Source organism: Microchirus variegatus (genome assembly GCF_963457635.1).
Source record: "Microchirus variegatus genome assembly, chromosome: 21".
Lineage (NCBI taxonomy): Eukaryota > Metazoa > Chordata > Actinopteri > Pleuronectiformes > Soleidae > Microchirus > Microchirus variegatus.
Window position 1 is genome coordinate 2942394 of NC_139822.1, and position 144179 is coordinate 3086572.

A 144179-nucleotide genomic window follows, 5' to 3' on the forward strand; every position below is an offset into this window, starting at 1 on the left:
CATGGGCTGCTATAGGTCCACTGGCTCGTCTTGTAGTGTATTCAGTGCAACTTTTTTGGCTTAAATGATATGTTGTCAGTTCTGATGTGCCTGTGACTTGAAGACACTGGCTCCTTGATCTGACGGTTTGAAGCTTATGGTGTTAATAATAGTGTCTCTTTTGAAAGAATAAACTATAGCTGCTGCCTGAAAGTGCAGCTCTGTGTACACCAGCACAGTGTCAGGCACTTCTCAGCCTTTGATCACCATATGGAAATACTTCTCTTCATTTCCTCCCATTCTCATTCTCTGTTGAAACTGGCTTCAGATTTGTGCAGTGGTTATGTTATACTAAATACACTATGGAACTCCTTTATACAAAATGAGTTAATGTGTTAAATGCACAATTCCAGAGTGTTTGGTCCCAACCAGAACTTTCATTTCATACTAAAATATGAGGTTGATTTTACAAAATGTATGCATCCAGTGAGACACAGTGTTGTATTAAAATTAAGCAATTGTGTGAATCATTTGTTTTATTAGGGTTAACCAACCCTAAACTAAATCAGCGACAGGAAATTGAGATCAAATTTGGAATTGTTTGTTTTCCTATGAAGCACTGTGATTAAAACCAACCAGCAGCATCAATCGTGTTGTTTTTATTTCACCGTCCAGTTAAATCTAAAACCATTTGTGAATCAGACTCAGGATGAGCCAATACAATCGTGTCAGTCTTCTGCTAAGTCATTGGATCACTGCAATGGATATCCAAAATTGAAAAAGGTATAAATAGAAAAAAGATACAATCCATACATACAGTGTGTGTAGGCAGATGAAACAGCTGGACTTTAACTACACATTAAAACCCGGCCTTAATAAATGTGAAATAAAATCTCATTCTCTAGCTGCCTGCATAAAACGTCTTGAGGGCAAACTGTGATAAAGGAGTGGGGTGGGTTTGTACCTCTGGCCCTATTAATTGGCTGGCCGCTGGGGCCCCGTGGCCAAGTCTGTTACCTGTGTGAAGAGAGGCGATTAATGTTTCCCCTTTGACCAAGCCAGGCTCTCTGCCCAACTCTGCTGAGACGCTCTCTAATTAATCCACTCTTACTGTTGTAATAGGCTCTTCCTCTGGGAGTGCTCAGCCTCAGTTATAAGCCCCCAAATATGATTTCTCTCTTACATGGTAAACAACCGTCACTCCCATGGGACAGCTGCAGAAGAAGGGGGTGGATTTTGAAGGATACAAGGAGACAAGAGAAACAGAGGAGGGGAATAATACCCAGATTCTGCTGCACCTTGAGGACTTGTGTATGGCCAATGTTAATTGCTGTTATATTTTTATATTCTGCTAAGATGTGGACTGAGGTGACTTTAAACATCACAGCAGGATATAACAAAAAACACTGCCCACAACTACTGTGGCATTGTTATTTTAGTAATTAATAAGCAACAAACACACACATAACTTAATAAAAATATATGCTTGGGTCTATATTTGCAGCTTTATTCCACTGTTAATCAGTTTTCTCCAACAGGGGTCTGACATTTGTGTCAGTTTATATGAACTGCGTATTCTGTGCACCAAAGTTCTTTGTTCAGATCTTATTTAGACACAAATTGACCAACATGATGTTGCTCATCTTGCTGCAGGTTGCAGCTGGTCTTCTGAGATTTTGCTGTATATGTGGCCCTATGTCAGCTGAGATAGGCACAGCACCCCCCGTGACCCTCTGGTGGAGGATAAATCGGTAGATAATGGATGGATGGATGTGCAAGAAATTAAGATTAAAATAAAATAAAATAGCACAAAGCCTTGTTTAAAACAAGAATGAAAAAAATGACAAAAGTGTACAGGATAGACATTATCAATATGATAATTAATAGATTGACCGGACACCTCTACAGATGGGAGTTATAAAGTCTAATGGCCACAGGCAGGAATGATTTCCTGTGCCGTTCAGTGGTGCATCTTGGTGAAATCAATCTCTCACTGAACAAGCTCCTGTGGCCGACCAGTACTTAATGGAGTGGATGGAGGTTTTTGTCCAGTATTGTCCTTAACTTGGACAACATTCTCCTCTCTGAGACCTTCGTCAGAGAGTCCAACTCCACCCCAACAACGTTACTGGCTTTGCGGATCAATTTGCTCAGTCTGTTTGCATCAGCGACCCTCAGCCTGCTGCCCCAGCAAGCAACAGCATAGAGGATAGTCCGTCTGTGCGGTCCTCTCTTTATGTCTACATTCAGACCCACTCTCGACCCACAGTAAATAAAGCTAGTTGAAGCTCACTCGTGCGGCAGAACTGGTGATTTCCTTCTCGGAAAGTAGTTAGGATTATGCCGGATAGTTACAGGCCTGGCTTATGTACTTCAACGCTTTGAATGGTTCCCTGTGGATGGAGACACTTCCTGAAACGATACCGTGTTTAGATGAAACCTTTTGTAAATGGCAAAAAAAAAAGTTTGTTTATGTTTTCTGCCGTTTCCATGTGGATAGGGCCTAAGATCTTTGCACTTAATAAATGGCTGTATAATGTATCGTAAGTAGAATGAATACATCAATGGAGCAGTTCAATTACATGTTTTATAGTAATTTACAGTACTTACTGAAACATAAAATAGTAATCAAATGCGGAATCACAAAAATACCAGGGGTAGTATACAAATTTAAAGAAGACACAAAAAAACCCACTATATGAAGATGGTAACTTATCATGACAAAAATCAAGATATAAATCGTGATAAGAGCCATATTTATTGCCATGTGTGTAAACACCTGATCTCATTCTGAACTGATAAATGAATAATTTCCAAGAATTGTTTGGCACAATCATTAAAACATGGAGACCCAAAGCAATCTCCCTTCGACCCATCTGTGGGTCCTGACTCGATTCCCGTTTGGGAATCACTGGCCTAGATTAGGTGCAGAAATGTCATTCTCCCTCACATTTTTTACAGTATGTTGAAAGGTTATTATGGAATTATTTGTAAATGAAACACTCACACAAATAATCCTGCATACTGTACCTTTAGCAGTGAACTCTGTCATTTTGCCTTCACATGACAGACAGGTTCGTGGCTCTGAGTACCGCGATTTCGATTTTGATATGCATATCGTTACAGCCCTAGAAAATAACACAGTATTTTCCATATCCATGTACAGTCAGGTCCATAAATATTGTGACATCGACACAATTCTGTTCTTTTTGGCTCTATACACCACTACAATGGATTTGAAATTAATGAAATAATGTTATGTACACGTTGTGCTTTAACTGCACACTTTCAGCTTTAATTTCAGGGTATTTACATACAAATCAGGTGAACGGTGTAGGAATTACAACACTTTCTATATGTGCCTTCCACTTTTTGACTGAAAAGCTATTTCATGGACAGGTGTGGGCTATTCCCTCATTATGTCATCTTCAGTTAAGCAGGTACAAGGTCTGGAGTTGATTCCAGGAGTGACATTTACATTTGGAATCTGTTGCTGTTAACTCAATATGAGATCCAAGGAGCTGTCACTGTCAGTGAAGACACCAAAAGACCTGGAAGACCACGGAAAACCACTGTGGTGGACGACAGAAGAATTATTTCTCTGGTGAAGACAAACCCATTCACAACAGTTGGCCAGATCAAAAAGACTCTCCAGGAGGTCGGTGTATGTGTTTCAAAGTCAACAATCAAAAGAAGACTTCACCAGCATGAATACAGACACCACAAGATGTAAACCATTGGTGAGCCTCAAAAACAGGAAGACAAGATTATAATTTGCCAAACAACACCTAAAAAAGCCGTTATAATTCTGGAAGAACATCCTCTGGACAGAAGAGACCAAGATCAACTTGTACCACAGTGATGGGAAGATAAGAGGGTGGAGAAGGAAAGGAACTGCTCATGATCCACAACATACCACCTCATCAGTGAAGCCTGGTGGTGGTAGTGTCATGGTGTAGGCATGTATGGCTGCCAATGGAACTGGTTCCATTGTATTTATTGATGATGTAACTGCTGACAAAGGCATTAGGATGCATTCTGAAGTGTTTCGAGCAATATTATCTGCTCTTAATCAGCCAAATGCTTCAGCACTCATTGGATGGCGCTTCAAAGTGTAGATGGACAATGACCCAAAGCATATTGCAAAAGCGACCAAAGTATATTGTTTAAGGCAAATATGTGGCCAAGTCAATCACCTGACTTGAATCGATTGAGCATGCATTTCACTTGCTTAAGACCAAACTGAAGGGAAAATGCCCAGAGAACAAGCAGGAACTGAAGACCGTTGCAGTAGAGGCCTGGCCGAGCATCATCAGGGATGTAGCACAGAAGTCAAGAAGACAGCAGCCTATTCAGTTTTCCTATCATATATATATATATATATATTAAAGACAATATCAGACGATACCAATGTCGATGTTGATGATATTGCGCATGGCTACAGTCAAATCATTGTCAAAGTGTACACAATTATCATCCAGGTACACCCTGCAACACTTAAAGACAGAAACTGGTTCATCCTAAGGACAAAATCCCCAGAAACAAAGCAATGTGGTTTATGCAGTGCAATGTAATGAGGAGAGTCCTGACCTCTACATTGGTGACAGGACCCAGCTGTCCGCTTACATCTGAAGGACAAGGGATACTCTTTTGAGGATGAGAAGGTTTGAGGTTCACATTCTGGCCAGAGAAGACAGATGGTTTCAAACTGTTAACCTGGAGAAACCATCACTCAACAGAGGAGGAGGACATCTACTATCAGCCACCTACAATGCTGTACTGAGCTCTCTTCCACAAAGAATCAACAAGCAAACACACAACAACAACAGAGAAGTCCAACACCCACACAGTAGCAGCCTCTCAGGTGACCCCCTAACACTCCGTTCACAACTTGTCTCAGGTGAAACCTGGAACGGGAGGGGTGAACAATCTGCATTACAACATGATGACTCTACAGACCTCCGCCTCAGAGGTTGCATTCTGACTTTCAAGAATTTAAAACATTAAACAAATGATCAATTCACTGAACGAAATACTCACAATATGAGAAATAACTGCAAAAAGGCCAATATGAAAAAAGTTCAGAAGACGTGAATCACGCCGTTGTACAGCCCTAAACATGGTGTAAAAATGGTACATGTGGAAAAATATGTGATGATGGGGGTGGTGTATGTTAACATGTATGTACTTAAAAAAAAAAAACAATACGTGACACCAGCCTTTCTCTGACCCACAGCCACGGTGATTTGTAAAGCCATGTACAAACTGCATGCCGGATTTCTCTTTGATTTCACAGCTTTGCAGGATGGGATTGTCTGTTGAACTCTGTTGTAAATGATAATAATGGGAAAAAAGTGGAAACGTGTGATATTCATGTCATGCATATTCAAAACTCACCTGTGAGGTGTCACTGCAATAATAAGCATTAAGCCCCTTCTCTCTGCAGCTTTGCATACTGATGCTGCATGTGCCATGTCTGCTTTGCACATAAACACATTGAATCCAGAGTCACATATACAGCTCACTAATGAGAAAACAATAGGGGAGCAACGGCACAGTCTCACGCCTTTGCCTCACACATTTCCATATATTTTCCCCGCTCTCCTCCTTTTCTCTTGCAAATGTTCGTGCAACACACCTCACACTCAGCTCTCCTATACAGCATGGTGTGTGTGTCACTTTAGGTGGGAGGTTTGGTGAGAATTCCCCTGAGCTCTGGTCTGGAGATGGAGAAGCAAGCACTTTCTCGCCTATCAAAGCCTCAGGCAGGGGTTCCGCACACCCTTGTTACTGATATTATTTCTATTTGATGATTAAGCCACAAGTACAACTGTGTCCACAGCACCTATCATTTTTCAGAGACTGCAGTGGGGATGTTACGGTCTTGATGTTTTGTCGTGTCGCAGGGTTTTTTTTCTTTATCAATTATGTATGATCAACATTTTACCTGCGCCTTCAACTGAATTCCTCACAAGTCCATGCCAAATATCACCACCCACTTGTGTTTGAGCCCAGTCTTTACAAAATAAAATATACATATGTAATAAAAATATCACACATACTTTTTCCACTTGAGGGACTAGACGGACTTAGTGCAAGAGGCTAATATTACGACAATAATTGATGGAAGCAGCACCTTCACACCACTGTGTATTTACTGTAGCAAGTGGAACTCTTTATGTATGTCACCGTGTTGTGCACTTGTACTCCCAAATTTTGCTTTATGGCAGCTGATGGAGACAATGTGACAATGTTGTATTATTTATTGTGTGTTCCATTTGTAGTCGGAACTCAGATGGCTACCACTGACGCTAACACTGCTACTTTTATTGTTAATAAAATGATATCATATTTGATTTCACAGTAAGTGTGAGTGACTACCCCAATATATGCAAGTTCTAGTGTAAATAGAGAGCCATATTGATGTTATTTTGCTTGTTGTAGTACCACCAGCAGGGAACTTTGATAAAAGAAAATATAAAAAAATATAGTTTGATTTTACATTTTACATTTTTGATATAATTTCCAGTTTAAAACAAGATCGGGTGTGCATAAGTCTTTGATAAGGTTTGTGTCACTTTGTAAAGCACTCACTCCTTGCACCAAAGTCTATAGAAAAAAGTCTTACATCACAGCACACACTGCTGTGTTCATCATTAGGTTTCAAAAAGAAAGGTGTCAATGTTAATCATCACATTATAATGGTCCACATGTTTTCATCCATGTGTAAGGTACACCAATAACTAAGAGTGTGTACTGTATGGTTGCCATTTATCTCTACCTCACCACCTCAGCTGTGGATGGCTGCCAAACTTTTGAGGATGAAGCCAGCTTTTAATGTTGTGACCTGGGTCTGGGGGACAAATGCTGATTATGAATTGTTTTGTTGTTTGAAAGAAAGCGAGAAAGAGAGTGAGAGAGAGAGAAAGACAGCCCCAGGCCATAACCACAACATATGCAACACAATTTTAACCTCCCACCCCTCACCACAAAATCTACCTGCTCTCTCTAACACACACACACAGACTGGAAGCCCCCACCTCCACCCTCTCCTTCATCTTATTTTGATGTGGGGGTCACGTCTGGCTGGAAATGCAAGGTTAGGTGTGGTTGAGATGGGGGTGGGGGCAGATAACCCGAGGGTGTTTACACACTGTGGTGGCTTAAAGTGTTTTGACACACTGTATTACATGGATAAAGAGCAGACAACACTCACACTGGTTAATATATTACATAAAATAAACTGATCTCACACACAAATGATATAAACACAAGATAAAAGAAATGATAATGCAGATGTACACTGTAGGCTAAAAGGAGCCAGCAAAAGATGTGGCCACATTCCAGGGGGGAAAATTGAATGCAATATTATATTTTGTAAAGTTTGTTCACATTAAGGTGATTGTTATTGTTGGACAAGGATAACAGAATTCAGCACAGCTCTTGTAATAAGCTGTTACCAATACCTGTTGAACCTGTTACCGATATCCGTGAACCACAACCTCTGCGGCACTTGAACACGTAGATATATGTGTTCAAAGTGTCTATAGATTATATGCACCTGGAAACCAGCAAAGGGGGCTATGAATCTCTCTCAATAGCTGTAGACCAAGTTTATGCTACAAAGAACAACTGCAAAGAAAATATACAGCGATTTCGTACCCCAATTTGGATTTCCGGACCAAGTTACACCACAACCAAGACAGACAATTTGAAAACAAATCTTGAGGAATCGGTCTGAAGTTGCTCACTCTCACCCTCAAGCCAACGATTAAAATTACAAGAGTCAAGGGGGATGGAAAAGAAGACAGTCCCTTGTGGTGCCCCGGTCCTGCACACTTGCCTGAATGGAGTCTCATCAGTTGTCTCTGGACCTGATTGCCAGTGAAGGTGACAAGTGTGGGAGGGGTGTCAGAGAGAGTGGAGTAGCTGGGGGTTGCAGGCCAACTACAGGTAAGCCTGTTGGAGGGAGGTCAGTCACTGCAGTGTCGAATCTGTTGAAGAAGAAATTAGCACATTGGCCCTGTCCTCCCCACCTTCAGCTCCTTGCTGTTGGGAGGCCTGAAACCAGTGATGGTCTTCATACCACTCCAAACCTCTCTTGTTTTGCTGGAGTTTCCACTCCAGCTTCCTCCTAATTGTCCTTTGCCTCCTTGATCTTGACCCTCAATAGTCCCTGTGTCGTTCGCACCTCCTCCCTGTTGCCAGCTCTGAAGGCCTTTACACGCTGCAATTTCCCGCCCGATCAGTAGGGGTCGCTGCGCAAGGTTGTCGGGCTTTTGGCTACAGTGAGCAATGGCGTCCGAGAGAGAAAGACTGTTGTTGTTGAAACAGTGGCCATTTCTCACTTTTCTGTGTCACGGAACGCAGCTTTAATTTATGTGGATATGTCTGTCGTCCACACTACCCAACAGCTAAAAATTCCCATAGAGGAAGAAGTCAAAAAATACCCCAGCTTCTATTTCTGAAGTGTATTAAAGTAAACAGGCAATAATGCAGAATTCAATTCCTGATCACCTGTCAATGAACCACTCTACACTGATGCTGACCCTTTTTATTTGAAAATGTCCCTTTTAAATAAATATATAAATATGTCCTACCATTGTATACTGTTTTTGACGCATTTCAGTGATTTGCCCAGTGCTTTGTTTTTTTTTTTGTTTACGAAACTGTATTTGAAAGAAGGGGGCGAAGCTTCACCTGTAGTGCCTATCCACTGCACGTCCTCCTGCAAATATGCAGCTATTGGATGGTAATACCCCCACATAAGCCCATAAACAGCCCTTTATGGTTGTTACAGGACGTGACCAACCAAATTGCCTATACTCTATTGACCTTTCACAAAATATTTTGGTCCTTACTAAGATGTATGTACAATACACGCAGTGTCAGTTGAAAACTAGCATGTGTGTTTTACACATAAAGCTACATTGTAAACTATTCACCTTGAAGCTGAGATGTTCTGGTTGAGTATCACAATATATTCATCGATATGTCTCTGTCTGGTGTGGGCCTAATATCACGTGAGAACCAAAAAAGCCTCTAAATTGGTATAACTGTTAAAAAAGAGATGGCAGACAAGGACATCTTGAAGACTGTATGATAAAGCCATGGCAGGATGAAGGTGTGCTGACATTAGAGATATTAGTATGTATAGGAAAAGGGTTTCTGGGTGTATCAAAGAGGATTTATTAACAGAGATTGATCCAGATGTCTTTGAACATGACTTTCCCCCAGCTGGCCCCTCCAAATGAATGCTAATCCCTGTTCTGTGGAGACATTGTGAGCGGCTCATTTTCACTAGGGGTCAGCTCTACTGTAAACTGATTTAAAACATGTGCTATACTCAAGGTTGCTTCATGTAACAAAGCAGAAATAAAATTGTGAATGGCTCCTCTGTGTATACAGTACCGACTATACTGTAGTATAAAAGTGTGCATTTTGCCATCTATAGTAAGCTAACATACTGTGTCTGGTGCTTTCAAATTAAAATAATCTGCATACAACCACAAGCTAACTTTGAATGAAGGGGCAGTTATAGGAACTGCTAGCCTGGCTAACACCAGACTGCATCTCAATCTACTTTGAGATTAACTTTGATTCTGGAAAGCGCGCGGTCACCTTCCACTTTCAAGAGGCGTGACCATGGACCTACATCAAATCAGACCAATGATCTGGATGACGTATGCCGAGTGACAAAAAACGTGTCAACAAACAGCTTGCTGTAATTTTCTAGGAGCTATGGCGATCTAGTAGTGGCATCTATTGACTTGCCCAGGGGAGCTTGTGGAGCAAGTCGCTTAAAATGTTGGCTGTATACAAAAGGTGCTCGATTACACTTTTCTGTTGTCATCATGTTAAGCCCCCCTCGTGTGCGGCGGGGGTTTGCCATTGTTCTCTTTTCTAAAGTTGGCCAAAATAGCGTCATTGCCAGATGTGTCAGCGGAGCGAATATTATATATAATGCACAAAAGTGCATTTGCGATTTATAGTACATTGTGTTTGGTCACAATGTTTAGTCATCTTTAACCCATTGACGCCGGGAAAGCATTGCCATACTTCTACCATAGACACCGTGAGAGCGGCTGCGCATTTTATTCTACCATAGACACAGGCAATGCGGATACGTCAATTTTCGTGGGGTATAAGGGTTTCTCGCGACATTGTCTTGAAATTACTTCTCACAAACATGGAGGACTTTGACAGCGGAGGGATTTCTGAAGGCAGTGATTTTGAGGAGTTCCGTCTTCGATGACGTCATCGCTGATAACTTCGAACGCGCTAAACAAATCGACCGGGATTTATGGTTAAGACATAATTACGTTTGAAGACGACGAGGTCGCCGATAATGACGATAAATACCACAGAGTGTTAACAACCGCGCACCAGGGGTGACAGTGGATTTACCTGCAGATGCCACAGCGCTGTAAGCTCTATCACCGTCACATGTGAAGCAGACTGTTACAGTCATTCCATGCTGTTCTTGTTCTTCACACTCCATCAGGACTAAATCAAGGCACTGACACAAGTTGATATTTCTTACTGTTTTTTAATTGAAAATAGTATTTCAATTTAATTTTACATTTTGTATCTAAATAAACTCAATTTCACTGGAAAACGACAGGTGTAAGCTCTCAAATACTTTTTGAATTGTGTTCCTATATCTACTACAGAGGCTGAGAAATCAGTCATTTAGTAGACATTGAACCTCAGGTTTTAGAAGCATTTTTTCCAGGCGCTATAGTCCTTAATGGGTTAAAGTGTGACTGGATTAAATGAACCTGGCGGAACTGGGATTCAAACAGTGAAGCTTCTAGCTGTGGGGTGATTGTGCTAACTACCACCTCATCATGTTGCCCATATTTTGTATCTTCTGTCTGTTTCCCATGGTCCTGTGCCTTTAAGTCATGTTAAACTTCCACTGATCTGATAAAACAATGAAAGAAGAGGCCTGTTTTCATGTTGTGTCTGATTGGTGTGAGACCAACATATCACTGTGACTGATGACAAATTAGAAAGAAAAGAACACCCAAAAAACAAAAGCACTGGTTGTTTCCTTGAGCTAAAACACTTCGGTTGATGTTTCTGACATTTTAAGTTGCCAGCGCTGAGCAAAAGGAGTCGGCAAGTATGTGCAAACAAAGACGTTAATTAGTGGCATTCAGCATAAATCATGGGTCACATTTTGCTTTGAAATCACAGCCATGATTTAATGACCAGTGATATGTTGGCATCACAAGAGATAGATGTCCTCGCTCCACCATCTGCAGCGTGTCTTAATTAGGAAATGCAGGACAAAAAGAGGTCATTGTGAGCTGGCGTGCTGGCGGATAACCAGGAGCTGGGTCTAATGGCTGCTTATTTGACCTCTTACCTTTCACATTAATACTTAAGGGTCATGTTCAAGTTCTATGAGGTGTGCATTGCTTGTTATGGAGATGAGTCACTAACAAGGAAAGCTCAGGGTTACGACCCCCGGTCCACTAATGATGACCTCATATGGCTGCAGTATTTATCAGCAGGAACAATAGACATGTCAGTGTGCTTTCATATGAATATTTCAACATTGGCCCTGGGTAAGGAATGACTGATTACCCTGTCTGAGCACTACAATGACTGTAGATAAGGAGCTCACCATGGGGAAACACATATTCACATACAGTCACAATATTATTTATTCTCCCAGGTCAGTGCCATAAATAATAAATCCTACATCTGAGACTTGTGTATATGCTTAAATAACTCCATCTGCTCTGATATGGTGCCTATTGTATTTATTCACTGTGCCCTGTTATCAAGTGCTGCTCATCTAACCATGACTGGATCAATGAAATTGAATATGTACTATCTAGAATGATTTCTTCATTTTCTCCCCCTTTGTGTTGTTATAAACATGTAAATAATTAAGCCACAGTACAATGAATTGATGTGGACAGAACTAGTGCTTGGGTCCACGTGAACCTTGTGTGTCCAGAGAATCATCACAGAGAAGATTAATTATGTCCGTATTTGTACAATTGGGTCAACCCAGTCTGCTGACCGAGGCACGCCTCCTAATGCTCAGGCCTTTACTCCAGCATCTGAGACCAACTATTTAAGAAAACAGTGTGTGTGCTAACCTGTGTATTAATGACTTCCTGTTTTATGTGAAAGAAAATTGCACTGTATGTAAAACAATCAAACAAAAACGATTTCATTTATATTTTCCTATAAGTAGGGGAAAAAAATGTTTATTATGATTATTATTTTTTACCGTTATTTGACCATTGAAGAAATGTGACTGAATATTTTAAAAAAAGGAAAAAGAAAATATTTTTTAAAGGGACAATGTGTAGTATTTATGAGTTTATATAACCCAAAATCCACTTTTTTATACATATTATGTGCACCTGCATTGTCTAGTCGCTGTATAATAGTTTTTGTTTAATTTTCGTAGTGTTTCAAAAAGTCATGTAAAATAACATGGTCGCGGGCCGCGGTTGCATTGCCACTGTTAGCAGCGAGACGCCATGTTTCTACCGGAGCCTGTAAGGACAAACGCGAGAGAACAAATCAATCGTCTCTTTACTTGTAGCGGAAGTCCCGCCTCCACTCTCTCCGCTTCGTCTGCTACGGCCGCGGTAGCTCGCCCTCTCCCTCGCCTCACGAACCTCATCTGCTGACACGGAGAAAGACAACGAGGACGACATTTGACCAGCTGCGGATACCGTAGCGCTCAGGGAAGGGAGGGGGTGAGCAGAGCAGCAGTTCTTTGTTTCAGCCTCTCCTCTAGATGGCACTATAAACTACTTACTTCACCTTTAAATATCAATGATTTCCAAAGATTCAGGCAGGACTGACACATTTTTTCTTAAATTCTAAAATGTTCAAAATTATGTTTTCTTGAATTTACCAAATATCTCTATTAGGTTTTACAGACGTTGCTGTAAAACCTGATAATATAGCTGTTATCGACCTGGGAGAATGAGAGTCTACACAGCCAATTTGTGGAACCAATTCTCAGCAAAATATCCAGTGATCATGTCTGAAAGCTGCTGATGATGCCAGTCAAACCATGTCAAAGTTCCACCAGCAGACCATCAGCAGGACCAGCTCACCTATTATGTATGCATGCTTCTTTCAAGTTTCCCCTCCAACTTCAGCTGCAAGAAAAGTAGGATAAGAACTTTTTTTTTTTTCAGAAAATGATGAAAACCAGGATCAGGTATTAATTCACCTCTCACTTCTAATTCGGATGAGAACACAGGGCAGCCCTGTTAATAACCGCAGACCGGCGGGGGGAGAAAAAGCACAGGAGATATAGAGGGAAGCAGCTTGTGAGAAGAATAACATTTCCATGGCTGATCTGCAGGAGCAGTTGTCGGGAGGTTAAGGTGAAGGCCAATCCTGCTGTAAGAGGGGCAAGGATTAAAGTATTTGAGATATGGATCCAAGGGCTCTCCAACTCTCAGTACCAGGGCTTAAGCATTATATCCGTGGACAGACGGATCAATACCTCTCGCCTTTCTTTTCCCTCCATCTTCAAGGAGATTTTTTTGGCAGTGCTTTCATGGGGTCCTCTCCACATGCCCCTAATGACACGTTGGGAGCTATCGTTTAGGCCACGGGGCTTCAATCGAAGCAGCTCTTGACAGGCTGATAGAGAGTCAGGAGATGTTGTAAGTCTTAGGTTTTCATATATAGAACATGTTACCGGCACATTGATGTAAGAATCATACCTGTTTCACATGTCATAAATTGTGCAATACATAAGCTCTCCACTAGGGATTTATGCTTAAAAAAGCAAAGCATGATCTTTGTGCTGCAAGATGATGAAATTCAGTGTAAAATGTATTTTGTAGAGCTTAATATTTACTATATTTACTACTATATATATATATATATATATATATATATACTAGCGTCATATACTGCTTTTACTACATGTTTTGTGAACTCACGTTTTTGGAACCAAAATTATGCTATTTACAATGTAGTATATGTATATATATATATTTATAGCCACTAGGAGAGCCCCTACAACAATACTGACAGGAGAAACAGGTTTAGGGTTTGATTCCCAGCTTAACTACATGCTGATGTCCTGGGCAAGATACTTAATCTTAAATTGCTCTGGAGGCTGTGACGTCAGCATGTCAATGGATATGCATAAATATGTGCTGTGTGAATTAGTGATGGGAACGGCAGTTCATTTGATTATACTGAATCCCTAGAATCCATTCATTAACCCTAGAACACTATCGCTGAAATTCAAAACACCATCACTAACGCCGGGTGATTTTTACCCGAGATAATAAATAGACCCAATAAAAAGTTAAACTTGTAGCTTAACGTGACAAAGACGAAGGAGCTGATTGTGGATGTTAGGAGGTCCAAGACAACAGAGACCCCTGTTTCAATCCAGGGGGTTGATGTGAATGTGGTCAAGGACTACAAATACATGGGAGTCCACATCGACGACAAACTGGACTGGACAAAGAATACACACTATTTACAAGAAGGGCATGAGCCGTCTCTATTTCCTGAGGTGTCTTAGATCATTCAACATCTGCCGGACCATGCTCAGGATTTTTATGAACCTGTTGTGGCCAGTGTGATCCTCTATGCTGTTGCTTGCAGGACAGCAGGCTGAGGGTCGGACTGAACAAATTGATCCGCAAAGCCAGTAAAGTTGTGGGGGTGGAGTTGGACTCTCTGACGAAGGTCTCAGAGAGGAGAATGTTGTCCAAGTTAAGGACAATACTGGACAACAACCTCCATCCACTCCATGACGTGCTGGTCGGCTACAAGAGCTCGTTCAGTGAGAGACTGATTCCACCAAGATGCACCACTGAACGGCACAGGAAATAATTACTGCCTGTGGCCATTAGACTTTATAACTCCCATCTGTATATGCAGTTCATTCATTTATTTAGTAATTATTATATTGATAATGCCTGTCCTGTACACACTGTACACTTTGTCATTCTTGTTTTAAATACGGTGTTTTGCTATTTTAATTTTAATCTTAATTTTTGTGCTCTTTTTGGTGCTCTTTAATTTATTTTATTTTCAAGGTTTAATGTGATTTGAATGTAAATTGTGTGCTCTTCTTGTACTCTCCTCCTGTAAATGTATTGAGTCTGATATGGAGCAACTGTAACAAAACAATTTCCTCCGAGATAATAAAAGTATTCTGATTCTGATTCAGATTGTCGATCATTTACAGACACAATTTGCCATTGAGTTGAGGCTTTTCCTGTTGAATAATCCAATCATTCTGGCAACCTGCTTGTATGGAAAAGGAGGGATGGCTTGGTACCGATTTTTATGTATGATGTGTATAATATGACTGTTACTAACACATTTGTGCTGATGTATTTACCACAAATCCAAAACCAGCCACTTAAATATGCAGACCAAACTCATTTTCTGGTCACATAAATGCAGTAGTAGATGCCTGTGTTTGTGGCATGTGCTTCATAAAGCATTTCTATTATACTTGAGGTTCAGAGACTGCATTACTCCTGATATCAGATTTAGTGATTTTGGTGAAAATCACTGGATTGGATATCAGAAAAAGAAAACCATAAATTTGATACAATCCAAAAACACAATATTTCAGATAAATGCTTCACACATAAGCACTAGCTGTTAAGAGAGACAACATTAAGTTGGTTACACACCATCAGGCAAGCTATGTAGACTTATTTTAAGTTGATCATCTTCATGCTTTTTACAGTACTTCAATACATAAAGTTGTAAATATGTACATACCCACAATAATTGCCACTCAGCTTCTTCACAAGCCAAACCTTGCAGAAAACCATCTGTATTAGTAGACATTTATTGCACCAAATGAAAGTTCCTGGTGGGTTCGTTTGGTTTGAATTGTGGTGTCTGAACCCTGGCCATGAAACAAATGATTGGTCTGTCTTACTCAGCCTATGAACATTTCATCCTACCCTCTTATAAAAACAATACATAAATAAGGAATAATTTGGGGGTGGGGGAGTTGAACAACTGTCTGCCCAAAATGTTCTGTAGCAAAATCTTTTCCAGCTTAAGTAAGATATCTTAATAGTGTTTTCAGTACATTTACTTGCTGTTAGATTAGTTGTTTTTTTTACCTGGAAACAAGTTTGAAAATTGTTCAATCCTCTACCGACGTGTCAGGGTTGTGATGTTGGACCAAGGCAGGACAGTAACTTACAGGCAACACAAGAGGTGATTATCAACAAAACAAGAAATTCACAAAAACCAACAAGGACAAACACACAACACAATTAACTGTAAGACAAAAATAAAATTTTAAACAAATCAGAAAAATAAAAGTCCAAATACTACCAACGCATTAGAAATAAAACAGTGGTCAAGTGTAGGGTTGTGACACAAAGTAAATCAATAAATTAGGTGTTTTCAGTTTGCATGGACACAAACTGACACAACAGACTGAGGTAAATCAGAATTAAGTATTTTACACTATTGATAGAATAACATACTTAGAGGATATGTTGTGTTTGTGACCGATATAATCATGGAATTTGTGGTGAAAGAGCTTTGTCCCTGTCTATTTTGCTGTGGAACATGCATTTTAAAAACAATGATAATTTGATTTCCAAAAAAGGAGAACATCGAGGCCCTAGAAGTGAGACGTCCCGTGACGCAGATGCACAGCATATCCAGTGTGAACCTGGTTTAGTGACTTTCATCTGTTTTTCCGATTGTCCCTGCAAGCAGATGTTTTCAGTGAGAGCATGTCTGAAGCTGGTTCTCAGAGCAGGGGAGTGCACAGCCCAGTCAGTGCTGGCTATGTGTCAGTACAACATATCAGAAAACACTGAACTATAGCTTAAAGTTCCACTTGCATTGGCTTCTCTTTTCCAGAGGATCAGGATCCAAATTTGATTTCATGCACTGGGAGCGCTGGCTGGCAGTGCCTGTGAAAGATGGTGGGATGAAGGAGCGATTATCCAACAGTAGACGGAGCCAAGTATACGCTGACCTAATTGAAACCAAATGATCTCTCTGGGCTTGAAGCTCCATCTTGGCCACCTCTGTTTACTTAAAAACCCAGGGTGAGTCTCTAATAGATCAACACCCAGCATGGCTGGTGAGGTCACTGGAGACAAATTCAGGCTGCAGTCATGTCAGAGAGCAACAAATACAGCTGCTTTAAAGAGACAATTAGCCCAGCCTCTCGCCCTCTCTCTCTTTGCCATAGAGCATCACAATGGTTTCATTAGGGTGTTGGTCTGAATTTCAAGACATGGCCGCCAAAAGATTACCACTGACACATTCCTGTAAACTGTAAAAGATGCATTGGTTCCCAGCTTTTTAGAGGGGTTGCCAGTCTTCGCCTGGCAGCCAGACCCACTGAAGGCAGCAGTGCCAGGAAAGAGATATGGCTGTCCCAGAGCAAGAGCTTCCAGCCAGACACACTGAAGACCTGCAGAATATATATATGCGTGTGTGTGTGTGTGTATATATATACAGTACGCTGTTAGAAAAAAAAATATTTTTACAGGAAACGCTGGGAGCTGTGGTTACCAGAGAATTCCTGTAAAAAAACACAGTAGTACAGTAGATAACTTCCATCCATCCATTATCTACCGCTTTATAGGGGGCGCCTATCTCAGCTGACATAGGGCGATAGGTGGAGTACACTGTGGACAGTTCGTCAGTCCATCGCAGAGCTACAAATAGAGACAAACAACCATTCACTCACTGTGAATTTAGAGTGACCAACCGGGGCTCCAACCCTGGTCTTCTTGCTGCAAAGGCAAGAGAGCTAAACACTGTACGCCAACCGTGTGGCCCACAGTAGATAACTTTACTGACAAAATATGTACATTGATTTACAGTGAATGAAATTACATATGAATCACATAAAAAAAAACTGTTATGTCCAAAAAAAACATTTTAGTTTCATATAACCGTGTTGTAAAAAATGTCTATTTATTTAATATTTTGAGTGGAGTGTTCTGCATAAAATCTATTCTCAATATTTATTATTAATAATAATAATAATAATAATAATAATAATAATAATAATAATAAAGTTATATAACATTTACTTTTAAAACTGCAAAATTATTTCTACTACCAAAATATGGAAAACTACATCTTGAGAAAAGACAAGAGAGGAAAATAACAAGCATCGTAATAGTTGTAAATAATTGGATGCTTTTTTAACCCCAAACAATCAGTTTGTCACAATCAGGTGTCAAGTTACAGGTAAGATCTGTTAGAGGTGAGCCCCCTCACAGTGAGAATGGACGTTTGTTAACGTATTTGTTTGCAAAAAAACCCACAAATATCTTCATAAAACACTTCCTTGCACAAAGTCTTTTGCACTGCGAAAACTGCGTGTCTCACTGTTAATACTCCTTCCGTCATTACTTTGATAGTATATATGCTTGCTGTGTCAGCTGTGAGACGCTATGAAGGTCAATGTGAAAAGTAGAGGTGGGCGGTACTCAGTACTAGGGCTGGGCGATTAATAGATTAAAATTGAAATCAGATTTATTTGTTTGGACGTTGTTAAAAAATTAAAATTGATTTTTAAGATTTTATTTTAGTGCCGTCACAGGAAGAGACATGCGACACAAGGATCAAGCCAAACAGTGCCAAATTGTCAGATTTCATAATCCTAATTACGTGGATTAATCTCCGGCAATTACCAGGGAAATGTCTAAAATCTCAATATTTAACAGAGGAGTCTGGTCTGCGACCGGCATCACACTGCTGCTGTATTTCAGTCTCGAGTTTGTGCTCCAGTCATGGAGGATGTACCGAACAAATATTTTTAATTTACTGTTTTACAAGTCACGAGACACTCATTTGCGTGTGTGCGCTTGTCTGTAAAACATCATTCATTTGCACATAGTACCCCATATGAATAATTATTTTGTATTCAGTAGTTTAAAAAAAAATATATATATATATATATATTAAAATCAAAAATCGGATCTGGGAAAAAAAATGGGGATTTTATTTTTAGGCCATATTAGGCCTATTCGGTACCAAAGGGTTTCGTCCAGGACCTGGGAGCCAGACTACAGGTCCCAGAGTCCCAGGTCCGAGTCCAGGTCTGAGAAATGAGTAAGCCATGTTTACTCACCTTTAAAGAAACTATAGAGTTGAAGCCAGCGCAGATGGATAGTGGACGTTAAAACAGTAGAAGCTCCCAAACATGAGGCACAATGCAGAAATGAAGGAGGAGATGTTTGTGTTGGTAAGGGTACCTTGTTGATGAATAAGCGCTGCACTAACATGACAAATTCTATAAACTGTGCAATTAAAACAACTGACTTACTACAAGCGGGTGCCAGAGGCACTTGCTCCAGTTGGACCTCTTCTGGCAAACATGTATCTTCAACATGGAAGAACATGGACTCCTCCTCCTCCTCATCGAAGTAGATGAGCAGAAGCAGGAGCCTCTATATTACATCTCTATCTAAAGAATTCATCACTTCCTCAGGAAATTTACTCCATGGAATTTCAAAGTTGTTTTCCCACTGTGTCAAGTCTTTGGCTGCTGAAGGAGGTTGACGATGAACTTTGGGGTGAAACCACAGATGATAGTGAGCTTTTGTTGGGAGTTCAAATGCCAAAAAAAAGGTTATGATTTACACAGTACAATACTGTAATGTAATGGTGTGTATAGTATGTGGTGCGACTGCTTCATCTGATTTTTATTTTTTTTTTATAAATAAAGAACTGTGTAAGGTTTACCTAACTCGTTTTGCTTTTCCTCAACAATAGTCTGTGTAGTAGAGGCAGGAATAAGAACCTGTCCTTCCAGTTTAAGGTAAAAGAGACACACATTTCTGAGATAAGACTGACTATCACTCTCTGGTATATCACTGGCTGCTGTTGGCATGGCTTCATGTGTGTTTTCTGAATCATCTGTACTGGCAATGATATCTGGTGGCTGATCGAACATTTTTTTTAAATGTCACACGGTGTACGAGATAGGGGACGCCAAAGTTGGCGAAAACTCTGATTTTGAACAAAAATCGTATTACTTTACGATAGAAGGTCCGATCTGAACCAAACTTGCTATGGGATTGCTGTGTCCACCTGAAACCTAATATCTGAGACCAGAGACTCGTCCTGAATATGTCTGTAAAAGATGACCTCCGTATAGGAAGTGGAACGCCCAAAACAGGAAGTAAAGTCTAACATTGTCCGATCTGCACGAAAATTGATATGTGAGAGAAGGGAACTTCCCGGAACATGTCCACGCCTTTGACCCAACAGGAAGTCGGCCATTTAAGCAGCAAGTGCCCTCTTGTTTTACTGTACATTGACCAATCTGCACCAAGCATGATATGTGAGACCAGGGATGTGTCCTGAACATCTCTACAGAAGATGATCACCCAACAAGAAGTGGGACGCCCGGAACAGGAAGTAAAGTCTAACATTGTCTGATCTGGACGAAACTTGACATGTGAGACAAGTGAACTACTCTGAACAAGTTTAAGTACACACCATTTTAAACAGGAAGTGCCCCTTTGTTTTACTGTACATTGACCTATCTGCACCAAGCATGATATGTGAGACCAGGGACATGTCCTGAACATGTCTGCACCATCTAACTTTGCCATACGTCACAATATCCCCCTCAAAATTTGGAGCGGGACACTGGGGGACCCGCTCGGATGTGTTCGATGCGCACGTCATTATGGCTCCACAGCCCCATATGCACAGAAATGCCGCTGAAAATAACTAGTACAGTGAGCGGTGAATGAACGTGTTTGAGGACGAGGAGTGCGTGGCGGCGTGGGCACATGGCAACTCGCGCACTTTGTTACCAATATTTGTAGTTTTAAAATAAATAAATTTGATTATAATCACATGCTGTCTTTGTTTTTGTTATATAACAAAACATTCTGTTTTATAGTTTATACAAGTTTGCTTTGAGTTAAAAAATATATATATACATTTTTGGTTTTACAATACTTTTCTGTTGGGATTTTACATAGTTTTTTATGTAAATTTCTCAGTCCTTTCTTGCAGTGTAGGTTTACTGTATGTGTGATGGTATGGCAAGAAATAAAACGTGGAGAAATGATTGACTGAAGACAAATGAAAACTTCAAAAAATTTCTTTGATATGGCTGCGAATGGCTCTTTCTCTTTCACACACACACACACGCACGCATGCACGCGCACACACACACACACACACACACACACACACACACACACACCTCCCACTGTGCCATCTCCCTCTAAATCACCCTTCTGCCTTTAAATCATCATTGTCGTCACATAATTTAATCTGTACAAATGTGAAGTGGGCCAGTGTTGTGCAGCTCTGTTTTATCCATCATCAAGCATTGAGTCAGATACTCTTAATAAACGGCTGAAAATAAATCACATTAGATAAGAGGAGCCCTTTTTTTTCTCTCCACCAGACGAAAGCATAACAGTGAATCTAAACTGCTGCATGGTGTTGAATGGGGAACTTTGAACGGTCTTTCAAATATAAAACATGGAGGCTGTATTTGTTGAAATCAAAACCTGCATGGACCTCCACACTTGATGCAAAAAAGGTATATAAAATGTATATAAAGTAATATTACTTAATGCTATAAAAGTTTTACTAACCATATATTAATGTGAATCATGACAGTTAATTAAAGTGTTAAGTAACTGTAAATACACTTTCTTTGGGGTTTTGTGTCTGTCTCTATGTGTGTTCCATTAAGTGACACTTTATTTATGTACAGTAGGAAAAAAATTAAGTTACTTACTTACTTTTACTTAACTATAACTAAGCATTAGTTGACCATTATTAACCTTTATAAAAGTACCTTGTCACTCACATGGTGCATTAATAAAGCTAGATATGTATTTGTGAAGTCTTTTAAGCATGACATGACCTACTTTACAATAAGGGTTACAAGGAGCATTAATAATGGTTAACAATGATTAATGAATGCTTAATTACAGTAAAGTAACAGTGTTAACTGGTGTTACCAGTTGCTTTATAAATACTTAAATAATATAGGAATCAATTGTAATGACATTAATAACTCTTTATTTCACTAAAGATTAATTAAAAGTTAGTACATGCTTATTACAGCATTTGCTGATGTTAATTAAGACACACTTCTTGTAAAGTCTTTACAATAATAATAAAAAAAAAAAAACAACAACTATAAAATTAAAGCATTATAAGACTTGAAACTCCAGCTTTGGTGCCGTAATTCAAAGCAGCTGTTCTCCTCCTGACACTGTTGAGGTGGAGGGCTGGTGTATCAGGATTCAGTGGTCTTAGCTTCATCACCACGACGTCTTGACTCAACAGTGTGTTTCTTTTGTGGAATGAATATACGGTAACAGCAGTGGTGTTAGCTCCCATGTTTAAACGCTGTCTGCTCTGATCGCTGTCAGGGTAAATCTGCCAGCGTCACTAACAATGTGACCAACTTATGACCATGTGTTTGCCAAATTGCACCAGACATGAAAGAGGGGATCTCTGCGCTCCCCACACTAAATTGTCTTTGCGGTTACTGTGAGACGACAGCATATGAGTGACCCATGACGAGGGCTCACACGCAACATGACTCTTAAATGCATGAAATATGAAATAATGCTGGCGGAACAGTTTTTGACCACTGGTCTAGACTGTTATATGACACTTATTCAATCCCAAAAATGTCATGTAGGCATTGCAACAATGCGGTCACATTTTAAATGTTGGATTTCTCTTTTACTTCCTCCCTCTTTTTTTTCTTTTCTCAGATGAACTGCTGTTTGATTCCTGTTCAGGTTTTATCCTGGAACTGGTCTCTGATACGCTGGGGTGAATGGAGTCAATTCAGGTTGAGATAAAATTCCCTATCTCAAGGTTTTGTAGCCTAATTATAATAATAACCTCAACACTTTCTCTAGATTTCCTGGCTACTGCTGCTTTAAGCACATGAGGCAGACAGTTGCATATTGCTGCTACAACCAAGAGAGGGAGAAAACGGTCCTGGTGGGCTGGACTGTGGGAAAAACAAAGTTTATGGTGGTGGCGTATGGCAACCATTATCTCCATCTGTGATTAAAAGCAAAAGTCTGTCCCACTGCCTCGATCCCGGCCTCCAGCCAAGCCACCAATCATAGATGTTCCTCCTGCTCCCTGTGTAGCATTTAATCATGTGGGGGCTCTTGACTGTTGTGGTCAGGCCAGTTTGCATATGAGAGGGAGTGTGTGTAGAGGAGTAAAATAGAAAGAGTGATCAGGAAGAAAGGAGCGGGAAGTGTGAGCAAGAAAAGTGAATGAAAGGAGGTGATCATAGTGCAAAGATTTAAGCACTGACTTTTCATTTGCGTGTCCAAATCTATCTTTTTGGGAGCAAAAAACTGGAAACAAAATAGTTTCAAATTAAAACAAAACAGATATACAAAAGTACATATTTCAACTGAGAACATTTGATGTTAAATCAAATTGAGTTATCAGGCGATTCTCCGTTCAGCTAAAAAATAATAATTCATCAATATGACAGAAATTGTTTTACATCAAATTCAGGCTTTCTTGTGGTGAAGTTAATGCGAAAAATTTGAATTGATGGATTTCTGTTGTTTTCCCATCACTATCACCGTTACACTAAGTGTAAAGGGGTAATTCAGTGTTTTATTGTGGTCGCATGAGTTACTTTACGCAGTTCATGTTTTTCTGACTTGCTTGCGAAGCAGGAGTGGACAGGTTTCATCCACTCAACAAAAGACTAATCTCATAAAATCAATGTCAATCTTAAATAATATGTTTACCACTCTAAATCTCCATTTGTTTGATTATTTGTTTGTCAAGTTTATTTCTGTAATTTAAAATCAAACAAAAAAACATATAAAACAAATATTTTTAACCATAATAACAATAATTTAAAAAATATGTAAAAACGTGCAAGAAGAATAAACAAGTGCACCTCTTTTACTGAGTCAGTGCACAATACACCATCTTTTGTGAATTTCCATACATTATCGTCATCATTTGTTTTTGCAAGACTGGGTCCAGTATTTACAAAGTGTTCATAAATTTAATTTACTCCTTAGTCCTTTTTTCATCACTGATGTCAATGTTGTTTTTGACAAAAATGGTTAACATGGGTTTTACAGTATCCCTAATTACATTGTGCAGTAGCTATTGTATTATTTATAATTGTATGTAATAAATCACTATGGTATTCCTTATTTTGCTTTCATATTATATCCAGACTAACTTTTTTTTATATGTTTTTGTATTTTTCTTTTGCTTCTGTATTTCTTGTCTTTCGAAACATTTTAAACCGATGTGTTCCTTTTTTGTTTAATTAATTGTTAAGCAGACCTTTTGACATTTTTGTCTCTCAAAACATCATAGCAAATTCCTAAAAGAGACAATCAGTGATTTTACATCACGGTAATATCAAATCTATTGCAACATCCTGCAACAATATGCAGATTTTACTCTATGGACTTTAAACTTTATCGCAATATAACTCAGCAGTTACTTATTTACAGCCCTATTAATAACACCGCATATCATTTTACAATCACTTGTTAATTTACCATGTTTGGTAAATTAATTAAAACAAACTGTAAAACTGTAAAAGTGAAAATGGCAGTGGAGGGGGCCTTAGCAGATCTGCAGCCCCGTGGGCCGCTGTCTAATCACCTCTCTCTCCCTCCAGCGTCAGAAATGTCAGCAGAAAACCCTGGGCTTGTTCTTCCTCTCTGGGGGTCCCAGGGCCTTCGCTCCCCCACTCCTCCACCCTGCAGACAGCCGTAGGTTCAGACAGCTTGTGCCGCTGCTGCCCAACTCCACCGAGCCTCCAAATGCCAAGATACAGCACATGTGCCCCAGGGGCCAGGGGCAGCCAGAGGGGGGACAGGGGAAGACGGAGAGGAAAAGGTGAGAGGGCACCCAGGGCTGTCGCCATCACTTTAGAAGGAAGAGGAGGGAGATCTTTCATGGTTCTTGGATCTTCTGTCTCCTGACCTTGACTCTGTATTAACTCAATACATTATTGTATCTGTAACTACAGGTCATCTTAGAGAAACTTTCTGACTGCTTTTTTAATTGGTCACTTAAATAGCATGAACCAACAATTGTGAACTAACAAATGAGTACACTGCGTTAACAGCCAGAGATCATTCACTAGCCTTTTTATAAGGAAACACCTGCAGCCACGATTGCCAGGGTTTTTACATGAAAGACAAAATGCCCACTGAGCTGCAGATCTGTAAGTTGTCAGAGGACAATAACCACATTGGTTAAAAAAAATATAGAAAAGTACCAATAACTCAAATAACCTCTTTGAATACTTTACAAGCAGCAGAATACTATGCCAACTGCTACAATAGAAACTTATGTTAGATATGATATGTTATCTGCACCTAATAAAATGGTCAGTCAGTGTCGGTTCCAGTTTTGTTTTTGTTTTTTGCTTTTTATATAATTGTTGTGTTGCTACACCATTTTTCAAGGCAGGTTACACCCCCGACAGGTCGCCAGTCCATCGCCAAGATGATTTATTTAATGATTTGAAAGACAAAACGTCTAAGTGATATAAGCTTCCTCTCAGCTCTTTGGGGCAACAGGCCTCAGGGTTTATTTTTGCAATTGAAATGTAATCAGAAACTACTACAGAGAGGTCATGAATGATCTAAGCTTTAGCAGATCTGTTGGCTCTAATAGTGCATGTTGAGTTCCAGAGCTGGAGTCCAAAGCCACTTGAATCCAAGATGAATCACTTTCATGCTGAACTGACAACAGTCAGAGTATCTGGGAGTGAATCAGAGCCAGAGGTGTCTGTGGTATAATGTGGGTATTTTTGATATGACAGAATTTGAAAAGTGTTGGACTGAGGTATCAACCAATTCCCCTATACACATCAGGATATTAACCTCACAGCAGCACTATCTGAAACTGTTGTGTCTCCAGGATGTTCAACTGCCCTGAGCCAAAATGACTCTCCTTCAAACTACTCCCCCTTGATCAAAGCACAGCACCGTCCCACTGGCCAAAAAAATAATAATAAATATTCCATTACATGCTGACCTACACACTGATTAGCAAACACTTTACCTCCTCAGAAGTCACATGTTTCATGGTGTTGACTTTTGAAAGGGAATGCACTCTGATCTTACCGTCGTGGACCGAGAAAATCAAAACGCTGGATGACAGGGTCTCAAGACTTTTATTTTTAAATGTCAAAATTAACACAGGAAAATAAATACACTTTTCCTCTTCAACCCTGACCTTTTTTCTAAGTTTAACATGTCATGAATGGGTTGGCTGGTTGCTTCACCACATTCATTTCCAGCCAAGGTAACTTGTGAGTCAATTTAAGGTTATAAAAACCAGTAAGTAACCCACACTGCTTGTGCAAAATGGCCAGTATTCACTCTAATATGCAGTGAGATTGTCACAAATCCAGGCCACAATCAATCGGACTCATGTGAGGACTTAGCCTGAAGTTCAGCCTGACTTTCCTCCCAAATGAAGATGGGCAGCTGTCAGTTTGTTTGGTGGTAAAGAGTGACCAGAGCAAAGTCAACCAATAGGCTGAGGGAGGTATGGGTGGATGGATGGATGGATAAATGAAAGAATGAATCACTGATAGGGAGGCTATAGGTTTAGGCATTATTGACTCCCCATGTTTATTTAGTTGTTGTGTATCAGGTGGTGTTGTTGCGGCATGGCTGCCAGGACCTGACCGCTGAGTGAAGACATCAGTCAGTGGACACTGACAGCAGCCGAGAGGAGCTTGGAGGGACAGAACGGCAGTTGAAAGGATGGACTTTGACCTTCCCCCTATCTGTTTAATAACCCCTCCCTGCACACAGACTCTGTCTCTCACAAACACACACACACGCTCATTCTTGTACGGCATTATTAACGAGGACACTCACACATAGAATTAGCATTGCCTAGTCGTTTACCCCCAAGATAAACATCATCACCTTGACTACCCTAACCGCAGACCTAAACACAATTCTAACCATAACCCTAAAACAGACACTTAACCTACAAAAAGCAACTTACAGTTGTGAGGCCCAGCCAATGTGTCCTCACAAGGTTGAACTGTCCAAAAAATAAAATGGTTTGTATCATTAACTTTTAAACAGTTCAGGCGAGAATTCAAAGGATAAACTTGAAGGAAGACCTAGATGTAGATCTGTTGTCAGAGGACTGGCAATTAATGTGCACCAAGGGTCACTATTATCAATCAAATTAGATTTGATTCATCTGTATTATTATTGAAAAGAATAGAACTTTTGCAAAAAAATGAAGTTGAGCATCCAATCTGAAGCACAGTTCACCGTGTAAATAAATAAGTGTTGTAATTAACCAGAGTTTAGAAGACTAACAGCTGTTCTTCAGTCTACTTGTTCAGGAATGGAGGCTTGTGTACCTTCTTCCTGAGGGGAGCAGAGAAACCAGTCAGTCAGTGGTTTGGGTGGGAAGAGTCTTCAATAATGTTATGAGCTTCTCTGTGCTTCCTGGCGATGTCGGTGATGGAGAGAGGTGGGCACCAATGATGGTTTGGGCAGATTTTACTACCCATTGCAGAGCCTTCTGCTGCTTTACCACACTGTGATGTAGCTGGTTAGGATGTACTTGATAGAGCATCTGTAGAAGTTTGACTGAATATGCAGCCTTGAGGAACCCCCCCATATTAAGCATCAAGGAGGATGAGGCGTGGCTGGTTAGAAAGTCCAGAGTCCAGTTACAGAGAGGGGTGCTGATGCCTAGATTGTGGAGTTTGGTCATCTGCTTGGCTGGTTCCACACATAGATGTTGGTTATATCTCGATGTGCCAGTGTGGATATCATGGCCCATTTTTTCAAAAGGTTTAATCCGGATAAAATTGATCCGGATTTGGTAATCCTTTGTTTTGCTATCCATGATCACGTAATCTTACTTTTGAGCCGGGTTTTCAAAGCAACATCGGATTGGATCTATCTGATCCGGATAGAAACTTTTCAGGATCACCAAATCTGGATAAGCTCAAATAGGATAGGAAATCAAAAATTTAGAACTATAGATATGTAAAGAGCAACAAGTAGAATAGCAATGCAACTGAGAGTTTAAATGGAGTTCTCAAGAGGCGCTTTGGATGCCTTAACTACCTGACAGCGGAACCACAGAGAGCATGCAATATAACCCTTGCCTGTATTGTCCTGAACAACATCGCTACCAAGTGCAAACAGGATGTGCAACAAGGAAAGGGATAGTTAGACACACTTTCTGATTTGGATTTGTTTTGGATTTCAAAAAACAGTGATATCATTGCAATTGCTTTGTTATTCTGTTTTATCATTGCATGCATCACTAAAAAGTATTCTAAAAACAAAACTTAAATATTTTTGATTGTGATGAATACACATGATTAAAAGACAGAATTATATTATTTGTGGTCAATATTGACAGCTGTTTGGGGTATTATTTTATGAGGCCAAAACTGTAGCCTGATGGATGAATAAATCAAATTAAAACCTTGTGAATAAATAGGATATTTTGTAGGCTATACTGCATGATCCAAATACAGTATTAGTTGATACAATTTTAAAGTTTCATTACATTTTGAGCCTGCAGTCCACACTGAATCCACCCTGATGGGATCAGTTGAATCCTGATTTTTTGGATCAAAGTGATCCCAATCCTAGTGTTGGAGAGAAGCAGGCTTTCAGCCAGGACATGTCGGGCCTCTCCAGGCACTTGGTAATAATGGGAGTATGGGCCACAGGGTGAACTCATCCAGGTTGGCTGTGGCAGTGTGTTTTGGCACAGGCATGATGGTTGTGATTTTAAAGCTCCCACAGAGTGGTCCTAGCGCACATACTGTATACCAGTGTATGACTAAACTGTTAATAAACATATTATTGAAACACAAATGAAAGACAGGTTTTGAATCAAAATGTGTTCCCACAGCCCACTACTACTAATGCTAATAAGAATACTATGAACATCTTAGCCCTAAACTTTACCAGTTCCTCAGAAATGAGCTTCTTGGTCTCCATGAGCACCACTGGTTCTGACAAGGTCAGTGTTTATGACAAAGAAGGTCCTAAAGATGGAACAAATACAAGTACTGTGTACACACACACACACACACTCCCACCCTCACCCCTTAAAAACAACACAAAGTGATTGGTAATTTACTGCAGGTCTGAGCCCTGAGTGCTTCACATGGAGGATACAGTGGCCTGATGGAAAATAAAATTGTCCTTCAGAGAAAAAATGGAAAGACAGATCAGCACATTTAGAGACAGTGACACTGTCAAACAAAGCCGATTTATATAGAACCAACAATCTAAGAAACATATACCAATACACTTGAAACTGCAGTGCGTACATTTTGGAGATTTGTGTTGTTGTTGATGCTATTATTCTGATTGTGTTTGGTCTTCATGAATATAAATTATGTATTACAAGTCATTTACTGTGTGTCAGTGTCACCAGGTGACACGAGATCTAAATGTACTATGTTGAGAAATAGAGAGAGGCAAATGGCCATGGCAAAACTGGTCACAAGTCTACAGAGCGACATTTTGAGTCATGTACAGATTCTGAAAGTGTGATTTCTAAGCTTTCCAACAATGTCCAACACATGCGAATCGGATAATATTTGACGAAGAAAGGTCATTTGAATGTAGGCACTCCTCAAACTGCTTTAAGGAGAATTGTATTGTCAAAGATTTACACCTTCTGAGCGATAAGAGACAGAATCATCACATTTACATAGCACAATCCCCTCTTGGACTAAGCTGTCAGTGAACCCACACCCTGCTCTGTATAAGCACAAATACTATTGTTGTGAGCTACACTGCTACACAGAACAATACATTAAAAACTGGACATAATAACCTCTTAAGTTACTCCTCTTATTGTGAGAGCCGCACAATAATAAAAGAGGCTGTGTCCCCACAGTGCTGTGAATAAAGAGCCTTTCTTCAATGCAGACGAAGTCTCGCGGTTTAATGTGTTGTTGCCATAACAAGCTAATCCGAGCTGAAGGAGCTAGCGGAGAAGCGCACGACGCTCGCCATCCACTCAAAACGGAACGTATAAGCTGACTACTCTTTGGCCGGCTCACAACAACGTTGTATTTGTTCCTCTGCATGAACGCCTTAGTAGATTTTGAGCAGTGTTTAGGGTAGTTGTCTTGTCACTGATTCCACATCCACTGTTCCAGAGGGGGAGCTGCGTTTCTGAGAGCTGGTGTGCTGATGATGTCACTTCCAGGTATTGGTCAATCACAAGACAGTTGGGAAAGCTCAAGCTGGCTGGCCAATCACAACACAGTCTGTCTTCTGGGTGTGAGATTTCAGTCTGAAACAGCGTGACTGACGAGAGCTTCAGTGAGGAGAGATTTCTATCGGCTCGTTTCCAGCAATTCAGAGGTTTTTACACAAGGAGATGCTGTATGGAAGGTTAATGCAGAAAAATAATTGTCTCTGCACCCACCACAGAGTCGCTTGAGATATGCTAAAGCACATTTGGACATGCCAGCTTCATTTTGGAATAAGGTGCTGTTGACTGATGAAACTAAAATAGAGGCAAGACAAGGGGTGGAAAAGAACACAGCATTCCAAGAAAAACACTTGCTACTTAAAGTAACATTTGGTGGCGGTTCCATCATGTTGTGGGGCTGTGTGGCCACTGCGATTACTGGAAATCTTGTTAAAGTTGAGGGTCTCATGGATTCCACTCAATATCAGAATATTCTGGAGAACAATGTCCAGGAATTAGTGACAAAGCTGAAGTTGCGCCGGGACTAGATCTTTCAACAAGTCAACGACCCTAAACACTGCTCAGAATCTACTAAGGAATTCATGCAGAGGAACAAATGTTTTGAAATGGCCATCCTGGCCCAGACCTGAATATTATTGAAAATTTGTGGTGTGATTTAAAGTGGGCTGTCCATGCTCGGAAACCATCAAACCTGACTGAACTGGAGATGTTTTGTAAAGAAGAATGGTCCAAAATACCTTCTGCCACAATCCAGAATCTAATTGGAAGCTATAGGAAGCGTTTAGAGGCTGTTATTTCTGCAAAAGGAGGATACACACATTTTCTTTTGTGGTGCCTAAATTTATGCAGATGCCTAATTTTGTTTAAATAACTATTGCACACTTTCTGTAAATCATATGAACTTTATTTCACTTCTCAAATATTGCTGTGTTTGTCCCCTATGATATATTTAACTGAAATGTATTATTCAAAGTGCCCAAACTTTTGCATACCACTGTATTATCCAGTACAATTATTTTGGAAAGGACAATTGACACTAATCCATCCAAGTGTATATTAGTATATGATTATTCTTCATGCAATGGAAATGTACTGTAATATACTGTTTGATATTTTTGTTGAGAGATTACAGAATTACATACAGAAAGAACATTGCACATGGTTTGCAGAAATGTTACATTTTAATGGTTTTCTGGCATCATTGTCCAGCCTTTTAAGAATATTACAATCTAGTAATACTTATGGAGACAGCAGAAGGCCAAATATAAGCATTTTAGAGGTTTTTTAAAAATGCTTATCTGTTTTTTTAATATGAAAAAAGCAATGAGATGAAAAAGCATGTTGTAGTACGTGTGATGTAGACAGTGGATGTGTGTCGAGCCAGAACCTTCTAAGCAAGATCCTAACTTCATCCATAATCCCTGGCATTGCTCACGAGAAGCCTGGTGGGCCGGGCTCCTAATGGGATCCAGATCCAGGCAAGTGTCACCGTGGAATTTGGAGAAGGGGGGGAACCGACGAGGCTGGCTTCAACTTCTGCCAAGTCCGGCAGCCTCGCAGTGTCAACTCAGCAGAAATCTGCAGACACTGCCATTACGTCCAAACCCATTCCTGGTTCTGCATCGTGGGGTGGTCCCTTTCTCTCTGTAATCTCCTCTGTAGTCAACCCAGGCCTTGGATTTATCACTGTGTGATCTACAACCACACTGAGATTGGTATTCATATGCAGAAAGTCACCAAGGCACTTTAACTTGAACCAGAGCAGAAACTGATCTGTGGACAGTATTAAAATTGTTACTCTTGTGGCAACGGACATGGAGGACATAACTTCTGCATTAACATTCAATAATTGTGTTGGGTTCAGACAGATGAAAGAAACCAGATTATGTTTAACAGCTGTATCAAGTACTGTCAGTAAAGACACTTGTAATTTGAGTATAAATGTGGTATATATCTTGCAGTAGCATGAATTGTAGTATTCTAATCTATCTATTTAAAATGTAACAATACATTGATGATGTAACTGGACATGCATCTTGCAGCCCTGGAATCAGTTTCCTGTAAACCAAGGTCTGAGAGGTAATTAGTTGTAATAATAATAATCGTAATAATATCAAATAAACAAAATCAGGTCTGGATCTGGATTATGCAGCCCTAGAGCCGCAGGTACCTGCAGAATCAGACAGAGAGACATAGATGAGCTTGGCAAGCTCTTAATCCTTCACAATGAACTTTTAGTCAGTTTTCCACAACATGGAATTTATTATTATTACACACTATTTGTAGTATTAACTCTTACTAGTATAATCATTTATTTTCAGATCGTTCAGATGTTTTTTTTTATTTAAAGGTGAAGTAAGTAGTTTATAGTGCCATCTAGAGGAGAGGCTGAAATTTACAACAACGAACTGCTCCTCTGCTCACCCCCTCCCTTCCCTGAGCGCTACGGTCAAATATCGTCCTCGTCGTCTTTCTCCGTGTCAGCAGATGAGGTTCTAGCATTTATTCAGACAACGAGAGGGAGGGGGAGAGGGCGAGGACGAGGACGAGGACGAGGGACAGCTCTTCGTGGCCGCGGTAGAGCTGTCAGAAGCTGGCGAGGGAGAGGGCGAGCTACCGCGGCCGTAGCAGAAGAAGCGGAGAGAGTGGAGGCGGGACTTCCGCTACATTTGTTCGCTTGATTTGTTCTCTCGCGTTTGTAGAAACATGGCGTCTCGCTGCTAACAGTGGCAATGCAACAGCGGCCCGCGACAATGTTATTTTACATGACTTTTCTAAACACTATGAAAATGAAACAAAAACTATTATACAGTGACTAGACAATGCAGGAGCACATAATATGTATAAAAAAGTGGATTTTGGGTCATATAAACCCATACTATGCAGTGTCCCTTTAAAGCTTGTATTTTTACACTTTTCTTTTGTAATCTTAAATCGCTCCTAATAAGCGTATGGCACTAAGATAAACCCACCAGGTTTTGAAACTCATTATTATTTAATTATTATATTATAATGATAAAAGTATCACCAATTAAAATATTCGGATCGAATAAAATAATTCGCAGAGCTACCTCTCTGTCTTCTGTCGTGCGCCTCGCTGATCGCTGTCACAGCCTGGAGGGTGGGACTTTGAGGGAGGCCGAGGTGTTCATGTTCAAATTTTTTCTAAGTGCAAGAAAGGTAAGTATAGCTTTAATGTGTGATTAGATGTGAAAGATCTGCTGTAAAAACTGTAATTTCCCATGAAGACACTTTTAAAAGCACAGATTTCTGATTTCTGAGAAATCGGGTTTTTATCTCAAACTCTCAAACTTTTGGATGTACCTGATGTACCTGATTCCCATTTTGCTTTTAATTGTTTTTGTTTGCATTGTATTCATTATCTGTGTCCTATAAAGCGCTTCATATCAGTTTTACCCCTATCATTCATTCAGCAGCGCTGCAAAAATGCTATGCTACAATTTCGACCAACCATTCATTTGGTGTGTTTCTATAATTTCACTTTGTTTGTTTGTCTCTGTAGTGCATTCTGCTGTTCTTAATAAATTCATTCCCCCTTCATCCACTCTCTCTATCAATTATCTACAATCTATCAAGTATTATTATTTCTTCTTGTTTGCACATCAAACCTCTACCTAAATGCAACACGTGCCCTTTCTTCGAGGATTTTACAGAAATCTTCTGCGAGATGTATGAAGTAGAAATATCACAGGTTGATGACAGTAAAACAGTATGTGAGGAAAAATATATCAGCCTCTAATGGTCACATTCATCTCTCATCAATCACATGAATTACACTGACTCTAACAAGTGCTGTGCTTGTTGGAGAAATAACTAGACAAACCTTGACACAACAGCCTATTCAGTTTTTGGGATACACTCCACTGACTATATTCATAGTCTAATTTTTAAGACACTGACAAAATGGTAGGGAGCTCATTTCATGTCTTGTAACTTTTTTTATTTTTTTCACGACAAATTCCTGCCAGTCTCGAACATATAATTGTGTCATGTGCTGTCAGGTTGTAAAAGACAAGACAAAGAGTATGGGTATTCACAAAACATGGCACCGGTCTTTATCCGAGGTTTGGAGAAATGAGAGTGTCTCGCACTACAGGAGGGAAAATGTAGGAACACTTCCCACTGCTTTTCACCAACTCCATTTGAAAAGCGTTGTGTCCTGTCACCGGGAAGCTAAACAGAGACCAGAAAGAGATATAATGCTGCTCTAAAGGTGTAAATAAAAACAAGCAAATGAAGTGAGAAAAGCTGGTAACATTTGTGTTTATCTTATGACATAAGCTTACCATAATGTGTCATGTGTGGAAATCCATGTGGGTCACAGCTGCAGTTTCTGTAGGTCTCTAAAGCCCAATTTATACTCCTCGCTTCGTCTCCGGCTGCACAAAATATTTTTTAAGTGTCCGTCACTCCGTCAAGGGAAAACGGAGACGGCAAGGGCTGCGAGTGGTCCTCAGGACAGGCCGATGTATTGCTGCTCTGTGTCGGCCACAGTGCGCACCGAGCGTCCACAGAGGCGGAGCTGATCACAGCCAACGTTGCTGCCAAACTATAAATACGTCATATCTTAATACACACAGCATGTTTAGAACCTAAATGGCCAATTTTTTGCCTCAAATTATCTTAAAACTGCGTTCCGTGACACAGAAAAGTGAGAAACGGCCACTGTTTCAACAACAACAGTCTTTCTCACTCGGACACCATTGCTCACTGTAGCCAAAAGAACAACAACCTTGCGTGTAGCGACCCCTACTGATCGGGCAGGAAATTGCAGTGCGTGTCCGTCACCACGACGGAGAAGTATGAAGGCTCGAGGGGTCTCCGTGGTTACGCTGTTGGATAACGCATTACGCAGTCGGAGAAGTATAATATGGCCTTAATTTAAAACTTGGTTCAATAAACAGAGAAAAATAAAAAAATAGATAATTTATACCTTTAAACATGAGTATTTGTTCCATAAATACAACACAGTTAAAACATATATGTATCAAGTTATTATGCAAAAAGTGATATTTTGAAATATAGACTACCGGTCAAAACTTTTTCAGTTTTTTTATTGAAATTCAAGCCATTTAAGTCCAATGAATAGCTTGAAATGGTACAAATGTAAGTAGTGAACTGCTAGAGGTTGAAAAAAAAAAGGTAAGGTTACCCAAAAAACGAAAGACAAAGGTGTCAGTGAGTACAGTTTCCTTCACCATCAGAAGGCACTCAGAAACTGGAAGAAACTCTGACAGAACGAGGTCTGGCAGACCCAAAGCCACAACAGAATCAGAAGACAAGTTTCTGAGCGTCAACACCTTCATCGACCAGCGAGTCGCTGTCCAGGCAGGAATCCCCACCGTCCTTCTTCCCAAACCGAAGTTCATCTTGGACCTGGACAGCAGAACCCTGGCCGAAGTGAGTCACCGAACAGAGCCGAACACCCTAATCTTGTCTGGTAACCTCCGAGAAACACTCCAGCTGTTCCTCATTCCCTCCTCCTCGGCTCGGGATTGCCGTGGTTGGCACGCCACAATCCCCAATTTGACTGGACCAATGGACAGCTCACCAGCTGGAGCACTCACTGCCGCTCCCATTGCCTTCAGTCTGCTCGTTCTGGTCCACTCTCCCCACCAGAGACTGTAGCTGAACCTCCCAGCCTCTCCGAGGTCCCTCACAAATATCACAACCTCGCAGAGGTGTTCTAAAAGGACCGAGCTCTCTCTCTGTCGCCCCTACAATTGTGGCATTGACTTACTTCCTGGAGCCACTCTCCCATCCAAGAAACTCTATAATCTCTCCCGCACGGAACGACAGATCATGGAGGGTTACTTAAACCAATCCCTGGCTGCTGGTCGAGTCGGGGACAAGTGGAAGGCCTTCAACACCCCAATCGGACACTTCAAGTACCTGGTCATGCCGTTTGGACCAACCAAATCCCTGCAGTTTTTCAACACCTGGCCAACGACATTCTGCGCGACATGCTGGACTGGTTCCTCTTCGTCTACCTCGACGACATCCTGATATTCTCAGAGACGGAGGAGGAACATGTCTGCCTGAGAATAAACTGTTTGTCAAGGCCGAGAAGTGTTCCTTCCTAGCACAGTCAGCGCTGTCAGAGACTGGCCCACTCTGTCCAGTCGAAAGCACTCCAACGCTTCTTGGGCTTTGCCAATTTTTAATACATATTATTATCATTATTATTATTATTATTATTATATATATATATTTGCAAATAAATATATATTCTTATACAACTTGCCTGTCTGCATCCGGGTCCTAAATAACAACTTCTTCCGAAAGAACGTAACACTTGGGTTTGATGCTGCCCCTGTAGAGGCTGCTCCCTCCAATGTTTTTTTCAAACATACCCCTCAACCATCTGCCTTTAAGGTTCCACCCTCTCTCGCCATACATTAATGAACTTCAGAGGTGCTGGCCAGACCGCAAAGCTTTCCTTCACCTGCCAAGTGAGAGTAGGGCTTTGGCTGCCATGAAGGATGCAGCCCAGTACGGACTATAGCAGATGCCTGCTGTTAATGCTTCTATCGCTTCTTTGAACTATGTCACACAATGATTTGTGCCACCCCTCCATACCTGCACTGGTTTAAAAAAAAAAGAAAATAAATACAATTAAAATGTGGGAATATGCTATACTGAATGATTTAGAAAGTGATGTAAATTACCCATAATATATTTACCTTTTACCCAAAAAACGAAAGCCCTTAAACCAGAATCATGTAAATTTACTCCACAGTCTCTCTACAATACAAGGTGTTCATACTGAGCACCCTCCATCCATCACCTTAATAGTGTAAGCTATCCAATATTTATGCAGAGATTAAAGCATGTTAATATGCTAAAAGTTAAGGAGACTGATTATGATGAAGTGTGTTAATATGTCCATTAATAGCCCAGACTGTCTCTCTCTGTGTGTGTGTGTGTGTGTTTGTGTGTGTGTATTCACAAGTATCATGATTAAAATCCATCAAGTGACCAGATTACAAACAAATTCAATGCAAGGAATGCGTCAGCGACAGGGGGTGCAGGAAGTTGGATGTGGAGGGTGTTGCAGCACCCGCCAGTGACAAGGGGTGGGAGACAGCATGTAAATAGTTTGGTTGGTTTTCTCATTTTTTTTAAAATCAGAAATTTAATAATTGTTATTTTTAACTGTGAATGATAATTTGCTTGTCCAATAATAACTCATGCCACCTTCAGAAATGTTCTGATGTATGAGAGTGGGAGAGGAGGGGGGAGTACAGGGCACCGATTGACGGCTTTGTGGAGTGGACTCCTGAGGCTGAATGTCAACAAAACCAGGGAGATGCTGATCGACATCAGGGAGAAGAGGATGTCTTCACAACCACTACTGATCAGGGGCAAGGATGTGGAGCAGGTGGAGAACTACCTTGGTGTCATGATCAGCAACAGACTGGACTGGAAATCCATTTCTGAAGCTGGCTACAAGAAGGGGAAGAGCAGACTCTACTTTCTGATGAAGCTCAGATCCTTAAATGTGTGTAGTAAGATGCTGGAGGTCCTTTACCAGTCTGTGGTTGCTAGTACATTTTTTTGCTGCTGTGTGCTGGGGAAGCATCAGAGCCAACAACACGAGTGTGTTCCACTGGAGAACCTCGGAAGCTTGAGTATCAGCCCTCGTTAATCCAAGAGTAAACAATAGCTGCTGACAGTATGTGAAATACTGTACGTTGACAAACAAAGTAATGTTGATCACCTTCATCGGTTTGTTTAACATAAAAGTGTGTTGCTGGTTATTCATTCATGATTCTCAATCATGATTATTTACGTGTGTTTGAAGGAAGTTAAAAGTCATGGCACAGCGCTCCTTGTCAGTGTGCTGGAGGAGAAAACAAAGTCACCCTCGTCATGACTCAGTAGTATGAAACTAGTGGCGGGAATCTGACAGAAAATGGACCGGCACAGTCGCTTTCTCCTCCAGCACACCAAAAATTCTCCTTGAAGTACAGCGGACACAACCGCAATAGAAGCAGGGATAATCTGATTGATCAATAGCCGACTTTCTATTTGTTGACAGCGTTGATGCACAACAAATCAGAGAGCAGAGCAGAGATCTGTGAGCACACGTTTCATGAGCGCAAGAAGAAGAGCCCGAGCTTGAGCGCAGTGAATCTGCGGGGTCGTACCTATGTTCCCCGTTTTTCCCAAAAAAGGTCCTATGTTCCCCACTTTGTGGAAGCCTGGGTGTGGAGCTCCAGGGTAAAGGGTTAGGGTGAGGGTGAGGGTAAGGGTTAGAGAGAGAGAGTGAGAGAGGGAGTTTCCCGGTTTGTTCACGACCGGCAACAGTGGGGAACATAGGACCTTTTTCAAAATAAAGGTCCTAAGTTCCCCGGGTCCTCACCCAGAAGGACCCAGTCACATACAAAGCGGGGAACATAGGACCCGGGGAACATAGGACGATCCCAAAATATGCGGGAGCAGCAATATAACCAAGTGCAAGCACACAGTTTGAGCATGAGCAACTTAGAGTGCGAGAGCAGAGATTTGAGATACAATATCACTCTCAAATCAATATAATATGCTTTTGAATTAAGATAGGAAATAACGCCCATACAGTGAATGGTTAACTGGCCCTGCAATTCTTTCAGAGGCATGCATTAAGTATTATGAAACAACAAAACTTGTATGCAGTCTATCATAATGTACAGTATAATGAACGGATTGAAGCTGTACAGTTAAAATACACTGTGCGTGTGTGTGCGCGCAGAGGCAGCATTATGCAGCCCCCTTCCCTCACCCCTCTCCTCACTCCAGAGTCTCTTCATAAAGCAACAGTTAAAAGTGAATGGATCAATTAGGCAATTTATCCAGCTAATCTTTGGCAGGGTTTACCTTTTTGATGCCGCCAACAAAGTGACTGAAAACATTGTTAATGCATCCAAAAAATAAAAAGGGGGTTGATTCTGTCTCTCGCTCCCAAATGATTTGGAATAATTTGCCTCTCATTGAGGAGATGGAAGGCAGCCGGGGCTCTCCGTTGTTGGCAGTTGCCACAAAAGCACTTCGCCACCAACTTTCCCCCCCAATATCTCCTCACTGGAATCAGCTAAATGGCTATTAGGCCGGAGCCTCCTGCCAACACGCTCTCCATGATCACAAGGAAGAAGACGAGGTGCTAGTGTGAGGAGGCCTTGTGTGGCAGCTGTGTGTGTTTAGTTTGGGGAGTGCACTGCACACGTGTGTGTACAAGCCATTAGGATGTAATATGAGGGCTCTTTTGGGGAGGAGGACCATATGGGCTATACAAAATATAAAATGAGAGGTAAATGTGGAATATGTTTAATCTTTGAAATGACAGTGTAGCCACTAAGGCATGTATTGTGACACTGGCTGCTGCTTGTTTGCTGATAGGTATTGTTTTTATGTGCACCCTTAGTGTCTGAAATGATATCAGCGTTTTTTTGTTGTTTTTTTCCTCCCAATGTCCGCTTATCTATTTCTATTAAGCAAGCACCTTTCTAATTGCATTAAACAAGTCAGCCTCAGGCAGAATGTAAGAAATAAAATACAACCCCCTATGAGACATGGCTCATAGACTTATGTGATATTGATATCAATATCACAAATACCGATGACATATTAATCCGATTCAGTCATTTTAGACCTTTTGCTGGACGTTTTACATGATGACACATAACAGGCATTACGACTAGGAGCTAGAATGGCGGACTCAGAAGCAAACAGGACACAGGAGGTAAGTTTAAAGGTCTTTATTAGCCTACGTGAACAAGAAGCTAATACCGGAAGTAAGTATGTGTTGTACGAGTGAGAGAACGAACTGCAGCTGAGCCGGAGAGGATCAGCTGCTTCACTGTGGCAAGCAAAGTTTGAGTTGGTGTTCCAAAGGAACAGACTCACTCGTGCTGGTGGTGTTTGTTCAGAGCCTCTGGATATGCGAGAGAATGCTGGAGAAGAGCGACACTTCCGCTGGACGAGACAAAGAGCGGAACGTGTCCTTGGCGACCAACGTGGATACTTGGAGAGAGCCAGCGCCTCGGCAGGAGGAGACGGAGTGCGGCAGGAGGAGACGGAGTGCGGCAGGAGATTCCAGAGGACGGGAAGGTCCTCGGAGAAGTAGCGGCATTTCCGCTGGAGACGAGGTGACGAGACAAGAAGGCGGAAGTGGTCCAAGGAGCGGTGAGATTCGCTGGAACCGATGTGTCTTCTCGAGTGGCAGGAGACGTGGTGACCTGGAGGACAGAATGGTGAGTATGTGAATGACGAAAAATGTAGTGTAATGCAGCTTTGAATAGACTTGACTAGAAAAGTGGAATGTAAATACAAATCATTTATCATTAATTTAAAATGAGATTTAATTTCAGCAGGCAGCAGCTTTTCTTTTTTTTTTACGGCAACATCCATAGTCCATAGTTTTCTTTGTTTGATACGTCAGGTAATGATGGAGCTGTCCAAAATACCGACGCAGGATTAAAATAATAATAATAATAATAAAAGGTCCTATGGACCCAGGGAACAAGGATGTCCCTCGATCTCAGTTATCTGCTCGTCGCAGAAGGTCAGCTTCACTTTCTGTTCAGAGGCTTCAAATTTCATTTTGCGTTCCGCTGAGTCTGCTCTTTCTCATACTCCATGTTGACAACCCTTGACAAGCGCAAAATACTCATTTAAATAGGGCGGTCTTAACCACTTCTGCGCCTGTAGTCAATTGCCTCCAGTTGCTGTAAATTGTCTTGCATGAACTGCATGTTTGAGGTCTCTCCAGAGTGGTTCAATGATATTGACTTCAGGAGACCTCTCCAGAACCTTCACTTTATTTTGCTGTAGCAAATGACAGGTCAACTTGGCCTTGTGTTTTGGATCATTGTCATGTTGGAATGTCCAAGTACGTCCCATGTGCAGCTTCCGGGCTGATGAGTGCAAATGGTCCTCCAGTATTTTTTGATAATTGACTGCATTCATGCCATCAATTCTGACCAAATGTCCTGTGCCTTTGTAGCTCACACATGCCCCAAACATCAGCGATCCACCACTGTGTTTCACAGTAGGAATGGTGAACCTTTCATCATAGGCCTTGTTGACTCCTCTCCAAATGTAGCGTTTATGGTTGTGGCCAAAAAGTTACATTTTGGTCTCATCACTCCAAATGACTTTGTGCCAGAAGGTTTGAGGCTTGTCTCTGTGCTGTTTGGTGTATTGTAAACAGGATACTTTGTAGCATTTGCGTAGTAATGGCTTTATTCTGGCAACTTGACCATGCAGCCCATCTTTGTGCAAGTGCCTCCTTATTGTGTTTCTTGAAACAGCCACACCACATTTTCTCAGAGAGTCCTGGATTTCACCTGAAGTTATTTGTCAGTTTTTCTTTGCATCCCGAACAATTTTCCTGGCAGTTGTTGAAATGTTAGTTGGTTTCAACAGAACCCCTCATTTTCACAAATACGGGAGTAGGCAAGTATACGGACAAGTATGGATATTGAGAAAAGGCCTGTCCATGTTTCATGTTCTCAGCCAGGGGAACCACAAAGCATAGTCAGCACTGACTGTGAATCAGCGCCTCACATACTGTAACCACAGTAAACCTGAACTATTCCTTCAGTCTACACCCATGTCAGTGAGAAGGAGTCTTTAAGTGTGTTGTCGAGAAGTGAATAGCTGGCTAACTGCTGAGGAGAGCTTCTTAGGCCCACTGGCTGAAACAGGCTTCTTCTGTTTCACTCATTTTTGCCAGAATACACTGAACAAGCTGGCAGTAAAAAAAAAAAAAAGGAACAGGCCTGTGGAGCATGTGGGCCAACATAAAAAGCTTTGAATTTAAATGTCATTTTTTTTATGATTATTAAAACCTTGAGCCAGTGTGTTTATGTGTGTGTCCATTAGTGTGCCCATATGTGGCCCCCCTGTATGGAGTGTGCAATGTGTACAGTGCGTGTATATGATCATCCGTCATGTTTATGTGTTTAAATGTGGTTAATTATGGCCACCTTTTCAGATTCAGCCATGTTTTTGTCACTTCTCTGCCATTTCGAAGCAGACGCAGTGGTGGAGTGCATAGGATGAGTTTGACTTTTGCGCTGGGGAGGACAAAAAAATGTTTTAACCGACAGTACACAGTGCAGCTACTGTGGTGTGATATGCAGAGACGACTGACTACATACAGACAAAGCCAGATCAGTGCTTTCCATAGAGAACATGCTCCATTTTATTTCACGGGACTTGACTGCCTGCAAGACTTTGCTCCCACTGCTCCTCTCTGGCAGCAGCAGCAGCACCACTGATGGCCCACAGCAAAGAAAAATATGTTGAAAAATATGTCACTTCACTGCAGACATGCACACAGCCACCAGGTGGATGGTGTGTGTGTTATACACCCTGTTCGGCTAGAGCACAGGTGCCAAACAGGTTGTCCGGGTATAATCATATAATCCAGCCTCGCACCATAAAGATAAACATCAATATATATATATATATATATATACACACTAGGGATGCAACGATATTCGTTATTTTACTGAACTGTTCCGTACACCCTTTTGGGTTCAATACGTGATGGCAAACAAAGGTATTTCGGTACGTTTCAGCCTGTCAAAATGCACTCAGCGCAGACTACGATGAGAATGAGAAAATGAATGTCAACAATCAAACCACAGTGTGCAAGCATCTGTTATGCAGCGCAGTGAAGTTGGTTTGAAGTTGGATATTGGACACTCGCTCTACAGCGCCACGCTGAGCAAGCGTCAACACCCGTCTCTTTCACTTTGAGCAGCATGGTGTATTTGTAGTTGAAGATACTGTGAGTGGGTTAAAATGTTTATTTTTATTGGATAGCACTAAATTTCATTTATTTTTTGGTTTTATGTTTGCCGTTTCATTTGATCTGATAGTGCACTATTGTTTAAATCAAGTTTGTGATGTATTGTATTATATCTGTGCTTTTAATTATTATGCTTTTAAATATTATTATTATTATTATTATTATTATTATTATTAAAAATTACATTTACATTTAAATTTACAATGTAATATTGCCTTTGCTAGTCTGAGCAGTTTTATATTATAAAACTATGATATCGAAAGATATCGAAACCGTACCGTTACCGTGGCCCCAAAGTCTGGGAAAACTGTACATTTGCATCCCTAATATATACTGTATACATCAAAGTCCGCAAAGTCCCACCCGGTGGCGGCCATGCACATGCGCAATTCATTAGCAGCCTGGACGAGAAGTGCTGAGGTACTCCTCGCTGCTCTGACTGTAGGCTGGGACTGCTTGTTAAGCAAAGTAACTGCAGAGTGATACGTGCTATCACGTGAGAGTCTCCAAACAGCACAAAAAGTCGGCAGATTTAGCAACAAAGTCACCACGTTGGCAACACTGCTATGCCAGAGAGGCACGCGACTCGCAAGCTGTGACAGCAGTCGGCGAAATGCGTGACAGATGACAGACAGGAAGCTCTGCCAATTATTTTATTCAGTCTGAATAATTTTGTTGGTCATACTTTTATCATAATAATATGATAATGATGAGTTTCAAAACCTACTGGATTTATCTTACGTTTTAGAGTGCCATACGCTTATTAGTAGCCTTTTAAGTTTACAAAAGAAAACTGTAAAAATGGAAGAAAGGGAAGTATAGCACCTGTTCAAATTTTATGAGGGAAGTCTTCTTTTTTAAAGCTCCCATAGAGTGGTCCTATCACGCATATATGTGAGTTATGGTGGTTTACTTGCATACATTAACTTGGTGACCTCCTAGTTGCTGTAAATGAGCCGACTGAAATCTCACCCCAAAAGACAGACTGTGTTGTGATTGGCCAGCCAGCGAGGGCTTTCCCAACTGTCTTGTGATTGGCCAATACCTGGAAGTGACGTAATTAGCACACCAGCTCTCACAAGCTCCCCGCCGCAGTCCCTTTTACACCTTTGACTCAGAGTCGGAGTCAGAAGACACTGTCGCTCGTGAAACACCTACACAACAGACCTTCTTCTTCTTCGCAGTTCAATGGACGCAACCGGATGTGCCCGGACTAGTGCCCGGAGCAGGTGGATCCACTGTTCAGGAGAACTGCTTTTTACGTAAACCAGAACAGGTTTTTTCAGAGATCTCACTGAGCCCGAGATTACAATACAACACAGCGTTCTCAGCAGTGGCTGAACTGTGTGTTTTCAACCTTCAGGGATTCATTCTACGGGAGCTTTAAATGCCTTAAATCTATGGTTAAACATAATTGTTCTGTTTCCATGTGTAGTTTACTCAAAAATAAAATTGCAAATTCATTTTATTTGACAATATATGATATCAAAGAATTTGAATAGCATAGTCACAGGTTAGTCATATGTCAAAGGTTAATATCTGTACCAACTATTTGGCCCTTATGAGAGAATTAGCGACCAACTATAAATATTCTGAATAAAGTCCAGAGAAAAGGTAATTTGCAAAACTTAGTACAGTATAATTATAGTATTGTATAGTATAAAAACAAAAATCTCACTGCAGTCATCCTTGATTCTGTGACTTTTTTAAGTAACCGGCAGCCGGCGGCATGTTCCAGAATTAGATCAGAAAAAAAAAAACTGATAGGCTAAAAAAGGTGGATCTGCAGATTTTAACTTTAAACACTTCTCCATGGAGAAATCCCCATTTTAACATGAACTCAATTATCGGGGTGAGGAGGGTGGTTAGGGGGGATAATCCCCGAGACCCCTTTAACCTGGAATATTCCGCAGGGCCAGGAAATCAAAAGACAGGTAATTAAAACCATATTGGTGCTGGTTAAGATGATTATCACCAGGGCTCCAGATAATGTAACCTCCAGCAGATTTGCACCCTTTTTAAATATTTATGGAATGTGATTATTCCACAGGGCCAGAGCCGTGTTTAAAGGTTTAAGGATGACTTGCAGATCACAAGATGGGAAATAAGCATCTCAGCACAGTGCGGAAATGAGGGAGGACATATGAGACAGAGGTCCTATAGTCTTATTTTAGTCTTTAACAATGTTAAAGCCATGATCAAACCTGAGGCAATGCCATATAAACCTGATTTACACTCCATCTCTTCACACTTTAGATAATTGCAGCTCTGCAAAACTTTCATTGTATGCGTTTGTGAAAGATCACCATGTCATTACCATGGGAAACACACACAATCCTCCAGTAAATACTTTCAGTATTGTATTATGTCAGCTTGTTTATTGTCTCCATACCTGAGGTACCATTTCCTTTGTCTTCATCGTGAATGGATTTGGTTTGAAGTTCTTGAAAGACAACACTGAGTGTTTTGGTTCAAGAAGAAGAAACATGCATGGAAATGGTGACTGTCAATATGTCTCTGACACCATGTCATTCAAGATACACACAACATCTCTCTATCCTTAGCAGGATGATTGACATTTGAATGGAAACAGCAGATTAGGTCATTGGGGTGAATTAAGGCCTTAACAACAAAGAAACATAACTTTTTTTGAATAATTTCATGAAATGTCTTCATCCACACGATGAAGTCTATATCCAGTAATGTCCAATAAACATTTAACAAGCTTAGTACCTCCTGGATTAAAACTATCAACTGTAATCCACCGTGGGCCACTATAAATGTTTCTGTGGGCCGCCATTGGCCCCCGGGCCGCACTTTGAGAACCAATGCATTAACGTATACACATAAATACATATATTCCTGAAATACAGTAAGTCATTTTTTTTTCAACTGTTAAAAGTAAGAATTCACAACAGCTGAACCACTCTGTTCACTGATCTGCTAACACAAATAATGTTTGTCATCTTGTCTCTGACTGACACATAGTGAATGCAGGATTCACAGAGAATTTGACTTAAAAACCGATGGGTGAGGGTGTGTTGCAAAGTGATCACCACCAAAAAAGGGGCCAGGACGAGTATTTTAACACCTGCCTTCAGGCCCAGCTGATACAAGCCTCTATCATTCATTCTGCCCTCCCTTCTTCTCTCCATCCGTCCCTCCCCAGAGCTTCTCCACACGACCTCCAGTGGTTTCCCGCTCCATCTGGGCCTGATGCCAAAGGCCTAACAGGCCTGTTGGAGTCAGGCTGCAGCAACAGCAGCCCTGCAACCATCCCTCGCTGTCTGCACAGATCTGTGGGGAGGAGTGTCTGCAAATAGCAAGGGGAAGGAGCACAAAACCCTAAATGCACACAAAGGGCTCCCAGAGGGACAGTTGTCATTGACATTATGGACCACCTTGGTGATGCACTGGGACATATCAATCAAAGCCTTATTTGTTACACTGGTTCAAAGAAAGCTACATAAGCCTCTGGGGCGAGTAGACACAGTCTGATGTTGTGGGTCTGACTGGGTTTGGAGAGTTATACCATCATGTCTCATATGCCTGCAAATGAATCCATAGTCACTGATGAAGCGTCCATGTGTGTTTCGCTGGATTCCTCTCACCGTACATGACTTTAAGGGTTGTGGGATTGCTGTGTGCCCCTTACTGTGGTGCACCAATTATTCATTCAGATATTTTCTACCACTTCATCTTCCACATGAGGGTCACAGGGCTGAGGGAGCCAATCCCAGCTGACATAGTGTGAAAGAACGGGCAAACATTATAGAGACGGACCACCATTCACTCTCATATTCACTTTATGATTTAGATTGTCCAATTAACCTCTGCAAGTTTTTGGAATGTGGGAGGAATCTGAAGTTCCCAGGAAAACCCATGCACACTGAGACAAACATGTAAACTCCATACAGGAAGGCCTTCAGTCAGACCGGGTCGCAAACCATGTAAGGAAACAGTGTTGGCCATTACCTTGCCTTGTATCATGAGCATATTATGGTCCTGAAAATTGAAGCTTTGGTAATTCATCAGCAAAGGACTGACAGTTGTGTTTTAATTCATGCCCAGTATTTTACGAGAACTACTACTCTGACCTGTTTCATACCTGGCATTAACATCCATCCTGAATCATCCAATCACAAGTAGATCTTGCTAAGTTCTAGTCTGAATGCTCCCAATGCGTCCTCAGATCCAATCAGAAAAGGAACGCAATATGTCCTCAGCGCACAGTAGAGACCGCCTCCTCAGGTGACTTCCTCTAACCTGACATAGTTTTTATATTAATACTGAAGTCACATGATTTGTAATTTGTAAGACCTAATTTTACGTTACAGCAGCATGAGCAGCGCTTTGATGCACTCAAGCTTCTCGAAGCTTTGTCTTTTTCTCTGTCACTCGTGCAGATGTAGACACCTCTGTAACTACAGTAAATCTGGTCAAAGGAGGAGAAGCAGGAGAAGCCCAATTCTGGTTTAATTCCAGGTGTGAACAGCGGTACTTAGCATTTTCAGAAAATGATGATATGATTTCACAATATCTGAAGTCCTGTGGCTCAGTGGAAGAGCCACGTGAGAAGAGATATTAGAGGTCTGCAAAAACATGGACAGGACCTATAAATACCTGTAAAGCATTGGCATTGTTGGTACCATGACCTTGACCTCTAACTAAACTGAGTTTATGGATGCATACATTTAAAAAAAATAAAATGCAAGTCATTTCATTTCCACTAACCAATGAACACTAAAGGGTGTATCTCACCCAGCCATCTCTGACATGAACAAATGCATCCATCCTGCTTTTGTACTCTTCATCAGACCTTCTTATTTTTTATTTTGCTTTCCTGCAAACTCATTATACACTGCCTTTTCTGTGCTGCATGTCCAGATGGTGAGGCGTCTTGCAGTCATAATGGCGAGGTAATCCCCCCACATTATGGTGCCCTCACTTCAGTAAACACTCTTCCTATTGTTTCCAGGGCTTCCTTCACAATCCCAGCCTCAGTGGTACCACGGACCCACAGGATGCAGAGCTTCACAGGCTCTAATACTGTATGTGTAATGCCAGCATTACACCAAATGGCTTGCAATGCCATTTCATAGTAGCAGACAAATGTCCCCAAGTTGTCTAAAATTCACAAGAGTTTATTTTTCTAACATCGACAAAAGTCTCTAGTATTGGGCAGTGGCGAAGGCAGCATTTTTTTTTTTGGGGGGGGGGGGGGGTTACATCAGAGAACGTTCCTCCAACTGATTCACTGGTGTATCTGTGCACCTGCTGTTCACTTTGATAATGTTTAGTTCTTTCTTAGAGGTGATTCAGAAATGATGTCAATGATGATCAAATAAATCTGTCGGAACAATAATCTCTTTTCCACTCACTTCTAGCCATTGTTGGGCAGTGCATGTTTTGAGGGCGGAGCTTTAACAAGAGTAGACAGTGGGGAGTAGAATGTGTTGGCTCGATTCATTCAAAGCATTGACTGCAGTTGGTAACTTTTTTCCGGATTTGTTGACCCCATAGACCGGGGTCTCAATCTCAAATGGGTCTGGTCAAGAGGGTGATAGTATAAAAAGTCTACTTAATAATAAAAAAGTCCAACTTTTTGAGAATAAAACAACTGTCATGATGGAACGATTAGTAGTTAAAAAAAATGTTATGACACAAAATTCATTTGTAAGTAAATAGAGGCAGAATATAACTTGATACTAAGTGGATGGCCTGATGACATTGGGGTGCCACAGTTGGCAAGTTGGGCTTCAAGTTTAAAACCTCTGCCAAAGACTGTATATAAATATTTGTACAGATTTTGTGGTTTGCTGATTGAGTCTAATCAGGAATTAACAATTTATTTCTAAATTGGGTCTGAATGGAAATCGATGGGAACATTAACTTCCCACTTGATTTATATAGTCAGTAAACGTTTTCCTGACAAGTTAATTGTCTCAATTTCTAGTTACAGCTCTTCTTCAATAGAACATGATTTTGCAAAGTATGTTCCCATTTAGATGAAAATAGACAATAAACATTGCAGATCTGAATGGATACCAGCGTGATTGTCAGCTTGCATGTCCATTAAACAATCACAAATCTCAAGGCTTTTAAATAGGAGTTTGTTTTGCTACATCCGCTTTGTATGCACAGTCTATGGTTGACCCCAGCATTAAGGAATTTAAACAATATTTGCATTAAGGATCATCAATCAAAAGTCATGTAAAACTCTCCAAATTTCGACTTCCCTTATAGATCCACAATATTTCAACACCTTTTAAAACTCCATCCACAGTTGTGTATATGTTGACTCCCTCACCAGAGATTGTTGATGCAAAGCCTGGTGCAAATAAAACATCGGGAGGATAACATTTTTGAGCCCACAGAAAGTATTTTGCAAGCAAATATTTCAGTACAAATTATGCTCGGCATGTCATCTGTATATTTACGATGGCTCAAAGACATGGCTGCTCGGGTCTAATTAAAAATGTGAAAGGGTTAGCTGCCTGTCGCTTGTTTCCAGCTCTTGGCAGCTCTCCTGTCAGGCAGCCAGCTGTTTAGTCCTGCCCTGAATTATTGCCAGACCCACCGCCAGGCATTGTGGGATTGGCAGGGCCGGGTGGAGAGCTATTGTGTTTTGCCACCGAAGGATGGGAGGGGAGGAGGGGATAAGATGGAAGCCAAAGTGTTCCCCTTCTTCAAGTTCCAAGAGACAGACAGGCAGGCAGAACTTACTGCTGCTTGAGTGCAAGTTATAGCTTTTGATGAAATTCTGAGTAAAGTTAGGATTTTGACTTGGGTCACAAATGGGTGATAAGGATTTCCTCCCTTATCACCCAATTTCCTCACCATTCATCGTCGTGTCCCTGTTGTCTCCAGATTCTAGTGTTGTGTCGGTCATGAATGATTCGTTCGAAAGAACAAATCTTTTGAGTGAAAGATCTGACTGGGATCACTTCATGAACTGATTTGTTCCTTTCTTAGTTCAGTTGAGCTCAGCAGCGAGCGCGGCGGCCGGGAGTGGAACTGCCGCGTTCTGTGAATCACTCATGAAGTCGTTCGCCGGCGCCGCCACTCACTCGTGAATCTTCGGCCAACGTGCGCCGAGCGGGGAGGGAGTGACTAGTAAGAAGAACTGTGTCTGCCGTGCTGCTGTGATTTGTTCGCGCTGTCAGTCACTGACTCAGTCATGATTCGCGAACGAACTGACACACAAAGAGAACTGGAGAACTGTGGCTGAGGACGTGAATCTCATTTGCGTCGCAAACAAACTTGATACACAGAGAACTGGAGAACTGTGGCTGTGGACGTGAATCTCGTTCACGCTGTCACTCACTCTATGACCCGCGGCGCGAACGTACTGTACTCAGGGAGGACCGCAGTCACGTAGCAGGGCACTGGGCTCCTGCTAAGCACTGAACGATTCGATGAACAAATCTTTTGAACGTATCATTTTAATGCACGGATTCTAGTGATTCAGTACACTTAAATTAACTGCCAATCCCATCACTACCATATTCAAGATTCACAACCACACGTAAGGAAAATATTTACATCATTCAATGTCAAGTGAAAATTATTTTTTAAATGTTACAGAGGAATGACATAGATTGTATATTTTTCCTGATATACTGTATTGTCATTTGCATCTTTAATTTACTTACTCTTTGTGTTCTCTAAAATAAGGCATACGTGATGACTTTGGTCACAGTTGTCGCCAGCAAGGAAGCATACAAAATACCCCACCTAGAACTATATACCAACACGTGAAAGGAGCGTGAAAAGATAGCAATTAGTTCAGAGTTTCTGATGTATAGGTATATAAATAAGGTATATATACTAAAACATAGTAGCAGCTGTGTAGCAAGGCTACCAGTGGGGTCACCAGAAGAAAAAAAAAAACATTTACATTACTACAATGTGTTTGCTGCATCTTTCCTATACAAAATATAGAACATAATGTGCTTTTTACTTGGCTGCAGGAGCTGCTGGTCTACTGCTGCCAATTTTGGTAAGTTTGTGTCACTGTAAGCCTGTTCACGAATCACACATTTGAACTTACAGATGGAGGCATCTGTGGATGAACAAGTACTGTGTGCCACGATGTAAAATTCCTGACTTTTTTTTTTTTGAGACTTTGGTGTGGGAAGTGAGCAGATACCGTATTGTGATAAACAACAAGTCACAGGGAGAATATCCACATGGTCCCTGAGTGAAATACACCCACACATACACCAAATGAATTGTGACTTGTGCACGATTGTCCCTCTTGCATACTTTCTTGTTGTGTACACAAACGTGATGATTGGATTATTTTGTAATATTTTTTGAAACTATGCTAGCTTATTTTCATGCAAAGTTCAGCATTCATTCATATGAACATGAGTGTAGGCGATGAGATGGGGCCAACATACTGTGTCCAATTGATCTCTGCATGTCTTTTGAGTTGTCAGAGGAAACTGGAGAACCCGGAGAAATCCCACATAAGAAAGAGAAAATATGCAAAGTCACACAGATAGGCCTGAACCAAGATGCTAAACAGATTCTATAATGGTTTTCTAAATGAAAGCTGTGTTTTCAGTTGTGCTATACTGTATACGGACCTCAACATCTCAGCCAGCCATTCCCAGACTTAAGAGTGCCAGGGCCCACTTTGAAATGTGAAAAACCTGTGAGGTCCACCTAAACCTTAAATCACCACTCCAATCAACACACTGGACTAGGATCAATGATTTCCATATGTTTTCATGTGAACATGGGATACAACATTTCAATGCAGATTAATAATCAGTCCACTTTACATATTTCAGAACTTGTGTATCTTTCAACACATGGATGTGATTATTGCAGCTGGGCTCCAGGTAATATTTGAAAGATTTAGCTTCACAACAATGTGCTCACTCTCAAGGGGTGCACAGTATTTATCAATCAACATAAATAACAATTTATCAATTCAAATTACCAAATGAACATTGAATGGAAATACTAAAATATTAGTCCTTTATGCTGATCAGCTAACACTGGATATTTACACATAACATGTCACATAATTGCTATATACAGTATTACCTGCTATACTAGATCAAATAATAGAAAAACAACACATAATTGAAAAGCTATGGAAAAAATCTACTTACGTTATGGAAAAAGTGCCATTTATTTATCGCATTTTCCGTCACCTAAACATAAAAACAAGAAAAGGTAGAAAAAATAAAAACAGCTTCAGTCCAAGTAAACATACCCCTCCTTTAAAAGTGCAACAAACAGGGCTTGTGTCAATGAGACCCACGGCATTCATGAGAATGAAGCACAGTCTTTCTCTGGCTTAATGTGATGACAGAGAAGCGACATCTAGCAGCTTTTGTATACGTCCAAAATGGCGGCCACCGAAGAGCAGCTGTCTTTTAATTCCGCTGTGACTTAAATTTTAAGCGACATGCTCTTCCATTAGACACCATTACGAGATAGCCATCGCTCCTAACTAAACTACAACAAGCACGTCTTTTGAATCGTTTTCCATCGCTCTGCATACTTTGTCCTGAATATTGGTCTACGGAATCGCAATTGTACAGTCTGGCATTAGCCACGCTACAGAGAGACAGTAGATTTAAATATTCAAAATGATTTCCACTACACTGTCAAGATTTGGACTTGGATCAATAAACAACATTAATAGATATCATTTACATTGATTTTCACCTTAAATGCAATACTAAGTAATCAGTACCTAAAAAACAACTGACCTTCATTCAGGGTCTCTGCAGGTCAAATTTAAGACTTGTTAAGACTTTTTTAAGACCATAATGAATACAATTTAAGACACATTTCAAATCCATACTGGCAAAAAAGTACAAAAGACATGAAGGAAAATTGGAGCCACAAATTGTTGAACTTGCACTTACCCATCTTATGCAAGCAATTTGGCTTAGCTGTGGGCTTTCATTAAGTTTTCTCCGCTGCTAAGCTAAGCTGTAACACGCCACGGTGTGCGTGCAGCATACTAGCTAGTGGTGCTCGATAAATTCTCTGCGGGCAGCACAGGTGGCCTACTTTAGTTCCATGTTGTAGTTATCGCATCCTCAAAAATAGAAACATTTCAAAGCGAGACTGAAGTTTATGCATGTTTTAAATAAAAGTAACATTAATAGATTTTTAAGACCTTTCAAAATTGTATTTAAGACCTTTTTATGGGATTTTAGGAGAATTTAAGAACTTTAAGATTTTAAGGCCTTAAATTCAAATTATTGGATTTAAGACTTTTTAAGACCCCGCGGATACCCTGTCATTGTAACATCTTGCTTTTTGTCAAACAAACCTCTCAGTCAGCATATACAGCTTCATATATTGGTCATGTGCCTGGTTGGTGTCACCCTCCATCTAAATGCTAGGCTTTGCCCTAAGATTGTGGAGGAGCTCTCTGACACTGTTTGCATGTAAACATGCTGCAGAGAAGCACCCCTTTCACTCCAGAAAGATGCTGTTTGGATGAAATGGAGAAGCTCACCCCTGGCACTGTTTCCCTCCATAAATCTTCTAGCATGTGCCTCTTGGCTAAATGACTTTGTACTGACAAAATTTAACCTCAATCCCGCCCTGCAAGCTGTTAGAGTGGAGAGAGCTTGACGTCGTACGGAAGAAACAAATGTGGGATCATTTCAACCAAAGGGAGACATTTTGTCTTGCTTTGTGCTGCATGTTTGGGGTGAAAAGAGGGAGATGATGCAACATTTGGAGAAGATTTTTGGTTGTAAAAAAAAAGTAGGAGCATATCACAGCTATTAACACCCCCCTCAAGGGAAAACTAGGAGTGTTTTTCTCCTTTGTACCAGCAAATGACTTTATTACAAGAAACAAGGTTGGCACACATTCACAGCCTAGAGAGTATGCAGATTGGGGAGAGCAAAGTATTGAATATTAACACACATCTAATCCTAATGTATTGAAAAAAGTGAGGCTAAACTCTTCATGAGCAAATTTGAGATGTGTTTTTCATTATTAGAATACCAGTATATAGCCATTTACAGTATACAATCTATGAGGCAGAACAAAGACAGTTACATTATCATAATCACTTTAAAATAAAAATTGCTTCACAGAGTCGGCCATCTTGTGCTGTCATGTTTCTACTGCATCCCGTTTGGACAAACCAGCGAGATGGGACATTTTGAGTTTTGCTATGCAAATAGGGAAGAATGGCTGTGTCCACATACATCTGATGCATAAACCAACAAAGGAGTTGGAAACAACACCGTATTTCCCTGATGCATTAGTGAAAGGGAGGTGTGAGCTGAAAAGTCCTGTGTTTCAATCTGCTGTCTCAGTATTAGATGTCACTACTTGTCACACACTGGATTTTTAAATTACACAACACCACACAGTTTGACTCCATTTTATTTTGACAATAAAACGTTGACAGTAACTTCCTGTTCATTGCTGTTTTTAGACTCCTCCTCCCTCTTTGCTCATAACATCACCTTGTTGAGATAATGACGCAACAAAGTTAGAATTCAAGTGAAGCAATATCAAAAGCTTGGTCTTGGTTTGGAATATTTGAGTTACAATCCAAATGCTGACCACTTGATGATTTGCTGTTTAATTCTGTTTCCTGTACATTGCTATCTGTTCTTTATTGTGGTTCCTGGTAAAACCCGTGTTTGTCACTCCAAACTGCTTTTTATCTCAATATCATAGAGAAGATAGTTCACCAGTCTGGTTTTAAAGCACTGCACAGCACCAAATCAGCACTTTTTTAAATCAGCAGAGTTTTTAATGATATCTTTTTAGCTACTGACTGGGGCACAGCTTTGGAGTGGTGCAGGTCATACTTGATTGATTGATTGATTGATTGAATTTTATTTGAAAGGGACCATGTGCAATTAAAACATAAATGTCGCCATTTGATGCATTGCACCAGAGTTAGCCTTAGGCTAATTTACATCTGCAGTACTTGGCTGATTTGAACTTTGTGTCAGCCTTGTTGACTTGATATCCTCCTTGGCTCCTCTCACCTGTGGTGTCCCACAGGGCTCTGTTTCAACCTTTGCCTGCCTGTTTTGCCCGACCTAGTTATTTGCCTTGTGATTCTGATACCTCTGCCTGATTGGACTGTACTCCTGTGTTTTTGACCTGGACCGAATAAACGTTTTTTTGAATCTGCCTGAACCCTGAGTCTCTGCGACTGTGTCCTACACCTGGTTGTCACGACCTCGCCCCTGACAGAACGAACTGGCCAGTATGGACGCAGCGGAGGATCACCCGGTTTGTGTAGCTCTTTGCATGGCGTTGAGAGCTTTGAGAAAATTTTTCAGCACACCACATCAGGCAGAGAAGCCGCCTGTTCAATCCTTAAGCTAAGACAAGGTGAACGCAGTGTGTCTGATTTCGCCATAGACTTTCGTACTCTCGTGGCAGAGAGCGACTGGAATGCCAGAGCTCTGTCGGACGCTTTTTTTCAGGGGCTTTCTGACGCGGTCAAGTATCAACTCATCTCTGCCGACCTCGGATCTCAACAGAGAGACAGGGTTTTTGTAGTCATATTTCCATCATCTGTTTCATAAAAATGAAGAACAACATATACTATATATACTTAAGAGTTAGAAGGATCAAAGATAGATACATATTTCTAATATCAAATCAAATGAAATACATTTAAGTCTCTCTGTGTAGTGTGGATGGATCAGTCTGTTACTGAATGAGCTGATGTTATGCTAACTCTCAGCTAGTTGCTAAATCATTAGCATAACAGTCAATACCTCATACACAAAGCGGTGTCATTCACACATTATTTAAGCACATCAGCATTTTAAAACAACAATACTGAGCTAGCCAGAGCCGGCCTGAGGCGTAAGCAAACTAACTGAAAACTATCTGAATAGTGTTAATCATATATATATATATATATATATATATATATATATATATTTATTTCAATTCAAGTCCCGTATCACCACACACAGTGTTTTACTTTGAATATGAAAGTGCAATTTAAAAATAGGTGTGTAAAAATAATTTGATTTTACTTCCCCATAATGCAAAAGTAAAAAACACTGCTTTGGAGTAAATAACACAGCTATAATGTAGTTAATGCAATTTATTGAGGTACAAATCAAATTCAGCTTCGAGCCCCATAAATGTCTGTGCCGGCCCTGAAGCTAGTTAATAACAATGCAGCCACATAACATTCTGAAACGCACAGTGGATTATTAAATGACAAAACATGTTTTAATCCCTGTATGTGACTTCAAATTAACACTAACATAACATAGGTTAGCGACGTTAATGGAAACTCACCCCATCAGAAGATAGAAGGTTAATAAGAGGTACGGGGTTTTGGCCTCACGTCATCATCTCAGAAGTCACTGCTGTGTTTACGTTTTCGTTTATGCTAACATGTTAGCATAGTCCGTTAGCTTAAATGCTAACACTAACGAGTGCACTCACATAGCAGAAGTGAGATCTGTGTCTCTGTCTTTGTCAAGAAGTACAGCCACAATTTAGTTCTTCTGCATTTTTCCTTGAACATCTTCATTCAGCAGTGAGGAGCCAGCTGCGTCAGCTGCATATTAAGCAGCCATGTGTTTTCTTTGTGACTGTCGAGCAGCTAATTTGCCGAAAAAAACAACAAAGGCACAAACAAAGTTTATGGTTTATGGAAGCATGTAGTGGCTTCTTCGAAACGTCAACTTAAAAAAAATCTAAAATTCTTTGTTTACTCGGACCGACTTGTTCCAAACTTTTGCCGTGGCGGGCCACATATGTGAGTTATGGAGGTCTACTTACGAACATTAACTTGTTTTTATGGAGAAAAACCTCCAAGTTCTTCCATTTATTGCCTGATTACTCCTTCTCTCGTTTGCTGCTCCATGCCGTTTTCTGTGTTGTGATTGGTCAGCTACTGAGAGCATTCCCATTGGCCAAACCGGAGGCATGTCTGTTTGTGGTGCCTTCAGGTGGTCTGAGCTGGTCACAACTAGGCGACCTGTGTTAGCAGTAGCTGTAGCACTTAGTTTTGTCACTGTCCCTGGTCATTGCTCCTTACATTTTGAGCCAGAGTCACAAGAAACAGAGACAACTGAAAACCTCCTCCACTACCAAGGCTGTAGCAGGACATATCACAAAGGTTTTTTTAGTTTTTTTCTGTTTGAACTGTGAGAGCTGCTCTCATCTGGGTGGGGGACCCACATTTTAAGGTGAAGACATATTTTAAGGTAGTAATTATGGTTAAGGTTAGAGTAAGTCTCCAGGAAATGAATGTAAGTCAATGCAATGTCCTCTGAATCTCGCACGCGCGGGGGTGAGCTTTGGACTGATCGTAACTGAAGTATTTAAGGAGGAGGAACTACCAACAATGCCCTCCCGCCCCAAATGTCTAGGCACACAAACACTACCCCATTTGTAACAGCAGGACAACTCCCATCAAAGCCATCTGCAAGAGCAACCCTACTAGACACTAGCCTGAGACTGGAGAATGCAAGTTGACTTAGACCAGAGACTCACCTTTTTGCCTGAGATCGTTACAACTAACCTCAGGCCGGACCTGGTCTTGTGGTCAACCTCTCAGCAGTCGCTTTTCATCGTGGAACTAACTGTACCATGGGAAGCTGCAGTTGGTGAAGCATATAAGCGTAAGCGACTGAAGTACCACCAATAGCAACCGAGGCAGAACAACGTGGCTGGCTTGCCCAGGTGGTTCCGGTTGAAATTGGGTGTTGCCACGTCCACAAGCAAGCTTCTTAAGGGAATGGGATTGCGAGGACAGGCCTTCCATCAAGCCGTCAAATCACTGATGTTGGCTGATGCTGACAAACAAAGTGATGACCATCAACGGGTAAAAACCATAAGGGGGCACATCTGGGACGCCAGTTGTCACCATTGAGCCCTTTGGAGGTGTCGTGGGCCTTTCAATGAAACACCAATGAAGGAGGGTGCCCACCTGAAGACCCCTGTGAAGTGTTTACCCCTTTTTACCCCACTACACCAAGTACTGATTATCTAAGGGACTGTAATATCGAGTCCTATACGCTCAACTAAGAGCATCTTTCAGTCACATCATTCCAATCCAAATGCTAATGATCACATACTTTGACAGACATAGAAACAACAAAGCTCTCTCCCTCTCTCTTGCACACAGTTATTTTCCTTGAACATTACATCTCTTTCCCTTCTCCACTATAATTTCCAGTCATGTTCCTTACATCTCGAGCTGAGATGTTCCTTTTTTCATAATTCCTCCACTCCTTTATTGTGTCAGTTGTTGTTCGCTGCTTGTCAGCAGAGAAGAAGAAGAAAAAGGGAATGCAGTTAAAAGAAATCTTCCTTCATCTCTAATCCTGCCTTAAGGAATCAAGGACAGCACATCTGACCTGAGATTTATCACTGGATTCAAAGAGAGAGATATATGGAAATAAAAGAGAACCTGTCCAAAACCACACCCCATTATTGCTGGATGAGGGGAGGTTGTTCATCCACAAGGCAAAACACTCACAGTATTAGTGTTCATCATTCTGCTTTCATAAAATCTATTATTATTCGGTCTGTTACAATTAAAATTCTCTTTGCTTAAAGGTAATGCACTGCGTTGTAAATCTTTACTATAATATATAGAGCATACAAAAGGTGGAGCTGAAACAATTAATTTAATTGATCAATTATTAATCGATTACTAAATTAATCGTAAACCATTTTGATAATTGATTATTCGGTTTGAAGCTTTTTTTCATTATTAAAACAAGATTTCTGATTGTTTTAGATTTCTTCGTTTCTTCGTTTTCTTTGCTCCACATAACAAAGAATTAATTTTGCTTTGTGGACAAAACACGACATACGAGAACATGGTCCGGGTGACAAACATTGAGCAACGTTTTTTTTTGTTTTTTTTTCTAACATTTTATGGACCAAATGATTAATTGAGGACAGATTAATTGATTACTGAAATAATCGTTAGTTGCAGCTCTAATCATGTACTTTCAATTTAGGCCAAATCGGAAGATATAATTTTGCTCATGGAGGATATATGTGACATGAACAACAGTTAAAAAAAACAGTAACAAAAATGTTATTTCTTGGCAGAAAGGCACTCTTCAATTGCAACAAATAAAAGAGAGCGAGGGACACGAGATAGAAGTTAGCAGCATAACACAATAAGGCAAATAACACACAATTACATTAACATCACTGACATGAGTGCGAGTAAGTGCAGTACCATTAGTATTGGTTAACAGCCACATATAGAAAAGGTGATTGAGGCTACAACGGCCGTAGTTTATATTGATTCTATCATGAACCGAAGTTGTGTATGTCTGTGTGTGCGTGCATCTATGTACATGTATGTGCAGGGGTTGTCACTAGGTGTGGTCGGGAATCCGTGTGGGAAAACCAGGTCACAGACCCCTCATGAGGAGATGATTTAGGCAAAAAAAGAAGCAATTTTGACAAAAAAATGACTTTATTATTTTAACAGTGGGATGATATTATAGCACTTAATCTGTTAGTGAGGCTGCGAGCAGACAGTGTCAATCAATAGAGACCATATTTGAATAAACAATAAGCCTATATATATGTATCCATATATGCAAGTGCACATGTATTCATATCTGGATATCATGAGGAACTGTTGCTAGTATGACGCTAGTATGGATTTTCCCGTAATACTGCTTCCCATGAGTAAAATTATCAGTGTGTATGTGTGGGAATGTAGGATTCTGTGGACGTCTTGATTCTATTTTTTGTGTAGATAGGGTGTCATTTGTGTGTCGTCGGAACGGTTATTTGAGTCTTTCTATCATCTTGAACCAGCAGCGTGGTCATTCCCCACAGACCAAACAGAGAGAAATGCTGCTTACTATGGAAGCAAATGTGTGCCATTATCCAAATTAAAATGCATTAACAGAAATTCATTTTCATTTTCAAAATGGAGCTGCATTTTGTGACTCATAAATAAAATTAATAATCAATATTTCAAAATGCATTTTCATTTTCAAATTCAAGACTGCTTATTCTGTGACTTAATTAAAAGAAAAAGGAAACAGGGAAATGCTTTTTCGTTTTCATGCTCGCCGCAAAAAGTGTGTCAAAATTCAAATGAGTAAGCAAATACGGAGCGGTGCAGGAGAGTGACGTCACTGGCCGCTCGTCTTCTTCATCCAAGCATGCTTTTGGCACACTTTTTGCAGCAAGCATGAAAACAAAAAAGCATTGCTCTGCTTTATCATTTAAATTAAGGCACAGAATGAGCAGTCTTGAAGCATTTTGAAATATTGATTTTTTAATATTATTTATATCTCAAAAAATGCAGCTACATCTTGAAAATGAAAAAGCATTTATGTTGATGCATTTTAATTTGCAATAAGTCACACATTTGCTTCCATATCCTCAGACCAAAAACATACTACACTCAAAGACACTTAAATTACATTTATTCACAATTCTGATGCTCAGTTTCAAATTCAGCAGCTTATTTTGACCATTCACACTGAGTTGCTGACAGAATAAAGTAGCCTTTTCTGTTTGGATATGAAGTTTGTACATTCCCTCACCAAATTCCACAGAAAAAAATCATCCATTTTACTTGCTGGTAAACTGTTGCCTTGTTTGGTCAGTTTGTGGCACTTGAATAATTTCACCAACATCGCAAAATAGCATTTTTGAACTTAATGATGGAGGCAGCACTGGATCAACAACTCATATTTGCCGTGATGTAAAATTATTTACACCTCTATGGGATTTGTTATGGGGAGTGAGCAGTTTACAGACCTACGTAAGGTTAGGGATGAGGTTTGGTTCGGGCCGTCCACACAGCCATGCTGAGGTATGTGGCTGGCTTCTGGCTGACGGTTGGTGGGTCTGCCACTTCACAGAGATTCCACTGACAGATTTTAATTATCTGCTGACTCAGGTCTTGGCAGCGGGTGGTGGAGATGCTAACTGAGGACTGTAAATCTGCAGTGATGAGGACAGGGGCCACACCCCAGGAGCCTGCAGACACCCAGCCATCCAATACATCCACACCTCCCTTCACCACAGACCTCCAGTGCCAGGCTTAACAAGGACATGCTGCACTTTCTCTCCTCTGCTCTCTCAAAACCACACACACACACAAATACACATAGGGGATGTATTAGTGGAATTGTTGGGAGCTGATTTAGGTTAATTTGCATCACTCTTACTCACACACTCTGTCACACACTCACTGATTTATTTATCTCTCCCTCACTAACAATTAGCCTGTCTACCCTCACATGGATCCCATCAGGAAATGTGTGGAATCAAACCAATCCATAGCTTTAAATAATGATACTTTAATGGCTTCATTTATATTGATTTGGGACAATCACATTGATGTACATGCATCTATTTTTACTTTTATAAATGATGACTGATTTGCATTGATTTGTTTTTATTACATCCCTAATTAACAGCATTTCAGGTGGAATCCTTCCACCACCTAAACAAACAACAAAAGCTTCATCTGGTAGACTGAGGCGCAGACCCATAGGCATAGTTATGAACTTTCATACTGTCTTAATTATCTAATTAAATAACTGCCTCGTTCTGCTGCTGATGTGATTCTGAGCACCGTTTCTCTCCCCCTCTCTAGCTTGTGTGTATTGTAAGTTTTTTCCCTTCTTTCCTTCTTTTTTAGTCTCTATTTTCTCTGTCTCCTCCCTACCAGCCTATTCACGTCTTGTGTGATTATGAAGGCATGTATTCATTTACTATTAAAATTACTACTGCAAAATTATTTTTTTTTTTTATTAATCTATGAAGACATCAAACACATTGAGGATTTTAGGTGTCGATTCTGTCTGTTCTGTTTTTTTAATTCTTTTTATTCAACGTAATAATATGCAGAAAATGTTCGTGTTGTGACTTTGAAATACTGACATCAGTATTTTATCTTCCTCATGAGATATTTTCCAGATTAATCCACCAATATTTTGTTCACAAAATGCAATACACAAACAACGTCCAAAAGACCAAAAACAATTGATTTCTAATAAATGCTGATACACTCTGCTAAAAATAGAATCATGCAAAAAATTCAGTTTATCAGAAGAAAACAAAATATAGCAGTCTTTTTTTTTTTTTTTTCTTACAACATTTCATCAATATCCCAAAAGTTGTCTCACACCTTTTATACTGGTTCAATTTCATTGTACACAGGCTGTCAGGAATATCACACTTCCTTCAGTTCACTTGTCACAGATGTCACATTTCTCCCCAGCACAACCTCAAACATTCATACCTGCCATCTGCCCCATGTGGATTCCGTATCTCCATGGTGACAATTTACTCCAAACAGCTCCACAAAGAACCACAGCAAGGCCACGTCCTGTACACTGAAAAAAGTAGTTTGACCACAGTCTCCTGTAAACTTTTCAGTTGATAGTTGATACAACTGAAACACTTAAGTGCTATAGTCATACTGTACATTACCACCTACCAGACCATCCTACATTTAGAGATGGTTGAGTCCCAGTAGATCGGCTGAAATCCAACTTCACTTAAATCATCTCTCTTTTTCAGTCGGATGCTCACTTTGAGCTTCAGCATCGCATATTGCACATGTCTACGTCTAAATGCATTGAGTTGCTACCATGTGACTGGCTTTGTCTAAATTGATAAACAGGTATACTTAAAGATTAACTAAACCCCCTCTTCTGAGGCGAAATCCGTTCAATGCTTGATTTTGAGATGGCAAGTAGTGGACTGAGCGCTGAGTGAGGGAGAGGAGGAGGATGGAGAGTGGGGATCAGTGCAGGGGGTGTTCTGGTAGTGAAATCAGACACATCAGTGAGACGAGCCCTTTCAATCTCTCACCCTTTTTCACTTTCCATTTTCACTCACAAGCATTGGAGAGAGGAAGACAACAAAGTGTTTAAGAGAAGCCAAAGTCAAAATTTAAATGAAGATTTAATTGAGATTAGATTGTTGTCTGTCAGTTTTTTTACAATATGACTATATAATCACAAATAACAGAATCCACACTACACTATAGTGGCTAACATGGTTGCCTCACAGCAGGAAGTTCACTGGTTCTGTGGAGTTTGGATGTTTTCCCAATGTGTGTGTGGGTTTTCTACAGGTACTCTGGCTTTCTCCCATAGTCCAACACTTGCAGATTATTTTAATTGGACACTCTGGTGACCTGTACAGGGTATACCCTGCCTTTTGCCCTAAATTGGTTAAACAGAGCGACTTAAAAAAAAATATAAAAAAATACTGTATATCTCTTAGAGGATAACAAATAAACGTCAAGAGGGAGGTATCCCGACAGGAATCACACGTTTGATGTGTGTGTTTGTGTGTGCGTGTGTGTGAAAGCCCGGCAGGTAGTAACACTGTGAGCTAAGGAAAACCTCATAAAAGGAGTGGCGTTCGAGGGAGATGGGCTCTGTTGCCTGCGGGGTACTAATGGCAGCCGAGAGGCAGCAAAGCCTGAAATAAGGAGATACTAAAATTTATGAAAAGAATCAGCCTAACAGCCTGATAACCACTTTCACAGAGGAGGAGGGTGAAAGTGTGTGGTTTTAAAGCAGAGATGAGACACATATTTAGCAATACATCAAAAGTGTCTGGTTTCCTTCCTCCTCAATCAACAGAGCAATAAGTTTGGTCCTGCACTAATACAGTGTCCTTTTTGTTCTATATTCTACATTCAAGAACTCATAATATGTACCACACCGAGCATCTAATAAATTGTGAGTGATCAGTCAAAGAAATTACCACCATAAGAAATGAATGGGTAATAATATATAACAGTATGTTCATTCAACAGAAGAAACATATGAGAGGCCGTTATAATAATTCAGTCCTGTGCTCACATGTTACATCATACTCTCTCACAAACACTATCATACTCTCTCACAAACACTATCATACTCTCTCACAAACACTTTCATACTCTCTCACAAACACTATCATACTCTCCCACAAACACTATCATACTCTCTCAAAAACACTATCATACTCTCTTACAAATACTATCATACTCTCTCAGAAACACTATCATACTCTCTTACAAACACTGCTTTAGTCAAGTACATTTACTATCATACTCTCTTTCATGCTATTATGGATGCAACAACATGATAGTGAATGTATGAGAGAATGATATGCAATGTATGCGAGTATAGTGGTATGTGTGAGAGAGTTTGATTGAAATGTAAGTCAACTGAAATTTCCAGTTTTGGTCTAATTGGTTTATCAGGATGTATCTCCAGCCGGATCTCAAGGACAGTGTCCCGCTTTCTCTGGAACGCGGTCGATGAGGAAATGTGGCGGACCTTCAGACCTCGAGCAAAAATCAGGACGGGTTGACCCGTGTTTCCGAGTTGTATTGAATGCAGCGTCATCCCACTCGCATTCCGTGAAGAGCCGCTCTGCCCGTGATCGGATAAAATCGCTGGAGTTTGTTGTAAACTGAAATCAAATGCATTTACAGGCGGATCTGCTCAGTCAGCTTTCCATTGAAAATGAAGTGTTGGAGTGCGCCGCAGCCGACAAAGTTCCAAAATTAGGAGGTGCGCACCCTACCGCCGCAACACTTTTTGGAGCTCAGGCCCCGGCACGACCTAGGATAAGACGTCATTTTTGTTGTACGCCCGGCGCACTACGGCAACTATAAACAATGTGTCACAGGATGCTTCTAATAACTTCTTTAAACAAGAACAAATAATGACTGACTTGAGTAAAGGCCATTTTAGTGTGCAAACTTCCCCTGGTAAATACAGTGAAAAAAAAATTACAGGTAGAAAATATTCACGAAAATAGGAAAAAAAGTATTCACAAAATGTATCTTTATACAAGCAAGTAATGAAGAGTTCTACAATTGTTATTATTATTATCATTATTATTAATTACATTTCTATACAGTAACTCTAATGACAAACAAAAATCCAAAGATGAGTTTGCAATAGTGGTGGGCGGATCGATCCAAAAATATCGATATATCGATCTAACGTTGGTATTGATATTGATCAATACCAGTGTAATAATATCGATATTTCAGTTCCTGTCCTGCCCGCGCTGCTGCGGAGGTGACCTGTCTGTCTGTGTCTGTGTAAGTGTTGCTACTTTGAGTTTCACTGCTGCTGTCACAGCCAGACAGGCACACTCTGCTCCTCCTCCGTCCTCTTGTGCTTTGTTGTCACGTGACCCAGGTAAACAAGCAGGAAGTGCTGCTGGCCAGTGGCAACTACTCACACAGATGATGAGAGACGGAGCAGAGGAATGGAGGACACGAGACAGAGGAGCACTGTGTGGCTTTATTTTGAAGTCACAAATAAACAACAGCAAAGTGTGCAGTTTGTAATACGCCTGTAAAATACAGTGGCAATACAAATAATTTATACGAACACATGAAAAACCACGCTAAGGAAAATGCAGAGCTTCAGAGACGGAGAGAGAGGAATCCCCCACCCCCTGGCCCCCACAGACCCACACCAGTGACCCAGAGGCAGCGTCATTAACAGAGGCCTTTCAGTTTGGCAGAGAATATCCAGGTAGGTAATAGTGGTGAAAGTAATATTTTGGCATATCTTCGACATTGGATAATACATACTTTAAAGTGCAACTGGTAATTTGTTACTTTAGCCAACTCAATAAAGTATAAAGTATGCCAAGACCTTGAAATAATACATGTATTCCAGTGAAACATGTTGTTTTAATTTTGCTTTATTTTTGTATTTAGTTTTGTATTCTACTTGAAAGAAAATAATTAGTTTGTAACATTTGTTGTGCAATGATAATTTACACTTTATTTATTTAAGAAAAGAAGTGCACTGAAGGGAGGTAATTTGGTTTAATTTGTTGTCAAGTGACAATTGTGTGCACTGTTTTGAAGTATTTTACTTATAAACTGTCCTGGATGAATTACTATCAACTAATAATTAACAAATGAATAATCCAAACGAAAGGACGGAGCAGCGTGAAAAGAGTGCCGTAAGTATCGGTATCGTATCGGTTTTGCCGATACTGACTGGTATCCAAAATTAGTACCAACATTTGCAGTATCGCCCACCCCTATTTTGCAAATGCAGGTGTTACCTTCTCTCTAACCAACATGGCCAGCTGAGGCTTTTAGCCTTTTGAACACCTTGCCCCACCCATCAGGCTTAAAAAATGTAACCAACAGAAAATAGGAAGAAGAGAGAGGGGACATTTGTGTGCGCGCTATTCAGTCAGTAACGGGTCTGAGGGAGTGGCTCCATCACACAATGTAAAACAGAAATGGGATATTTTTTAACAGAGGTGAAAAGATCATAAAGTTTCTAAAAATGTTCTTTACAATAAATTAAACTGATGTAAACTTAAAGCGAGCTGCTCCTTGAGAAGCTGGTTGGCCTAGAAAGACAGAATTAACCATTAACTCAAAACAGCTGTATGAAATCACTGTCATTGAATAATATCAAAAGATATCCAAAATTTAACAGTATTTAAGCAATTAATTTGTGCCCTGGCTCTCAACCCCCGTTTGTCACAGTATACATGCACAAATTAGTGTTTTCCAGAAATAAATAAAAAATAGAAAAGTTCCAATTTATTTAATCCAATGACACAATATAAATTGACCAGCTTCACTCAACGAATGCCAAATAACACAAAGCCAATTGAGTGATCGAGATCTCAATGAATATGAAAATACACAATGAAAATCAAGTCATTTGAATTCAGACACACAGAAGTGACGGTTGGATAAACATGCAAAACGGATCGCATTGCTTTAGACAAGGTGATCAAACAATTAACAGATAAAAACACTTTCACGAGTTATACCAGTGTGTGGATGCACGGTCCGACATGTTTAACACAAGGGAAACAGAATACAGTGCTCTAACTGCCCAGAGTCCAGTTCCGTATGGAGTGGTGGAGCGTTGACGGGCTCGCAGCGGGACAACATCGGCTGATCCTAGGTGTCGTCCGGAGGATGGCAGCACAGGAGTCGACCTTAGAAGGAGGTCTGCACTGTCCTTCTCTTCTGCAGGGACGAAGGGAAGCTCATGGATCCAGAGGGCTGTGGGGCTGAACGCAAAATGAGTTTCTGACTCTTTCTGTCTCGACTCTCTGACTCGACCAGGGTAAAACTGGCACATTCTCTTCGGGGATGGGAGAATTCTGCTTGCCAGTACTTCACACGAGTGAAATGCAGGGGACGCTGAGGGCAGGAGTTCTTAAAACAGTCCTTTGTGTTGGAAAGGGGACTCCCTTTGTTTGAACTCCTGCCTCTCGCATGGCATTTAGGCTCTTGCCTTTCCATGTAGGCCGTGCTCATGAAGGACAATGGAGATCACAGCCACACTGGCCCTGGGGCCTCCAACAGGAGACAAAAAAAGAATAGAATTGTAACATTGTTTTAAAGCAAAATCTCAGCTGATCAGTCTATCCTTTGGAATAACTGCATCATCCCTGCAATCCACCTTCATCACTTCTCTGCAGTTGGCAGGAACATTGGACACAAGTTAAATAAATACAATAACATGTTTAAAATGTTTTTTTCTTTTCCTCTTTAGGTTTCTTTGCAGCACAGACAGCCGTTGCCAGTAATAGTGGCAATTATTCCACTGAAGGCACCTGTTTGCAGAGTAGGTGTACTTGAACAGCCAATAGGAGCTCCTGCTGTGTCATTAAATTGCCTTGTGATTGGTCAAATCCTCCCATGATGCTACAGAGGTAGTTTTTGAGGCTGTAAATAGTCTAGATGAGATCTTAGATCACATTGATTTCCATGATGCCGGAATATTATGACATTGCTGATCAGTAATGCCAAAGGAAAGAAGAGTCTACTGTACCTTTAACTTTGAGCTCAGCAGGATTTAATTGAATTATCACACTAACCTGTTAGGATTCTGTTTCCTAGATGGAAAGATATTTTAGCAGTGGGAGTAAAAGAAAAGGAGCCTGTGGAGAATGAAACTGCACAGTGTTTTCTGAGGAGATGTGATGCTTGCTAGTGTAATCGCTCATAAGGTGTTGAATCTGGAGCAACTGCTATAGTTTGTAGGTTGTTGAACAGGTGGACACATGGAAGAGGGTTTTTCAGTTATGAAGAAGCTTTTCAAAAAACACAATGACCTAGAAGAATGATACTCTTCAATAGGGCTGCCCCTACAAAGGATTTTCTTGGTCGACCATTGGTCAACATTTGAGGTCATTCGTTGACTTATTGTCAGCATTGTTGGAGATTTTTTATTTGTATATTAGGTTTAATTTTTTTTTTGCGGGTCAACACAAAGATTTGTGTTCCAGTGAGGCAGGTCACCATGCTGTGTGAGTGAGAGGGGGAGTGGCTACAGTAGAGTGGTTAAATCCAATGTGTGCTACTTTTACCGATATAGTTCACAATATCTAATGCATTTCTTATAATTGTACTGTACTTACTTTCTGCCAAGTTTGAAATCAATCAGACCATTGGTTCGAGAGTTATGTGAATAACAGACGGACACACATACAGACACACAGACATTCCTGGAATTTATAGATAGATAAATAATACGTGTTGCGGAGATTTGATTATTTAGTGAGTCGACCAAAGATGGAGTTTCCTGGAGTCAGAGATGAGTTAAGTTGAAAAGCTTTATTGGAAGCAACTCAGATCTGAGGAGAACTGAGACAATGGCGAACATAAAACAAGTATGTTAACAGTTGGGCATCTTCTGTCAGTCTGCCTTTGAGTCCCAGAGTTAGGATACTTAAAGGTGCTTTCTCTGCTGATACATGGAGCTGACCTTGGGGAGGACTGTGCAGTAGCATCAGTCATCTGCCCCATTCCGGTCAGGCTCAGCGAAAACATGAAGAGACAAATTTCTGTAGACAACGGTGCTATACCGAGGTCGCTGTGACAACAACAGTTTCGGCAGGCTCCGTCCTAAATTGTTTAGGCTTGTGCTTAGGACTGGGAGCTGATAACTTTAGAGAAAGCCAAATAATGTTTTTCCCTTACAATACGTTTGCATATGATTACAAAACTACAAATAATAGAAGAGTGTGAACACGTTGATGAAAAGAAAACTTTAAAAACTGTCAAAAAACAAATGAAAGACAAACTTGACAATAGGTAAAAATGTTAGAAAGCTGGGAAGATTAATGTGGTCCACAGGTAATTTTTTCCTTTTTTACTGGTTTCTCTTCTCCTGGTTGACATGCACTCAGTGACGGTGGATTCTCTTAACATCAATGAAGGGAGAGAACAGCAAATATGAAATGTACTTTTCAGCATAATTGTTCAGAAAAAAAATCCAGGTAGCATTTCTGCAGGAGACGGTCACGACCAGAATGAGACAGATTTGACCGGACTGTGGTGGAGAGCTTTCTCTCATGGCACTTGTTTGTCTGTTGGCGTCACAGTGGTTCAAATATCATCTTATCCAGTTCAGAAATAGTTCCTGGCAGAGCATTAGCAGCCAGAGCTCGAATTATGTTATATATAAAAAATGTATTATTTTATATATGTCTATGCTCCAAACCATGGTCCTTAGTTTAAACACCCTTTGGACAAACAATAGACCTGCAGCCAGGCTGGACTGTTTGTACTTGTCCAAAACCTACATCAACAGACTGTCCAAAGCCAAATTGGCCTGTTGGTTTCACCAACTGTCACCAACAAAAAATGCAGTTCCCATAGCACTTCAACATAAAACTTTTAAAGGTCACATAGAGTGGTCATGTTGCACATAAATGTTAGTTATGGAGGAATACTTACATACATTAACTTGTTTTTATGGCCAAAAACCTCCGAGTTGCTCTAAACGAGCCGATTGAAATCCTCTTTTCTGACACTGTTCGTCAGCCGCGATGTTTCAGAGTGAACTCTGACCCCCAGAAGACAGAGTCTTGTGATTGGCCAATACTATTCAGCACACCAGCTCTCAGAAGTGTAGCTCCCCCTCTGGAACGGTGGATGCACTGCTACTCATTATCAAAACATTGTTTTAACAGTGTTTAAAAATAGCTTCTTCACAACTCCCTGCCGCAGTCAATTTTATGACTTTGACCCGGAGTCAGACCCAGAGTCAGAAGACACTGTCGCTCGTGAAACACCTCCACAACGGACGTTATTCTTCTTCTGCGGTTCAATGTATGCAACCGGATGTGCACAAACTAGTGCCCGGAGCAGGACGATCGGCTGTTCAGGAGAACTGCTGTTTACGTAACTATTACGGGATTTTCAGAGATCTCACTGAGCCCCGAGATTACAATGAACACAGAGTTCTCAGCAATGGCTGAACTGTTTGTTTTGAAACTTCAGGGCTTCATAAACAAGGTAATGACGCAGATACACACCAAACAAACAGCGTAAATAGGAACTTCCGGTCGAGTTCCGCTTTAATGATTTTCCATAGTTTAACAGATTGCCTCGTAATATGTGAACCTTGAAAATAAATGTTCACTTTGAAAATCAAAAATCAATCAATCAAAAAAAAAATTTATTTCTTTCTTGCTAACTTTAGTTTGAAGGAACATACTTTAAGTTTGGCAAGTTTTTAATTTCATAAAATATATGAAGAAAAATGTCAGGGAGGATTAGCAGAAATCCTCCCAGGGCTTGAATACAATTTTACAATGACAATATATCTATACAATATATATATATACATATATATATATATATATGTATATATATATCATTTAATTTTTCATTTCATAAGATATATATATACATATATATATATATATATATATATATATATATATATAAGGTTCATCATTTGGGTGAATTAGCCCAAACCCTCCATAGCTTGAATATAACTTTAAAATTACAAAATAAATATATTATTTTACAGAAAGAAAGAAAGAAATCAGAAATACATCACATTTTATTTTAAAATACATTTTATACAGATAATTACATTTTCATAATCCCACGACAGTGTGGAAGCAAATATTAAATTGATTAAAATAAATTATAAAAGAGAGGAAAGTTATTTGTTGTTGTTTTTTAGAGGCTTGACTTCGTGACCTGCCTGAACGATATTGCTATGATCAATTTTAATATTCCTCATTGTAATTTTGAAAGGCTCTGCAGTCGGAACCTTGCATCGACAGCTATGGAGATACAAACTTTATCCACTTGAATCCCTCACATTCACCCTCAATTCAACTCAAACCAACTTTTCACACAAACACTGAATCTATTGAAAGCAGTAAATAAGCCACCCAGTTAACGCAGAGGATATTAGTGTCATATGAAAAAAGTAGGTCCTCTTTTGCTCACTTCCCAACCTGTCATTATAAGTGTGTCTTGAAACTATTGCCACAGTCGCTCCAACTCCTTCCCCTTCCCTTCATCTGAAAAGAGAATGTTTTCATAATATATAATAATAATGCCCTGTTTGCAGCTGCAGTCTCTGCCTCATAATGGGGGGATGCAGGATTGAAAGGAAAAAAGTGGACGAATTAAACTTTAAGGAGACAGCAGTGGGATTTTGGCAGTGTCTATTAAATCTCACATTTAAAGGAAAATGGAGGTGGTGGGTTTGTGGGAGACGGGGGGGTTGGGGGATATTGGGTGGCAAAAAAAAAACAAGATGGAGGTTTGAAAATAATAGGTTTGCAAGGTTTCACTCCTCGCACACGCTTGTTGGCTGGCTGACTGGGTGCCAGTTTTTTGCGAGGCCCTCGTCATTAAAGATGGCATATGCAGCCGACGGGTCCCTCGGAGTAATGCGAACTTCTGCAGCCTGTCTCCCCAGACTCTTCCACCCGGCACCCGCCCCTACTCTCAGTGATGTTAAAAGAAATCTTTATTGTCAGTCACATATCCTATTCACTTTGTTCAACTGCACTGACAACCCTGAGCAGAGAAGGGAGTGTGTACAGGTGAGTGCGCGCCATCCGTGTGTGTGTGTGTGTGGGTATGTGTGCCTTTCACATGTGTGAGAGACGGTGCAGATTTGTTGATTGCCGTGTGTAATGCATGTGTGTGCAACCACTGCAGTACTGTAGCCTAGTTTCACCAGTCCCCCCTCCAATCCAACCCCTTACCCCTGCTTGTCTCCATCTTCTTCTAGAAGTCAGCATCGCTGAGTTTTCTAAATGCTTCCTCATTAGCTGAAATCTGTTTGAAACCTCCAAGTGAGCGACTAGTAACGAAGTGGCGCCGGCCCAGTTTCTTTCTCTCTCTCTCTCTCGACGTCTGACAGGTGGGGAGGAAGAGGGGTGGGATTGGGAGGGCTGTTTGATTTGAGGATGAGGGAGTGACTGAGGGGAGGAGGACGAGGAGAGGAAGGATGTGGGAGGTGGACCTTAGTGATGTGGAGGAGTGGGTATAGCGTGGAGGGGGGTGGGTGGGTGGGGTGTTGGGTGTCACCAGCTTTGCAGAATATCTCCACCCCGGAAAGCCTTCATGTGTCTCGCTGCTCCTCTGTGACGGCAGCACCTCGATGGGAGAAGGATGACAAGTCCCAGTAAATAATTCATCCAACTCTGCCACCACAGAGTTTGCCTCGTGCTTCATTATACCTGATTGGCTCTATAATGGGGTGACTCATTTGAAGGAGCCAGGCCAGTTACAGGGATGGTGTGTTTGTGATCTTTTTTGATGTAACGGGAAAAAGAGCCCAAAGTCCAGACACTTCTTCTTTGAAATAAGCAGCAATGGTGTGACGGCCGGCTGAGTTTTTAATGATGGGTCTCCTTTAGTGGACTCTTGACTGCAAATGCGCTGAGACAGTTTAACCACGAGATACTGCATGGATACTTGTCAATTCATTAAGTGTGGCCATTATGTAAATTACTTTCTTTGAGATGCATGACAGTCAACAGTTTAAGGAAATTTTCCCTTTGAATAAATTTGCTTTGAAGAGCATCTTCTCTCCTTTATATTAAACCACTTTGCTCTTTAAATGCAGTGTGAAAGCTTTTGAGAGGCAAGTGTCAGCAAAAAATAGCAGCAAAATAATTAGACCAGGTGTGTGGAATCCAAACTCATACAGGAGTAATGATTGACAGGCCGTCACTGGGAGAACTTTGCAATAATCACTTTACTCCAGGTGAGGTGGTGGTGGTTGGGAGTTTGCGTTTGTTTATGGAGATGGGAGTGTTAAAATCCACTGGGTGACAAGTTCAAAACATGCGTGGTACAATCTGTTGATGGCTGTCTTGTGACCCCCCCTGACACCCATGGCTAAGAAGAGGCACCGTAGGAAGTATCTGAGAGTGATAGAGGGAGAGTTTACATGGCATGTCACCAAAACTTTTGCATCTTTTATCTTATCTGCAGTTTTTTTTAGTTATATGCAAAGAGATAATTCATAGTAGGGCTGATTAAAATAAACAAATATAGACTGGAATATGAAATTGTAATTAAACCATAAGAAGTGGTGTTTCATGAGATATTTATACTTACTTATAGGGATACAAATGTGTGAGTTCAGAGACATGGGAATGGGGTTAACAGCAAGGACAATGATTTAATCCACAAAAGACTCACCTCATAAAATTTCATCAGCTTAAGTATTATATGCGTATAAACAAACATAGAGCCTATAAGTAAACTTCAAAAAAGAGCTGTTAGAATCATCAACAAGGCCACCAATAATAATAGCCTTTTTTTGGTAACCCTTTCTTTTACAGTCCCCTAATTACCTGATATTTACCTGGTAAATTCATGGTAAAACAAAAGTGTTAATATTTACCCTGGTAACGATATAGTACATTATAGTGTGTTATTGGGTAATTACTGCTGGTAATAAAAAGGTAAGTACAATGAAACAATGGCCAAAATGTTGGGTATTTACCTGGTAACTATGGTCCATTTTTGTGTATTATTGTGCTATAATTTGGTAATAAGCAGGTAGCTACAGTCCCCTAATTTCTAGCTATTTACCCAGTCAATACATGCTAACAGTACCAGTGAGGTGAGTTATCGATTACAAATTATATGTAAGAACATGGTAATAGCGTGGAAACACATAAGGCTTCCTTGTACAGTACAGCTTGACTTTACTGACTGAGTAAATGATCATGTATTACATAGTAATATATCAGAATCTACATGGTACAAGTTTGTGTTTATTTACCAGTGAGGTGAGTTATCTATTACAAATAGTATATGTAAGAACATGGTAATTACATGGAAACAAACAAGGCTTTCTTTTACAGTACAGTTTCACTCTACTTACTGAGAAAATGTATTGCATAGTAATATATCAGAACCTACATAGTACAAGTTTGTGCTTATTCAATGGCAAAGGGGTGGTATCTACTTCTACTTACCATACATATAACAGGGAAATACTTATCTGCTTATTACCAGTGGTAATTGTCCAATAACACAGTATAATTTACCAGATGAATACCTTGTATTTGCTCTGTAGATTCCCTGTATTTACCTACTTATCACCAGTAGCTATTACCAATAACACTATAATTTACTGGGTAATTATACCCAGTATTTTGGTCATGGTTTCATTGTTCTTACTCTTTTATTAGAGGTTAATACATAGTAACACATTTCTGTTACCATATTTTTACTGGGTAAATGGCTAGTAATTAGGGGGCTGTAGCTAACTGCTTATTACCAGCTTATAACCCAATAATACACTAAAATGTACCATATAGTTACCAGGTAAATACCAAACATTTTGGCCCTATAGTTTCATTGTACCTACCTTCTTAATACCATCAGTAATTACCCAATAACACACTTTAAGCGATAATTTCATTGTATTTACTTCCTTATTACCATTGGTAATTACCAAGTAACACTTTTGTGTTACCATGAATTTACCAGGTAAATACCTGGTAATTAGGGGACAGTAAAAGAAAGGGTTAGAAAATCATCAGTTTTTCCTTAGAGTAAGTTCAAATATGTTATTTTGTGTTTGAAAGCCCTTATTCAAATTTATTTATGTAAAAAAAAAGGAGCAATTCAGGCAGCAGTAGAACGACTCTTGTTATTTGACCTAAAGATCACATTTAACAATCCATGTTTATTCATATAGCACTATACAATACCTGCAGGATAATGGAAGTGCTTCGCTTAAAATACATTTTATAAAAAGCACACATTAAAATCATCGGAATAGAACAAAACATCTGATAAAACAATGAAATGAGAATCAGCAAAATGTGAGAATTCCTTGTGACTGATTAATAAAAGCCTTTACGTTTTAAGTTTACATTTTTTTTTAAAAAACCAGGTCAATAAATCAGTTTCCTGTTGGAAGAGATCAACTAACAGTGAGATGAAGCAGCAGATATAGCTTGTATTAGGTTTAATCCTGCTCATACTTGCACGCTCTAAGCTGCATCTCAGCACAGGGAGCGTTCTGTGCTCACCTGCATGTAACCTCAAACAATCCCTGTAATAGTCATAGTTATCTAAAAAGGTGAAGGTGAGATGATTTTCATTAATTTTATTCTCAGTTAATATACCATGGGAAATGAAATTATGCGATAATAAAAATGTATATTAATTAGGTATATAATATCTACCATTAAGTTGGTAAGGGTTTAGTTTAATAAGTAAGTTGTTAAAAGTGGAAAACAACTACAGCACACAGTCAAGAAAAAAAAAGGAAAATAAATGTGTTTCCAATTAATGAATATGAAATTAAAAAGCTGGACTTTTTTTTTCCTATAGTGGATTTATCCCTATTGCTAAATTGGAGGTAGTTAAATGAACTTGCAGAACAAAAGCATCTACAAGAATCAAACTGTTTTTCCATTAACCTAATGGCACAGTATCTGATTACATCTGTTTACCGCAGTCAGCTCAGGTACAAACTGCACAGAAAAATTCAATTAAAAAAAAAACACTAGGAAATGTAGTTGTTTATACCTCATGGAACAGGGAAAACCCAGTGATCATGTATATATATATATATATACAGTATATGTATATAACTTAGACATAGCCAAGCTTACCTCAACACCTGGTGGCTTGACTCACTCTTTATTGCATCAACAGACACAGGTAGTGTGAAGGTCACTTCCGATCTTGCCTGTTGTTCCTAAACTCCCATTGAAGGTGGCTGATTGGATGCAGAAACTATGCTCTATTTAATGTGGTCTCCACCAAAATCGGTACTCACCACCATCATATCTTGCTGGTGGAGGATATCATTTCAGAGATCCTTTCTTTAATAAATATGTCACAGACATAGTATGACTATTTGTATCAGCCCTGGCATGCTGCTTGTCAGAACCTGAGGTCCAACAAGCCCTCCAACTTATACGACCACAGATATGCGTGCCCTCGAAGACCCACTCATGGGAGCGTTTTTTATAAGCGCCCCCACTGGTAACAGGAGAGCATTGCGGATTGCGGCATCATTATGTATAGTCAGACTAGTAAATCTGAAGAACAAGCTGTCAGTGCATTTTAATGTTGTTTCGCAATCTAGTATACACTACCGGTCAAAAGTTTGGGGTCACCTAGACAATTTTTTTGTCTTTTCCATCAAAAGTCACACTTTTATTCGTCAAAAGGGTCGCAAAAAATGAATTGAAAAAAATAGTCAAGACATTGACAATAATGAATTTTCTTCTAAATAATAATTTCACACTTCAAACGTTGCTTTCGTCAAAGTACCAGAAAAACTGGTTTCAGCTGTGCTAACATCATTGCACAAGGGTTTTCTAATCATCCAATAGCCTTCTTACGCGAATGGCAAACACAATGTACCATTAGAACACTGGAGAGATGGTTGCTGGAAATGGGCCTCTATACACCTATGTACATATGCCATTAAAAACTAGATGTTTGCAGCTAGAATAGTTGTTTACCACATTAACAATATATACAGTGTGTTTCTGATTCATTTAATGTTATATTCATTGAAAAAAAGTGCTTCTCGCGTTTTAATGTTGTTTCACCATCTAATATGGTATCTAGAATTAATACCCAGCCCAGTTATATCTTCACAAAATGGGCTTAAACTGAACTTTTATTATGCCTGGGTATTTTGACACTTTAGAACTACAAGACTTGCAGCACACCGCACGTCTCCATATTGCAACCCTGTACAAATTGTAGTTCTTCAAGCATTCTTCCTTGTTAGGGTTAGGTAGGGTTTAGAAATTATCTATACACTAATTTGTAAACATAAAAAGTCAAACCATATCAGATGTTTGTATTTTTTTTTACAAATTTGTTGACATAAAAACATAAACATAAGCATTTAATAGCGCTATTTTAGCACTTACACCACTCGCTCTGTTTCACTGTCTTAAGGGGTTGTGTTCAAAGGTGGAACTGATTCCGCAACATTTGAAAACAGAACTTCTGGGGATAGTACTTGGATCTACTATTTTGGAGTAAAAATGTGGCTTAAAGTTTGTTCAGATATAATGTGGCTTCCTACCTAGACGGTGCCCGATACAAGTCAATCCATCAGATCGATTAATAATAAACGTTTATTAGCTGAACATTGCCGCTCTTGACCATAATGCAAGGACGCAATTGGACTTACCAATGCTACGACGTTCAATCACGAAATGATGCAACTCCTCCCCCGCTTAGTACTGTATGTTGATCTCGATTGGTGACGAAGGTCAAAGTATATGTGGTGACAAGTCCCGTGAGCTTAATTTTAAAAAGTAACAATAGGTCGTAATACGCTGCTTGTACGAACGACCTATGTGGTCGTTTTTTTCGAGGAGGACAGTATCTCCAATACATTCTTCAAAACGAACTCATTACTGACTCCAGACAACTCCTGATTAAGCCATCTAAACCATCATGGGTTGCAGCTCTGTGGTTGTTTTTGATAACAGCACTGTATTGATTCAGTTGTGAAGGGTACACAATCCAATGGATTTACACCCACAGTCTGTTAAAGTAACATGACAGATAATATCTATTGACTAAAGGCCATTAAAATGTCCAGATTATGACAAAATAAATAAATAAATAAATTGGTGACAATCCAAATCTGGGAGGTCCTGCTTCATATTCAGCTCTGGAACAATTGATGCCCTACATGGACATAATCAACTGAATTGTTTTCATCTGATTAAATTAGAGGGCTGGGCTGGTGATCTGTCCACAGTGTATGCTGCTGCTGTCAGCTGGCACTTGATCCACGGAGCTTGCCTGGGCAAAGGTTGTTAGATGTCATTACTAGATAGCCATTGCTCCCAGAAAACTACAACAAGCAGCTTTGTTGAACACATTTTCCGTCACTCTGCATACATCGTCCTGATCATTGGTCTGATTGGTTGTATGTCCATCCAATTGCGTACATTTGGCATGTTCTGCTATCTCTTGCGAGTGGGAGGGGATTACACCGTTTCCAGACTCGCACTCAATCTCAAGCACAATTGAGATGCAGTCTAGCATTAGCCCGGCTAAATATCTATTGTTCCATCTGCAGGTGTTTAAAATACTGATATTTTGAGATCACAGCTCTCCATCTGTTAAATGAGCGTGGATAGACGCATTCATTTCATACACCGACGTGTGACAATTCCTTCCTTTCTTAGCAATTGTTTTTGGTGTCAGTGACCATCTCTATGAATGCTGATGCCTGAGCCAACACAAACTGAGATTGAAAAGAAAGTCACTTGTGTAAAACGCGTTGTGGCACAGTTAACAATAAGACAAAAAGAAAGTGATAGGTGTTGCTGCTTATTGTGGAGTGTGAGTGAAGCACATACAGTTATGTGGTTAAATACATTCATCCAGCAAAACCAGTTCTCATAGCGTCCGTTAAAGTTGCTTAAATTGGTAGAGGGGAAGAAGGTAATTACAGAGAAAAGACTCATTTTCTTTAAGGTATCGTTTCCTGGGCAGGATTTTAAAGTTTGGTCATTTATGAAGTAAGTGTTTAACCTCTGTTACTGCTGGAAACTATTAGGGGGCTTGAGAGGATGGTGCAGCCAATCTTTGAGCTTTGAGGAACACTGGGGGGCATATGTCTTATTTAACATACAAGGTGTACTCGAAGACATGGTGTGGTATGTAAGAAATGATGGATAATAACATAGACTGCCTGCTGCAGGAGCACAGACAGAAAAACAGCATTTCCTGCTCACACACATGCACTCATGGGAATGTAGATGAAAAAGTGGGTGTTTCAGACAAAAACATTGTATTGTTTACGTTCTATGTATTAAAACTGGAGGGGAAAGCTCATGTCTTCTGTGAAAAATGTATGCCTCTTAAAATCAGGTGTAATCCAGGTGCGTATTTGATGATAATTTTCCCATCCATCACATCACATTTTGAGGAGACAAGCTGAGAGCTCTGAATTCGGATGAATAATGGATGTTGCATAAATGGTTAGGTTCAGATATAAAGATGTGGCCTGAGCTGTGCTCTATTTTAGAGTTAGGTGACTGACACAATGCCTGCCCCTGATGTTATTCCACAAACATTTTTTTGTTTGCTTTTTCCAAAACTTTTACTGTCCAGCAACATTTAACGTTTCTTCCTCCAGCAGTCTGCAATATTGCAACTGTAGACTTTATATAGTTTATGGTTAATATAAGAGAACTCACCATCACATTAGAACTTGAACAGTGAAATCTAAGAAAGGATTCAAGGAACACTGGAGAAAGATTGAGATGTTAAGATGATAAATTAAATGTTATACTTTTGTATTATTTTATGTGAGGTAGGGTGGTTTTGGTTTGATGTTTGATGTCCCCTTTGACCAGTGCTCCTACGTCCCTTGTTTCCTCATGGTTTTATGAGTAAAGCAGACATATTTTAATTTTCACACAGAAAAATGGAGTCGAGTCAGACAATAGAGATGGACAGTGTTTGCTGGGTTCACTCTCCACTGCTGCTGCTGCCGCTGAGGAGGACTTGATAATATGGCAGAGTCTTCCTCTGTGGGATTTGTCAAGGAACCGCCTTTGATCGGAGTTCCTTTCGTCTTCCTCTTTACATTTTCTTCCTCATTCCTCTCCCTTCTCCCTCCTCCTCTTCACCTTCAAGTGCACTGTCATCCCTCTTTCTTGTCCCTCATCGACAGCGCAGCCAATCCCACCTCACACCACCTACCCAGGGATGGGGGGGGCGGGGGTTGGTGGCTGTGTTGTGGCTGCACTGTTTATGCAATCCCCCTTGTTTTGAAGTGACAGGCTGGGGATATATATGCAATATTAAAGAGCGGCCTTATGAATTTTTGACATCTAATTAGTTGCTTCCCCGTTAACATATCGTGGCTTGCGGGGGTATGGAGCGCTCCACTGGGGCCCCTCTGAAGTGCTAGGCTGGAAAAAAAGAGGGGGGGGGGTGACTGCCACTTCTAATGCATTTCCCTCTAAGTAAGTACTAATCACAGCTCTAAGGTTAATTAATGACCCTCCAAAGACCCTGCTTTCCACAGAATATCAGACCCGTGGTATGATCAGAACACCAGTCAAAGGCTCCTTTCTGCTTCTGCTTCACATATTTCAGGGGGGAAAAGTGAAGTGGAGGTGATTGCTGTAATCCTACAGGGATGACGCCACACATCAGCAGGCTCTGTCTCTGCGACACACTTTGACACACATTGTCCACCTGGCTTTAAAAACAACTCTGAATGTGTCTGAGCACAATTCTCTCCAGCCTTGTTGAACAAAATGACCATCATTTAATGGCAGGTGGTTGACGAGGTTACTCATCAATACCAATGACTTAGCAATTACATGTCCAGCTGCTAAACTCAGGGGGACCCAGTGTATTTACTTTGAGTGTTTAGGTACCTCTTTTGCCACCTACTGATGATGAGGTGGCATGATGGGACAGCAGTGTCCCACAAGTAGCTGTATATTGGTGAATATGGTAAATACTATTGTATATGTATTAAAATAGAAATTCAGAATGACAAGAAAGAGTTTATTGCAACATTACATTCCCATGTAAGTAAATTGCAGTCTTAATTTATAAACCAAAATATAATTTTACTATTAACATTTAGAGACATGCTTATCTACACACTAATGTTTTAACCAATTGTTGCGCTTTTGGCAGAAGTAAGGAAATAAAGGTTAAATCAAATATGGACCTTCACTTACTTAAAACAATGAGTTGTATAATGGCGATTTTCCATTATACAGTTCTAGCACAACTCGGCTTGACTCGTCTACACTGTGTGCTATCAGGCACGTTGTTTTCCATAAAGTACAACCTCAACAGGGGCGGAGTCGCTATAGCATGGCTGCGCAAAACTGCTGTGACATCTACATGTGACACAAACCAGAAAAAAAGGCAGGCAAAGCAGTTGTTTTTAGTGTAACTGAATCATTAGAATCAGTTCATTGAAAAAATATTTTTTCTGTTAATCGTTTAGTACTTCCTGCATAACCAGAGAAGAATCCATCTGGCACAGTCAGTGGCCGCCAGTCCATTAACACAATTTAGTACTGGCTCAGGTTGCTTGAGACCTTGTCAGAACAAGTACCAAAAAAGCTACCAGGTACTATCCCTAATGGAAAAGCAAAAACTGGTCGAGTCTGGGGGCAGCGTCAGACGCAGCGACAAAAGCATCATAAAACTATATCTAACTTTAACAAACACAGACATGCTGCATACCCACAGAAAGGTCATAAACTCAGCTAGAAGCTCATATAAACCATTCTTATGTTCACGAAACACAGTCAAAACACCGATTGATCAAACAGCAGGAGTCACAAACCGTCACAGCGCACACATTGAAAAGTGGCACCGGAGCGTCAGTGTGATTATGTAAACACTGTCGGCTGGACAGCGGAGAATCTACAGATTCCAACGGTACCATTTTTATCAGTCTATGAGCAAGATTCACGGATCCAGCCCCAAAATAAGAGCAAAACAACAACTGACTTTCAAGAAATACAACCAGAAATATTGTCTTACCTTTGCTGTTTATCAAAACAAGTTATTTCCACCGGAACAAAACCACTTCTAATGAAGAACTACACTTTCCAGCATGCTTTGGGAACAATTCCCGGTCTGATTGATCAGTACAGAGCGACATTAGATCGTTCTGATTAGAGAAGGATGAATGTCCGCCCAAATGCGTCATATGCATTTATGTCCTTTTGACTCGCTAATGAAGTGATTGACGAGGTCTGATTCTACCGGTTTAGAGGTTTAAAACGAGCTGTCAATCACCCTAATTGACCAAGGTAAGCCAGAGCTATGGCGCTGCGTAACTGAAGACGCTACAGAGCCACAGAGTTGTTATTACGCACCGCACAGGGAGCATCGATTTACGGCGAGTTATCATACTTTTTTTCTTTTTTTTTTTCAAAACAAGTTCTTTTTAGACCAATATTGACATAGAAATAAAGTTAAATTGGTTTTTAATAATATGGTACCTTAGAAAGCTTGGCACCATCTGTGCCAAAAGTGAGAACGCCCAAACATCTCTTTACTAAAACCTCTGTAATTTCACTCTGCTTTATTTCAGCAGCATCAGACTTTGCACAGCTCATGTCCACATGCTGTTACATGACCTCCATGTGTTTTTAACCTCCTACTACATATTTTAAAGGTGATATTTGCTTTAAAATGCAATATTTTTTTAGGCGAGAGAAAAAAATTATGCTGTGTTCCATGTACATTTACTCTGACACAGTGGCATCTACAGTGAAACTTACACCTCTGGTGGAATCTCACAAGTGTTATCTTTATTTTGATACCAAGATAATCCACATAGACCTTGTAACTGCAGAGGTTTACTCTATTTAGTTTGGGCATGTGATTTCCGAGCAGGGACTCCAAAAAGAGGGTCAGGGAAGAAGAGGTTAAGGTATTGCGATGACCAAGTTCCCCAACACAGCAGCCCCAACTTGCAAGTAGGAATTAGTTACATTAATCTGTGGCATCCACTGAGTATGTGCATGGGAGACAGCATGTTTGTAGAACTGGAGCATGTGCAGTGTGTAATCAAAGCGCAGTTGTCATCAAACCTTTGTCACCAAAACTCTTTTTTTGGTATTGCTAATCTTTGTTTTCCGATCTTTTGTCTGTAACTGATCATTCTAACCTGTATGTTTTTACAACCTATTAAGTAGCGTGTAGAATAAAAAACTCTTAAAGACGCTCGAGTTGTCCGCTGTACTTGTTCTGGTCACCCTTCTCAGAGGGTAGTTTATTGAGCTGTAGGAAGCAGACGGTAAAAATCTGGACAGTTGTAAACTGTTATTGGAACCTTTGTTAGCGAATGTGGCGCCGATCGGAGAACGCCCGTTGTTGAAGACCAGCGCCGGGACCCCTAAAGATGACATTGCTGGCTTTTGATCAAAACAATCCTTTTCGATCAAAGCAATAACCTTCCTGAACTGGGTCAGGCCTTGAGAGAGAAGCAAAATGGCCAACAACAATCTTGAAAGCCTAGAGTAGAGAAGGTCCAGTGCACAGGACATCCTGACAACACACATCCGCCGCCTTAATGCCAGGGCGGCCACCTTCTGTGAGAAGATTGGAAAAGCGTACGGGTTCTGATGATCAGTTACAGACGAGGTGGAGGTCTGCGGGGCTGTCTTCACCACACGCCTGAAGGGGTACGTGTTGAAGCATGAACGGTTGGACATGGATAAGTGGTTTCAATTTGTTGACAGCCATCCAGAGGGAAAGCTGTGGGTTCCAGACGTTCTTCGCGAACAGAGTCGGGGAGATCCAGAAGGCTGGGCCTGTAACTGACTGGTGGTGGGTCCCAGGTGAAATAAATGTAGCTGATTTCACGAGGGAGTGCTCACCTGGGGGGCTAGATGGCGGCTTCGTGTGGCAGAAAGGGCCCGAGTTTCTGTCTGGTGCAGTCGAAGAGTGACCCATGAAATCTGCTGCAAAGGTGGCGGCAGACAGTAAATAAACTTAAGAGAAAAGCCTTTACTGAAGTCCTCACCAAAGCTCAAGTAAAGAAAGTGCACAGAGACTTTCTCATTATTGACTCTTGTGTGCACTGCCGTAGAACCAACGTGTAAACAAGTAATGACCGACCTCCCCCTCAAACGAACTGAACCAGCTTCGCCGTTTTAGTTTATATGATTTACAGAAAGTGTGCAAGAATTATTGAAAAAAGAAAATAGCCATGTGCATACATTTTGGCACAACAAAAGAAAAAAAATGTGCATCCCCACCAGAAATAATTCCTTTAATGCTTCCTATAGCTTCCAATTAGCATCTGGATTCTGGCGGAAGGTATTTTGGACCATTCTTCTTTATAAAACATCTCCAGTTCAGTCAGGTTTGTTGGTTTCCGAGCATGGACAGGTCTGGGTACTGAGATGGCCATTCCAGAATGTTGTATTTGTTCCTCTGCATGAATGCCTCAGTAGATTTTGAGCAGTGTTTAGTGTTTGTCTTGTTGAAAAGATCCAGCCTCGGCGCAATTTTGTCACTGATTCCTGGACATTGTTCTCCAGAATCTGCTGATATTGATTGGAATCCATCTGACCTCAACTTTAACAAGATTCCCAGTCCCTACAGTGGCCACACAGCCCCACAGCATGATGGAACCGCCAATAAATTTTACTGTAGATGGCAAGTGTTTTTTCTTGGAATGCTGTGTTCTTTTTCCGCTTTGCATAATGCCCCTTGTTTTGCCCAAATAACTCGATTTTATTGTGATCAGTCCATAGCACCTTATTCCAAAATGAAGCTGGCTTTCCAAATGTGCTTTAGCATACCTCAAGTGACTCTGTTTGTGGCCGGTGCAGAGAAAAGGCTTTTAATGCATTATTCTTCCATACAGCATCTCCTTGTGTAAAGTGCACTGAATAGATAAACCAAGATGATGTTGTAGGTCTTTGGAGCTGGTCTGTGGGGTGACTGTGACTGTTCTCACCATCCTTTGCCTCTGCTTATCTCAGATTTTTCTTGGTCTTCCAATTCCTCACAATGTTCCTCACAGTTGAAACTGAGAGCTTAAATCTCTGAGATTGCTTTCTGTATCCTTCCCCTAAACCATGATGTTGAACAATCATTGTTTTCAGGTTATTTGAGAGTTGTTTTGAGGCTCCCATGTTGCCACTCTTCACAGAAGAGCCTCCTTTCTCATGATTGGATTCACCTGTGTATGAAGGTCAAGGGTCACTGAGGTTACCAAACCAATTTTGAGTGCTAAAAGTATTGAAATCAATGACAAGGGTGCCTAAATTTAAGCATACATTTTGTTCAAATAATTCTTGCACACTTTCTGTAAATCATATAAACTGTATTTCACTTCTCAAATGTCACTATGTTTGTCTCTTATATGATGTGGCCTGCCACGGCCAAATAGGGCGCAAGTCGGCCACTTCATGCTTCAAATCACGGTATTGTGGGTCTTAAAACCATAAACTATGTTTTTTAATTAAGGTTGTTTGATCACTGTGAATCGAATCCTTGTTTGGATGTGGTGATCTTACATTCCAGAGCTTTTGTTGTTTTTTCGGCCAATCAGCTGATGGTCACGGAGAATACACATGGCTAATTAATATGCACTGAGCCATGGTGGCTCTGTGTGTGTGAGAGCGAGAGAGAGTGTGTGTGTGTGTGTGTGTGTGTGTGTGTGTGTGTGTGTGTGTGTGTGTGTGTGTGTGTTCACCGTTGAATGAAGATGAAGATAAGGAATAAGATAAGACAAGGAAACCGGAGAATAACTAAACTGTGGCTGTACTTCTTAACAAAGATAGAGACAGACACAGATGTCACTTCTGCTATGTGAGTGGACACGTTAGCATTTTAAGGTAGCGATATTTATGCTAATGTGTTAGCAGACTTCATCGTCAGAAAAACATCAAACAGATGGATTATTCAGCGGCCGAAAGAGAGCAGGACAGACACAGCAGCTGTCTGAGATGATGACGTGACGCCAGTTTCACTCTATCTTCTTATGGGGTGAGTTTTCATGAATGTCGTTAATCTACATAACATTAGTGTTCAGTCACATACAGGGACGTTTTTTCTTTTAATAATCCACAGTGCGTTTCAGAACGTTATGTGGCTGCATTGCTATTAACTAGTTCCAGGGCCGGCACAAACGTGCTGATGTGCTTGAATCGTGTGTAAATGACACAGCTTGCAATGTTTCTTATGTTTAACTATATATTGTTTCATATCAAAACAACACTTTTATTTTAAAATGATGTGACAAATTGTCATGAATGTCATTAATGCTCAGTATATCATTATGGAATATTGTGATATCATTTTGAGTTCATATCGCCCAACCCTGTTGTTTTTCCCCCACACAGTCTTTATACACTTGACCGGCCCTTGCTGACCAGAATTGAAGCTCATGCGGCCCCCAGATCTTTTGACTTTGAGAATGCCAGAACTTGATGGGACATGATGGGATGTACCAGATCAGAACGATTGACAAACAAGATGAGACAGTCAAAAAGGTCTTCCATCGCAGTTGGAAAGTACCAAGTAAACAGAGTAAATTTTAGAGACAGGGTGGATATAAAGTATTGAGCAGACTGCTGGGTTGTCTTAAAAGTGTGCCAACTACACAGAAACCAGAGAACACCAGTGGTATTTACATTCAGGAATTCTAATCACATGTACTGAGAGAAACATCAGCTGTCAAGAGTGACCAGGGCAGGAACTTGAAACTCCAACAGTCCTGCAACTGCTCACTCAACACCAGTAACAGTCTGTGGTTGCACTGGGCAACTCTTAGTCTGGGAATCTGTTTTTTTTTGTTGTTTTTTTGAAAACTGCATAGAGCTCTGTCAATTTTCCCTGGGTAGATAAAGGTTAAAAGAAAAGTGTACACACACATGCACACTCTGTCAGTCACAGCTCAGCACACAGTCCAAATAATGATGAAGTGACCAAAAGAGGGAGTGTGTTGTTGTGTATGTGGCACCTCAGTGCCACTTTGAACCAGAGATGTTAGTGACTCCCTTGCCCCATCTTCGTCTCTCTCTAATTCTCTCTCTCTCTCTGATGCTCGCTCTCTCTTTATCTCTCCCTCTGCCCTCTATATGTCTGTATGTCTCTCGCCCGCTGTCCTTTGTTCATATTTGATTCCCATACGTGCAGCTGGAGAACACTGGGCTGGGGAGGGCAGCCAGCAAAAATTGTGTCTCTGTGTGTACAAAACATATGTTTTAAATGTTGTACAATGAAAAGTTGTTTCTGTTATTTTTCTTGCTGAAATGAATAAATAAACATAATAAAGACCTATTGTCCTGCATTTATGCACATTTGATTTTGCCAAGTCATGCATACATTTTCCATATATGAAATATGTATTTGTACATGAGAGATTAAAATATATATGACACAATGACATTTGGCATTTCCAATAGGCTTTATATCCACAGTATGTGTCCAACATATTTTGAACCCATATCTGTATATATAAGAGCATGAGACGATATATATCACCATATAGATAACATACATATATGCCATTATCACTCATAGTAAGATATTTTAAATACTGCATTTATGTAAGGTTGGGCCTCCTAAAAGGTAAATCCTGTCATGCCTTTAAGGTATTTTTAGATAGATAGATAGATAGATAGATAGATAGATAGATAGATAGATAGATAGATAGATAGATAGATAGATAGATATGTGTGTGTGTGTGTGTGTGTGTGTGTGTACTACATAAACAGTTGCATATTAAAGCCATAAAACACTATTACAATTGTTAGTAAAAATGCTCAGTGGATTGAACAAACTCATCTTTTCTGACTCTATGATCACATATTTTCTGGACTAATAACTTGTGGAACACTGTGCGCATTACCACGAGTGTCAATCATCGCACTCCACTACCACTTTTTCAGTGGATTACATCATGTGAGCTGTGGAAATGAGAACGGGGAGGAGCTGCCGCGCTGTGATCTCCAATCACCGTCTGTTTCCTGACTCCTCACCTCATGTGCGGCACTTGCCCCTCTCTGCCGTAATGTTCTTTTGTGCGTGTGTGTCTGTGTGTTATTCCCTCTCTTTTTTTCAATTAGAGTCAATTGACCTGACAGAATTGCTGGCAATTAAGTGATTTTTTGTAATGGTCCTGGGCTAATTTGCCTTGGCTTGTCAGCTGTATTTTATGTCGCCAACCCCCCACCTCGCTCCCTCTCTCTGCCACATAATAGCTTATAATTTCAAAATCTTTACCCTCTGCTTCCTCCTCAATAAATCGCAATTACAGGAAGTTGTTAGAAATGCTTAAACTCTCCACCGTCACCGGCAGCCACAACCACACCCCCCACCACCAGTTTTTACTTCACGCCATCAGAGATATTTTATTTGTATGTCGTCGACGGAGCGGCAGAGGATCTATTTGTTTGCAGAGCCTTAATGTAATCACGCTTTGTGTGTGTGTACACTGAGTCCAACCCTCCTGGGCTCCGGCACATGGGGAAGTTTACTCTCTCCACATTGCTCATTAAGAATATGATTTCGTAGCAGCTGGTATTTGGGCAGAATATCTGTTATTTCCTCTGAAAACGGAGGTTTTAAAGATGTTTTATTTCCCTCTGAGCAGCGTCCGTGGATCATCTTAAAAGCTGTCGATTGCACAAATGTGTCATCACCACTGTGGGTGAGAGGGAAAGGTCAGCAATTTACTTTAGAGTACTGGATGCAAATACATATATATATGTATATACATATATATATATATATATATTTGTATATAAGGGTTTGATGTTTATTCGGAAAAAAATATATTAGACAAAGATAAACATGCATATACAGTAAATGTGTATTTTTGGATGTGGATATTCCTGATAGCATGTGTCTTATTACAGTTCCCTGTGGGTGTCTTTCATGCATTTATTTGTGGTTTGCAAGTGCACTCTCTGTCTCTTTCATTTCCCCTTGTCTTAGGCTTTTACCAGCATACTGTATAGTGGCACAGTCTTCGCCGACACTTTTTCTTGTTTTAGGAAAAATGATCTGCCAATGAAGCTTGGCTAAAATACTTAAAACTAGTTTGTAAATGTAATCACTTTCAGACTGTAATGTATTTTTTTTTCCAAACAGACAAACTCTTTTGACCATGGCTTAATATCACTACACTGATGTACTTGTCAAGGCCCCAGCAGCTTAGAGAAGAGAGGGAAATAAACAAGAATACCAACTGAAGAATGAATCATTTACAAGTTGCAAACTTGAAACAATGGCATTTAAAAAAAAGAAGAAAAAAGAAGTTAAAAGCTCCATTCATATTTTCGATTGTTGTTGGGCGAAATTTTTAAAAGTGAAATTAAGTTAGTTAAGTAATGGATTTTTTTTTTCTAAATGTGACCTTGAGCGTCAAATAAGCCTCCAAATAAAATGCATTATTATTATAGCAGAGTAAATGTTGTTCTGAACTTCAGCCCCTACTTTACAGTTGCAGAGGTCAGGGCTGTAGGGGTTAGTAACAGCGTTTGCCAGCTCGACCCCCACCACCCCAGGAATGGCTCCTGCGCTCTCTCATTCGTCAAACTCAAACCAGCCGCCACGCTTCGAGTCTCCTCATAAAATATGCAAATGCGCTCGAAATGAAATCATTTCTTCCTCCACACGCTCTCTCTCGCTCTCTGTCTCTCTCCAAGCTTGAAGGCCTTCCATCAGTACACACAAACACACACTCCCACCCCAAGTCATTTCTGTATATAATAACTCCAGAGCATCTGCTTGCCTCCATAACACTCCACTGATCTCCCCTCCACCTGCTCCACACTCCCTCCCTCTCCCCCTTTTACATTTATTTGGTCATAATGACTTAGCGGTTAAAAGCAAATAGATGCCAGGGGACATACAGATGCATCCCCACCCCCCACATGTCTTGTCTCTCTCTCTCACACACACACACAAATTATCTCACAACACTCAACTCTGGCTACTCAAGATAAACTGTGTGCAGTGAGAGAAGAACTGAAGCCTGTCTATCACATTGAGTGCAAAGAGGGGCATTCGTGACATGAGAGTGTGGCTGCTACTAATAGTAGAAGTTTGTTAACACCTTAGAGAAGCACCATTGGCACGTGTGATATTACATGGCAAGCAGATGATGGAGAAATTAAATGATATAACGGCAGCTAAAAAGAAACTAGGAACGCCATGCTTTTAACTGATTACCATGATCACACACATACACAGATTCTTGGTCTGGGACAATGTGCTTTTTTAGTTCCATATGGTTCCATTATGTCACTGTGCTTAGTTTGTATTGCAATTCAGATTTATTGCAACTCTACATGTACTGAATTTAATTGATAATTGCTATGTTCTCCTCCTCGAGTCACAATTTCAAACATCAATGCATGTCAATCAGCTAAAATGAATGAAGCCTCTCAAAACACAGCCCAATTGTGAGCATTCAAATGAACATGCTTAAAATGAAACTGAAAATGGTCTTTTTAAAACTCTGGATTGCAGGAAATACTGATAAACAATACTTTTAACATACACTACCATTAAAAAGTTTGGGGTCACCTTTACAATTGTTTTGTGCTTTAGATTAAAACTCACTCTTTTATTCAACAAAAGATTTGCACATTGAAAAGAAAATACAGTCAAGACATTGACAAGATTAGAAATAATGATTTGTATTCAAAATAATAGTTTTGCCGTTCAAACTTTGCTTTCGTCAAATGTTGATTAGCAAACACAATGTACCTATGTACATATTCCATTAAAAACAGACGTTTGCAGCTAGAATAGTCGTTTACCACATTAATAATGTATAGAGTATATTTCTGATTAATTTAATGTTATATTCGTCGAAAAAAAAGTGAATTTCCTTAAAAAATAAGGACATTTCTAAGTGACCCCAAACTTTTGAACGGTAGTGTACGTCATTGTAAACAATCACAATATATTGCAAGTTAGATTTTTTTCCCCACCCCTTAACAGATGCCATGTCATGTGTGCAGGAAACCTTGGGTGGACTCTGTGCATCATCACACTAATGCTCCATCTACACTATACAGTTTCTGTTTCATAGCACATACATTTGTGAAAGTGCTGCTAGTGTGAGTGTGCTTCTCTTTTTAAAGATGATCTGATCTTATTTCGGCTTACATGCTCATTACTAATTCTGTCCATCTTGGTCACTCCCATTGAAATTCTCACCACCTCCAGCTCCTGTGCCTCCTGTGTTGTAGACAGTATCACTGTCTCCATGCGATACGTCATAGCTGGTCTCACTCCTGTCTTGCAGACCTTCCCCTTCACTTTTGCTGCTTTTCTTCTGTCACACATCAGCCCTGACACTCGTCTCCACACACTCCACCCTGCCTGTGCTCTCTTCTTCAGCTCTCTTGTGCACTGTCCATTACTTTGGATTGTTGACCCCATATTTAAACTCATTGTGTTTGTGTTGCTTTAATAGTATTCATTGAAATCTGTTCATCCTTCAAGAAACCTTTTTGTCTTGACTTATGAGCCAGGTCTTGACATCAAAAAACACCACTATTGTTTCATAGTAGAGGAGAGAATGAGCTTCCTACTTCTGCTGAAATGCTTGTCTGGACATTGAATGTTTAAGCTTTTCAAATGAAAAGGCAGTAATACATATGTAGCCTAACACCTACTAAACTTTCTCTCTCTTTTTCGTTAAAGTTTGTATGTCAATGTTATTTTAGCTCACTGCAGCAGCAGCGGCAGCAGCATTAGTGGAGGCGTCTGATCGATGGCTATTTTGCTGCCTGATAGCTCTATTTCCTTACACGGTCTCATTCCAGTAAGCATAAGTGTACTGATACTGGGCCCTAATGGCTGTGCGTGCTGTGCTTAACACAGTCTGAAATGAATAACCCCTCTAACAGTCTCATAGCCATTACAAGCAGGACTTAAATGATCATTTGGGAGGATGACACCACTGATAACAGTTCTGGAATTATCATAATATCATTTTCAGTGTGTCTAAATCATTCTAATGAGATGTGCCACTTAGCCACCATGTTGGAGCTGAAATAAGACCTATGTTTCAGCTGTGTCAAACACTGTGGATGTAAAATGGTTACATAAATATGGCCGCCCACTGATACAATGGAGTTGGCCTCAGTGTGTGTGTGTGTGTGTGTGAGAGAGAGATAGAGAGGAAGACTGTGAGCTCTGTTTGCTCCACACAGCAATTCCTCAGACCAGCATATCATTTTGTTGTTGTTGTTGATTGAAACATTTCATTTTCTAAGGATACAAGCTCCCACACTCACGAATGGGCTCAGGAGAGAAAGGGAGACGGATACATACGTTCAGTTGGATCAACAAATAAATTATTCAGAGCAATATGACAGCAGATGTTTGGGAGGCCGTGATTCAGTGGTGGTCTGCGCGGCAACTTTTGATCAGAAATTCAAAAACAGGCCCTGTGTGGCCGACAGACGGCTGCATGGGAGTCTGCGCTCCAGCTCTCATCTTCCCCCACTGCCAGCCTCTCATCCCACATATATTCTGAGGACATTTTGTGTCACAGGGATGTTTTGTGAAGAGTTTTTTTTTTTTTGCAGATTACAGCCACAAGGTGATAACGCTCACTGCTGCTCTGAGCAGCTGATCATATCAGGGACAAAACGAGATGTTAGATCGACATGAAGCGATGAGACAGGATGTTTTAATTCCTCTCTTTGATGAGGATGCAGCGAGACACAAAGGATGCACAAATGAGGCTGATACAGAGATGGAGTTGAGATTGAACTGCTAAAATTGACTTTCACATTATATGTTTATTACACACCTAATATGTTTTTGACGTAATGAATTAATGAAGTCATTCAATACATCTGACTGAAGCTCTACAAATACAAAATGTGCATGTATATCCAACATACTGTTTGTGCTGATTTCCTTTGGTATCGTGTGCTGCTCCGTATTGCGCACTCATTTTGAATTATGAGACACTTTTTGCTGGGCGAACATGAAAACGAAAAAGCATTTTTCAGCAGTTTAAGCAGTTTGCTTTGTCTTTTAATTAAAGGCACAGAATGAGCAGTCTTGAAGTTGAAAATAAAGATGCATTTTGAAATATTGATTATTCATTGTATTTATGGGTCACAAAATGCAGCTACATTTTGAAAATGAAAAAGCATTTCTGATAATGCATTTTAATTGGGATAATGGGACACATTTGTTTCCATATGTTTTACAGTTAAATGAAGTAAATTGTTATTTACAAATATGTATATACAAACACCATCACACCAACCAAAGAAAATAAAGAAGAAGAGAAATTTAGTGAAGAAGGAGACAAAGAAGTTGAAGAAGTTTTAATCAATCAATCAATCAATCAAACAAACTTTATTGATATAGCACCTTAATACAAGGCAACACAACTCAAAGTTCTTCACCTACCACCTAACAACCATCTCAGACAACATAGGGGGAAGTGAAGAAGTGAGGAAAAGAAGGAAGTGAGGAAAGGAAGTACACAAACAAAAAAGCCATAGTCATCGTTTGCAAAGTTGAACTTAATAAATGTTAAAATGTCTTCTGATTGCAAAAACACTGTTGAATATCTCTTTGCAGGGGACAGGAAGAGCAGGTAGTGTGTGTGCAAATAACGAAACAGAAGCTAAATAACACAGTCATTAAATCCCAATTGTAGAGGACGATGGACTGAGAGAAATCAATTCAGTTAGACACATCTCACCCTTGAGAAGAAGTATTGGGTCACAAATACACACATTTTAAGAAGATTAAGATCTTTTTGCAAGTGATCACTGGACTTATCACGGGCGTCACAGTGCACTCCACTGATGAAGACAGGAAACTGCAGTCTGCAGAGTGGCACCATATTAATGTGACCACAATTATTTTCCTCTACATACTTTTTCATGTCCATGATGTCTCTTTAGTTTGACCTGGGTTTTGTTTTGTTTTGTTGGTTAATGCTGGTATTTCACCAAAAAATAATCCGTCAAAATTTGAAGTTGCAATTAATGTTTTACATGGCAAACACTGGACAAACAACCATTCATCTCAAACTCACACCTATGGTCCAATTCACCTCTGCATATTTTTGGACTGTGGGAGAAGAAAAAGTGGGAGAACATGCAAACTCCACACATAAAGGCCCTTGTTCTGACCATCATTTTGTGATGTTCAAACCTTCTTTCAGCATGGTTTCAGTTTATTCACAGTCATTGTTGTTGTGTTATCGATTTCATTCCACATTAAACAACAAACAAATTTTGTGGACCATTGCAAACGACAATAAAACCTGTACATTTCAGTGTTTGCTTTGTATCCTTTAACTATGCTGTTCTTTGGTCTCATATGGACGTAAGAGTAAATGGAACATCTTTGAAGATGCACAGCTTCTGTCCTGAGGAAGATCCACCATAGATCAAAAGTTATTTTACATTTAAATGTCCAGTAATTGCTAAGTTCGCTCACCCGTCCCTTTTCCAAGCGTGTCAGGGAACTTCTGTGACTTTTGCATATGAGAAAGGATGTTGTTCTTCTTTGTTTGTGTATTAAACTTCTACTTTAAAATGCATGTTCTGGCTAGTTTTTCTGTAAGGGCTGCTTTTGCATGGCACCACGAGAAGGCGTCTTACATAAAGCAAGGCCCTTACCCTTACCTTCACAAGGCTTATTCTGCCAAAACAAATGGTATTTTCAAACAATTATACACTTCTAAAAACATACATGTGGGTAGGACATTCATTTACTGCAAATACACCGTCCTCAGTGTGGACCTTTAAACATCAATTACCATTAGCTTCAGTATTGAGCTGAAAAGATCACAATTATGGAAAATTCTCCAATTATGGAGTTAATTTTTATTTTATTCAATTCAGAGCCCTAATATTTAGACAATAGAAGAAAGGCAATTATTTGTCATTGTCTCTTTTGTGGTAGTGAAAGAGTGTGTGTGTTGTGCTTGCAAGTGGGATTTAGTCGTACTTAACTCACAATTGAGGGTCCCTCTACACCACTTCCTTCACCCACACACCTTTTTCATACACGAGTGAACCATTCATATTCCATCTGTTCCACTCCTCTCCTCTTTGGGGAGGCTGTCAATCTCCAACACGTGTGTGATGTGACTGAAGGTGGGGTTGAGGCGACAGCGGCGGGGGAAGAGTGTAGGGTGGGCTTGGGGAGGGACAAAGAAAGACAGTAAGTGAGAGGGAAGAAAGAGAGAGGGGGGAAATTACAGAAGTGGAAACAGGAGAGAGTGAGTGAGTGAGTGAGTGAGGAGGTTCAACTCTGACACTAAACTGCGGGACCTTTCAGAAAAGCTCATCACACATCAGTGTCCTGGTGAACCACTGCCACGGAACAGAGGACGAGCAAAATGTGGGATGGAGAGTCAGAGAGGGTGGTAGAGTAAAAAAAAAAAAAAGACAGAAAAGGTAAAGTAACTGTGACTAAGACTGTGATCGATGTCTGCACAATATGTCGGAAAGGATAGAAAAAGAGCGGGCTGCTTTAGAGAACTGGATATGATGGTAACTACATCACAACATAGGCAAGGCAAGTTTATTTATATAGCACCATTCTTACACAAGGCAATTCATAGTGCTGTACAGGCAAGGAAATACATCTGAAATGATAATAAAATACATTTTAGAAGTTAAACAATTTAAAACATTAAATTAATAAACATTAGAATGCAATTTAAAACCATTATTTAAAAATTATTAAAACCATTCAAAAGGAAAGTTAAAGTGGTTAGAATTGGCAATATCAGAAAGCTTGCAGTAAACAATAATGTTTTCAACCCTGATTTAAACAAGCTGACAGTTTGTGCACGCCTCGGGTGTTCAGGGAGCTTGTTCCACAGGTGAGGACCATAGAAGCTAAATGCAGCTTCGCCCTGCTTGGTTCTGACCCTGGGGATGCTGAGTAAACCTGTCTCTGATGACCTGAGGGGTCTGGACGCTTCATAACCAACAAGCAGCTCTGAATGTTATGTATTTAGGCCCAAGACCATTCAGCGACTTGATTCTTTGACACGCAGGGAGCCAGTGCAATGATTTAAGGACAGGTGTGATATGGTCCATTTTCTTGCTGTTGGTCAGAACTCTGGCAGCAGCATTCTGGATGAGCTGCAGCCGCTTGATTGATTTTTTACTGAGACCTGTAAAGACACCATTACAATGATCTAACCGACTAAGAATATATGCATGAACAAGTCTTGTTTAGACATAAATCCTTTGATTTGTGCATTCATGGTGTTTCTGAGATGATAATAGGCTGATTTAGTGATGGTCATTAGATGGCTGTTAAAATTCAGTTCTGAGTCCATAATCACGGCAATATTTCTGGCTAGGTCTGTGATTTTTAGTGTCATTGGCCACTGACCTCAAGCCTCGCGTTTTTGGGACCAAAAACAATGGCTTGTCTTTTCTGAATTGAGCTGGAGAACATTTTGGCCCATCCACTAATTGACTTGTTGGATACACTCACTCACCAACTGTACTGGACCCTAATCATGTGGTGACACTGTAATATAGAGTTGTGTGTCATATGAATGGTAGGAGATGTTATGATACTCCATGATCTGGGCCAGTGGGAGGATGTAGATGTTGAACAAACGTGGCCCAAGAATGGAGACTTGAGGGACCCCACATGTCATCTTTGTTCGCTCAGATTCACATTTACCCAGTTAGACAAAGAAGTCATGATCTTCTAAGTAAAGTTTTGAACCAATTTAGCACTGTACCAGAAATTCTGACCCACTTCTTCAGTCTTTCGAGCAACATGTTGTGATCAACTGTGTCAATGCAGCACTGAGATCCAGTTACACCAACACTGAAATTTTTCGATGGATCAGTATTAAGACGTATGTCATTTAACACCTTAATAAGTGTAGTTTCAGTGCTGTAGTGTTGTCGAAAGCCTGACTGGAAAGCATTGAAGATTGTTTTGGGTCATGAAAGAGTGAATTTGTTGATAAACAACACGCTCAATGATCTTCGACAAAAACGCAAGGTTTGATATGGGTCTGTATTTACTTATTAATGAGGTATCCAGATTAGGCTTTTTCAAAAGAGGTTTGAACACTGCCTTCAGGGCCATGGGACATTTTCCTGATAGAAGAGAAGTATTTACTATATTTAATACATCTGGAGCAACACAATTAAAGACCTTTCAGCAAGCTTGTAGGCAGCACATCAAGACAACAGGTCGTGTATTTTAGATTCTGACCGGTTTCTGTCAGAGATGTGTGGTCTACGAGTTGAAATTCCACAACAGTGAATAAAGTGCGGGTATTGTTGGTGTTATTTCTGATAATCTCAGAAAAAAAAGGCTGCCTTGCCCTATTCAATTCTTGGTTGTAGATGTGAAGGATCTTATAAATGTCATAATGTACCTGGAGTTTGGTATTTCGCCATCTGCGTTCAGCCTGCCTACCCTCTCTTTTTTGAGCTTTCACCTGAATGGCGTTCCTCCATGGTGACTTTTTTCTTCCAGAGATAGCTTTGGTCTTAATCGGAGCAATGGCATCCATAACAGTTACAACATTGGAGCTGAAACTATTCAGAAGGTCATTAACAGAGGCTGAGGGCAGAGCTGATGATGGTATAAAAGCCTGAGTGAATAATGTACAGGTGTTATTGTTAATAGACCACTTTCTTATCACCTCTGCTTCTCCTTTGCTAATACTAGCAAGGATGGTCATTTTACAATGAACACAGTAATGAAAGAGCAACATCAGTCAATCATCAGAAATGTTTAGACCCTTATATATAAAACCAATAAAAATAAATAATTAGAACCAATGTATGGCCCTTGTTATGTGTTGGATCTGCCACATGCTCATGAAACTGAAGTTAGGAGGCGTTGATTCGATAAGAACTGCTGCACTATTTTCTTGGTCAAACCAAGTTTCAGTTAGGAACACAAAATCTAGGTGGTGCCGCACAATGTAATCATTAATTAAAAATGATTTGCTAATTAATGACCGGACATTTAATACTGCTCGATTTGATGTGTTAGAATCAGTATCTGATAGAAGTTTGATGATATCTATACAAGTGTGGACTGACTTCAGCTGACATGGAATAGATGTTAGACATTACCCTGTTTCTTGGAAATGTCAACATTCTTTTCATGACATGCCCCGACTTTCACTGGGAATTGTCTGGAGTGACATCGTTAGGGCCTGGACCCAGAACACATCAGCAGTCAAACATCTAAGTGTGCTGAGCTCTTATCAGCTGGGGAGGATGAGACGCCTGATGCCTGTATGGGAGGATTGGGGGTGGTGCACGTCTTAACCTCACCGCAGGCCGAAAGCATTGCAGGGGCATGAGGGGAGCGAAAATTGCAGTTGGCCAGCTTGTTCATTTGGTCAGTGAACTCCAAGAGGGCGGCAACATGCTCACAGTGGATGGTGAATTGGGTGGGGTTTTGGGGGGTGGGTAGAAAGTGGATCCCCACAGGTACCTTTTAGTGTTGAGGATAGAGAATCTTTGGTGGAGGGAGCAGATTGGTGACGCAGGCGGAAAAATATGTTGGACATAAGCAGTTTGGCTCCTTATCTGTTTAGGAAGAGTCCATCTTGCCTATAAAGATGTCTGCGGTCCCAAAAGAAATTGAAGTTGTCCAAAAAATGTGCTGAATTGACATCAAATGCTTTGGAAATCCATGTGTTCAGAGCCATCAGTCTGCTGAAGGTGGAAGCAGGGCCACTGATCAGGACCTCAACATCCAGGAAGCCAACTGTTTTCAACAGTATCCTGTAGTTGTGGAGCAAATCTGTTGTGCATTTTTACAGTGCTGTTGGCCTTCCCTTCAGCAGCTGTCCACGGTTGTGTCCTGCTCTGCACTGGGGTAGAGGAGGAGGAGGATGGTAATGCTGGCCAGCCGGTAGCATCAGAGATCTCTGGGTGGACAGGTCTGCCTAACCTACCCAGGGAGGGCCTCCATGTGAAGGTTTACTGCAAAAATCACAGCCCTTCCGTTTCTTTGCAGTTTTATCAGTGCTAATTAGCTGTCTGTTAGCATAATTTTGTGCGCTCATTTGTGTGAAAGGAAGAGTGGTTTCATTTCCACAGTCCATTAATCTCCACATTTACATGATTTTGGTTTCCGACAAAGTGATCTTCTGTACAAGTTTGTGGAAATCATCAATGGAGAAGGGTGGCATCCTGTTGCTACTTAGTCTCAGCTATATACACTTACTGTAGTGTAGGCTTGAGCTGATACTGAGATGCCACAGTCATGAAGAAGCTGTAACAACTTTTGAAAATGGCTTTGGTCAACGTAATTCACAAGCTGCAGATAATATAGACCAGGATTCCATAAAAGGGAAAAGATAGGAGTGGCAAAAATAAATAGTAAAGAAGGCAAAGCGGAGAGCAGCTGTACAGCATGGTTCCAGGAAGAGGTTCCCGTTATAAGTGTATAACAGGAAATAAATGAACATTCTGTGATTCAAAAACTCTACTGACATTTTGTACAAAATAATTACAGTTGTCTGTTAAAGAATCAAATTCTGAAAATTAAAGGGACTTTCTCTATTATTTTTGATGTCATTTGATGAAGTTCATGGATTCAAAAATGCTCTCACTTTCAGCAGTGGCAGTGTTTGCAGGAACAAATCAAAACCATGAATCAGTTGCCGGTAAGGAAAATGGACCAGAACCTTTCATCAACATCCAGGGCCTGTCCTGTGACCAAAGTCTCTCTTCCTCTGCACATTTAACAGTTTAACACCAAATAAATATAGTTTATGAAGGATTTCAAACACCAACGTGTCACAAAATGACACGTTTGTATTTACTGATGGAGGCAGCAGTGAATCAACTACTTTTATGTGTCCATTATATCTTAGTGTTTCCCTGACGTCTGGGATGGGGGAGCCACTTTTTGCCAAATGTGTGCATAATGTAGAGACATATTTACAGCCATAACTGTAACACCATTTCAATCAAACGATAATTTCCGAAAGATGTTTGAAAACATATACACATCTTGCCTAAAAGTTGGGAAACTTTGCAAATTTGGCCCATCTGTGGGTTCCTGACCTCAACTACTTTCAGCTTATAAAGGTTTAAAACTTAAGTTTTCTTGATAAGCATGCAGCTAGTTGTTAGCATGTTAAGTACCATTCAGAGTACTCCTATAACTTAAAAACATTAAATTCTTCAAGGTGATAGATCATAAAATCTGTCTCCTCATTGGTTCAAAAAGGTATTAACCTTGATTTCGACATATTTTTGTGTGACAGAAATGACACTTTTCCATTATAAAGTTCTACTCAACTCTATGCAGTTTGGTGTCAGGTACATAGTTTACCATTGTACCTCCTCAACGTGGACGGGTTCTTCATAGCACAAGCTGCACAAAACTGCCTTGACAGTTTTGTGACAGTCCTAAAATAGGACTGTCACCAAATACACCAGACTCCTCTGTTAAATATTGAGATTTTAGAAATGTTCTCGCTAAATGTTGGAGATTAACAGAGGATTTTAGAGTGTTTTTTTTAACTATTATACAGTTTAGCATTGTTCAGTTTGATTCTTGTGTGGGTCATCATGCTCATGACTCTTCCAATGACGACACTCTCTGACCAATCAGTGGCCGGCAGTCTGTTGGCCTCATATTTTAGCATCAGCTCAACTCGCTTGGAAACTTGCCAGAGCACGAGTAGAGTCAAGTTGAGCCCAGCCGAGCCGTACTAGAACTGTATAATAAAAAGGGCCAAAAGTTCAGCACTTGCTCGACTACCACTCACTCCCAATTACCTGGGTGCAAATCTTTCAACTTTGTGAAATTCAATACAATTTATGTTGGACTAAAATGTGCTTAAAAAGTCTTAGTTTTTGTTTCTTTCTCAGGTCATGTAAACATCCTGAGTGTCTGTGAGGCAAGCAAGCGTTTACACAGCATGGAACAATTAAGCACCTGCACACATGCTAATAGGTGTTCCCCTATAGCCCCAGGTGTTCAATTATAGAGCAGGCATCATGCTGCAACAGAGCAATGTCCAAATATACATTATGTCATCAGTAGAAAATGTTTGTGTGTTGTTTACTCTGTTTCTGTTTTGGGGGATAACAGGAGAAGAGTCAGCAAGTTAACCTATGAAACAGGTGATTATTTCAGAGATGAGAGGATGATGCCTTCCACCTTTAACCAAACTAAAAAAAAAAATGTCCACCCCCATAATTCGTACAATTCTGCTATATCATGTATGTATTCCCTATTAAAGAGAGCGAGAGAGAACAACAGCACACAGAGTTATGACACCAGAGGCCTGTTGCACAAAACTAGGATAAGAGATTAAGCCTAGATATCTTGGTCATCCTGGCCAAATGTATCCGATTCATTCATGTTTTCAAATTCAATTCAATTCATGCCTAATTTTTTTTAAATTATTATTGCACAATTTCTGTAAATCATATAAACTTTATTTCACTTCTCAAATATCACTGTTTGTCTCCTATATGTGGCCCACCACGGCAAAAGAAGGAGGCAAGTCGGCCCAGCGCAAAACAATTAAAACATAAAAAAGTTGTTTTTTTTTCAAAATGCTTCAAATCACAGTATTGTGGGTCTTAAAACCATAAACTTTGTATTTGAATTAAGGTTGCTTGATCACTGTGAATCATTCCAAGGTTGGGTGTGGCGATCTCACATTCCAGAGCTTTTGTTGTTTTTACAGCCAATCAGCTGACGGTCAAGGAGAAAACACATGGCTACTTAATATGCAGAGATCCACACTGGCTCTCTCTCTCTGTGTGTGTGGGTGTATGTGTGTGTGAGAGAGAGTGGAACTTCTAGCAGTTCAAAGCAGTTGTAATCAAAGCTTTGTTGACCAAAGGAAGGCAAGGAAACCGGGCAATAACTTAACTGTGGCTGTACTTCTTAACAAAGACAGACACAGATCTCACTTCTGCTCGGTGAGTGGACTCATTAACATTTTAAGCTAGCGATCTATTTGCTAATGTGTTAGCAGACTTCATCGTCACAAAAACAACAAACCGATGGATTATTCAGCGGCCGAAATAGAGCAGGGGCCGTTTCACAAAAGTAGGATAAGGGATTAATCCTGGCTTAATTTATCCGTGATCCGGTTTCTCAAAAGCAGGATAGGGGAAAGCAGGATATGTTATGACATAAGTTACCATGGAGATTTATTATTTGGCGTTAGCCTGGTCTGGAGCAGGCTAAGTTCCAGGATTTATTAAATCTCATCCCTCATCTCAGCCAGCAGTCACCACAAATGGAAACAATAGTTATTCCACTGCCCACTACACTATGTTTTCACATTTACCCACTGTCATTATCTAAACATTTGTAATCACTGATACCAATAATTTATTTAGTGAAAATTATTAATAATAATTGTATATTTATACACACAATAGAAATATAAAAACACATCAAAGAGTAACATGATGTTGCTTTATTGAATAAGGATAAATCAAAGCAAGTAAATCAGCTCCTTTCAAAACTGAAGAAAGCACCAATTCAAAGCACATTATAGAACATAAGAATACATGCACATTCAAAGGTCTGTATATAATACAGAGCCCACATGTCTGCACATTGAAATGAATGCAGGACAAATCCATAAACAAATGAAAAGACAAATGAATGGATGCCTCCCAGCAGCTTGTATGCATACAGTATACAACACAAAATCATAAGAGGCCAAATATTAATGCATATTGCATATTAACTGAAATAGATGGCATTACTTTACAATTATTTTACAATCTAAAGGAATTGACATTTACATTTTAACTCACAATTTCAACTCATTATGAGAGTACAGCTACGTTTTCGGAGATGTTAAATAACTTTTTGGATCGTAAATGTGATGGTTTTGGCGGAGAAATTAACATGTATTTCCGCACTACTTAAGCATTCAGGCGATCACTTTTTCTCGTTGGTTTATTATCGTGTTTCATTTCTTTTTGGTTTGGTCTTTCACTTCCTCATGAGGATTTCACCCTCCGAGGATGAAAAGAACGCCGCAGTTATCATGGTGAATCTGAGAATCTGTGATTGACAGCAAGGTCTATTTGAGGAAGCTGTGTGCACACACTTATCCAGGATTGGTTTCACCTGGCCTGATGAATCCGTGTCCGATCATCCTGGCTTGGTCTTTGTGCAACCAACTGAGCCTGGACACCCTTGTTTTGGATTCGTTGAACCAGGCTCAGTCAATCATCCTGGATATCTGAATCATACTTTTGTGAAACGGGCCCCGGGACAGACACAGTAGATGTCTGAGATGATGACGTGACGCCAGCACCGCTCTATCTCCTTATGGGTGAGTTTTAATTAATGTGGTGAATCTACGTAAAGTTAGTGTTCAGTCACATACAGGGACGTTTTTTCTTTTAATAATCCACAGTGCGTTTCAGAATATTATGTGGCTGAATTGTTGTTCACTAGCTCCACATGTGCTGATGTGCTTGAATCATGTGTGAATGACACAGCTTTGTGTATGACTGTGATGCTAATGATTTAGCAACGAGCTGAGAGTTATTAGCACATCATCGGCTCATTCAGAATCAGACTGATCAATCCACACTACACCACAGAGCCACTTGTATTTCATTTGTGCCTGCGGCGGCAAGGCAGTTTGATTTGATGAAGAATGGTCCAAAATACCTTCCCCCAGAATCCAGACTCTAATTGGAAGCGTTTAGAGGCTGTTATTTCTGCAAAAGGAGGATGCACATTTTTCTTTTGTGGTGCCTAAACCTATGCACATGCCTAGTTTTGTTTAAATAATTATTGCACACTTTCTGTAAATCATATAAACGTTATTTCACATCTCAATTATCACTGTGTTTGTCTCCTATATGACATATTTAACTGAAATATCTTATTCAAACAACCAATGATTTATAAAGGGAAATCATGAACATTTCCAGGGGTGCCCAAACTTGCATGCCACTGTATCACTACACAAGTGTAAGGACAAGATTTTTTGAGTTATTTAATTTCAAATCTTAAGAGGATATTATGTCCAGTTTTTTAATGTATTGTATATGTATTGTTTTGTGTATCAGTGTAGCAATCATAGTATCTGTGCTCAGAGTGGTGTGGTTTCACAGACAGCTTAGACCAGGAGGGGGTTGTGCTATGTAAATGTGATGATTCTGTATGGAATTAAATTTGTTCCACTGATATTTGTAAATGTGCAAATTGTGATCCACACGTATTTCTTGATTTGTATGTGTGTTTTGAGATCCACAAATAAAAAAAATCCAATTTGTAACTTGTATATCGATTTTTACAAATAAAGTGTGCATTTGTAAATAACGTGACATTCGTAAAACTGAAATTTGCATTTGTGAATTTTGATTTCGCATTTGTGGATCGCCAGAACACGCATTTCTCGCTTTTGTGGATCGCAAAAACACACATTGGAGTGCATGATATATTTGTCTCAGTAATGCCTCCCTTCATCAGCAGGTGGCAGTGTTTTCCAAGTAGAGACTAGCTTCAATACGTGAACAAGACGCTCATCAGTTTTTCAAAATAAAACCAGAAAAAAAAACACACGAAAAAAAACACTTGTTTTCTCGGGTTCTCGTTTACAAAATCAAAATGATAAAAAACGATAACGACTCGTTACTGATCAGTTCTGTCAGTCAGCTGGTCACTCGGCTTGATCTCATAAATCTGCAACTTTATATTCTCGTATAATTGCCACTTTTAATCTCGTGCATCTTGAAATATTACCCCCTACCCCGGCACATTTCTTCTTCTTCTTTTTTTTAATGCTTGTGTTAACCGTTCCTGTTCGGGGCTCAGACCGTAGTCGGGAAGCACAGCGGAGAGTTTCCTCCAGGGCTGAAGTCGATGCTAACTTCACGGCTAACACCCTTCACTTTATCTCCAGCAGTGGCAAACAACCCACACAGAGGCTCCACTTTGCACTTGAGAAAGCGACTGTTTTATTTCACCCAAAAACAGCTGTGACATCCACTTTAACTGTGTTCTAAACTCTTATAGCGCCTCCTGCTGACCAGTCTCTCGCTGTCGCTCCATTCACCCTCTCACTCGTACACACAAGAAGTCTCTCAACTCTATTTTCTGGTTTTATTTTGAAAAACTAATGAGCGTCCTGTTCACGGATTGAAGCTAGATTCTACTTGGAAAACACTGCCACCTGCTGATGAAGGGAGGCATTACTGAGACAAATATACCATGCACTCCAATGTGTGTTTTTGCGATCCACAAAAGCGAGAAATGCGTGTTCTGGCGATCCACAAATGCGAAATCAAAATTCACAAATGAAAATTTCAGTTTTACAAATGGCATGTTATTTACAAATGCCCACTTTATTTGTAAAAATCGACATACAAGTTACACATTGGATTTTTTTTATTTGTGGATCTCAAAACACACATACAAATCAAGAAATACGTGTGGATCACAATTTGCACATTTACAAATATCAGTGGAACAAATTTAACTCCATAATTCTGTCTCTTGGCTCTCAGAATGTGCAAATCTTTGAGGCTAAAATTCTCCTTAAAGCAGTTTGAGGAGTGCCTACATTGAAATGGCCATATCTTCTTCAAATATTATCCGATTTGCATGTGTTGGAAATTGTTGGAAAGCCTAGAAATCACACTTTCAGGATCTGTAAATAACTCAAAATGTCCCTCAGTAGACTTGTGATCGGCTTTGCCATGGCTGGACACATATTGTAAAGGTGATATTTGCTTTAAAATGCAATATCTTTTTAGGAGCCATCATTTATGCCATCCTTCATTTATGCGGGGTTCCATCTGCATTTACTCTGACACAGTGGCATCCACAGTGAAACTTGGAATCTCACATGTGTTATCTTTACTTTGATAACAAGATCATCCAGAGCTTGTAACTGCAGAGATTTACTCTATTTTGTTTGGGCATGAACAGGGACTCCAAAAAGAGGGTCAGGGAAGAAGAGGTTTTAATGCCTGAATAACCTCCTGCTATGTACGTTTTAGTGCAGGGGTGTCAAACTCATTTTGGTCCGGGGGCCGCATCCAGCTTAATCCGACCTCAAGGGGGCCGGACCAGTAAACTCATCGCAAAATGACATTGAAGTAATAATAAGTACACTTTTTTCTTTGTATTAATTACTGTAAAGAAGAAGAATTATAAAATTCTATATATTAAATGAATTATTCTATTACAAAATATATTATGAACAGCCTAAGAATTTTTAAGAAAAGCATGTGCAATTTCAACAACACTATCACTCAGTTCAGAACATTCATTTCAGTTATACCTGAGCACAGTCTATAACAATTAACAAAACATTTACATTTGTCCCTGAAACATGGCATCTTTTAGCCTACAAAAGTGCATCAAATCTGTACATATAACAAAAACCTCACATACATAACATGTATGGCATTTATAAGAAATGATATAATACTCAACCAAACTCTTTGGTAGTTATTCTGTTACCGACTTACACTGAATTTCACTGCAACTATTACAGCAAATATTGATTTCACTGCAATTTTTTTAAGTGCAAAGTTGAACCCTGTGGTTCGCACCAAGTGATGTGGGGGGGGGGGGGGCGTGTGCCCATCTAACGTTCCGTTTAACGGCGTCGTTCTTTTCCGGGCACGGAAATGAATAACGCCGAAGACACGCCAACAGTTCATATAACTATGTTGGACCGGACAACAATGCCGATAAAATAACAGCAACACACAGAGAACGTCAGACGTACTGAAACTGCTTAGCGCTGTTGTTAGCCACACCGAAGCTAACTGCCGGCAACGGATACGGCCCGCGGGCCGCCTGTTTGACACCTGTGTTTAAGTTTATTTCTTTGGAAGAAAAGGACACGAGCTAGCTTGATTGTAAACACAGCACAGATGAGGTGCACAACCCTCTTGTCAGATCACTTGATTTACATGATGCTGAAAGGTTATTATTGAGTGACTCAATAATTCTACTGTAAATGTGGTAGACTTTCAGAGATAATAATTAATTAATTAATTAATTAATTAATCAAAGCAAATGTCTTCAAACAGCTAATACGAGAGGGAAAGCAGACCGGAATTGTTTATTTTAACTTTTACTGCTTCTGAACCATCTCACTGCAATAAACTCACTTTTGGATTCATGTTTGAATTAGAAATTAAACTGTTTGTGAATTAAATAGAAGAACTTAACTGGAAATGGCAAAAGCACTGCATTACTGTTTTTCACAGGACATAGTCACAGTAACTTTTTTTTTTTAATTCATTATTGCCCAGACAGCAGCATGTGAGCATCTAATCTCACTTTGTCCAGGGAATGGCCCTTAGTGCCTTTAAATCAATAGAGCCTGTTTAGGGTTCGATCTCAGAGGTACTTTCTGGCCAGACTGTGGGGATTTGTTATCAACTGTCTCCAGGGCAGAGAGGACCAGCTTTGGCCAAACTGACCCTGGAGCCCTGTGGCCCTCAACTGGCAAAAAGACTGCTGTGCTGAAAGTCCTACAAGGGTGTCTTGAGGGACAGCAGGGTCACTGAGTCACTGCTGCCTTCAGCTTTAGCTGCTGAGCCTGTTTTCCTTTCGCCTGCTGCCACTGTTGTTGTTGTTGAGTTGAGCGGCACCTCTCCCTCCACGTCTATCTCCACCTCTCCCTCCCTCTCCATCTATCTCCGGCCTGTAGGGCATAAAGAAGCCCCATGCATTAATGAAGATGAGCGAGGTAATTAAACGTGGTGGCAATGGTGACACAGATCCTGGGAGGATTTCAGAGGGACAGGAGGTCCACATGGGGCCTCGGCCTGCCTGCGCCACCATTACCCTCCTCCTGTCCGCTGTCCCCTCGGTCCCCAGGTTGCATGGCACACAGATATGGCTTGATTGGCCTGCTGGGCATGGGAGGAGGAGGCTTGGCGAAGTTGGCACCCAGGGGAGGTGGAGGGTGAGGCAGGATGGAGGGAGGGGGTAGATTGAGCCCAGGCCTCACCTGTGGCCCCAGAGCCCCTCCCTGGATCCCTCCCCTGGCAGCCAGGTCATGCTGCGTGGTCCAAACACCTCCCGCCAGGGGAGGAGAAGAGGAAAACAACAGCATGGAGGGAAGGGAGGAGCAGAGGTAAGAGAGGAAGGACAAGAACCATAGGGGCACTTCCAGGGATTATGGCCTCATGCTGGCCCACTGGGGCGCTGCCTTGATGGACGTCTGCCTGGCAAGCACTTGCCCTTTTATAAGATGTGATGCTTATACCGATCACCACGACACCACACAGGCCAGCAGCTGGGGGAGGCCTGCAGCTCACACTGGTCACTTCAGGACATTATCATGTCATAGGCTTTTTTTTCATTTAATTTTGTATTCATACTTGTATTTCAGACTCATCAGCTATTAGACATAAGTCATTTACTTATTTTATTGAAATCAGTATGTTACGTCCAGCATGCAGTGCAAACTCTAGAAAACACTGCTTTATTTAATAAGTCACAAGGAACTGTGACCAAGCTCAATGGATATTTGATGATTGATGGAAAAACCATACTGTAAAAACTAACGTAATCATTAACAATTGGATTTACATCCATTTAACTTTGACAAGCTGCAGTGTTTGTGATTTAAATGATAACTCGAATGTATTACAACCACAACCAAGCAAGCTTAAGGCCCAATACCATTTCTCAGTTTTACTCCTACTGTTGGCTGCTTAGTTACCAGGGGTAGTGATAAAGACTTTCCCCACAAAATGGGACACCCCTTCAAAAATAAGACACATCATAATGTAAAAAGACATGACATGCAGTTGTGACATGTTATGCCTTCACATGAATGTACTAAATTGAGGGGTTTGGCTAAATGGTAGCAGCAAGGGGTGAAATAGTCATGATTGAGCCTTAAAGTTGTCCAGTTTGCGACATTCTAAATTCTACCTTTCGAAATATTAGATAGTTTTAGTAGTGTTTTTTTTTTTTTCAATTGTATTTATTAGTGAAACTTTAAATTACTAAATGTTGCAAAGAAAAGAAAAGAAAACCATAAAGCTCCAGCGCAGAGCTGAGAGAGCCTGGTTGAATAAAAACAGCTTTATTGTCAGTAATGGTAACAGTGTTGTAACCGTTGAAACAGTAATAAGTTAGATTACCCTGTAACTAAAAAAACATATGCCATTAGTAACACTAGTTTATTGTAATGCCATTATTCCCATCACTGGTTATCGGAGGGTTGCCAGTTCAAATACAAGGATGGCTCAAGAGCTGAGGTGTCCCAGAGATACCCAATACTCCATTGCTCTGGCGCATCGAAGTGTTGCGCCTTGCTCCTGTGTCCAGTAAACATGAGTGTTAACCACTGGTGTGTAAAAAGGATGGGTTACATGCAGAGTTCAAAAACAACTAATTCTAACTCTCATAACAAGAGTCTTATAGAAACCAACTCTAAGCTGTTTTTTTTTTTCACTCTTTTACAGGTTTGAATGGTTGGGCCTACAGAGCAGAACTACATTTCACACTCAGCAAGCTCAACACATCAGTGAATCAGTGTTTCTGTTTTTAGGATCACTATTCTTCATATAATGATAAATCAATATCAAACTGTTCCCTTGAAATGTCCCCAAGCCAAGATATCAACATTTAGGCCTCATTTAAGCATTAAGATAACATGCTTTAAGGTGAGTAACTTAATGCTGTTAAGTTGCTCACTCTCTTAAAGTACAAAATGTGTCTGCTAACTTAAATGAGTCAGGTGTTATTGTTTTTTTTTCTAAAAAAAAAAGGAGGTGTAATGAACAGATGGATTTGGTGATGAAGCCCAAGGTGAGGTCTGGAGGTGCTGCTCTGGGCCTCTCTGACTCATAGCTCTATTAGAGGACTCAGTGGACACCAGCAGCAGCAGATTACCATTAGATATTCTCTGGCATCATCACCCAGGAGAGCTCTCCTAACCTCCTCCATGTTTATTTGTTATCAGAGCCTTCACCGGACTAATTAGACAGGCCTTAACTTAGGTCTTGAGCCACATTCTCGCCCCTGGGGTGCCAGAATCAGCTTCACTTGCCCCTTATCGGGCCTCCCTATCTCCCAGACCACGCCAAAACACGTGTCCTCCTGATGGCTTCTGGGAATTTGATGCAATGAGGCAGAAGGTAGGATGTTTTGTTGCTGTTCGGCAAGTGATCGTTGCATTGCTGTAACCGCTTGGCCCCTCCTCTTCCAGTGTCCCAAGATATTTGTCGCCAGCGACCCCGAAGTTCGTTGTGTAAACAAAAAAATTGCCCTAATTAATGGCAGGAAAGTGTTGTCTTGGGAACTGGAGGGGAGAGGGTGGCGGGAGGCAGGTAGCCTTTTGTCACTCCTGTGCCCCGTTTGCATTGTGTTTTTTTTCATATAGATACTCAAAGACATTTATTGAATAAAAAATGTAAAAAGATCAAGGGTTTATTAAGCACAGGGATCAGACAATGCAAACACATAAGTGATAAGAAGCAATAGTAAGAAGAAATATGGAAAAAAGGAGGGGCTGGAGAACAGGTGTGCGATGGACACCCTCTTGGGACCACCTACTATCCCCCATGTACTCAGAGGGAGGGAGGGCTGGGATGGGGTAAATGCAGGAGGGATGGCGGCAGAGACAGGGCCAGAGCTTAGCTCATTAGAGAGAGAGAGTTTGCTTCTGCTCACTCACCTTCCCCTCGGGAGGTGGCTAATCATCGCATGGGGACCAGAAGGTAGTTAGAGACGAGGTGGAGAAAAAGTGTTTCTTAGCTAGCATCCATTCCTCCTGCCTGTGACCATGAACCCAGGATGCATTTGTCCAATCCTTCCCAAAAAAAAGGGGGATGGGGCTAAACATGTGCACCTTCGTCCAAGCTCAGTGCATTTATCAGCATGCGATGATTCATCTTCAGGCCTTCACATTTATGTGCTGGAGAGGGAAGTGATATGAACTCTCTCTCTATCTATATATATATATATATATATATATGTATGTATATATATATATATATATATATACATACACACACACAGTATATGCATAATTGAATTACTAGTAGAAAGTTAACAATCAAAAAAAATGCTGCCCTGATGAATTTCAGTCAAAATGCAGGTGATGCAACATTTATTGTCATCTAGGGATGGGATATCAATGATTTCATCATGCATTGCAATTAAAAAAAACACTCACAGTAGGTTTAACATGGTGGACTCAAAAGTTAACGCAAAGCATTTGCTTGTTTGTAGTAGTTCCAGTTTAGTTCAATGAAATTTTATTTGTATAGTGCCAGATCATAACATACATTATCTCAAGGCACTGTACATAGACTAGCGGTCCCCAATCTTTTTTGCTCCACGCACCGGTTTAATGTCAGGCAATATTTTCACGGACTATTTTTTCTGTGCGGCTCGGTACCAAACAGGGGTTGGGGACCGCGGAAACGGGGGTTGGGGACCGCGAGATAGAGAGAGAGGAAAGGAAGGAAAGACACAAACTAGGGAGAGAAAGAACAAGGATAATGACATAATAAAGTCATATTCATAGCCTGAGTGTGAGAGAGCGAGTGTGTGTGCACCACAGGAATTCCCCCAGCGTCTAGGTCTATAGCAGCATAAGTAAGAGATGGTCCAGGCTAGTTGCCTTTTCTGTTTCATACAGGCTGTGTACTAGTGTTAGATCGACTAAACAAATACACACATAAACACAATTAAGCAAACAGTCTATGATGATACAGGCAGAGTGTTTATGTAACACAGAAAAGTTACAAAATTACTATATTTCTCACGATCTCTGAGCAGCGGCAGCTTCACTCAACATCTCTGATCATTGTCTTGTTTGTGCATGTGTGTGTGCATCAGGATCCACAGCTTCTAACTGAAAGGTCCTGGCAATTTAGTGTTAGTAGAGGATAGTGGTTAGCGCTCTTGCCTTTGCAGCAAAGAAGACCTGGGTTCGATCCCTTGTTGGAGCAAGGGCCTTTCTGACTTTCTCTAGGAGTTTACATGTTCTCTCCGTGTGTGCGTGGGTTTTCTCCGGGTTCTCCGGCTTCCTCCCACAGTCCAAAAACATGCAAATTTGGGAATTATGTAAAATGGTCACTCTAAATTGACTGTAGGTTTGAAGGTGAGAGCAAAATGGTTGTTTGTCTCTATATGTGGCCTGGCATGGACTGGCTAACTGTCCAGGATGTACCCCGCCTATTGCTATATGTCAGGTGAAACAGGCACAGCATCCACCACGACCCTCTGGTGGAGGATAAAGTGGTAGATAATGGATGGATGGATAGAGCCTTTATCTGGAATTGTCAACTGCATGTGTTCATGACGCTACAGGAAATAAAACATTTGGCAGAAAGCAGCTGAATCTTTTAAAGGCTTCCTATTGTCATCACCCTTTGTGACATGATTCACTTTATGAATGCCTTCTTCCCCGTGTCAGTGTCTTCAACTGTGTCTATCTGTGTGTGCATCTGTTTTTTTGCATCTTGTTTGCATCCCCTTGCATTTTGAAGGGGTGCATTGAGCTGCTTCTACCTTTCCATTCTTTTATTACATGTTTATGTTTTATATTGGTTTTATGTTGGTTTGAAATATGGGTGAGCTGCAAGGGTAGGGGTCAACATTTTTCTTTTCTTAGACATAATTTATTTTAGTCTCATTCCGCTTTAACACTACAGTCCCCTCACAACTAACTTTCCCATTAGCGATAGTACCTGGTACCTGGTACTTACCTGCTCTGGGGAGGTTGCAAGTGAGCCGAGCTGATACTATATGTATCCTATAACCTTGTAGATCTTTTAGTTGTTTCGTTGGGTCCTGGCGTTACATGGATCCCAGTGATGCCTGTCTGATACCGGTGACCAGCTTTGGATTCCCCTGCTCTCCCCGACTCTGCCAGCGCAGGGTGAATCCCAACAACCAGAAACTGCCGTGCCGGGCTCCCCGGTCCGCTGCAGGACAGGTCCCAATCTTTCTTAACCCTTTAACTGCTGATCAGTTCTCTGCTGCTTTTATCCAGTTCTTTGTCCCTCCTGAATGAATTCTGTATGATACTGAGGAGCCTCAGTTCCGGCTTTCACTCCTCCTGCCAAACCATCCTGGACTCTGTGGCTCCATTAAAACCCAAGCAGCCTAAATCTAAACCTGAGCCCTGGTTAAACAATAGAACTCATGCTGTCAGATGGGAGTGCCTGATGGGAAGCTGAGCGTAAGTGGAAAAAGGACAAACTGCAGGTGTAGTTTCAAAGTTTAAAGGACTGCTGGCACGATTACCACAATACTGCGAGAGAGGTTAACAGGGAACACCGCCAAAACCGACGTGTGTTATTTAAAACAATTGACTCTCAATGTCACACAGGCTGCGTTTGGAAGCCTCCTCTGAAACATGCAATAACTTTCTGACCTTTTTATTGAGAAGGCTGCAACCGCTAGGACGCTCATATTACCTCCTGCATCTGACCCGACTGTCTATGTCCCTTGTTCTGGTGTTTTCAATCAGTTTGAGCCTCTGATTCTATCCATGTTAGAGGAGCTGGTTGGCCACATCAAACCTTCTGGTTCCACTTGTGATGCTGTCCCTCCACAATTTTTCTAGGAGGTTTTCCCTATCAGTTTGTGCCATTATTAACAGCAGTCTGTCTTCTTGGGTGGAGCCTGCAAATTTTAAACATGCAGTCGTGCAACCCCTAATTAAGAAACTGGATCTTGATAACTCTGTCTTGGGAAATTTTAGGCCCATTTCCAAGCTGCCTTTTCTCTCCAAACTCTTGGAGAAAATTGTTGATGGTCAGATGAAGTTATTTTTGGACGAACATGATATCTTGGAGGTGTTTCAGTCTGGGTTAAAAACCCTTCACAGAATCAGCATTGTTACAGGTCTTCAATGACATCAGGCTTGTCCTGCTTGAGATACAGTGGACCTTAACATCTTACTGTTTCGTTTACAGCACCTTGTGGACATTAGTTGTACTGCACTAAAATGGTTCAGGTCATACAATCAAAAAAATATTTAATTGAATTAACTTTTTTTATTATTATTGTGGCACCTACATTCCATCTAAAAAAAACCTAAAAATGTAATCCAATGTTTCTTGACACATAGGTGTAACATGATAATGATAATGTTTCATTCAATTAAATTCACTGATTCACATGGTTAAGCTAATACAACTAAAACATGTAAGTACAGCATATTCTCACCTTTTGATGTTAATTACAATAGATTATGTCAGTCATAATAATTCCAATCATGTTGAATTAATTAAAAAATAATAATTGTGTTTGTTATACTTGTCACTCATTCTGAATTCCTTTCATTCAAGTCACAAAACACACACAAAAAAAACCTGCTCAGCAGAACATGTTTACATCTCCCAACATGCAGTAACCTATAAAAGGTTAAAACAATTTCAAGTGTAACTTAGGGCTGCAACAAACTAAAAAGATTTATTTTATCAAAATGGTTTGATAATTGATTAACTGGTTTAGGAGACTTGTTTTTATAATCCAAATCAACTGACTTTTCAGCTTTTAATAGTTTCTTTTCTACATAGGACAAAGAAAATAATAACTTTGGTTTGTAGATAAAACTAATATTAGGTTTTTGGAAACATCACTTAACATTTCAAGTGCAAACAACTTATCTAGTACCAATAAATCAATTGTGAAAAGTATAACTAATAATTAGCTGCAGCCCTAAATGGATTGGAACATAAATGGAACAGAGCCAAAAATGAACTACAAATAATCCAGGACAAAATCCAATACACATAAATAAAATAAAATAAATAAATATATTAAAAGAAATAGTCTCACATACACACCCAAATACATAAAAATAAATAAATAAAATGTAAATTAAACATTAAACCAGTTTAAAATCTTACAAAAAAATAATAATAAAGTGAATGGCTTGGCAGAACATGCATAATACATGCCAAGAGGCAGAGTCACTTCAAAAGGTTTAACATTTTAAAAATTTTCCAAATGGAACTCACGGCTGCAACAATAAATCGATTACAAGATTGACCACTATTGATTCATCTTTGATTTTTTTGTAACGAAAAATTTTGGTTGGTGGACAAAACATACTGTAATTTTTGGGTTGCAGCCCTAATGGAAGTTAAAACCAACAAATATGATATGGTAATTAAAAGGGTTACAAACAATCCAGAAAATCCTAGGACATTGTTTGAAGGACTGATTTTAAATTAATCGTGTTTTGGTTTTAAATGTGCTGTGATAAATTATGCACACAAAGCTCCAGTATTTAACTTATTTCACAAAATATAATACAAGAAAAATATCGAATTCTACTTAAATAAATGTAAATACTTCTATTAAACTTTAGTATTCTTAAAAAACAAAACAACAACAATTAAATGAAATTTTACCAAACAAAACTGTATTGGATGCAGAAATATTAAATGGACAATGTGACCTCTTTAGTCTTCAAGTGCATTAAGCAGTTTGTTTTTGAGGAACTGTGCCTTGGAGGACAATCCCTTCCCATCCAGATTCAGAAGGACTTTTTGCAGCACCTCAAAAGTGCATTTGAGTTGTAGTGCGTAGCTCATGTTCGAACAGTATATGAGTCCAAATAATAAAGCACAGGCAATCCCAGTGTTTGCCAACTTACTGAGAACTTTGTCACAGCTGGCTCTAGGCCATGACAAACAAATGGAGACGCATCGTTAAAAGAATAACAAATCATATTTATTTAGATCAATGAAGATAAATCAGGAAGTACAATAACGTGAGGTGTGAGAGTCAGTCAAATCAGTCATGTAGGGTGTGCATGCATGGTAAATATGGTGTGTGTGGATGTTGTACGATGCTTAAAAGAAATCAAAAGAACTAAGGCTTAAGGCTGCCGCGTCACCCGGGGAGACGGGCGGCTGTCTGCAAGGGAAAAAAGAGAGAGTGACACAATGAATGAGAACCTGCTTATATGGCAAACCCGATTACGGCCCAGGTGTCCCCAGTTACCAAATTGCCAAACTGGCCCAGCCCCCTGCCATCCAGCAACCTACTCCAAACTACCCTGTCAGACACCAGCAGGAGTCGCCACAACTTCCACACCTTCAATTAAGATGCAGATGTCTTCAGGGTCATCCTCAGTCTCTGCACCCTCCTTCTGAATGACAAACACTCCCATCACTGTTTGCTCCATCGCAGCGGTGGCCTCACGGTCTGTGTCTGGAAAAATTGACATCCTTTTTCAGTCTATACTATTATCAAAAACTATTCAATACTCAAATGCTGCCAATCAGCTGCTACTGTTGATTGACTTTCATCAACTGTTCAATGAGTAATTTCTAACATGTTTTTGTAAGAGAATCTTGTTTGTCATTAAGTCCATGTAAAGCAAATAGTTTCTCTCTTTTGGGGGTCTAAAAATGTGCTTTATGACAAGCCAAGTTTGCACAACTCCTCCTCAAAAGCTGACCTGACCAGCTATAATGGACATGTTGCATCTCAGCAGCATGAAGATGCTGAGAATGAAGATGCTTTTAAGATGATTTAAAACACCTCTGCAGCCACTTGAATTTGGTTCGGTGGTTAGTAACACTGTATTAGTATTATTAGTGAGATAACAGGGACATTTATTAAATTACTAACCACGAAAGTTCACCAAATACTCCATCAGTTTCTCATGGTCTTCATTTCAATAATTATATTATATGTTTAATATATAAGTATTTATAATTTGGCAGCGACTTTGTAGGAGGTGATTTGGTGTGATCGATAGATTTGTTGTTGACACGTTACTTTCTTTTCTAACGTAAACGTTTTGACCTGACAGTTTGAAAGTCTGTATAATATGAAGGTTTTATTTATTTTAACTTTGAATGTCAGCTGAGATAGGCACAGCACCCCCCGCGACCATCCGGTGGAGGATTACTAGTTTAGTCACAGGGTTAAAAATACAAACTGAATTAGCAAGTTCCTTGACAACAGCCTCATCAATATGGAGGCTATAGCTTTAAAAAATTTCAGTTACTGTGCGCTTTGAAACAGAGTATAATTCATATTAAGTCACACTCACTCAAATAAAACAAAGATTTACTGACCAAATTTATAAATTAGAGCATGGGGTCATTTTGCAGCATGTACAGGTAGTTCTCATCAAAAACTACAAAATGTTCAATCATAATGTTTCAATTAATAATTTTAGGTAACAGGTGCAGATACAGGACAAGCCAAAAGGTCCACTCATTCTATTATCTTGCCTAATTTTATCGATACTTCACGAGAGAGCGAGTGAAGCGAGCGAGCTGTCCTGAGTGAGCGAGGCGTCCTGCCGCCGCTAGCCGTCCGGCCATCGCTATCTGTCCTGCTGGCACGAGACATCCTGCCATCATTAGCCGTCTTGCCGTCGCTAGCCGTCCTACCGTCGCTAGCTGACCTGCCGGGCGCGAGACGCCCTGCCATCGCTAGCTGTCCTGCCATTGCTAGTCGTCCTGCCGGCGCTAGCCAACCTGCCAGCATGAGACATCCTGCTGTCGATAGCCGTCCTGTTGTCGCTAGCCGTTCTGCCAGAGATAGCCGACCTGTCATCGAGAGCCGTCCTGCCGTAGCAAGCCGCCCTGCCGTCGCTCGCCGACCTGCCGTCGCTCGCCGACCTGCCGTCGCTCGCCGACCTGTCATCGAGAGCCGACCTGTCATCGCTGGCCGTCCTGCCAATGCAAGACATCCTTCCATCGCTAGCCACTCTGTCAAGTTCGAGCCGACCTAGCGTCTCTCGCCGCCTTGACATAGCTATCATCCTTGATGACACACACAGATATATCTCACTCAAAAAGGCCAACATCTGAGAAAGAGAACACTTTGATACAGTGGAAATGGAAGGAGGCCTCCTCTCTCAATTCATTTATCGAGTGTCTTGATGAGAGACCATGGATGCCCCAGAACTTTTTACATTTTAATGAAAGGAAGACGGACGTAATAGAGTTTCGATCCAATGGCTCCAGTGAGTCCATTCCTGTTGACCTAGGCCCAGTATGTAAATCCTACAGTGACAAATCTGGGTTTCAAAATGGACAGTGATTTTAAATTTTTAAATTTGATTTTAAATTGGTGCAGTGGTGTAGTCCAGCTTTTTTCATTTAGGGAAGTTAACGAAGGTTAAACCTTTCCTTTCAACACAGCACTTTGTGGCAGTAATCCAGGCATTTATTATGTCTGGATTACTGCAAAGCACTTTATTTTGGAGTCAGTCAGATGTCCCTCTCACGTCTCCAGCTTGTTGAAACGCTGCTGAGTGTCTTTTAACTGGAGCATGTACGAGGGAACACATAACACCTATTTTAGCTTCACACCACTGGCTCCTCGTGCATTTTAGAGTTCATTTTAAAATAATTGTATTTGTTTTTAAATCCTTAAATGGTCTTGCCCCGCTTTACCGCTCTGAGCTGCTTCATCCTTACACTCCTGCCTGGTCTCTGAGGTCAGCTGATCAGCTGTTCCTACAGTTACCCAAATCTAAACAGAAGGGATCGAGCTTTTCTTCCACAGAATGTTAGACACACCCCTTCACTGTCCACTATTAAAACGCATCTTAAAACGCATTTTTACTCTTTGTCTTTGGACCCAGTATGAGACTTTGTTTTTTTATCTTTTTTATAGTTTTATTGTATGACCTCTTCATTTGTGCTATTTTTATATTTTCTACAGTATTTTATTGTAGTTGTTTTATTGTTTATTCTTAGGCCTATTATGTCACAAGTTTATATATTTTATTTGTCTTATTTATTTATGTCTGATGTACAGCACTTTGTTTCAGCTGTTGTTTTTAAAGTGCTTTATATAAATAAATAAAGTTGGATTGGATTGTAAGAATCAAACCTTACAATGCCAAACTGTAGATCAGTTAAAAACTTAAAAATCCTGAAACATTTATCTATATACACATATAGAGAGACATTCTTTGTTTTATTTTTGTTATATATATTTTCTTTTATTTTATATTAACTTTGGATTTTAATTGCATTTCAAGTTGTCCTGCATTTGTGTCCAACATCAAAACCCTGACAAACTCAGTGAGATATGATGGTATTGCTTGACATTGAATCAAATTTACGAATGTTAAATTGTTTCTGTTCACAAAGAACAAACAGATGCAGAATAATAACATCAACAAAACAAAAGCACCAAAGGTTATGCACTGCTGATTTAAATTCAAAAACCATTGTTTTTCTCCAGTATTTATCACAAAATGTAATCATATCAGTTAGCAATCATGAACGTGAAGTAAAAAAATTAATCCACTCTCCTGAGCTGCTGAGCATGTTGTGTGCCTTCACCCACAGCTGTGTGACATCATCTCATCTCAAGTGCCACTACAAGTGAATTCAGCCTGACACGATAGAGTGAAAGATTTGTATAGCCAAGGACATTATGCAAATCATAAAAGCAGCACAAAGCCGGAGCTTCTCTTTGCACTGAATGAAAGCATACTTCAACAACTCCTGCTGAGACTCTGCTGTGGAACAGCTGTAAATAGAAATAACCCCAGACACCAATGCCTCTGAAGTGAAGGGAAAAACATGCAACCTGCAACTCCTAAAGATTACTCCTACCTGTCATTTAAATCCAAAATATCCCAGGAACTTTTAACTCTCCCCCCTCATCCAGGAAGTGGTATGATCCATGGGAGATCTGGCTACACAGCTGGAGAGACGTCAAGGATCATTTCCGTCTCTTGGTGATTAATTTGAATTTAATATCTTATCTTCAAAATTTAATTAATTTAAATACACTTTTGATGTTGCCCCGCTACTAATCAACATGCTGTTAATTAGATGTAGCCTAATGTTATTCCCACACCACCATCACTACTACCACCCTTAACATAATTAAAGCAGAAGATCCCCCAACCCATTTGAAGTCATGGTGGTACAATCCAGATTGCTTGGTGGGAAAAATGACATCAACATACAGATGGGGATTTTACCGTACATTAACCTAAATAAAGACACATACTTGGTAAGTAATATGAAAACTTATATGATGCAGTCAACAAATAAAAAAAAACAATTTGTAAGTGGACTATGATTATTTTAGTTTAGTCAAAACAGCATCAGTATAACAATTCAAAACTATCCAAGCTCCATAATATTTTTCAGTACCTCGGTTTTTTTTCAATAAAAAAAAATAGATTAGACTTTATTGATCCACACACATTGTGACATTATAGTATTAATGGGTTCAGAGTGAGCGAGAGAGAGAAGGATACAGAATAAGCAGCATTAAATCAGACAACTATATAGTGATAGGATCGGCAATTCATTTGAGTGTACTGAATCACTAGAATCTGTTCAAAAGATTCGTTCACCGAATCGTTCAGTGCTTAGCAGGAGCCCAGTGCCCTGCTACGTGACTCACGTCCTCCCTGAGTGCAGTACGTTCGCGCCGCGAACGAGATTCATGTCCTCAGCCACAGTACACCAGTTCTCTGTGTGTCAGTTGTGTCAGTTCGTTCACGAGATAACGTCCACAGCAACAGTTCACCAGCTCTCTGTGTGTCAGTTCCTTTCGCGAATCATGACTGAGCCAGTGAATGAATCACAGCAGCACGGCAGACACAGTTCTTCTTACTAGTCACTCCCTCCCCGCTCGGCGCATGTTGGCTGGCGTCGTTTGCCGAAGATTCATGAGTGAGTGACGGCGTTGGCGAACGACTTCACGAGTGATTCACAGAACGCGGCAGTTCCACTCCCGGCCGCCACGATCGCTGCTGAGCTCAACTGAACTAAGAAAGGAACGAATCAGTTCATGAAGTGATCCCAGTCAGTTCGTTCACTCAAATGATTCGTACTTTCGAACGAATCACTCATGACCAACACAACACTAATAAGAGATAGAAATGCAATAAAGACATAGAAATAACCAATATCATAAGTGACTGAGATAAAAAAAAATGAATATTTTCAAAAACATGAATGTTAATAATGGTTACACTAGTTTTATTCTGATTTTTTTTGTTTGTTTTTCTTCATTTGCATCGTAAACTTGTGTTTCGTGAAACACACATTCAGGCTGGTTTGTCTGTTCAGGCTGCTGTTCAAATAACGTGGTATGAGATGACAGTCTACTTAAATGCAAACACCTTTACAAATCTGCTTGTGAATAGTATACTTTTTTAATAATTTTAACAATAACTCTGGTATTTTCTACCAATAACTCTCCTAAAAGTGCATACCACTTCAGTCCTTTATAGTGTAACTTAACCTCTTATCCCATTTTTTATGTGTAAACCAGTGTATGAGTATAATTCACAGTTCACTGTAAAGTATTGAAATTACACATGAGGCAGTGATACAACAATGTGTACCCACTGCCTCTCTCAGGTCAAAATCCAGCTACGGCATTGAAATGTTTTCATGAACACCGTACAGAGGCAGAATAACAACATCAACACAACACGGGAAATCTTTACATTAATCACTACTGTGTGGTGCTTTTTAACTATTGAATGAAATGCATTTCAAAACAGTTTATAGAGCAGAAATGCAGTATTATTTGTTTTAGAACTGATTTCTTTGTGATGTTTCTCAATTAATAATTCCCACAACATTTGTGGTGTACTGGTGCTCTGATGCATCTACCAGGAAGAATGGCATATTGCTTCCACCACCAATTAAAAGTTGAAGAACTCCATTATGAAAAAAATCATCTGCCTGTATCCAAGCAAAACAGTTGAAAAATAAGTTATTAATTGATATCCATTCAGCCTTGCATTTATTTGTTCAAAAGGTATAAAACAAGGCAAATGTCTGTAAACATCATCTGGTCCTGTTCCAAAGTCAGTATCACAATGTGTAATTAACACAGAGCTCATTTTGCAGAATACATTTTTTAATATGCATTTTTGTTTTACAGTGCAAACTTTCCATGCATGTATTTAAAGAAAATCAGATGTTTGTTAATAATAAAAGTGGGATTTATTTGAAAATTCTTCTCCAGGTCAACTACAATAATCCAAAATTAAATCACTGTTCTATTTAGGTGGTTTATTTCTGTGAGTGCAAGGAGAATATAACTATTTGCTGAATTGAAATATATAAGTATATGAAAATAATAATTACATTTTTGGGTGATAAAATAATGGGGAAAAAAAAGAAAAAAAACTGTTTACCTATTAAATATATGCTGCATGTGTCTACAATATCCAAATAATATATTTGGTGTTTTATCTTGCCATTAAATGGTCTTGTCCAACTGAAAATTGACATGTCAGTTTATAAACTATACTCACTCTTTTCACATCAAAGCTCACATGAAATATTGAGCCACTGATGCTTACTTATCAGGAAGTTCAAATGTTATCTCCTGAATTTGGCATTTGAAATATCTCATTCATATTTATTTGGTGGCACAAGCTTACCAAACAAGGCAGCAGTAGACCAGCATCTACTGTGCCCCAGTGAGGAAAAAAATGACATTTTGTCAAAGGACTTTGGTAGTGAAGAGTCATTTTCCTTGGATATCATTGATTTGAACTGGCATAGATGTTTTATTAGTGAGCCTTTTTTTCAAGAGTCAGTTTTGCCTTGTGTCCCTGCTGGCAGCCATGTTTTCAGTCAAGTTGAATGACTGGCACCCACTCAACAAGTCTAAAAATATACCTGAACAATCCATTTAAAAATCCAGTTACTTAAAATACTGACTGGGTGTTTGAAGAATGACTGTAGCCAAGGCAAACTAGGAATCCAAGAACCACTCACATCTCTGCCACGTTGGAGTAAATCAAGTGACAGTTTACGAAGGAGGTTACAATGAACATCACATTAGACACTTTCTTTTCCTTACCTCACTCTGCTATTCAACCTCCCCCCAGGCTCCTGTGGTGCTACAGCCTCATCTAAAGCCCAATTTATACTCCTGCGTAAAGTGCTCTGCGTAGCTACGCAGAGTCCTCTGCGTCGACGCAGAACCTGTCGAAGAGCCTCTGCGTCGTCTCCGGGTGCACGGAATATTTTTTAAGTGTCCGTCACTCCGTCAAGGGACTACGGAGACGGCAAGAGCTGCGATTGGTCCTCAGGACAGGCCGAGCTAAGCTGCTCTGTGCCGGCTCTCAGTGCGCTCCGGGCGTCCTGACAGAGGCGGAGCTGATCCCCGCCGATAACGCCGCTGCCGAACTATAAATACGTCATATCTTAACACACACAGCACATGTTTAGACTCTAAATGGCCAATTTCTCGCCTCAAATTATCTTAAAACTGCGTTCCGTGACACAGAAAAGTGAGAAACGGCCACTTTTTCAACAACAACAGTCTTTCTCTCTCTTTCTTTCTCGGACGCCATTGCTCACTGTAGCCAGAAGCACAACAACCTTGCGCAGCGACCCCTACTGATCGGGCGGGAAATTGCAGCGAGTGTCCGTCACCACGACGCAGAAGTATAAATGCTCGAGGCGTCTCCGTGGTGACGCAGACGGATAACGCATACGCAGTCGGAGAAGTATAATGTGGCCTTAAGAGGGTAATTAGAGTCACACAAGGGGGGCACAAGCAGGACAGGAAGTCAACACCAGAATGTAGATCTTTACACATAGTCACAATCTCTTTCTGCCTCACACTTAACACAAACATTAAGCTACAGGTAGAGAAATGTCAAAATGTCAGTCCAGCTGGTTCACTGTGTCTAAAAGTGGTTAAATCGTCTGCCAGTCTATTTGTGCCTCCACACCAGCAACAGTCTGTAACTTCCATGGCTTCTCCATCAAAGTCTTATCTGTCCATCTCAGCACAAAGATAACTAAACTGACATTACAGATACATACAATAGATGTCACAATAGATTTAGATAGCATTCACATTTTTTTTTTGACATTTTTCAGAAAAGGGAAAAAAACAACACACCATGGTGTACGTCCTACTTTAATATTTTCCAAATTATAGCTTTACTCCTAACTAATATAAAGCCCAAGTTATTGAGAAGAGTTTCTCTCCTCTGACCTGAATTATAATTTAGTCAATAAATCCATGCTAAATAAATACCTATTAATAAATGTAAATTTGTTCAGTATATCATATTGTCAGTGTAACATTTCTTTTGAACTTGGAGAAAGCTGTGAAAAATGGTAGAGTGACAATATGTGTCTCTATTATAAAGAGCATTTAATTTGCAAATGAGTTTGAGGCCAGGAATAGGGGCTTGGGTCAATGTGTCCTTTTAGCATCGCAGGTTAAGGTCCTTTGGCTAACAGCCTTTTTTCCTTCCACTTACAGCTCCATTAAGGGGGCTCTAGAGGTTGGGCTTTCACCACTCGTTAGACAGGACTCTTAGCTGTGGGGTAAAGATTTGATTAATGTTCTCAATTGGACACCCATTAACGAACATGAGAGGGGAAATTATTATTATGGTAATACATATTCTTTGGCTTTTAGTCTTTGTGTGTGTTTTACACTGCCCTCAAATGTACATGATGGAGGCTCAAAGTGAAATCCTACTCATTTAACACTGAATTGGACAGAATCACACGTTTTCTCCCAGATGTTGAGAAATGTGGCAACACAAGCTCTGGCCAATTAAATGGCATTCATACTTCTTTTCTTACTTTGTTTGTCGCACAGAATGCAACCAAGGTACTCCCTGGACAGGTTGCCAGCTCATCGCATGGTCAACATACAGACAGATTGTTTGACAAACAACCACTGCATACAAACGCATGTCACAGCATAGAAGAGCCAACTCATCTGGACAGGACTCTGTTCACATTCTGGCCCTGGAAGATAGAGGGTTTGAAAGTGGAGTGAAGGAAGACATCTGCATTAACCTGGGCAAACCATCACTCAGAGGAGCTCAACTAAGGCACCAACTATCAGCCACCTACAATGCTTGTAATGAGCTCTCTTCCACAAAGAAGCAACAAGCAAACACAGAATAACAGTGAAATCCAGGTGAACAACAACCTGGAAATGGGATGGGTGAACAAAAGATTATTTTCTTTAATTATATCTATTTGAATTTGACACTGTTAATCAAGCCTCAATTAAATTATATTGTCCAGATTCTCAAACTGACTCTGATTTCCTTGGCCAAATCCACTCCCACTTAGCAGCGTCCGCTCAGCCACCTTCACAGCTTCATAATGGAAGTTCAGACTCTCGTAGTGAACATTTGCCACTTGGTTGGGACATATTTATTAAATATGGTTTTCTTATTAAAGGGGTAGTTCTGTTTTTGTTTGAAAGGAAATCAAATTATCTTTGTTGTTGTTCCTACAACCAAAATTGCACAACACAATTTCAAGGTCAGATGCTGATCAGAGCTGCTGCGTTTCACTAGCTTGAGAAACAGAACTTTTTTTTAGCCACTTAACAGCTCATCTCCATCAGACCATGTCAAATATATATTGGGGATATACTTATGTACTTTATCTCAGTGTTGGACAATGTTTTCTGGCTGCAAACTTAAGTTTGTGTAACTTTTTTAACCACTCACCAAAGTCCATGGCCACACAGTGAATTTGCATCATTGATCTACTGCTCTCAAATTCAAATGTAATTTTGAACCTCATACAACCACAATAAAACTAAACTATCACTTTCAGAGCACTGTGTATACACGTAGAATGTATAGATGACAGTTTACAGATCTCAGCTAAATTATGAACTCAGCTCAAAAAAAAGCAAATGTTTAGTTCTGACTGTGACCACATCATTATAAGTCAAAGGTCACCCATTATCAGTCACTCTTGGTGAACAGATGTCAACTTGTCCCCTGAGGGTCACCAGTAGACTTCACTCCATCATCCCTGATATCTCTTTATTTTTTATCCCAACTCCTTATACATCATTCTCTTTATCTCTCAATCACACCTCCCTCCTCTCTACTTTCTCTAGATTTATGCCTCTTATCCCTCAATCCATCTCCTTCACTCATCCATCCCTCGCTAACATTTGCCCCCTCTCAACCCTCCCTCCCACTTTTTCCCACCCCATCCCATGCCGTTGACTTTCAGAGAACAGAAGCCAGCTTCGAGGGGGGAGAGGCAAGAAATCAATAAGGCATGATTTATTGATCAATAAAAATGATGCCGCTCATTAGCCCCCCAAAGGGACCTCAGTGTTAAGCAGATGACAAAATGTCACCCGTCCTCATTCCACCCCACCCAGCCACCACTCCTGACAAAAAAATTGGTCCCTGGCCATCAGGAAGCAACACTTTCTCTTCTCCTTCCCCCTCCTCCTCCTGGACAGAAGGATGGTAGTAAGATGGACAAATTATTGTCATTCTGTCTAAACTTCAATGATATACAGGTTACAGGTTGTCTTTTCTAACCTCAGGGTTTGATCCCTGTCTCAACTATGCTACATGCTGATGTGTCCTTGGGAAAGACATTTAACCCCATATTCCTCCTGTTGGCTGTGCTATTGGCATGTGAATGGGTGTTAATGACAAGTGTAGTGGATGATCTGTATACACTTTGAGAAATGGTTAAACTGCAGTGTGAAGCATCAAGATAAGCGCTGCGCCATGAATACAGACTATTTATTCTTCTTCTACTACTAATTATTCTTCTTTTTTGGCTTCCACTTTCAGCAGATCATCTACCTCCATCTTTTCCCTATCCCTTGTGTCCTCTTCTGCTTCACCAACTGTCCACATATCCTCAAACCATTCAACATGAGCTGTCCCTGCTAATTTCTAAACATGTCCATCCTGGTCACTACCAATGGAAATCTTAACATCTTCAGCTCTGCCACGTCCACATATCCAGCTTCCACCAAATACAGACGATTTAGAAGAACAATAAATATTGGTTTTATTTTGCACGGTGTGGTACAAATTATACAAATGAGATTTACAGGAACAGGGTAGAGCAACAGGTACAAGATGCATTCAAGGAATCTTATACATTTTATAAATTCTCCAAACACTTATGAATTCCACCAAACAGAAAGATTAATAAGAGAGTCACTGGTTTGGATCCTGGTTTGAGAGAGGGCCTTTTTGTGTAGAGTTTGCATGCTCTCCTCATGTGTCGTAGGTTCTTTCTGGGTCTTCCAGTTTCCTCCCACCGTCGAAAAACATGCAGAGGTCAACTGGACACTGGCAACGAAATTGTTTGTCTCAAGATGTTGGCCTTGTCATGGATTGGCGACCTGTGTACACCGCCTTTCGCGGTAAAGCGGTAGATAATGAATTAAAATTTCAAGAAAACATTGTTCAGTTTTGTGTTTCTTTTTTAGTATCATCATGAAGATCATTATTCCAAATTCCCCAACAATATCGTGAATAGGTAATGAATGGATTCTTCGTCTTGATTACTGGTTTAAAAGAGACAGTGCACATTTCAGCGCACATACTGTATGTTAAGCAGTTCAGTTTATTTTCAGCACCCCACTGCTTGTGTGGACAATCCCTCATGTCTGGCTGTGTTTGTCATTGGGAGGAGGGAAGGGGCTCGGGCAGGGCCCCAGGAGGAGGGTGACTGGACACTTCATCACCCGACGGCCAGCCTTTCACAATGATGCATGAAGCCTGGCAGAATGCAGTTCTTGGACCTTTAAGGCCAAAACACATACACACAAACACACACGTACTATAGATCACTTTTGGGGACAGTACATTGACATCAATTATCTGGACACTTTCCCTATCTCTTAGCCTAACCAGTGACACAGAAAACAGCATTGCTCACAACTGAACAACTCGTTCCTGGAAAAAAAAAAAATCTTAATTCCAAAATTTGATCCCAAAGGTTACATATCTTGACTTGCACAAGAAGTCATGTTGCAAAAAACATCTGATCTGAGCATTCAAGTTTTGAGAGCCACTCAAATAACTTTTGCCATTCATCGACATTCTATCACACATCATTCATAACCTTTCACATGTTGCCCACACAGCCACCAGGAGCAATTTGAGTTTAAGGTTGCTGTCTTACTTTCCACGTTTGTTTGTTTTTGTCCGCAGAGAGCCATTATGCTTTCCCACATGCTTGTACATGGCAGCACTTCCATTTATAGGTTCTGTATCAGTCTAACGTGTTGCAGACCTCCATGCATACCTTCAAAGACATGTCCAATGATACGTCTTCATCGTCTCTTGCTTAAAACATAACAACAAAAACACTATTCGATGCTACTTTAACTGATACACACACACACACACATTGGTTTTTGACACCATAAGGAAGACAAGGTGGCTGTGTACACAGATTTAGGTCCCCACGATATAAGGATTACCAGGTTTACACACACAAACACACACGCACACACAGATTCCCTCCATCCCTGTGTGTCTCTGTCAATTTGCTTTGTCAACTCGACTCTCCTTGTTCCCACTCTGTCCTTCCTTGGCCCTGTCATGGCCTCCCTGTCCCTGTTCTATGGTTTCCACCCTGTCATGTTCTTGAAACTCTCCTTTCCTTCCTCCTGATGTTGCTGCACATCATCAGGTGGATGTGTAAGCAGCTGTAATTTTTGAGCACTTTTAGACACCCATCAGTAACTACTTCCATGATCTTTATAAGAAATCCCGATGTCTGCTCCAAACTATGTGAAATGAATGAAGAGGATGAAGGGGGAGGAAGGAGGACTACTAGTGAGAGAAATGACTGGGCCGGCAAAGTATCAGTATAGGAAATGAACATCAGTGACGTTCTTCCTGTTAAATGAAATGAAAATGAAGCTAGCAACTGTTATGCTGTGTGGACCCCTATAATGATCTTAAAAGATTGTTACAGTTATGATGTGTTGCAAAAACTTGTAACATATGGACATATATTTGTACGATGTTGACTTCACTTGCACACAAGCCAAAGGGAAGTGTCAGAATATCTAGATTCACAGGTGAAAGCTTTATTAGTCCATTAAATGAAGTTCATAACCATCGTAGTGATGAATTTGTAGCCAGTTAAGCATGATAAGATAAATATTGAGTATGTATCATAGATGAAGTACACTTTTATTTCTTCATACAAAGAGTTTCTTGGTGAAATCAGGAATAAATACAAAACTGAGTCTAAGGAAAAGATGAATACAATGAACCCAAATATGAGTGTATCACATTGCTGGGAGGTGTGAGAGAGACAGGAAAAGGAAAAAAAAGGAAATAATTTGGCCAAGTGGTCAACAGATGGACTGCTGAAGGCCTTGATGTTCCGCTCACATGGTGTTAAAGACTGTCTCTGAACCGCCAGACGCCTGGTCACTGCCTCCAACTGAAAAAAAATACACAACTGAATGATTCAGACAGAATGAGAGGGTGCCATCTTAACAGATTAAGGCTATTGTCCTGTTTTGACTTCTGCAGATTGCTACTCACACATAAACACACTACTACTCCATGCTTAAGCAAAAAATAATGATAATTAACATGATACATGATAAGGAAGTGAGGACATCTTTACTGTGAATTGATAGACTGAAAATAGCAAACCACTGGGGCTTTCATTTCATCATTATGTCATGTTATATATCAGCATCAGTCGATCTCATTGCGTTTGAAGCCAATTTCAAGACTTGTTGGAACTAGGGCTGGGTGATTAATTGATTTTAAATTGAAATTAGATTTATTTTTTTGGACAATGTTGAAAAAATTAATCTTAATCAAATCTAATTATCTATTTTTCCGATTTTTCCTTTTTACTGCGCTCAGTCAGCTCCTGTTCCCTCTGACACAAGGATCAAGCCGAAAACTGCCGAACTGTAAATCAATTTTAAAAAGACTTAAAGGTGCCATATGTGGAATGTGGCCAAAAACAGTTACTACATTCAAATTCAAAATACCGTGGTCTTTTAGGTTTTGTTTTCTGACGTAACTGGCAACCCATGGTTGCTCTGCAGCTGAGACTCTACTGACTGCAATGATTGGTAGACAGCGGTAGGTGGCGCCACATGCCAAAACATGATTTCAAAACATAAACATGATTTGCAGTCTGCAAAAAAAAATGTTTTAATGCAAAGATTTTGGCTGTACTGTTGTTGTTGGTGAGTTCAGTTTGTTATATGAACATTATTCCTGAGTCTCTGTGACATATTAGGAGGATTTTATGGCCAGTTGCTTTAGATTTATTACATAATGCACCTTTAACAATCCTAAAAACGTGGGTACATCTCCGCGACCAGCATCACACTGCCACTGTATTTCAGTTCAGAGTCTGTATATAATTATAATAAAACATATAATAATAATTTTGTATTTAGTAGTAGTTTAGTAGATTAAAAATCGAAAATCGGATCTGGTATAATAAAATTGGGGATCTTATTTTTATGCCACATTACCCAGTCCTAGCTGGAACGCTATTGGATCAACTGTAGAACATTTTTGGAAAACTTGTAACTTTAACCTGGAGAGGGTTCACACTTAGCCTGTTCGATTCAGAGCTACTGCCAAAGAGTTTCTAATGCCGTGTCTCCACAACATAGTCGCCTCTACGCGGTTTCCACTAAAATATAATAACACCTCAACATGGGTGGAGTCATCACAGCACCGCTGCATGAAACTGCCGTGACATCGTTTTACACACTACACACAAACTAGTAACCAGTGACTGAATAATTAATATCAGTTAATTAAAAAGATTTGTTCAGTACTTCCTCCACGGCCGGAGCACAGACTCCATCTGACACAGTCACTGAATACGGCGGCAGGGTTTGTGATGCACCCCGCCAGTCGGGATTGCAGTGCTGTCGCTAAATACACCAGACTCCTCTGTGAAATTATGAGATTTTTGACATTTCCTTGGACGATTAACCCACATTTTTAGGATTGCTAAGTCTTTTTAACAGACCTGCAGTTTGGCATTGTTCAGTCGGATTCTAGTGTTGGACGTCTTGCTCATGCCTTATCTAGTGATGGCACTCCGCCAAATCAGTGCACGGCAGTCTAACGACATCAAGCTATAAGCTCAGCTTGCTTGGAACCTCGCCAGAGCAGGTACTAAAAAAGTACCAGGTACCAGGTATTATCACTAATGGAAACGCAGAATAACCATGCTGTGCCGAGGCAAGGTGAGGCGTGCCGCACTAGTGGAAAAGGAGCTTCAACCTCTCATCTCCCAAATGGTTGTCTAAGATATACATATCTTAGACAACCATTGATTGAACAATCTTTCTTTCAACCACAGAAATGGGAGACAGACTTATCTATCATGATCAGAGGCAATGGCGACTGTTCCGTCACTGTTGATGTTATTATTATTGTTTTATTGTGTTGTTTTGTTCAGCCAGTTATTGTCTGTAATGTTGTAAATTAGTGCTCATTCTTTCACTCTCTTTTTCTCTCTCACTCTCTCTTTCTCTCTGTGTCGTTCTCTGTCTTCTCTATCTTTCTTCGTCGTTGCATGTAAAATGAGTCTCAAAATTTATGTACAACCCAAGACAAGTATACAACATTTGCAATAAAAGCAATAGGATGAGAATAAAAACACTATAAAGTGACAAATTACTCCATAAAAGATAAAAAAGTGCATTATATTGGTATATAAGTGTATTTTAGGAAACACAAGCATCCTCTTATGTCTAAACTAACAAAATGTCCCTTCCATCTATTAATCAGAAAAATACAAAATACCCCTCCTTTCCTGAACTAGAACTTGTCAAAGTTGTCGGAAAGACAATAAAAGGATCCAAAGCCTTTATTACACAACTACTATCTCTGTTTTTTTGCAAAGTAAATCCCTAATTCATTGAATTAGGCAAGAAACAGCCTGGTGAAGTCGAACTTTACAGTGACAGAGCTGCTAACCATTGCCGAGAGGATGAGAAGGAAAAAGGCAAGGCCACAGTTAGACCCAGGTCAGACCTGATTGAAAGCCTGGGATCACTTATTGTATCTATTATGTGTTGTTCATGGCGAACACCATCCCAGTCACAAAAACTCTAAGGTCTATAGATCATTAAGTATGGTGCTGACCATTTATGTTATTTAAGATATGCACGTTCTCATTGACTGTTCAAAGTCACACGATCAGTTGGTAGCCATTTTTACTTTATCAAGAAAGCTCAAGTTACACAAGCTCATGTGTTGTAACTCTAATTTTATCTGAACCCATCCTCCTGTGGAAATCTTTGGGATGCTTTTGTTTGTGAATAGTTTATAACCTTTGTGAAGTCTTTTGCAAATCACAACTCACTCAAGATTCATTCATCATTAAAGCTAACTGAGTCTGGTGTTGTGTGCAAAATAGAAATGACACAATACAGGTCGGAAACCAACAACACAAGCAGTTTTGTTTTGTTTCCGTTCCGTTTGTGTCCGTTCCTCCCCCATGTTAATGCAATCCTCATTCTCCAACCCCTAAATATCAAACAATAAGTCAAAGAGTCAGCCAGTCAGCACAAAAAAACACAGTACAAAGAGATAACACTAAAATGTATGGGTCAAGAGACTACACTACTAGGTTTGGGGTCACTTAGATATGTCCTTATTTTTTAAGGAAAATTACTTTTTTCAATGAATATAACATTAAATTAATCGGAAATACACTGTATACATTGTTAATATGATAAACGACTATTCTAGCTGCAAATGTCTGGTGTTTAATGGAATATGTACATAGGTGTATAGAGGTTAGCACATCTCTGGCTACCAGCTTATTGGAAACAGTTAGGCTGGCTTATTGAAAACCGGGAAGCGGATATCTGGACGTCACATAGCCAAAGAACCAGCAGAAATGAACAGGGCCGGTGCTGGATTCAACCTATCAAAGTTCACTGTCTACTTTAAATCCACGGAGATGGATGATTCATGTGTTGTCTATATGTCTATGGAGGTGAACAGCATTGTTACCTGCAAGTTACCTTCGTTGTGTGACGCCGACTACTGGAGCTTTATCTCCATTTCACTGCAGTCTGTTGTGTGACAGGTTAAACTCTCGCTGCTGTCAAACACCACAGTGTCTTATGTATGGTAGTTTATCACTTCACCCCACGTAGTGAGAGTGAAGTATTGGCTTTAGTGGCTCTGTCTGTCTGTCTGTCTGTTTGTGCTTCCACACTTGCACTTGCCAATATGACCAACAGAAGCCGCCAGGCGCTTGTTGCGTGAATGGGTTAAAGTCTGCCACCTCTGATTGCCTTATTGTTTAAGGATTTACTACCATTTAAAGATGTTCAGTAAGAACCAGTGCAAAACAAAAAAAAGGCAATAGACCAAGGGCCAATTCCAATTCCTATCTTAACCCTCAATCTTAACCCTCAAGCTCAACCCTTAATCTTAACTGGCGCCTCAAAACCAAGTGTTGAGGGTTAATTTGTCACTTAGAAATGGGACACCCCTTAAATGCACATACGTCTTCAGACTGTAGGGGGCAGAATAACGCGAAAGCTGCGTCCAGTCTGTCAACTCCAAAAGAGAAGAAGAAGAACACATTTACGTCAGGATAATTTATTATGATCCGTTTGTCAGTCAAGTTATTAGGTTGTCAGTTAGTTATAAGATGATACTCATACAAATACCACAACCACAGACATATTCAGCTGACAGTTACCACACACCACGGCTTATTGAAAAGTAAACCATAGCAAACGATCGCTTGTCCGCACCGGCCGGCTATTGACAAAAGATCGTAAAATAAAAATAAATGTTACGCAACAATGACGTCAGTAATCCATAATATGGGCCTAAACTAAGATAATACAATGGTTTTCATCATTTTTATATCTCTATTAAAAAAGAAAATACTTAATTTGTAGCGTACTCGCTTCGCGGCTTTCGACGTCATCTTTCTTATGTGAAAACACGCAATGCATTCTGGGTAGCCTTTGCTCACAAGGGTGGTCTCAGACAATCTCAATATTGAGGGCAATACAGCCCTTAAACTTGCCCCTCAACTTAATTTTTCTGAGAATCGGGACAGCACTTGCACTAGAGGGAGCGCGCATTTTTGAGATTGAGGGTTAAGATTGAGGATTAAGCAAGGAATTGGAATTCAGTCTTTTCAAGTCTTTTCAGTCCTGTTTTAATTATATCTAAATGGACAAACTGACCAACCAAAGTGTTTCCTACACATTCATTTGAGGCAGGAACTTCTCTTTAGCTGAAACAAGCAAAAAGTGGAACAAAGGTAGACAGGAGAGGCTGTGATGTAGTTTGCGTATGCTGGGTCTGACACTGCTACTAAAGTCTGTGTACACACGCACACACATATAAGCATAAAAGCTTTGCATATGATCTGAGCACTTTCCAAGAAGCTCGAGACAACAGAGAGACGAGGCTGAGAGGAAAGAAAATAAAGCCTGGGCTGTTTTGCAAGCATGAGATGCTAACATGCCTTCAATAGCGTTGCACATAACAACCACCCCCCCAACCTCCACCTGCAACCCCCCCCCTCTCTCTCATAGATTTGCTTTGAACCACCTGAATACACACAGTGCTGCTGTTCCGGTATTAACCCCAAAATACAGTGGTTGCAGAATGGTTGCGTATAGTTGTGTCCGTTCAGTTGCGGACAGTCGGAGTGGATACGCAGCACTTCTATTTGTGGCAGATGCAAATAAAACATCATGTGTTGACACCACATCACATTTCACTTAAATACATCACAGAAATAATCCTTGCAAGCTGACTGTGCTTCGGTTCTTTCTGTTAACAAAAACACATATACATCTATATATATGTATATGTATATGTGTATGTTTACATATACATTTCCGTGAAGGAAGTGGCAGCTGTCCAGTTGTGCGGAAGTGGGCGGATGTGAGAAGCAAGCGGTGTAAATCGGCGGAGCTTTGTGGATCAGAGCGGGTTGGAGCTCACTTAAAATTTTACGTAGTCTATGTTGTAAACAGAGGCCAACCCGATTAGACATCAGTGCAGCTGCTGGCAAACATGATGCTAGTTTTGCTTTGGCCAATATGTGTGTTTTTTGCTCCACCTGATAAATTATATAGTTTAATAATAACAACTGATACATACAATTGCTCAAATAAACAAGGTTCAAATATCCCCACCCCAAATCAAATTCACCACTTAATATCAAGTGCAAATGTGCAAACTATATACATCACTCTATTTCAAAACAAACACACGTTTAATTTGAAATTCTTTGAAATAATGGTATCACCATATCATGATAGAATATAGGGCTAGTTTTAAGCTAATTACCTAACAGTCACACACACAAGCAGAAATGTGTGTGAACTGAGACGTGGAGTAACTCTTAGCTCATTAATGTAAACACACTACTAAACACAGGTTCTGCAAAGCTGCACCACTGATTCCTATTATCCATTGGGAAATAGACCAACATGTCTGCCTGCTTCACAGCTCTTTATCCTCCACTGTCTCTGTGTAGTTGTGTATTCCCCCTCAGGCTTTAACTCTTCCATCATCACTTTTGCCCCCTCTCCCTTCAAACACCCTATATCCCTGCCCTCTCTGTATGTTTTCATATCTCGCTTCATCCTGATTTCTCAACATCTGGTTGCACTTTTTGAACCTTCTGCGAGCATGGTTCGTCAGAAGTTTCCATTCATCTTCGACTGCTTTATCTTTCGCATGAGGGTCGAGGGGGGAACTGGTGCGATACACCCTGGACAGGTCGCCAAACCAGATTTTACATAAGACTGAGCAAATAAAATGTATGGCTACATAACTTAAGAATAGGTTCTCCACATTATTAGATTTTTTAGTTAGATTTTTTTAACTGGAAACTGACATATGTGTTTGTTCTCTCCCCACACCAATGTGACATAGCTTAAGAATTGTTGATTCACTGTTGCCTCCATTCCTACGTTCAAATGTGTTATTTTGTCAATTTGGTGAGTTTTCATTCTGATTTCCGTCAGTTCCACATACTTACCAAAGAAGGCAGCAGGAGACCAGCAGCTCATGTGTTCCTGCATGATTAACTCTTAGTCATCACGCGGCACAAATTTGTGCCACAGGTGCACCCATGGTAATTTCTTGTGGGAATAATACACAACTCCATATAAGGAGATCCTGGGGGATCTTGTTATGTCAAAGTCAAAGTTATGATTAATTTTTTATCGCATTTTTAGTAGTGATATCAAGCAATAATTGTGCAGAAGTCACAAAACAGACTTCTCTTTTTGTTACTTAATGTGTGTTTTTTAATGAAAGGGTGTTGACTTTGTAAAAATGCAGGTTATTCACTATGCCTAATGCAGTCCACATTCTCAACAGGGAATAAATCACAACCCTCATTTCAGCGAAAAAAACTGCAATAACACTATCAGGATAATATTATCTATAGCCATGTAAATAAGTAACCTTACTTTGTTTGAGGAGGTACATTCTATAGAAAATGTTATTGTATAGTTTTTTGGGTGCATAATGTTTAGATTACTGTGTTGCATGTAAAGATAATTCTGAAACCACACTACTGCACCAGAAGCATCATTTTGACCTTTTGGGTTTCAGGGGCCCGTTGCACAAAAGTATGATTCAGATATCCAGGATAAATGACTGAGCCTGGTTCAAGTTGGTTGCACAAAGACCGGGCCAGGATGAGCAGACACAGATTCAGGGCCAAAGCGGACATGGCAGTAAGTCTAAATTAAATACAAGAACATCCTGCAGAATGATGATTTTTGTTTTCTGCTGGGAGGCATCCATTCATTTGTCTTTTCATTTGTGAATGGATTTGTCCTGCATTCATTTCAATGTGCAGGCATGTGGGCTCTGTATTATAAACAGACCTTTGAATGTGCATTTATTGTTATGTTCTATAATAAGATCTTTGAATTTGTGCTTTCTGTCTTTGTAGAGACAGACTTCAGTTGTGAAAGGAGCTGATTTACTTTGATGTATCCTTATTCAATAAAGCAACATCATGTTACTCTTTGATGTGTTTTTATATTTCTATTGTGTATTTTAATTAATAATTGTAATTACAAATGTTTAGATAATGACTGTGGGTAAAGTTGAATGTGAAAACATTGTGTAGTGGGCAGTGGAATAACTATTGGTTTCCATTTGTGGTGACTGCTGGCTGAGATGAGGGATGAGATTTAATAAATCCTGGAACTTAGCCTGCTCCAGACCCGGCTCCATGGTAACTTATGTCATAACATATCCTGCTTTCTCCTATCCTGCTTTTGAACAACCGGATCACGGATAAATTAAGCCAGGATAAGCAACATAGCCCGGCTTAATCCCTTATCCTAGTTTTGTGCAACGGGCCCCATGTGATTTCAAGTACATGTGGTAATTTACAATCTGGAGATTGAAGGTGGTGGATGGTGCAGGGAAAGTAGTGTTAGATTTGAAAAAGCAGTAACTCAGACTAAATCTTTGATGCTCAGTGAGCAGTTATCTTTATAGGAAAAGAGTTTGAAGAAATAGGTGGATTTTATTGCATTACCATGAATTATTTCACATCATAACAACAACATGGGAGAGGGTTGTGACATGTGACCCAACACATTTAATGTGTTTCTTCCTTTTCCCTCCCTTTTCTCCCATGTTGTTGTTTAGTGTTTGTTTGTGAGTCTCCCCCAGTTATTATCCATTCCCATGGTATACTAATTTGATACTTTTGTAGGTTTGTACTTTGGTGAGGAATTGCATCATATAAGTGAAGACATTTCGTCTGGTCCTCACAACCTTACATGGCTTTTTTCCAGGGTTAAGACTTGGTTTTACGGTTAGAGTTTGAATAACCACCACATGGTCCATTCCTTGAAGCGGTGTGGTGGCTTGAGTGCCTCAGTGACCCTAAGAGCTATGCCAGCGGGAGCATAAGCTCCTGGTAGGGGTACCCAAGCTGGACAGGTCAAAGGGTAGAGGCCAGACTAATTGGACCACTTCCCCCCCAAAAGAGTCAAAATGGCTTTGCGTAGGGCCTTGTTTCAAAAGCATCAATGGCTTTCCAAAATCAACCTGAGGGAAGAGTGACGTTGATGGCCTATGCTCCTATAGGGGCAAAGATGGGGGTCATAAGCTGAGGTGAAAGCAACCTGTCTAAGGGATGAGCACCCGATCCAATGCTCCTACCTTACCTGGGGTAGCTCCATCGCGGCAGCTGGCGATAAACTGGCAGACTGGTGTGGTGGATGAAGTGTGGTCCTACAGAGGTGCAGTCCAGCACAATGTGGGGGCACTCTGACCCAAGTTAGCAGTGTGTGTGGGTCACAGGTACCGGGACAGGACAAGTCCCTATAAAACCTGGGCAATGAGGACTGGCAACCCCTGCCTATAATTGCCGCATATGGAAACAATGGATCAAGAAGCTTCACCAAAGCCTATACTTCCAGGGGCGGGAGTCCCCAGGAGTGCTGCTGGTAGCCGCGTGGGCCCCATGGGGCATCATGACGACCCTCCCGTAAACTCGTATGAGGGGGGAGAGCCTGGAGAACCAATGCTGTGGGACGCGACAACCAAACGAAAGATCCTTCGATGCAAACATCTTCTTCGCCTCAGCACATTCAATGTGCAAACTCTGAAGGCCACTAATGTGGGGAGCTGTAAGACCGAGGTGGTGTACAAGACAGAAGAAACTCTAGCAATATGGAGTAGAGATATGTGGTATTCAGGAGACTAAATGGAAACATGGAAAAGGCAGGCGGGATGAAATAAACAGCTATTCAGCAGAAAATGAATCAAAGGCAGCAACGGGAGGAGTGGGCATTGTACTTGGTAGGACAGCTCGAGATCTCCTTATAAGTGTCGAGCGACTATCAGACCGTATCATCAAAGCCCAGCTAAGAGGAAACCCATCAATGACAATAATTGTCTCCTATGCTCCAAGGGAAGCAGCTGATGATGACAGCAAGGACGCTTACTACAACCAACTACGTGTAGCAATAGAAGGTGTGGCTCCTCATGATTTCCTAGCTCTGCTCACAGACTCGAATGCTCGACTGAGCCCGGATGATGTGCCACACACATACAACAGACTAACGAATAACAATGGCCAACGGTTACTAGAGATTCTGGAAGACTACCAGCTCATTGCAACAAACACCCTGTTTGAGAAAAGGAGAGGTAAACTGTGGACATGGAGGTCACCACAGGACACCTATCACCAGCTTGACTACATCATTGTGAGGATGAAATGGAGGAACAGTGTGACCAACTGTGAGGCTTATAGCACCTTCAGTTCACTCTACTCTGACCATAGGGTAGTAACAGCAAATGTGTCACTACGGCTGCGTAAGAACAAGTCCAACAAGCACAAACAGGTGGTCAAGTGAGGATCATGTGGAGTGACCTAGCAGTGGACAAGGACCTCCAAGAGCGCTATGCTGTGGAGGTGAGGAACCGCTACATATACCTGTCAGGCGCTTCTGCTGGAGGATGATGAGAGGCGGACATCAGACTATGATAAGTTCATCTCAGCCAACGTCGCAACTGCTGAAGAGTGTCTGAGAAAAGCGCCAAGACAAAAGAAAAGGGTCAAGTGTCTAGACCCAAGAGTCTGTGCAGTGAGAGAGGAGGTTGAGAAGGCGTACCAGGAGTACTTGTCTGGGAACAAGAGCAAACCGCTTCGAGAGAAGTACAAAGACAAAAAACAGGAACTGTATGGCACCTACGCTACCATTGATCAAGAGGAGCTAACAGGCAAAATTGAAGAAGTGGAGAGAGCACACAAGGGCTCGAAACTTGGTACAGCCTGGAAGTTGATCAATGACATCACAGGTCGGAGTAGTTCACAAATATCCAAGCTTAGAGCAAGTAGTCCCGAAGAAAGTGTATCTTAAAAGACAGACAACAGAAATCATTTGAACAGTGTCTATGTTCTTAAATCGTTACTGTGATCACAACTGCACTTTATGTTTATCTATCATGATAGATATCTTTATGTTTATCTATCAACAGAAATCCTTTGAACAGTGTCTATGTTCTTAAATCGTTACTGTGATCACAACTGCACTTTAAGTTTATCTAGTTGCAATTTTATATTTCAATGTTTTGTTTTGTAAATGTTGCATTTCCTGCTTCTTATTTAACTTTTGATGTGTGCTGCTGCCTTTCTTGGCCAGGTCACCCTTGTGAAAGAGATCTTGATCTCAATGGGTCTTTTATCTGGTTAAATAAAGGTTAAATAAAAATAAATAAAATCTCTCTGGCATACACACTTCAGCAACCTGCTGGGCAGCCCTCCAGTGATTAGCAAGGAGGATACGCCAATCAACCCAGTCTACAAAACGCTTGACATCTCTGACGAAACCTTTTCGGAAGCAGAGTATGCAACTGCCAAAAAGTCAATCCTATGTGGGAAGGCATGTGGAGATGACGGCATAACCCCCGAGTTTCTCAAGTACGCAGGGCTTGATGACATAATATTGGGCTTCATCAACAAGGCTTTCTCTACCGGGGAGATACCGGAGAGTTGGAGGACGCTCATCATCGTCCCAGTCCCGAAATCAGGAGATCTGACAAAACCAGATAACTACAGGGGCATTAGCCTGATATCCCTTGTGCTGAAACTTTACAACAGGATGCTACTCAACCGACTGAGACCAGTACTGGACCCATTGCTGAGAAACTCACAAAACGGTTTCAGACAAAGAAGATCTACCGTGGGTCAGATAGTGGCAATCAGGCATCTGCTTGAAGGGGTTACTTCCAACAACTTAAGCTGCGTCATGTCGTTCATCGATTTCAAAAAGGCATTCGACACAATCCACCGTGGAAAGCTCATGAACATCCTGCGAGCTTATGGAGTGCCTGAGAAGCTGGTGACAACGATAGCAGCAACCTACTCACAGACGTGGGCCAAAGTCAGGACTCCGGACGGTGATACTGAGACCTTCCAAATCCTGGCAGGTGTGCTGCAAGGGGACACGCTGGCACCTTTCCTGTTTATCGTGGCACTTGACTACGCTCTCAGATGTGCCATCGATGGAAGGGAAGAGCAACTGGGTTTTACCCTCAAGAGAAGAGCTAGTCGTCGAGTCCCAGCATGAACAGTGACAGACTTTGACTTTGCGGACGACCTTGCGCTGATCTCTGATACAGCAGAAAGAGCTTGTATCCTCCTAGCAGAGGTGGAACGACACTGTAGGAGGATCGGCCTACAGTTGAACACCAAAAAGACCAAAGTCATGGCTTACAACACAACTGACGAGAAAGTAACTTCGCTGGATGGCTCACAGCTTGAGGTTGTCAAGGACTTCAGATACTTGGGTGGATGGATTGCTTCAACAGCGCATGACATCAGAGTGAGAAGAGCCCTTGCCTGGAGCACCCTACACAGCATGAGAAGAGTTTGGGAGTCCAACATGGACAACAAACTTAAGCGAAGACTCTTCGTCTCAACAGTCGAGTGCGTACTGTTGTACGGCTCGGAGACCTGGACTCTGACGGTACAAGACGAGAGGTCGCTCGATGGGATGTACACCCGGATGCTCAGAAAAGTGCTGAATGTCACCTGGGAGGACCATATGACAAACTCTGCACTCTACGGTGATCTCCCCAGGCTCTCACGGAAGATAAGGCACCGAAGGATGGCACTGGCTGGACACTGCGTCCGGCATACCGAGCTGATAGCCAGCCAGCTTATCCTCTGGGAGCCAACGGAGGGAAGGAGGAAAAGGGGCAGGAGACGCACAACCCTCATTGACAATCTAAAAAGGGATGCTGGGCTCAGTGACATCTCTACAGCAGGGCTTCGATCACTAATGGAAGACAGGTCTGAGTGGAGCAGAAGAACCCATTGTCTCCCGAGATGACATCGCTGATGTCCTTGTTCAAGTTCAAGTTCAAGTTGAATAAATTTTAGGTTTAGCTTAGGTTAAAGGTCAGGGTTAAGCTTTTCTTTCCTTAACCAACCAATTTATCCTTTTCTCTCAGGGGCCCAACATTAAAACTGAAACCTCACACAATATAAAGTTTACGGAAATATTATGTGTCATAATTGCATAATTATTCCACAAAAACCTTTTTAGAAAGCTGGCCTGACCAATCAGAAGACAAGCAATCCCAGCACAGTTTAGAGAGAGAAAGAGGGCACTAGTGACTTGTCTCTCAACTGGAAGGTTGAGGGTTTGATTCCCGGGTTCCATGAGACTTCATACCCATGTGTCCTTGGGCATGAATGGTAAAAACTGTTCTCAGTGCAGCTTACATTAATTGCATCAGGTCTTATATGAACAGCAAAATGTGACCCAAGCCACTCTCACTGTATTTAAGTAAGCATTTCTTTATCTTCCATCAAGACACCACCTTCCAGAAAAATCCTCTCATTACTTCATGTGCAATGAAGTCAAATTCCATACCTTAATCACACCTGCTTTTAAGAGATGGCTGATTTCCATTGCAGGACAGAAATTAACTTTTACTGGGAACACATACTCACCCACTCTGTACTCCCCCGTGTTTTAGCATGAAACTCCCCCACATAACCTCTCATAAACACATATATTGCACATTTGAGTAGGGAATAAAAATGCACTTGAAATATTAATAATAATTAAAGTACATTTCCCTGAAAATGTTCTTGGAAATACATAGTTAGCTTTTGCTAAGCCAGCTAAGCATTTGTTGCATACCAAAATCCTGCTCATTCCTCTAACATGCACCCAAGGATTTGTTCCTAGGACAGAAAATGGGATATTATTTTTTATCGTGATTGTTTACTGTACATAAATAAATGAAATAAATCAGTAAATTATTATAAAAAGGTTTACATTTGATTAGGAGAACCATGGCAGTACCCTAGGAAACAAGTTATTTTCCACGATTTTATGAAATTGCTCTGGTAAGGATTCAAAATTGCTCCTGTAACATATTCCAAAATAAAAGGGAAAAGCATATTTTCCTGTCTGTGTTTTTAAATGGAACAATACAGTGAAGAGACACAGCAGCACTGTAAGAGACATGCAGTAAATGTTCCTTTTGAACAGACTTCAAAGTTCTGCTGCTGGTCTACACTCTTAGAAATAAGGATTCCAAAATGGTCCTTCTACAAGGGCTGAGGTTCTACCTGGAACCATTTGCTTCTGAAAAAGCAAAAAGGGTTTTTCAAGGGTTCTTGGTAACACTAATGGTTCCAGTAAGAACCATTTTGATCCAGAGAACCCCTTAAAACCCCTTTCCTGAATAAAGTGTTTTAAGAGTGTCCCAGGTGGAACCTTTATAAAAAGGTTCTACCTGGAGCCAAAAAGGGTTCTCCAATGAGGACAAGCCGAAGAACCTTACATGGTTCTACTTAGAACTTTTAAGAGTGTACAAATCACCAAATGGTTCAAGTGCAGGGCACATTAATGACATATTTAACTAACTGAGTAAGATCTACTGACACAGGTCAGATAGTCAAGCCCAGAGTTCTATAACTGTTATTTATATTGGGTAATATAATAATACACATTTTAATTGTAATTACGTTTATGCAAAGCACATTGATTTTCCCCTGTGTATGAAATGTGCTATGCAAATAAAACTGCCTTGCTTTGCCTTCAGAGGTTGAACCAGCGACAGGCAAATTTTGTCACTTATTTTGAGCCCACAATGCTGCAGGTTCTTCCTGACTCCTTGTATTAAAGCTGCAATGAAAGTCTACTGCTGTAATGGCAGACTTATTCTGGTAATTTACAAGGTTTGAAGATTTGTCTATCAGCTTGTGAAATTCAGTTATACCTTGTCCAAAATGAACTAAATGCAGTCGTGTCCATTCTAAGAATCAATAATCTGTTTATAAATAGGTCATTAATAAAGGAGTTAAGCCGCATATATATTTCATGGCAGAGGAAGGGAGCGTCTCCCTCAGGCCGCAGGGCTTTACTCTGTATCATTCATTCATAATTAATCTGCACCACTTGGGCCTTGGTGAATTAGAAATCCCGCAATAGACAAGAGCTGCTCTGTTCTCATTGTGTAACAGCTTGTGGATTTGTGAGGTCCTCGTCACCAGTGCTATTAAAGAAAGAAGAAATAAAGTAGAGGAAGCAGAGGAATGGGTGATTTGAAGAGCAGCAAATGTAGCTGCAGTGTATCAAAACCAGGAAAGATGGAGTTACGTTCATACAGGAAAACTGGAGCAGGAAGCGGAATGTGCCTTTAATGTTATTTGTAGACTTTTTCGTTTTTTGAAGGCACAGAAGGAAAAAGTTTAAACATGTAATGGGAAAGATTTTGACAAGAAAAACATGAATTATGGAATAAATAAAAAGGATTTAAAGGTTTTAAAATGCCATTCACACTCATCACCATGAACTTTTCTATCTTCCATGTTTGTTTGTTTTTTTATTTATTTATTTATTTTTAATTATTATTCAATGATGCAATATGCATGCACGGGATACTTGTGTCCCCTTCTTCCATTGTTCTACCATAGTACATATATATATATATATATAATATATATATATATATATATATATATATATATATATATATACTATATATGTATAAAACAATATGTAGTATTCATTTAAATTAATAAAATTAATTAATTTAATGTATAGTAAGTAAGTAAGTCCACTTAATAGCCTTTTGGGCACATATCTTCCTATTCATCAGCATGTACTGCTGGTAGGAAATAAAAAAATATCAGGATTAATCAAATTGACTGCATATCCATATATATATATATACATCCATGCTGCATATGAGCATAATGACTA